The following is a 144,179-nucleotide window of genomic DNA, read 5'->3' on the forward strand; positions in this document are numbered from 1 at the left end:
CCTCTGATTTGTAGCCAAGTCACACAGAAGTATGGGTAACCTTGGGACCCACTGCTTTCAACTGGCATCTCAAGTCATGGGCAGGGCAGTGTTGTGTGGCTGAGCCCTTAACCTGTGGGATCTGTGCTAACTTCCGTTAGTGTCAGAATTGAACTGAATTGCAGGGTACCCAGATGGTGTCAGAGAATTGGTTGGTGTGGGAGAAGCAATTAGGAATGCAATCACCAACTAAATGGAGGGAATATCATATTCTGTTTCATTTGGAACTTTATCAAGAGATGTTCGCCGTTTCAGAAAATCACAGTACCTACTGCAGTGCTTGCTGCTCATGGTATTTGAGTCACCGGAATGACACAACTGTATCAGTCTGCCTTTGTAACTGTCATGTGCAAATATATAACAGGAGATTTGACATCGTTTTCAGTAGACGTAAGATCCAGCATTTCTAATCCAGCAGAGATATATAAAATGCGTTCTCTTGTTTCTTAACTCATTCGCTGTAAGTAAAAGCAACTGACTAATGCATCTTCTAACGTAACATGGTCTAAGCAAAGTCTTCTAATGCATGTTAATTTATTTTCAATTCCTCACCTTTTATTTTTCCTATATATGATAACCAAAGCTTAGTGCTAAAAATCTAGTGTCCCAGAAAACCACAGTCCCAGATAAACCAGGCCCTTGGTCACCCTAGATAGTGTTATTTTTTTTTTCCTGAAATTATGTGTGGGCGGGTTTTAGTATGTAAGAATTTAATTGCATGTTCACAAAGGACATGTTACAAAATATTTGTTGTAGAAAAGGAGTATTGGGTCTGATGGGGTGGAGAACCATCGCCCTAGAGAAGGCCTGACTCATGGGGTAGTTTAAGAATAGGATCTGTTTCCACAGGCTGTCCAAAATGGGGAACGCCCAGGGCCAAGTCCCGCCCTTCCTGTGTAGATAAGAGTTGCACCTGTGAACCTGGTCTAGTGTGTCAGGTGGGGAGGGAAGTCACAGGGCTTTTGAAATCTATATTCCTAGCCTTGGCGGCCTCCAATACAAAGTCCAAATTGATGCACACAATTATAATTTTTATTTCTGGAAAATTGTAGGGCAGGAGAACTTTGTTTTTGCTGTCCTCCCACCACCTCTTCTTGACACTCTTATTCTCATGTTCCCTATGTTCTCATGTTGAAAACTGTCCCCAAACAGTCTAAATGTAGAAGTGTTGGTTTTGACCTCAGTCAGACTTTGATTCAGATCCCTGTTCTGACCTAACCATTCTATGTCTAAACTTCCTTCACTGTAAAGTGATGATGATAATAATCTATCTGCTTCATAGAGTTAAGGTCAGGAAGAAATAGAAGAAATGGACTAATGTCACTAATTCTTAGCATGACACATGGTAGATGTCTAATAAGTTTTATTTATCACTATTCCTAGGGCTACCCAGCTCTGCCTTTTCCACCCAGGTCTGCCCTTCCCAGTAGAGACTTGTGAGCCAAAATTACTTATTTCTCATTTCTGGCACCTCCTCTCTCACCTGTGTCACTGATTTCATATGGTTAGTAGGAAACCATTCCACTTAATGAAGCAATTCATATTAAGGTGTGAATGATCAACAGGCCATCCTTTTAGCAGGCTGCCTGCATTTTAAAGCTTATCAATCTCTACCAGAGGATTGTATACAAGGTATTTTTTGAATTGAGAGAAGAGTGATAGCAGGTTTTCCAATGTCCCCTGTTATGGGTTAGTTGTGTCCTCCCAAAATACATGTGTTGAAGCCCAAACCCCTAGTACCTCAGAATGTGAATGTATTTGTAGATAGGGTCTTCAAAGTGGTAATTAGGGTTAAATGAGGTCATTGGGGTGGGCCCTAATCCAATACAATTGGTGTCCTTAAAAGAAGAGGAGGTTAGGTCACAGACATGCACAGAGAGAAGACCATGTGAAGACACAGAGAGAAGAGAGCCATCGACAAGCCAAGGAGAGAAGCCTCAGAAGAAACCAATGCTGCTGACACCTTGATCTTGGAATTCTAACCTCTAGAACCGTGAGGAAATTAATTTCTGCCTTTAAGCCATCCAGTCTGTGGTAGGCAGCCCTAGCAAACTAATACACCTCCTTATTTCTGTCACTGACCTTTTGCAGATTAAAGTTCCTGTGTCCAAATCCCAGATAAGTTCCTTGAATTCCCTGTTCTCCTTTTCATCCTTACGGCAAATCCCAGAGATTCAGTCTATGGGTTCAAAATGGGGAGGAAAGGAATGATTACTTTTGAGTTCTACATATGCTAGGCATTTAATCATCATGGTAATTTATGGGGGTTATCATTACAGATTAGGAAACTGAGGGTCAGAAAGGTCACATATCTTAACTAAGGTAATCATTCGTTCAACAAGTGTTTACTGAACATCCAAACCCATACCTATGTATCAGGCAGAATAAAAGGTACTGGAGATATGTCAGTGAACCAAACTGACTCATGCCCTGCTCTCATAGGGCTAATAGTTTCGTGGGGAAAACAAATTTTAAACAGATAACCACACAAATAACTATATAAATTATAAATATGATAACTTATGAAGGAGCATAACATATTTATAGGAGAGCCAGATCAGTTTAATTCCATTCACTAAAATTTTACTGAGCACTTGTTATATGCCAGACATTGTGCTAAGTGCTTGGGAAATATCAGTAAATATGACGGATATGGACTTTATCCTCTTAGCACTTCCATGTCTAGTGGGAAAAGAAGGCATCAAAAAAGCCTTACAAATGAGAGAGAAAGATATTATGAGAGAAAACTTCAAGGTTACCTGGGAGCATTTAGCAAAAGCATAAGATTTAATATAAGAAATTAGGGTAAGCCTCTGGAGGAATTGCTATACTCACTGAGGCTTGAAGAATCAGGTAGCTGTCACCTGAGCAGAGGTATGCAAAGCTCTCTTCAGTCAGGCCATCTCCAGTTCAGATAATGCCTTCCTCCCTGTAAATTCTTTCTCTGAAGGCATATTTTCTCTGGTCATAAACAAATTGTTCAACTAGAACACTGGGCACTAACTGAAGAGCCATTTCCACACTGTCTTGTCTAGAATGGGACATTTACATCTGAGGGGACAAGCCTGGAAGCTTCCCATCTCAGTGGGTGACTTTAGGGCACTTCCTCTCCCCTGCTACTCTGTCTGTGGCAGACACTGGGAGTTGGCTTACCAAATGCCTTTTTCCTTACTGCCCTCTACTATACAAGCCAGAAAACCATGAAATGTATTTACCCAGACTCCCTTGCAGGAATGGTTTGTTGTGTGGCCGAGTTCTCGCCAATAAGCAGACAATACTGGGTGGGCTTCTGGAAGAACGTTTTTAAAGGGATAGATTATTTTATCCCCTTTCCCCACGCCTGACCTCTTCCTCCTTCTTGCCTTGAATCAAAACTAATGAACTGTAAGCACAGCAGCAATCTTGTGAGCACGGGGAGGAAAGCCACTTGTTAGGGATGCAGAATTGTAAAGAAAGGGCCTGTTCCTCTCACAGCTCATGTCAATCTGCCGTGTTGGCCCTGCTTGTGCCCTGACTTAACTGTTCTGAGAGGCTAGGGAATCTCTCACGCGAAGGTGTTTTAAGTGTTCCCTCCACCCCGTTATATTTATTTGCTGCTAACCACATGCCTGTGATGTGTTTAAGTTGTGAATCAAGCTGAATCATACTTGTTTAGACTATGGTACTCGGGGTTGTAGAGCCAGCTGCCTTTTTAAGTGCCTTGATTTAAACAGCTGGGGCTCTCGTGTTCTAGTGCTTCAGGTTAAAACAGGTAAAAAATATTCAGGGAGTGGCTCCGCCCCAAAGTCTGAACACAAGTAAATGATACAGATTAACTTTAAAAAAATTATAGCTGAAGGAAAAACAAACAAAAACCTAAAGAGGAAAAAAAGGCAAGAGTACAAAAATAAGTTTTAGGTAGTGTGTCAGATTATACTCCCTTTTGTAAAATCTTGATGAGTGGGAAACATATCCTCCTGAGGAAAGTCTTTCCTTAAGATAGAAAGTCCCTCCAGATATCTCCCTTTGTCCAAACATTATGTATTTTAGTTACAGGGAGGTATCTACAAAACAGATTCTCTAAGGTGATCACATTTCTCTGCAGTATAATTTCAAAAGTATTTTCTTACTGAAAAAATCTGCCCTTCTATTTGCCCCCTGGAACGCAATCCCAGAGTCTGTGAATCAAAGCTACATATTGACCTTATAGATTACTTTCTCTGATTTAGAAATGTTGATCTTTGTAAAGTTGATCTTCAAAGAACCATACTAGTCTGCATTCAGTGGTGTGTTGTGCATGTTGTCTGCTTCACCAGCTGAACTGGAGAGACTGCAATGAACTGAGTTTATTGGCTTGGCCAGATCCTGGACTTGTGAGCAGAGGGGAAAGGAGATCAGCAGAAAACCCGGAAATAAGAACAGCCATCTTCTATAGTAGGATTTGAGAGACCTGCTTGCCCCGCCTCTCCTCCTTTTGGAAACATGACAGGGGCCACTGCTTTGGGATAAGTCAGCAAAGATCAGTGCAGGGTGCAAACTGGAAAGTCTCTCTTGGTTTCAAGGAGCAGAGAAACACAGATGCCAACTTGGAAAGAGAGGATTTATCACGTATGTGAAACTGGGACCAGAAAGCTGATCAGGGGTCGAGGCAGCTGCAGGAACTGGCTGCTCTTTTTGTCTCTCTCATGGTCTGTACTATCCCTCTCTCATGATTTCTCTGCCTTTCTTCCAAAATATGTCTGCTCTATTTTCCTCTCTTTATTAACAGGCCAGTTCCTCAATCCGAATGCCAGAAAGAGCTAGTCCCAATGACTTTGCTCATTGACATGGCCCCTTTGGGTAGAGTTCTTTGCCAAAGGCATCGTCACGAGCCATTAGGCAGCTCATGGACAGGCTGCCTCAGGCCAGGTGCCTGCCTCGATCCACTCAGTGGTCACTGATGCACAGTCGCCAGCCTTATACAGCTTTCCTGATCCAGGGGGCTATGGACAGGGTAGTTTATACTAAAAGCGGTGTTAGGTTACACAGTCTCTGGGATTTGCATTTAGACTGAGTCCAATGCCATCACATTGTACTTTGCTTGACCAGCAGCACTCAGATTTCCTTATCTATCCATAGAAGGATAATAATGAAACTTATCTCACAGGGTTGTGGTGAGGCTTAACTAGGATAATGTATAGGTGAAAGGGCTTTGTAAACTGTTAAATATTATACTAATGATATTATTATGAGAAAGGGATAACCTCAAGCCATTTTGACCCATTTGCCTTCTCAGAAAGGCTAGCCGTTCATCTAAAAAGAGAACAGTGACAGGGAACAAGTAACAGGCGGGGAGTGCTGGGGGACAGGAATCTCCGGCTCCCCTGAGTGAAGGGGTGTCCAGTGTGGTTAGCCAGGAGTCCTACCCTCAGGATCTCCCAAGGCTCTGGGTGCTTGGTGTGTGTGTGTGTGTGTGTGTGTGTGTGTGTGTGTGTGTGTGTAAAGTGAGTAACAGAGAGCAGAGGAGCCCTCCTCTTCTATCTGTTCAGAGCCTCTCCTCCTCTCTACCGGTGGCCCCCTATTCACCACTAACCTCTTCACATTTCTTTAAAGACAAAGAGAAAAGTAGACAGGAAATTTTTTTAAAAGTCAGAGTTGAAAGACAGGTGGCAGTGAGTAGGCAGAAGTAATGAGTTATTGGGTATGAGTTCCGTAGAAGGGCTGGGCGGTTCAGCCCACAGAACTAAACTGCTGGGGAATTTCAGCTCGTAACTGAACATCCTGTAGCTGCGGGTAAATATCAGGCCCGTTGTGTGAAATGTGGCCCCGACCTTGGGCAGAGCTGCATGTGGGCACCCCTGGAACTCCCTGACATGCTGCGGAGGTGGCTGAATGAGGGCGGGGCACTGGGCCAAGGACTGTCGTTTGCTGTTGAGCTCACCAGGTGCCCAGGAGGAGAGAGGAAGAGTGGCTGCAGGGACACCTCTTTCCCAGGCTTTCTGTCCCAGATCAGACACGGGGGGCCCTATTTGAGTAGGCTCGGGTTGCTCACATGTAGGTTGTCAAGAAAAAATGTCCTGAAGCATACTGAAAAAATTTATAAGATATTCATAAAGTCAAAGTTTTCCAAAACACACTGCAAAGTGGAATGTCTTGATCCAGCAGAATTCTGTAGTATGTGCAAAGCCACATGGGGTAGGAAGATTATGCAGGGGAGCAGGAAAAGTAGAAGCAAAGTTTTGGTATGTTCTTTCGAGAAGAATACAAGAAGGGCAATCAAGGGGAGGTAGGGAAGAGAAGAAAGAGAGGAATCATTCTGCTCTCTGTTTGGCTACTTCTCTCATTGTCACGGGGGATGCGACCGGTGAATCGAAGTCCTGGGGTCCTGGCTTTCTTCTTCCAGGGCTTTTTGTTCTCTGTTAGTTAGGACATGGGAGAAACTGTCATGATAATTATGGTGTCTAGACTTGGGGAGCTATGGGGAGCAGTAAGAGTATCTTTAATTGCAGAGCTGAGAAGACACATAAAGACTGCAGGGTTTTGAAAGTCTCTTCTGAGAACAATGCTACACTGAGCTGTGTTTTTCGGGATTGCCCTGAAATTGTTTGTTATGTAAGCGGAATCTTGGGTGTTTTGTCTGAGCGTTTGGGGTTGTCAAAATGTTCATTTCCTCAAGAAGAGCCCAAGGATCTGAAGAGAAAGCTGTGCCGCAGTGCTCTGATCTTTATCAGTTTTACTCTCAGAGCAAGTCATCATGAAGCGTGGCAGAGGTAGTTGCTCTCAGAGTTTGGTGCCCAGACTAAAAGATACAGACTGATTCTCTTGGAGAGATAGGGCAAGTGATTAGGATGGAAACCTCCTACTTTGCCAAGTTTGGTCATCATATTTTCCCTCCCACAAATTCAGTGACATGTTTTCTTTAGCTTATTGGTGGAAGAACAGAGCAGAATGTTTTCCTTCCTAACATATAATAAACCCATGCTTATTGGTATCCAGTTAACTAGAAATCCCCATTAGGCAGCATCTCCTTACTTGGAGAGGACAAAATGATTGGTGTTCCTAAAGATGCCTGGAAGGTTCCAGACCATCTCCAAATGCCTTTTGCTTTTCCCAGTGGAAGTATCACTATTGTTTCTGCTGATTATACATGTAAAACGAGCCTACTATAAAGATTCAACATTGAAAAATGGGGAAATGGAAAATCTCTTTGTAAATGTCTCACCCCACAGTTACACCCCTACTTAAACACTCAGTAGGCTAGTGTAGATCCCTAGGAAACTTTCATGCATATAAATATACACATGTATATTGAATATATTTATGTAAATTAGATCATACTGTGCATACCGTTAAGTAACCTACCTTTGCACTTTATATGTCATAAACATCCATATCAAAATATAGCATTGGGCTTCCCAAGTGGCATAGTGTTTAAGAATCTGCCTGCCAATGCAGGGGACACGGGTTCGAGCCCTGGTCCAGGAAGATCCCACATGCTGTGGAGCAGCTAAGCCCATGTGCCACAACTACTGAGCCAGCGTGCTGCAACTACTGAAACCCACGTGCCTAGAGCCCGTGCTCCACAACAAGAGAAACCACCGCAATGAGAAGCCCGCACAACACAATGAAGAGTAGCCCCTGCTCACTGCAACTAGAGAAAGCCTGTGAGCAGCAACAAAGACCCAACACAGCCAAAAATAAATAAAATAAAATAATAAAATTTATAAAAAAAAATATAGCACTACCTCAACTTTTTTTTTTTTTTTTTTTCGGTACGTGGGCCTCTCACTGTTGTGGCCTCTCCCATTGTGGAGCACAGGCTCCGCAGCCATGGCCCACGGGCCCAGCCGCTCCGCGGCATGCGGGATCTTCCCAGGCCGGGGCATGAACCTGTGTCCCCTGCATCAGCAGGTGGACTCCCAACCACTGCGCCACCAGGGAAGCCCTACCTCAACTTTTTAAATGGTTGCACAGTGCTTTATAGTATATTTTCATTATAACTGATTTTACTAAATGTCTGTTGATTAATGTTTAGTTTCTTCCTGTTCTTTGCGATTATAATTAATTCTGCAATGACATCTTAGCAGTTCTCTGAATATTTTTTAAAGATAAACTGTATTATTGCTTCTTTTTAAAATTAACTTTGAAATATAATTTGTATACAATAAACTGAACTCATTAAAAGTGTACAATTCAATGAATTTTGACAAAAGCATCCACCCATGTAACCAATACCACAATCAAGCTATAGAACATTTTCATCACCTCAAAAAACTTTCTCACGTTCCACCCCAACCCTGGCTACAGGCAATTGTTGTTATGCTTTCTCTTGCTATAGATTAGGTTACATTTTATAGAACTTTATGTAAGTGGAATTATATACGATGTATTTTTTTGAGTCTGGCTTCTTTAATTTAGCATAATGTTTTTGAGAGTCATCCATGTAGTTGCCTGCATCGCGAGTTCTTTCTTTATATTGCTGAGTAGTATTTCATTGTATGGATATACCACCTTCTGCTTATCCATTCATTTGTTGATGAATAAGTGCTTCCAGTTTTTGGATGTTATGAATAAAGTTACTATGAACATTCATGTAGAAGTCCTAGTGTAGATATATGTTTTCATTTTTCTGGGGCGTGAACTTTATAAGAAACTGCAAAGTGTTTTCCAAAGTCGTTATACCATTTTACATTCCTACCAGCAGTATGGTAGAGTTCCAGCTACCTATATTTTTGCCAATACTTTCTAATTTTAGCCATTCTACTGGAGGTGTAATAGTATAACATTGTGGCCTTGATTTGCATTTCCCTGGTAACTAATTGTGTTGAGTGTCTTTTCGTGGGCTTTTAGTCATTTGTAGATCTTATTTTATGATGCAACTTTTGAAATATGCTACCCATTTAAAATAATTAGGTTGTGTTCTTACTATTGCATTGTAAGAGTTATTTATATATTCTAGATACAAGTCCTTTGTCAGATGTGTACTTTGCAAATTTTTTCTCCCAGTCTGTGGTTTGCCTTTTTATTTCCTTAATGGTGTTTTCCAAAGAGCAGAAGTTTTTAACTATAAATAAAGTTCATGAATTATTTTTTTTTTTTTGTGGTACGCGGGCCTCTCACCGCTGTGGCCTGTCCTGTTGCGGAGCACAGGCTCCGGACGCACAGGCTCAGTGGCCATGGCTCACGGGCCCAGCCGCTCCGCGGCATGTGGGATCTTCCTGGACCGGGGCACGAACCCGTGTCCCCTGCATCGGCAGGCGGACTCTCAACCACTGCGCAACCAGGGAAGCCCATGAATTATTTTTTTTAAACATCCAAAGGAGAGAAAGAGAGAGAGAGAGAGAAATTAAATGGTTAGTGTAGGTTTTATACTGAGTGCATACAATATTTCAATTCCTTAGAAATTGTTAACTGTGTGTTGATTAGAGTATTGTATTAATCGAAACACCCCGTTTTCTTATTGCCTTGGATAACAGAATTTGCTATATTTATGTGCCCTTATGCAGTGACTCTGAAATTTAAATGCCATCTTAAACTCTTTTTTTTTTTTTAAATGTGAGTTGGTAAATGCAGGGGAAAAGGAATACATCAGATCTCTGATGAACATTTATATCAGAATGATTTTTTTCCCTAAACGAGTAATCTACAAAAGTCTGTCAAGCGTAATAATAAAAACACCTGCTGAGCGCTATGTCAGTCACTGTGCTAAATGGCTTATTTCATTTAATCCTCACAACCGTTACCCTGTAATTGGTCACCACTGTTATCCCCACTTTATAAAGAAACGGTACAAATTCATTCAACTTACTGCAGAGCGCAGATCCAAACCCCAGATGATATTGCCTGTATGCTTTGACTACCACCCACACTTCACTCATTCTGTGAGTTTCCTTTGGCGCATTAAAAGAGATGTATTGTATGTCATCAATAACATTAACTTAACAGTGCATCTAAATTGTTGCACCCTAAGATTATTTACTACCCAATCTATGTTCTGATTTCCCAACATGTCCCCCAATACTTTTTATCCCCCAATACTTTTAACACCAATATTTAACACATGGAACATTAATGTTCCATGCTATTTTAATAGGTCTATAATAACCAGCTATTGCTTCTCAACCATACAGTCTTTATTTTTAAATAGCTTTTATAAAACTGACTCACTATCCTTATTTAGGTATTCATTGGTTTTGAGGGTAAACTGCTTTGAGATTTTCAAATATTTCGTTTCAGCCTCAAAAATATTTTTTTCAATGTAGAAATGTATTTTTTGAACTTACATTTGCCAATATTCTTAAGTAAAAAATTAGAAGATTCTAGTATTGAACCTTCTATCTCTCTGTCAAGGTATAGCTCAAAAGACAAGAATCTGGAAGGAAAGAGAAAAATTGACATGGGAGATGAGGGCTGTCCCTCATAAATAAGAAATTTTGCTGAGTCACAGCTGTCCTTCATTTTCAGATAAATTAATGAGAATCAGTGGAGGCATGCAGAGTGAGGTCTCAGCGCATCACAGAGCTGGCTCCTACTGAGGGGCAGTGCATTTTCAATGAGGGATTCAGAGGGATGGTGGTAGCATATTAGTCCAAGTTTTTTTTTTCTATAACTCCCTCAAATAGTGAATGATCTCTGTGGCATGCTTAGAACAGGGCCTGGCACTAAGTACTGCTCATTGTTACTGTTTGTGCTGTTATTATTGTCGCTAAAGCTGACATAGTACCACTAGACCGAGAACTGCAAACTCAAATACCTACAGGGGCCAGGTGGATCACACAGCTGAAACACTCAAATGCGGCAGTAAACTGGAGTCATTTAAAGGCAGCAACAGGTGGAGTGTGCCTGTAGGCTAAGGTTGACGAATCTGCCTGGTTTGCAAGAGGATTAAAGCATAAGAATTTGTATGTAGATTTTGATTGTTTAAGGTTGACGATGACCTTGAGTAAGTTTAAAACAGCCCAAAGTTTATTGGAGATCCAAAGAAACCAATCTCTACAGGTAAATTAGCTTTTGAGTAGCTTGTTTGTGATTCCACTCTAGACCCTCAAACACGATCTGTCACTTAATTTTGAAATGACACTTTTATTATACAAAGAAGATCTTAGTTTTACTTTCTGCTCTCAATAACAGTGGGAGAATAGGCCCTTCATCTCTCTTGAGAAACCTCCTTTGCTTTGCTAATCTCAGCAATCCCCTCTAGCTAAATCACTCTAAAACTTTTGTCAAGATTCAGTTCTGCATTTCACTGGCCTATTCCCCATAATGTCATGGATCCAAAATAAAGTTCATTTTTCCTCAGATCTGCATCTTTTTTAAAAATTTAATTTAATTTATTTTTAATACATGAGGTTCTTATTAGTTATCTATTTTATACATATTAGTGTATACATGTCAATCCCAATCTCCCAATTCATCACACCACACCCCCACCCTGCTTTCCCCCCTTGGTGTCCATAACATTTGTTCTCTACATCTGTGTCTCAATTTCTGCCCTGCAAACCGGTTCATCTGTACCATTTTTCTAGGTTCCACATATATGCGTTAATATATGATATTTGTTTTTCTCTTTCTGACTGACTTCACTCTGTATGGCAGTCTCTAGGTCCATCCACGTCTCTACAAATGACCCAATTTCGTTCCTTTTTATGGCTGAGTAATATTCCATGGTATATATGTACCACATCTTCTTTATCCATTCATCTGTCAATGGGCATTTAGGTTGCTTCCATGACCTGGCTACTGTAAATAGTGCTGCAATGAACATTGGGGTGCATGTGTCTTTTTTGATTATGATTTTCTCTGGGTATATGCCCAGGAGTGAGATTGCTGGGTCATATGGTAATTCTATTTTCAGTTTTTTAAGGAACCTCCATACTGTTCTCCATAGTGGCTGTATGAATTTACATTCCCACCAACAGTGCAAGAGGGTTCCCTTTTCTCCACACCCTCTCCAGCATTTGTTGTTTGTAGATTTTCTGATGATGCCCATTCAAACTGGTGTGAGGTGATACTTCATTGTAGTTTTGATTTGCATTTCTCTAATAATTAGTGATGTTGAGCAGCTGTTCATGTGCTTCTTGGCCATCTGTGTATCTCCTTTGGAGAAATGTCTATTTAGGTCTTCTGCCCATTTTTTGATTGGGTTGTTTGTTTTTTTAATATTGAGCTGCATGAGCTGTTTATATATTTGGGAGATTAATCCTTTGTCCGTTGATTCATTTGCAAATATTTTCTCCCATTCTGACAGAAATGGGAGAAAGTCTTTTCATCTTGTTTATAGTTTCCTTAGGTGTGCAAAGCTTTTAAGTTTCATTAGGTCCCATTTGTTTATTTTTGTTTTTATTTCCATTGCTCTAGGAGGTGAGTCATAAAAGATCTTGGTGTGATTTATGTCAAAGAGTGTTCTTCCTGTGTTTTCCTCTAAGAGTTTTATAGTGTCTGGTCTTACATTTAGGTCTTTAATCCATTTTGAGTTTATTTTTGTGTATGGTGTTAGGGAGTGTTCTAAGTTCATTCTTTTACATGTAGCTGTCCAGTTTTCCCAACAACACTTATTGAAGAGACTGTCTTTGCTTCATTGTATATTAGGCCTCCTTTGTCATAGATTAGTTGACCATAGGTGCCTGGGTTTATCTCTGGGCTTTCTATCCTGTTTCATTGATCTATATTTCTGTTTTTGTGCCAGTACCATGCTGTCTTGATTACTGTAGCTATGTAGTATAGTCTGAAGTCAGGGAGTCTGATTCCTCCAGCTCTGTTTTTTTCCCTCAAGATTGCTTTGGCTATTTGGGGTCTTTTGTGTCTCCATACAAAACTGGAGATTTTTTGTTCTTGTTCTGTAAAAAACGCCATTGGTAATTTGATAGGGATTGCACTGAATCTGTAGATTGCTTTGGCTTATATAGTCATTTCCACAATATTGATTCTTCCCATCCAAGTACATGGTATATCTCTCCATCTGTTTGTGTCATCTTTGATTTCTTTCATCAGTGTCTGATAGTTTTCTGAGTACAGGTCTTTTACCTCCTTAGGTAGGTTTATTCCTAGGTATTTTATTCTTTTTGTTGCAGTGGTGAATGGGAGTGTTTCCTTAATTTCTCTTTCAGATTTTTCGTTGTTAGTGTCTAGTAGTGCAAGAGATTTCTGTGTATTAATTTTGTATCCTGCAACTTTACCAAATTCATTGATTAGCTCTAGTAGTTTTCTGGTGGCATATTTAGGATTATCTCTGTATAGTATCATGTCATGTCATCTGCAAACAGTGACAATTTTACTTCTTCTTTCCCAGCTTGTATTCCTTTTATTTCTTTTTCTTCTCTGATTGCTGTGGCTAGGACTTACAAAACTATGTTGGTGAGAGTGGACGTCCTTGTCTTGTTCCTGATCTTAAAGGGAATGCTTTCAGTTTTGCACCATTGAGAATGATGTTTGCTGTGTGTTTGTTGTATATGACCTTTATTATGTTGAGGTAGGTTCCCTCTATGCCCACTTTCTGGAGAGTTTTTATCATAAATGGGTGTTGAATTTTGTCAAAAGCTTTTTCTGCATCTATTGAGATGATCATATGGTTTTTATTCTTTGATTTGTTAATATGGTGTATCACATTGATTGATTTGCATATATTGAAGAATCCTTGCATCCCTGGGATAAATCCCACTTGATCATGGTGTGTTGTTGGATTCTGTTGGCTAGTATTTTGTTGAGGATTTTTGCATCTATATTCATGAGTGATATTGGTCTGTAATTTTCTTTTTTTGTGACATCTTTGTCTGGTTTTGCTATCAGGGTGATGGTGGCCTTGTAGAATGAGTTTGGGAGTGTTCCTTCCTCTGCAATTTTTTGGAAGAGTTTGAGAAGGATAGGTGTTAGCTCTTTTCTAAATGTTTGATAGAATTCCCCTATGAAACCATCTGGTCCTGGACTTTTGTTTGTTGGAAGATTTTTTTTTTTGCTGTACGTGGGCCCCTCACTGTTGTGGCCTCTCCTGTTGTGGAGCACAGGCTCCGGACGTGCAGGCTCAGTGGCCATGACTCACGGGCCCGGCCGCTCCGCAGAATGTGGGATCTTCCCGGACCGGGGCACAAACCCCTGTCCCCTGCATCGGCAGGCGGACTCTCAACCAGTGTGCCACCAGGGAAGCCCCTGTTGGAAGATTTTTAATCACAGTTTCAATTTCATTACTTGTGATTGGTCTGTTCATATTTTCTATTTCTTCCTGGTTCAGTCTTGGAAGGTTATACCTTTCTAAGAATTTGTCCATTTCTTCCAGGTTGTGCATTTTATTGGCATAGAGTTGCTTGTAGTTGTCTCTTATGATGCTTTGTATTTCTGTGGTGTCCTGTTGTAACTTCTCGTTTTTCCTTTCTAATTTTATTGATTCGAGTCCTTTCCCTCTTTTTCTTGATGAGTCTGGCTAATGGTTTATCAATTTTGTTTATCTTCTCAAAGAACCATCTTTTAGTTTTATTGATCTTTACTATTGTTTTCTTTGTTTCTATTTCATTTATTTCTGCTCTGATCTTTATGGTTTCTTTCCTCTGCTAACTTTGCGTTTTGTTTGTTTTTCTTTCTCTAGTTCCTTTAGGTGTAAGGTTAGATTGTTTATTTGAGATTTTTCTTGTTTCTTGAGGTAGGATTGTATTGCTATAAACTTCCCTCTTAGAACTGCTTTTGTTGAATCCCATATGTTTTGGATCGTCATGTTTTCATTGTCATTTGTCTCTAGGTTTTTTTTTTTTTTTATTTCCTCTTTGATTTATTTAGTGATCTCCTGGTTATTGAGTTATGTATTGTTTAGCCTCCATGTGTTTGTGATTTTTACATTTTCTCCCCCTGTAATGTATTTCTAATCTCATAGCATTGTGATCAGAAAAGATGCTTGATATGATTTCAATTTTCTTAAATTTACTAAGGCTTGTTTTGTGACCCAAGATGTGATCTATCCTGGAGAATGTTCCGTGTGCACTTTGAGAAGAAAGTGTAATCTGCTGTTTTTGGATGGAATGTCCTATAAATATCAATTAAATATATCTGGTCTATTGTATCATTTAAAGCTTGTGTTTCCTTATTAATTTTCTTTTCGGATGATCTGTCCATTGGTGTAAGTGAGGTCTTAAAATCTCCCACTATTACTGTGTTACTGTCAATTTCTTCTTTTATAGCTGTTAGCATTTGCCTTATGTATTGAGGTGCTCCTATGTTGGGTGCATATATATTTATAATTGTTATTATCTTCTTCTTGGATTGATCCCTTAATCACTATGTAGTGTCCTTGTAACATTCTTTATTTTAAAGTCTATTTTATCTGATATGAGTATTGCTACTCCAACTTTCTTTTGATTTCCATTTGAATGGAATATCTTTTTTCTCCCCTCACTTTCGGTCTGTATGTGTCCCTAGGTCTGAAGTGAATCTCTTGTAGACAGCATATATATGGGTCGTGTTTTTATACCCCTTCAGTGAGCCTGTGTCTTTTTGTTGGAGCATTTAATCCATTTACATGCAAGGTGATTATCTTATTACCATTTTTTAACTTGTATTGGGTTTGTTTTTGTAGGTCCTTTTCTTCTCTTGTGTTTCCCACTTAGAGAAGTTCCTTTAGCATTTGTTGGAGAGCTGGTTGGGTGGTTCTGAATTCTCTTAGCTTTTGCTTGTCTGTAAAGCTTTTGATTTTTCCTCGAATCTGAATGAGATCCTTGCCAGGTAGAGTTATCTTGGTTGTAGGTTCTTCCCTTTCATCACTTTAAATATATCATGCCACTCCCTTCTGGCTTGTAGAGTTTCTGCTGAGAAATCAGCTGTTAACCTTATGGGAGTTCCCCTGTATGTTATTTTCCCTTGTTGCTTTTAATTATTTTTCTTTATCTTTAATTTTTGCCAGTTTGATTACTGTGTGTCTCAGCGTGTTTCTCCTTGGGTTTATCCTGTATGGGACTCTCTGCACTTCCTGGACTTGGGTGGCTATTTCCTTTCCCATGTTAGGGAAGTTTTCGACGATAATCTCTTCAAATGTTTTCCTGGGTCCTTTCTCTCTCTCTCTTCTCCTTCTGGGACCCCTATAATGTGAATGTTGGTGCATTTAATATTGTCTCAGAAGTCTCTTAGGCTGTCTTCATTTCTTTTCATTCTTTTTTTTTTATTCTGTTCCACTGCAATGAATTCCACCATTCTGTCTTCCAGGTCACTTATCCATTCTTCTGCCTCAGTTATTCTGCTATTGATTCCTTCTAGTGTATTTTTCATTTCAGTTATTGCATTGTTCATCTCTGTTTGTTTGTTCTTTAATTCTTCTAGGTCTTTGTTAAACTTTTCTTGCATCTTCTCGATCTTTGCCTCCATTCTTTTTCCGAGGTCCTGGATCATCTTCACTATCATTATTCTGAATTCTTTTTCCAGAAGGTTGCTTTTCTTCACGTCATTTAGTTGTTTTTCTGGGGTTTTATGTTGTTCCTTCATCTGGTGCATAGTCCTCTGCCTTTTCATTTTGTCTGTCTTTCTGTGAATGCAGTTTTCATTCCACAGACTGCAGGATTATAGTTCTTCTTGCTTCTTCTGTCTGCCCTCTGATGGATGAGGCTATCTAAGAAGCTTGCGCAAGCTTCCTGATGAGAGGGACTGGTCAGTGCCATGGCTTTTGATGGTCAAATATGACTTTGTTAATAGGTGCTCCAGTTCCATCCTCCAGATGTTTTCTAACAGTTGTCCTGAGGGAAAATGTCTGAGTAGAGTTATACAAGACAACCGTAGGACATGGAGTAAGACCGCTTTCTCATCACTTTGTGCTTTAAAAATTAAATAAACAGTCAAATGTACTATGAACATTTTTTTCTCCTCTTTAATTTCCTGAATCAAAAACAACAAAGAAATTAAAGGGTGTGAAAAAAATTCCTTTTGCCTCATATCAATTGCCAAACTAAATATCATAAAATTATGACCTTTCTTCCCTTAGTAATTCATATTGGCAAGAACATAGATGAAAAGAAAACTTTGGGGAGACTGGTGTACTATGTAAATAGGAACATCTGCTACCTCTTGTGAAAGTGATGATTAATTCCTAGGGCTAAGGCACATATTTTGTTAAAACAACTAGGGCCAGATCGTGCCATCTGTATTCTCCTTCTCCCAGGCAGTTTTGGGGTAAGGAAGGGAGTAGAGGGGGAAGGATATATCTCCAGAGTTAGTAAGTTTTGTTCACTGATCCCAGCCAGGGCAGGTAGATTTCTGGAAAAAAAGCAGGGACAGACCCCTTCCCAGCTGTAATCCTCTTCTCCTCCCACTACATCCCGCCCTTCTCTCTGTGCCCCTGTTTAGAATTCCGAAAAAGATGTGGTTGGAGGGGAGGAGATTGTAGAGAAGCACTTGGAAAACAGCTATTTAAGACTCAGGGTGAGGAGTGTGTCAGAAAGCTCCTTGGATTAGACTTACTCATTTTTTAGTCTTATTGCTTCTATTTATTAGCTGCGTGACCTTGGATAAGTACCTAAACTTCATTAGGCCTTCTTGTCCTCATCTGAAAAGTCAGGGGGTTGGGTTAGAGCTAGATGATCTCCAGTGCCTTTCAAGACTTGACAACTATGCGTCTCTTCTGTAATTCTTTGCCTCATCTAAGACAATGCATGGCAGTATGTGCTTTCTGTAGGGGTCTGCTAGAAAAGATACAGGCACCTTTCTTTTAAACAACTCATTTCCTACAATCATGTGTTTCTTTAAAAACAAATACAAGAGGATTGGATTGGTCATAGTAACGTGCTTCTAGAAATATCTTGTGGCAGGAAGACTACTTATTTCTCCTTAAGGACTGCATATTGGCCATACTCCACATGCTTTTCACTTCTTTGAGCCAGAACTCAGCTAGTATGCTCTTAGTAAGGACTGATGAAACTGTATGAAAGGTAAAGTAAGTTTCCCTTTTAAGACAGGAAAGTAAGCCTATAGGAACCTATTTCCCCCCATGACTCCACTGAAATAAAAGTAAACAAGTATCCCCCAAAAAGTATGTGATTGGAATGGGTAGAAGACCATGGACTGGAGATTTCAACTAATTTCTAAAAGATAAAAAGTGAAAGGGGAGGATTAATGGTTGAATTGGCAGAAAATGCCACAGGCTAGAATACACAAGATAAAGTGACAGAATCTTGAGAAAAAACAAATTCAGAACAACAAAAGTTACAGACCACATATGAAGTAAACTGCAACTAGACATGAATATAAGCAGTTAATAGACTGTAAGAAAAAGTGATCCATTTGCCCTTGATGCTAGCAATAGCCACATTTGAGAGACGCGGGGGTTATAACATTGGGTCCATGGAAAATGTCATCCTAGCATATAACACTGAACAATGCTTATATTGATCATAATAAAATACATGCAGTATATTGGCTTGCTTCCATTGTTTATTATGTTGTAATAAACTTTATTTTTTAGAACAGTTTTAGATTTATAGAAAAATTATAAAGACGCTACAGAGTTCCCCTATTATTAACACCTTATAAGTATCATCCATTTGTTAACAATTAATGAACGAGTACTGATCCATTATCACTAACTAAAATCCATACTTTATGCAGATTTCTTTAGCTTTTATCTAATGTCTTCTTCTGTTCCAAGATCCCATCCAGGATACCACATTACATTTAGTCATCATGTCTCCTTAGGCTCCTCTTGGCTGTAATAGTTTGTTAGACTTTCCTTATTCTTGATGACCTTAATGAGTTTGAGGAGTACTAGTCAGGTATTTTATACAATGTCCCTTATTTGGGATTTGTGTGGTGTTTTTCTTATGATTAGACTGGTGTTACGGGTTTTGTAGAGAAGACCACAAAGGTCAAGTGCCGTTTTTGTCACATCAGATCAAGGGTACATACTATCAACGTGACTTATCACTCTTTCTGACCTTGATAACCCGGTTGAGGTAATGTTTGCCAGGTTTCTCCAGTGTAAATTTTCCCCTTGCTCCCACCTTTTCATACTGTCCCCTTGGGAAGGAATTATATAGGTTATTAACTTCTAAAGTCAACCTATAGATAAAGTAGGAAAGAATTTTTCATGATAGCAGTACTGAATGTAAATATTAACAATTTTGTTAGTGGTTAAATGTTGCTGACAAAAAAAAAGGGAAAGGAAAAGTGGAGGAACGGGAAGGGGGATCAATACCTTCATTTTATAGAGGAAATCCATAGATACACTAATAAAAAATAGAAATTTGAGTCCTTGTTCAAAAATGTAAACGTTTAGGACTTCCCCGGTGGTGCAACGGTTAAGAATCCACCTGCCAATGCAGAGGACACGGGTTCGATCTCTGGTCCGGGAAGATCCCACATGCAGCAGAGCAACTAAGCCAATGTGCCATAACTACTGAGCCTGTGCTCTAGAGCCTGCAAGCCACAACTACTGAGCCCACGTGCCACAACTACTGAAGCCCACGCGCCTAGAGCCCATGCTCCGCAACAAGAGAAGCCACTGCAATGAGAAGCCCGCATGCTGCAATGAAGAGTAGCCCCTGCTCGCCGCAACTAGAGAAAGCCCACGTGCAGCAATGAAGACCCAACGCAGCCTAAAATAAATAAATTTATTTTAAAAAAATGTAAACGTTTAGTTCCAGTGGAGGAAATAAAACACTATTACTGCTGTTAAACATTGGGAAGAGAAGAGTAGTATGAGATACTTTCTGATTTTCATACTGTGAATTGACTGACACTGACTAAAGTTGGTAATCCAAGAAGAGAGATATAGAATGCACTGGAAGTAAAGACTGAATGATCTCACTCCAGATAAAACCAGTTTTCCTCTGTAGAAGGGATTGGAGCTAACTAAGCAAGGAAAAGAGGAAAGGCTCTAGCTTTTCCCTGGAAGTTCTTTTATACTACTTGATTTATTACCATGTGCACAAATCATTTGCTTTAAAGCCAAAGATGATGTGTAGGGTGGTGTCAGGACTACTACTGGACCACCCAGTATGACCCCTTTTGACTTCAGTGATCCAAGCAAACCCATCTGCCTAAACATCACTCACACCAAACCATACTACTATGTGGTGTTTTGTTGAGGCAGGAACCTCACTTCTGAGAGAATAAAGGGGTAATCTTTTTAGGTCTTTGATTTGTAGGAAAGGCATTTAAAAAAGAGAACTCTGTTTGTAGAAATAAAGATTAGAAGATTTCAGTTGCAAAAGAGAACCTGGCTGAAAGATGCATCAACTGTCTCTGGTTGAGAAGTATTGGCAGTCAGTGAAATCCATTGTGTGTTTCCTGTGTTTAGCATTATACATGTTTCAGTTTAAAAGCCTTTACTGTCATTAGCTAATTACCTCCCAAGGATGCAGGGTAGTTAGAGGGAATATTGGAACCAAGCCAGATTTTAGAGCTGAAAGATGTATATGTGTCTGTACCAACCCTGATTCAGGGTGTAGCTGTTATACCATTTCACACACAGGGATCGATCTGCTAATGTGTGGTTACTCAATCTATTAAGTTTTTTTTTTCTAGATTCAACATCTCCTTGAGAAATACAAGTTACTGAAACAGAAGGGAACTTATTCCAATAGCATCTCTTATGAGTGTCTTGAAAATCAACATTGGTGACAGTTTTAGATTCATCATTAAATCAGAATCTCCAAAGTGAGGCCTGGATACTGGAAGTTACTAAAAGTGCCCAGATGATTCTAGAGTAGAGACAGGCTTGAGGACCACTTACTTAAGTGGAAAATAGCTGCTCCTTTCCCTACCCCTAACAGTAACTGTATCTACTATGAAAATGAAATATAACATTTGGCTAAGGAGAAATTTTTATAAACACTAATTATTAATAAATATTACAACTTGTTTTATATAAACTATATATTTTACATTATAGAAGTGCTCAAGAAATTTGGAGACTATAGGAGAACAAATAGGTATGTCTCTGTGCATATAAAAAGTCATCACACAAAGAGTCACTGTTCATGTTTTGGGATTTTTCTTTCCATTTTATTTTCATACTTTGTCTTTTAAAAAAATTATTGACATTGCTCTTGTCAGATTCCATACACAATTTCATATCCTGCTTTTCAAATATACCATTATAATAAGCTTTTTCATCCTTTGATTCATCCTTTAAAAGTTATCTCTAAAAATGAAACCTAGTGAAATGAGGCAAACAGGGAAATTTATATCCACAATTAAACCAGAATAGAAATTCAGGTACATGTAGAGCACCAGCCCACAAGAATATTCTCTACCCTGTTTCTATTTGGAACACTCAGACCAGCAGTATCTAGAACATGTGCTCAATTTCTGCAGCCGAATTTTGACTATATTTGGTATGTGGTGCCCTCTACTGGCTTTCCCAGGATTGTGCCTTTTTTCTGTTTGTAAACTATGTGTTTTAGTAAGGACTCTAAAGAAGGGAGTTACATTGTATGTGTGCAAGTTTGAATTTTGCATGTCTGTATTTTTATTAATATGTGTAGCCTTAATGTAGAATTGAATCTATCTTAATACTGGATCTGACTGTGGGTCTGTTTCCTTCTTATTTATTCCACAAACATTTTAGAGTCTACCATGTGCCAGGGGTATTGTGCTAGGGGGCTGGAGACATAAAGATGAAATCTCCACCTTCAAGTGGCTCATTATCTATCCCAGGCAGGATAACCTACTTAACATGCCTTGGATGTTCCAACAGAAGAACCTGACTCCGTATAGATCCTTGTCCTCCTCTATCTAGGAAAATCATCGTCTTCAGTGAAGCATGCCGCTTTGGGACAGACACATGTGGCAGAGCCAGGAAGAAAGAGGACACCTTTCCAGCAGGGCAAATCCACCAAATCAATTCTGGCCATCAGTGGGGTTGACAGATGTCACGGACAGCTTGCTCTCAATTTACTTAGGAAATTAAAATTTATGATGGACTATAACACATTAATAGATAAAATGAGTGGCAATAATTCAGAGGTTTAATTGAGCCCCTATAAGGGAATAAACCTCATTTTCTAGAAATGTAAACTTCATATAATATGTACCTAAGGAAGGGAGGTAATTATTACTTTTTTTTATATGTATAACTGATTCATTTTGTTATAAAGCAGAAACTAACACACCATTGTAAAGCAACTATACTCCAATAAAGATGTAAAAAAAAAAAAAAGAGCCACATGTGCGCCAGAGCAGAAAGCAGAGGCACAGCAGTTGGGTCTGGGGGGAAACAACAGTCCGAGTGGGAGGTCAGCGATGGCTGAAGAATCCTTGAGGATGGTTATATTTAAACGGCTTCATCCTGCTGGAGCCCCTGAAAAGCCGCAGACACATTTTCTCCTGGGGAAATTCCTTGGGCCCCTCCACGCTGTCATCGTGGCCCTCCGTCTCCAGGTAGACGTCCAGCAGCACACACAGACGCTGCAGCTGGTTCGTCAAGAGCTGGTGGTGGGGCCGGGGGCCGCACAGCTCCTTGTAGCACACATTGACCTCACTCTCCATGGCCCGAATATTGTCGTCGTTGTTGTTGGTTTTCTCCCCTTTCCAGTTCAGACAGAGCTGGAAAATGGGTGGGATGGAGGAGTAGCCGGGGTTCAGCACCACGGCAGCCTGGAGCTTAGCTGTGCCCCTTTCCACAAGTGCCATATAGTAGAGATTGGTGTCCCCAGCCAGTCCCGCCTCCACGATGTCTTTGGTAAAATGCAGCTCCGTATAATCCTCATGGGCAATCGTCACCCACTTCACCAGGCGAGAGACAACCTTTGCAGGGAAGAGGTACTGGCAGTCATTGGTAACTGGCACAATGCCGTGTTCCAGGGAGGCAAACCACTTGTGGAGGGCCAGGCGGGACTGCACCCTGGTCTTCAGCGGTTTCATGGTGGTCTCCGTGTGGCTGGTGCTCAGAGAGTGGTCAGCGATCACAGTGTGCTGGGGCTGCTCTTTGGGGAAGTGGAGGCCACCCAGCTTCTGCACCCACAAATAGGGATGCCCTAAGTCAAGTATGTAGTCCCTCAAAGTCAGGATGCCAACTTTATCAAACTGATACTGATTGGCTGGATTTGGAGTTTTCTTTCCATGATCCCCAGGATACAAACAGCTCAGGACTGAGTCAGGAGACAGCAAGTCACCTGTACCGATGGGGGTGATCAGTTCTGTGGCGGTTGTCACTTTGGCTTTTACCGTCATGAGGTTGAGGTTCATGAGGTAGTAGAAAGTCAGGTGCAGTACACTGTCATCTTTGCACCTCAGGTCCAGCATGACGGACAGCGGGTGCCTCTTCAGCATCTCCTTGCGCTTGTCTTGCCCATACGCAGTGGCCTGGACATAGAGGGGAGGAGGTAGGTGCCAGGCTGTCTCATACTGCTTGTGAGCTTGGTCGAAGGGCATAAACAGATACTCCTGCACTGGTAGGGAAGCCCGCATGATGCTGTTGAGACCCGGCTGGAGGCTACTCAGGTACTCCTTCTTTACTTCAGTCTCCTTAAGGATCTTCTCCTTGTTGGACAGGCACTCTTGGTACTTCTCCACCAGCCTTTTCCGCCGCTCCAGCTCCCAGTCCAGATGTGCAAGGGTTTGCTGGTGAGGGTCTCCCATGGTGACTTCCGCCTTGCTGATATCTGGAGGAGCCTCCTTATAAAACTCCTCTAAGCTGACCAGATCGATTTCTTCGTGATTTGACTTAAACTCCAGACATTTGGTGACCTCCTTCTGCAGGTGCATCACCTCATACAACAGGTTCTGGAGCTGCAGGTGATAGGCGTCCACTTGCTGCTCGGCCTCATGAGTCTGATCTCTTCCTTTCTTCAACCTGATGTGGGCTAATCGGTTAAGCTTTTTTTTTGGCGGTACGCGGGCCTCTCACTGTTGTGGCCTCTCCCGTTGCGGAGCACAGGCTCCGGATGCGCAGGCTCAGAGGCCATGGCTCACGGGCCCAGCCACTCCGCGGCACGCGGGATCCTCCCGGACCGGGGCACGAACCCGTGTCCCCTGCATCGGCAGGCAGACTCTCAAACACTGCGCCACCAGGGAAGCCCTCTAAAGCCTTCTTGATCACTTCTTTTGGTATGCAGTTTCTTTTACCACATTATGTGCAATTATGCAAATGATAGCTTAGCAAACCCCTTTCCACGCCCCCTTTTTAACCTGAGGACCCTGATGATGATGCTGGGTCTACAAGGTTGAATCCATACACCAACAGACCCAAGCATGACTATATAATATTTATCCTGAATATGAAACCAGTTTATATAATATTGTACATCAACTATACCTCAAAAAAAATTTTTTTTAAATATGGAACCAGCAATTACTCGTTATGTGTTCTTGGATGAGTAACTTTCTTTTTAATTTGTCTTACACACCCTGTTCTCTTTTATTTTCCAAGGGACTCTGCCAGTCTGGCGTTTACCAACCTTCTACCTCTTGCGAAATATGTGGAGGATGAAATGATATAAGACTTTGTACAAAACATTGGCCCCTCAGGGTAAAAATCTGAGCCTAGCAAAGTACAGACCCTGGGAGGAAGGAAAGAGACAACAGTGAAGAAAAGGATGTTTGGCACATAGTTGGTGCTTATCCAATATTTGTTCCATAAGTGAATTAGGGGATGATGTGATAGTCTCTCAAGTATTATGGGGTGTCTCAGGCACTGCCACCTGCCTCTTCAAGAACACTTCCTATTTGGGAAGGAGGAAGGAAGGAGGGAAGAGACACATGTATTCTGGCTCTCCAGGCGTTTGTGCTGAGGTCAGGTTTCTTCTGGAGTTAGGAGTTCTTTGTCTGGCAGTTTTCTCTTTCAGGGGAGTAAGGTAGGGGTGTGTGTGTGTATGTGTGTGTGTGTGTGTGTGTGTGTGAGCATGTACATATGCGTGTGTGCACATGATACACAAATATAAATAGTGACCCAATGTTTATTTCCTTTCACTTACGCCAAGACCTGAAGACCTCAGATTATAAAATCATTCCTTTGCCTTGATAACAAGAAAAAAAGTTAAAAACCTCAGGGAGAGCTCAGTTTTAATTGTTAAACTTACGTGCTTGGCACTTAGGATACAAGAAGACTTAGGTCTAATCTCAAAAGACTTTTAACGTGGAGAGACATAAAGCCAAACAGTATCTGATGCAAGGAAGATAGTGCTGGAGCAGAGGTTGGTCCAGGGAACTCAGAGGAGGGGCTTTTAATAGAGCCCAGGGCCCAGGGCCTTGCTATTCCAAGTCTAGTTTGACTGCCAGCAGCAACATCTCTTGGAAACTTGTGAGAAATGCAGACTCTCCGACTCCAACCCAGACTGACTGAATGTGAATCATATGCTCATTAATATTTGAGAAGTACTGGTCTAGGGGGTGGGGCTGGGATGTGGGAGCGTTTTTTTAAAGGAAATAAATTCTGAACTGTGTTTTGAGGATGAGAGGGTTAACCAGGGAGTGTTCCAAACAGAGAGCAAAACCTAAGCAAAAGTTCAGTGACATGAAAAAGCATTGGGGGTTTCCCTGGTGGCGCAGTGGTTGAGAGTCCGCCTGCCGATGCAGGAGACACCGGTTCGTGCCCCGGTCCGGGAAGATCCCACATGCCGCGGAGTGGCTGGGCCCGTGAGCCATGGCCGCTGACCCTGCGCGTCCGGAGCCTGTGCTCCACAACGGAAGAGGTCACAACAGTGAGAGGCCCGCGTACCGCAAAAAAAAAAAAAAAAAAAGCATTGGGGTGTTTTGGGAACTGCAAGTAGCTTAAAATTGCCAATCAAAACGGAAAGAGTAGGGGAGAGAGGAGGAGGGAGAAATGTAGGAAGATGGCAGGTCAGGCAGTGGCTAGATCCTGCTGGATGTGCTCTATGTTAAGGAGCTTTGCCTTCACCTAATCCATGATAGAGACGCATGATATGTTCAGATTTGCCTTTAGATCACCGTGGCCCTGAGGAGCCTGAGAAGGTCAAGGTGGAAAGGCAGAGAAATTACTTAGGAAGCTATGGCAATAGTTTGGGAGAGAGATAATGAGAGTCTAACTCAGGTAGTGCAGTGAGTTGGAGAGCAGGGGCCAAATTTAAGACATTTTAGGAGGTAGTAAGCAGATGAGAGACTTCAGTACCGATTGAGGATGGGAGAAGGGGAGTAGCCTGGATGAGTCGCAGGCTTCTGGCTGGGATTAGTAGTGGGTGGTTGCTCATGACGCCACTAACACAGATGAAAGAATAAAGGAGGATGAACAGGTTTGAGGAAGGAAATCATGAGTTCAGTTTTCAACATGTTCTACTCCGGTGAATAGAAAACATGTATAGGAGGAAAAAAAAAAAGAAGAAAACAATAAAAGGGTGGAGAACTGGGTGAATCAATCAGGGTGGAGAAGGAAAGTGATGAGGAAGAAACAGTGCCCTGCCCAGATTTGGGGCTACAGTAATGCAACATAATATACCTGTGAGTTTTTCCTTCAGTTCTGTTTCTAGGGGCTGCTTTCTCAGAACTTGGTTCCCGCAATTGCTTGGACCCCAAAGAAGGGCAAAGGGCTTGATTCATGATTTCCTATCCTGCGATCAACTCATTGTTAACACCATTTGCGCTATGAAAAAAATGTTTTCTAACCTGGAGTTCAAGCTGCTCCAGGGTTAGAATGATCTAACAGTTGTCTTTTTCCACATTGCCTTGTGGGTGAGTGAATGACTTTGCCCACTGTCCCCAACACTATTTCCAAAGTGACAATAATACAATGTTAATAAGTATGTGTGTTTGCCCGTTGTTGTTCTTCCAGTTCTGGATGACTCCTGCCACAAATCTTCCCTGTTAACTTTTACTTTTATTTTGCACCTTGAAACTCAGAACTTGATCATGGCCTGTCTTGGATCATACTCATAATTGTTTCCTATTTAGCAATCTGTTCTCCTCTGCTCACAGAGTTCTAAAAACGTCCTGGACTTCTGCGTCTCCACGACAGAAACTCCATAAGGATTTTAACATTTTCCGATCAGTCACCACCAGCCAATAAAAAGCAAAATGTCGGCACGTGGTATAATATATTAGTTCGGGCTGGAGGAAGGTATTCCAACCAGATCCTTTCGCTCTTGCCAGAATCAAACATGGCGGGCCGCAGCCAGACCTTCCAGAACACCCAGCTCTCTTTCCCACGACCCCGGCCAGTCTGTGGGGCTCCTTTTTTTTCCACCTTCCTTACCCCTCGTCCGCTCCTAGAGGGTCAGCACCTGGGAGCGTGACAGCAGACCTGCTTCCCGCCCCCACTCCAGGGCCCGCCCACCAGCCCGCGCCAGCCAATCGCAGGCCGCGCTGCGACGGCCGGCAGCGACGGCCGGCCCCGCCTCCCAGCCTCGCTGTGGCCTGCGGCTCCCGGGCCGGGAGCGCCGCTCTTGGTCGCGTTTACTGGCTGTGTGAAACCGCGGGTCACGGGTGCTCGCCTTCCGCCACAGCTCAGCCCAGCGCCGCCGAGGCCGTCGGCCCCGAGCCTCCGCCATGGACTTCGAGGACGGTAAGCGCGGCCTCTGGCTCGTCGCCGAGGCGGCGGGAGGCGGGGTGGCCTGCCCCGGGGGTCTGTTTACCGTCTCAAGATGGCCGTGTGGGCTTTGTTCTGTGGGCCCGGAGGCCGCCCGCTCGCCGCGGGCCCGGTGCCCGGAGTCGGCCTCTGTGGGGACCCGCGCGCCCGATCTTCCGGCCCGGCGCCCGCTGTGGCCCGCGACCCTGGAGTTCCGCGCCGGCCTCGGTGTGGGTAAGGACGCGCCTAAAGCGCCGCGGCCTCCGGACTCGGCCCCAGACTGGTCCCCGCCCCGCTGCGTGGAAATTGCCCGGACGCTTCCAACTTCCCGGTCTCGGGCTAAGCGGCAAGCGGGCCTCCCTTGCCGCGGCTCGCACTCGCGACGTGGGCAGCGACCCAGATCGTCCTTTTAGTCAATCCCCAAACCCAGGTTACTTCTCGCCAGATAGGATTTTCAGAGGCTTGTTCACGGTCGTGTGCCTGGTTGTCTTAGTTTAAGATGAGTTTAAAGGGCATCTGTAAGTGATAAGTATAAGTAGATCTCTGTCCAGAATGGAAAGTAAGGTATTTCTGGTTAGCAAACTGGGATATTTATCCACCAACAAACATTGCCCGGGCCTTAATCCATAATTTGAAATATGTCTGTGAACCAAAGCATTTTTCTCTGGACGGTGTATGGATGGGACTTAAGTTAGTCAGAATTCTGGCACAGTATCACATGCCCTTCAAATTCAGACCTGTGCACAACCGCCTGTGTTGGACTTGCTGTTTAAATAAACCGTATTTTAGCAGTACCTTTCAGTCGTCTCTCAGGCCAGTTCTTTAAAGCATTTTCATAGGCTCACGAAGTAAAATTAATTTGGTTTTCAACTTGTCTTCAAATCTTGGCCAGCTTTATAGGAACGGGTGTCAAGGTAAAATGAGCACGTAATGACAGCTTTAGGGAGACATGAGAAGGGGTGTGAATAAACTGAATTTAGTCCTGAGTAGCCAGGCATTTCTAAATAAAATCAGTTCACTACCTAGTTCTAAGCTTCTAACCCAACCCCCAGAATTATCTTTGAATGTGCTGTGAGTCCAACTAAATGATCTTTTGATCTTTGATTTGATTTCATGCCACAAAGAGTTAAAGATATCAAATCTAAGTATATGAAAGGGGATTGGAATAACCTTTTTGTGGATAGTTTTAAGTTACTGTGAAACAGGAAGTTTAGGTATTAACAGTAGCACACTCTGGTGTTTTTTTTTGTTTTAGTTGGACTTTGACTAATCCTGTGTAGTGTAGTTGGATTCTGTTGTATCCAAATGACCACTCTGTTAAATTCTTTTCTTTCAGTATTTATTAGTAAAATTAACTAAAGGATTTAACAATTGCCGAATTCGTTTTGACAGAGAAATTATCGATATGATTTTTTGGTGATGATACCACATCCTGGGTAGATATAGCACCACATATATATACATATATGTATATACATTTCTCAGATAAGATCTTGAAATCTTTAGAGAGCAAATTAAGTGCTAAAAGAAATATTAACTTGGAAAAAATTATATATTACATAGAATCAATTCTCAGATGTCCCTGCTTTTTGCATTATTTGATACATATTTGCCTTCCTTTTTGTTACTCCATATAAATCAGTACTGGATCCCCTTTTTTGGATATTATTATATATTAGGTTTTATAAACTAATTTTTACATTACCATGATTTGGATGATAAACTTACCATTTGGGGAGATAGTGAAAAGAAGGGGATATGTATTTTCCCATATGAAATATTTATAATTATTTACACCCTATTTTGCAGATAATTGCATTAATGGCATTTTAAAAATTGTGTTTGTTTTTAGTAGATGGGTATATAATTTCAGATTTTTGCTAATATTGAACTAATTCCTTTCTGTTAAATGTGTCTTCATAGATTACACTCACTCTGCTTGCAGAAATACTTATCAGAGCTTTAATGGTGAGTATCCTCTTTCATTTGCTCTGAAATAAGTTAAGGGAATGCATTTCAGTTTTTCTTTTCATCCATATAAAGTACCAGTGTAAAAAGGGAATTGTGCCTTGTTTCAGGCATTGTTTGGTCTCTTCATGTATCAGCGTTAATGTTGTTATACTATATATATTATTTGAGTTAGATAATTTGGGATCAGAAAAACTTAGGGCTATTGAGATTAATTTGACTCTGTTTTATTTGAATTATGAATCCTTTAATTTATTCCAAAATCCTGACTGCACTGAGTGAGGACTTAACAAGCAGCTAGCTGAGTTATTTTTGTTGAATTAGAGGTTTTGGTATTGAGTAAAGTAGATTAAGTGGATTATTGGCTTTGTTTTATACTGCTTCTTTTGTAACATTTTGACCTTGTTTTTGAGGTCATTTGCTTTAATGTGTCCAAATGTATTAGTATATAAAGAACTGTCTAGGGGAGCACATAAAGAAGCCTGATTGTTTATTGACATAAGAGTTGTGACTGCAGAGCTAGGTAAAATCATAAGAGGTATGCAGCATACAATTGGGGTGGGGTTTTGATAGTTATTAGAGTTAAGGCTTTACCAGTCAGGATAATAACACAAAAAGAACATGGAACAATTCAAAGAGGTTATTAAAAAGCATTATATGAATGACACCAGGGAGTGGAATTAAATATCCTAATTGCCAGAGAAATGCAAAATTCAACTGTTGTACAGGATGTAATATATTCACTAAATAAAACTGAAGTAAATGTACTACTACGTAAAGAAGACCATGTCATTTTATGGGAATAATTAACATTGAGTTAATTTCTATTTATCGTCTCTAAGAATTTAGAGAAACTTTGAATTTGATGTTGACTAAAAAGGTTAAACATACAGGAAGTAGTCAATGTATATTGAGTGCTGAAAAATATATTTTCGAGCAGCAGAGTGATATAATAAAATTACCAGAAGAAGTTTAATTTGCATCCACATGTAGGTTAGATTGAAAACTAGAAAATTATCAAGAAGGCTGTTTCGTAAATTCAGGTGTAAGGATTTTAGACCTTGAACTTGGGAGGTGATGATAGTAATTTAAAAAATATTAAGCTATTTCTTGAGAAAATTAGCAGAACTTTCAGGCTGCCTAGTAGTGAGTAGAAAATTGAGAAGGATGAATAAAAATGAATCCAGGATTTTAAACTGGAGTCAGTAGGACTAGTACTTTCACCAAAGAGGCTTGGAATAATAGAAGGCCATGATCTCCAGTAGGATGTAAGAGAGAGTTGAATTTAATGCCTAAATATAGGGCTTTGAGATGCAGAATCATAGAGGGCCAGAAGTTTATTTTCTTAATGTACAGTGTTGCAAAAAGAGTTTCAGAAATTTGTTACTACTGTTATGACCTTCTTTTTAAAACATGCACTTTATTTTTAATTGAAGTGTAATTGACATATAACATTATATTTCAGGTGTACAACATCATGATCCCATATTTGTATACATTGTGAAATGATCACAATAAGTCTCGTTACCATCTATCACCACACATAGTTTTCCTGTAATGAGAACTTTTAAGATTTACTTTCTTAGCAACTGTCAAATATGCAATACACTATTACTAACTATAGTCCCTGTGCTATACATTACATCCCCATGACTTGTTTATTTTATAACTGGAAGTTTGTACCTTCTGACTCCCTTCACCCATTTCACCCACTCCTATACCTACCCCCCTTCTCTGGCAACCACCAATCTGTTATATCCACGAGCTTGGCTTTTTTGTTTGTTTTTGTTTTTTTTTTTTTTTTTTAAATTTTATTTATTTATTGGCTGTGTTGGGTCTTCATTTCTGTGCGTGGGCTTTCTCTAGTAGCGGCGAGCGGGGGCCACTCTTCATCGCGGTGCACGGGCCTCTCACTGTCGCGGCCTCTCTTGTTGCAGAGTACAAGCTCCAGACGTGCAGGCTCAGTAGTTGTGGCTCACAGACCTAGTTGCTCCGTGGCATGTGGGATCTTCCCAGACCAGGGCTTGAACCCATGTCCGCTGCACTGGCAGGCAGACTCTCAACCACTGCGCCACCAGGGAAGCCCGTTTGTTTTGTTTTGATTTGATTTGGTTTTTTTAGATTCTACATATAAGTGAAATCATACAATATTTATCTTTCTTTGTCTGATTTATTTCACTTAGCATATGCCCTCAAGGTCTATCCATGTTGCAAATGGCAAGATTCCATTCTTTTTCATGGCTAAGTAATATTTCATGCATATACATACATATATATCACATCACATTATCTTATCCATTAATCTATAGATGGGCACTTGGGTTATTCCATATCTTAGCTATTGTAAATAATGCTGCAGTGAAAATGGGGGTGCATATATCTTTTCAAATTAGTTTTTTACTAATGTTATGACTTATTTTTCTCTTAATTTAGTTCCAACAGTGGTTCTCATTTAAGGGTGATTGTTAGACTTTGGAGCTGTTTCAAAGTGTATCTGTTTAGGTCATACTCTAGTCCCCTTGAATCTTAATTTTTAGGGTAAATGGTCCCAACTATGTAAGTTTTAAAGAACTACTTTGAATGATTTTGGAATGCACCTTTAGGTAAACACCACTGCTTGACACCACTTTGAGGTCTGAGTTATCTACATTTTATAAATGAGGAACTTAATTTCAGGGATGTAATTTGACTTCAACAGATATTTATTGAGTGCTATGTATCAGATAATGTTCTTGGAGCTATCAGTATAGCAGTGAACAAAATGGACAAATATTCCTGCCTTTGTGAAGTGTACAGTCTAGTGGGGTGAAATAGACAGTAAACAAGAAGTAATATATATTGTACTATTGCAATTGCTAGGAGAATAATAACACAGGGCAGGGTGTGTGTGTGTGTGTGTGTGTGTGTGTGTGCGTGCGCGCGCGCGCACGCACGCCCATGTGTTACAATTTTAAAGAGATTAGCTAGGGAAAGCCTCACTAAAAGGGTAACTTTTGAGCATAGATTTGAGGGAGATGAGGATGCAAGCCATGAAGCTATCTAGGGGAAGAATGCTGTAGACTTCAGGAAATAAAAGGTGTGTAGTAGTTACCAGTTGAAGCCAACAATGCATTGATTGTTAGTGTTGTATTTTCCAGCGACTGAAATGAAGTAGAAGACACTGGAAAACATGTCAAGCTACAAATTTCTTGGAAGGAAGTTGTATTTCCAGTGTCTTCATATTTCCTTCTTGCTTTAAAATAATTCTTCTTATATAAATAGCAGACAAAAAAAGGGAAAGCATTTTGGGTAGAGGGAAAGCAGGAACAAAGGTAGGGCTGAGTACACTGTGCTTCAGAGAGACTTAAGAAGATGAGCTTGACTACAGCAGATGATTTTTGCTGAGTAATCTTAAAACAAGGTAAGAATAGTGAGGTGTAGCCAGAAGGCATTGAAAGTCAAAGACAATTTGCTTATATCTAGGAAGCAATAGAAAGTGAAGACCTGAAAGAGTTGAGGGTGTGAGCAACACAGATACAGAAGAAGAGCATTCCAGGCAGAGGGAATAGCAGGTGCAAAAATGGATATATGCCTGTTGTAGTCTAGGAACAGCAAGGGACCTAGTATAGCTAGAGTGGAGTAAGGGGAGACCATAGATGATGAAATTAAGAGGCAATGGGGTAGATAAAGTTAAGAGGTAATGGGCAGGATTTCTCAACTTTGGCACTGTTGACATTTTGGACTAGATAATTTTTCGTTGTTGGGGGAATGTGCTGTGCATTGTGGAATGTTTTAGCAGCATCCTTGGCCTGTGTCATTTGATGCAGGTAGCACCCACTACCCATTTAGGTAACAGCCAAAAATGTTTTCAGACATTACCAAATGTCCTCTGGGGGGCAAAATTGCCCGTGAGTAAGGGCCACTGGTGTAGGGCCTTATAGATTATCTTAAGGCTTTAGCTTTTACTTGGAGTAAGATGGGAAGCCATTGGAAAGTACTGAGCATTGAACAATTTAACTTACATTTTAACAGAATTCTTCTAGCTATTTTCTTCACAATAAACAGAAAGGGAGCAAAAGTGGAAGCAGGAAAACCAGTTGGGAGGCTGTTGCAATAATGTAGGTGAGAGATGCTGGTGGCCTGCATCATGATGCTAGTGTGGAGGTGGTAAAAAGTGGTCTCATTCATGACTTAGTGTCATACAACTTGTTAGTTATTTTGATCATAAGTCAGTTGTTTTTTTTTTTATACTACTCCACAGCTTTTATCTTTTGATTTAATTATACATGAGTTTTAACATTTGTTGAGCTTATCATTTATATGATAGCATAATCAAAGCAATAGAACAGATTTGATTTAAAATGTGTCCGTTTAATTTTTGAGTGAGTTACTTTCATTTAATATATTTTTTTTATTCAGAAATAGTTGATGGAATACTATATGTTTCAGGTGTATAACATAGTGATTCACAATTTTTAAAGGTTACATTCCATTTATAGTTATTGTAAAATACTGGCTGTATTCCCTGTGTTGTACAGTATATCCTTGTTCTCATTTAATATTAATAGTAAAGGTGGGCTTCCCTGGTGGCGCAGTGGTTGAGAGTCCGCCTGCCGATGCAGGGGACACGGGTTCGTGCCCCGGGTCCGGGAAGATCCCACATGCCGGGGAGCGGCTGGGCCCGTGAGCCATGGCCGCTGAGCCTGCGCGTCCGGAGCCTGTTGCTCCGCAAGGGGAGAGGCCACAACAGTGAGAAGCCCGCATACTGCAAAAAAAAAAAAAAAAAAAAAAATAGTAAAGGTATGTTATAGTCTTACAACTTTATTTTTAAAGTGATTTTTAAATTCCTTTGGTAACCTGGAAGAGTATCGTTTATATATAAATGGTCATCGTATAGAATCTATATCCCTATAATCACACTGATTATATGCAATACGTATAAAGACTTTTCCTCTTTTCCTTTTTAATTAACTGAATAGTAACAGTAGTATGAACAGTAAGCCCAAGTCATTGCTATATAAGGATAGCTCTATTAATTTTTGTGTACTCCACAGTGCCTGGCACAAGGTGAGTGTTCAATAAATGTTAGTAATTTATGACTCTGTAGTGAAATAAAAACACACAGAATCAAAAAACTGAAAGATTTAGTATCCAAAGGCAGCCTCTGCTGACTCAAAATAGAAATGAGCAGAAATAACAAAATACAAGTTTTTTTGTTTTGTGTACCTAACTGAACCTAACTCTAAAATTACATTTTAATATGAGGCCTTCAGAGGAAAGCTTTTTATTTTGAAAACTTTATTTTAATGTTGAAATTGTCCCCTATGTGAGATGTGAGCAAATTATATTGTATAATTACCAACTCTAAAGACAGATAACTATTTTATCAGTCTAGAACTGTGTTATCTGATATGGTAGACACTAACCACGTATGACTATTGAGCACTTGCAGTGTGGAGAGTCTGAATTGAGGTATGCTGTCTTAGTCTTAGTATGAACTTGACTTGAAGTCTTAGTATGAACAAAAAACAATGTAAAATAGCTCAGTACTTTCTGTATATTGATAAACTTTTTGTTATATTAAAATGCATTTGTATGCCTTGCACTCTGAATGGATCTTTTTACGATTTATGATCCTGTAATATCAGGCATTAGTTATTTGAAAAGTACTGGTTTATTGAGTTATTCAGATTTTCCAAATACTGACAGATTTTATTGTACAATGTAAAAAGTCATATTCAGTAATACTAGTATCAACTTTATCAGAAAAACCTTTAAGTATTGGGAAGTTGTCAAGCTCAAGTTTTATAAAATTCTAATTTTCACGTGAGAGCTTGAATTTCATCTTTGGCAACAAATATTGTTACCTGTTTTCTTTGAAGTGAGTTTCACTTCATTTTTGAGAAAGCGTCTGCCAGATGCTCAAGTGTGAAAGCCATAGTTTTTGAATGTCAGTCTTTCCTTTTAGTAAAAATAGTATTCCTTGTAAAAAGTGGCTAATTCAGTGGCTTTTCCTGGAGAGAGCTATGGCACTTAATGGAACTTTATGCACTGATATGCAGCAAAATTGCTTTACATATACTTTCCATTTTACTGCGCAGAATATCATAGAGTGTACTCAAAGGTCATGATTTAATAAAATTAATAACTCTTACTGCTTCATCAAGGACATTCTTTAAGCAATGATGGCATTTTTATTACTTTTACTGCAAGTGTGCAGTACAACTACTAGTGTGGTCTGGTGTCACTGCCTTGATTTGTGCTATAGCACCATCAGTTTTATACACCAGTGCTTTTGCATCTTCAGTGCAAAAAAGTTTTCAACACTGTGAAAAAAGGCAGATAATATCTTAGTACTATTTATAAAAATAGTTTGACCTTGTGTACCCTCTGAAGGGGTCCTGGCAACTCTTAGTAGTCAACAGGCTATTGAAAACTGCTGTCCTAGGGTGCATAAAAAATTTGTGAAAAATCAGACCCTAACCACACGTCTAGTGTACATTTAAAATGCGGCCACAGGACTTCCCTGGCAGTCCAGTGGTTAAGACTTCACGCTTCCAGGGGACACAGGTTCCATCCCTGGTTGGGGAACTAAGATCTCCATATGCTGTGTGGCACAGCCAAAAAAAAAAAAAAATGAGGCCACAAATAGTAGCATACTGTATAAGGCAGAGTATCATAAATACCATGTAAGAGCTACAGAGTTTTGTAGACATTCAAAAGAAAGATGATAATCAACTGAGACAACATCAGTAAAAATGTTCTTGAAAGGATTAGTATTTGAAATGGACTTTAAAAGATTAGAAAATTTCAACAAGCTGATATTTGGGGTGGTAGAAGAGAGTGTTTCATGTAGAAGCGACAGCACGAAACTAGAGGGGTGGTTATTTATGAGACTTTGGGAAAATCATTTCATCTCTTTGGACTTTTTAGTTCCATAATCTATAAAATGAAATGATTAAATTTGATCATTTAGGTTGCTTTCAGGTTTAAAGTTGCAAGATTTTGTTATTAGGACCTGAAATCATATTTATGTGATTATAATTAAAATTTAGCATTTAAAAAAAAATTAATGTATTTGCTCCGTGTATATTCTTACATTTATTAGTGCATAAAACTTGGAGAGGATGATAAATGGAGGATCTTAAAGGACTTTATAGGAAACACATTCTGAATGGTTTTTAAAGTTTTTCAATTTTATAATCATAGTAAATTCATTTTATTACCTCTTTTGTTGTATTTGTTTTTCATGTCAGAGGTTGGGATGTAAGTGGAATTACAGTGTAATAAAATATACTTAAGTGCCTCGATTGTATCATAATTTTTTTAGTGTCTGCATTGCTAGAATTCACATTCATTCCCTTTATTCAAAGTATTTGAGGATTTAAATATTTATAGGCACAGTACCACAGATTGGCCCTACTCTGATTTTACTTTTTAAAGATACCTATTTCAGTTACTGTATGAACTAATTTCAATTGGGCTAATTTAAAATGTGGCTGCTTCTGAGTTTTCAGACATTTTGAGAGGAGTTAGATGTAGAAGACTATACTTGTAACAAAAATTTTTCCTTTTGTTGTTATTAAATACTGACTTTTCTTAAGAATAGGAATTATTAATTATGTACCATGTAGCACCTAACACAGGGCCTTATGGTAGTACCCTAGTCAAATAAACATTGGCTATATTGAAGATAATTTTAATATAGAACTTTTTAGTTGATAATGTTTTTCTTTGAAAAATTAGGTTTCATTAGCAAATCTGATTTTTCAGTAGATTATAATCTGTTTGTTTTTTCCTTCAGTGTCTATTGTGACTTTAGCTTAAACGTTAATGATGAATTATCATCTCAGATGATTGATATGAATATCTTGTGTTTTATGCAAAAATTCCTGAAGAGAATGGTATCTTACTGACCTTTTGCTATTGACTCTTTTAGGAATGGATCGTGATTATGGCCCCGGATCTTATGGAGGTCTGACATTCAAGGATATTTATCTAAAAATTCTTCTTTTGAGTGCCAGTAAAGGTGAGCGTCATTTAATTTTTTTCTTTTTAAACTCTTTGTAGGGATGGATCGTGACTATGGCCATGGATCCTGTGGGGGTCAAAGATCCATGGACTCCTACCTAAACCAGTCATATGGCATGGACAGTCACAGTGGTGGTGGTGGGGGTAGCAGGTAAATTGCTTCATCACTTGGCCAAATAATTAGATGACTGTAAGATTCTGGATATTCTAATTTCCTATTCCTTAGGCATGTGACGCTACTTGAACTTTGCTATTTAGAATCACCTTAAATGTTGAAAGGTGTTAATGGTTCTAAAAATTATCTTAGCATCACTGGCAGACATTAGGAAAATCTCAGGAAAACCTTTATCATTTCATTATAATAGAGTAAGATTTTCTGTCTTTAGCAGTGAGCATTTTTTTTTTCTTCTTTTACTTTTAACTGCTTATCAATCAGAATGTCCTGAACAAATGATATAAAAATGTTATTGGAAATATTATTTGTGAAGCTTTTTCTTATGAATTTCCAAAAATCTTTACTACTGTGGGGTACTCTATAAAGCAGCAAAGCAGTCTTTGACTAGAATGGGTTTAACTGAACCAGTCTAGCAACATTCAGTTTCTAAGAAACATTTAAAATAGTTATTCTTTTAATTTTAATTTTAAAGTAAGGTACAAGAGCATATTGTAATAATAAAAGTGTTCTTTAAATCATGTCTAGATTATTTATTGGCAGGTACTGCTTATACCAGAAACACTTGTGCTCTAGACTAGGAACATTATATTAAAGCCATGAGTATGATACCTTTTCTTATTTTAATGCAGTAGAATTTAGGTTGTACTTATGTTTCACTGTCAGTGCTGTGTAAAGCTTAAACCTAGTTGAACTCCTACAGGCTTTAGGGTTGACCACATTTCAGGTCAAGGGGGGTCTACTTTTTGAGGCACAAAGATTCCTACTAGATATAAGTAAAACTAGTTAGGAAACATTTGAAAGTATTGTCCTTCTTCATAAATTGAAGGATCTGGATTCCTTAAGGATGGACTGAATGATGCTTACTTTTCTTTTTTCTGCTTCAAGTGTGCCATTATGGTTTATAGTAGAGAAAAATCAATAAAATAGTTACAACAATTTTGCTTACATGATAGATGTTTTGAAAAATGTAGTTGAAAAGAGGAATAATTTTTATATGGTTACTAGGATTCAGAAGTAAATATTACCTTCTATTTAGTGATCTGTAAATAATTGAAGTAATGTAACACATTTAAATGTTTTACCATATCTCTTCCTGCCCTATTACATTGTAAATGTAATGTGCGTAAACTATGTAGATGTTATCATTTATCTCGTGTAACTGTGGGCCTTTATAAAACTATGTTGTAAGATAAGCGACTACTGTAATCCATGCTTTGGTGAGAAGTAAGATGATTTGTTTCTTCTGTTGACTCTATTAAAACCTTGAGGAGACTGTACACTCCCTTTTTTAGAGTAGCTTTATGTGATAATTTTATGTGATACTAGGGAATAATTTTTTGATAATAGGGAATAATTTTTCAAACAATTGAAGACCTTATAAAATGTATTCTTTCTAATCTGCCTTGAAAATTCATATGCAGAGGGTATATGTTGGTGGTCTTTTACTTTTATGTTCTATTTTATGTGCTTATCCTTCTAGATTTGTTAGATTTATTAGTCTACAAGTAAAAAGTGACTGAGGATTGATTATTGACCTTAACCAAAGTTTGGCAGGTTGCCAAACTTTATAACCAGATAACTCTCCCAATTTTGACTGCTGTAGACACAATGAAGCAGTTTTGTCATATAGATTATTGGGGGTGCAAATGGATCTCTTCTGTGTCACAAGTAGCCTACATCTGTGTAGTCTTCAATTTGTGTCCCCATTGAAAGCCAAAATGTTGTAAATATTTTGTATTTTCCAGTATTAGGGATGGATTCAAAGAAAGTTTGAGTAGTTTGTGAACTTTAACAAATGACTTTTCCCAAGACTAGGGCTGGGCTTAAATAATGACAGACAAATCTTTTCTTTCTAATAAAATAGAAAGCTGCCAAAAAGCAGATTTTTAAGCTAAGGTTTACTTAACTCAATTCATATTTAAACACTGACTCAGATAGCTTTCTATCTGGTCTCATGTTGAACTGCCCAGCCCTAATCAGGTGTGAACAAAAGTAGAACTGTGCAAACCAGTATGGTATAAATGAATTTTAGTTGATAAATGTCATCTGATAATTTGTCTTTTGAATTGTCTAACATTAGTAAGCTTACTTTTGTTTTTTCCCTCACTGTGCAACTCTTCCAGGTTTGGACCTTATGAGTCTTACGACTCCAGGTCTTCTCTGGGTGGGCGAGATCTGTACAGATCTGGCTATGGTTTTAATGAACCCGAACAAAGCCGCTTCGGAGGTAGTTATGGTGGTCGATTTGAGAGCTCCTACCGGAATAGCCTTGACTCTTTCGGAGGTAGAAACCAGGGCGGGTCTAGCTGGGAAGCACCTTACTCCCGTTCAAAATTGAGGCCTGGGTTTATGGAGGACAGAGGAAGAGAGAATTACTCTTCCTACAGCAGTTTTTCTTCACCCCATATGAAGCCTGCACCTGTAGGCTCTCGGGGGAGAGGAACGCCTGCTTATCCTGAAAGTACGTTTGGAAGCAGAAACTATGATGCTTTTGGAGGACCATCAACAGGCAGAGGCCGAGGCCGAGGAGTAAGTACAACAGAATCTTTTCAGATTCTTTTCACTAGTCACTCTTTTAAACCCTTTCAAGACCATGGTTTTCAACTAGAATAAACACTGTTCATCCCAGTGTATTTTGAAGAAAAGCTGAGTCCTAAGCATAATTTTTAGGTTGCCTATAAAAGTTTTTCCACCTCAGAAAATACGTGGCAGTGTGAGATGACTGTTCATAAAGTTTTGCCAAATCTCCCTTTATTAAAAAGGTGAGGATATTAGGTTTGGTCTAAAAGGGGTTAAAAGGAGTTGCATTTTTCCTTGTAAACACTAGCAGTTTTGCTAGTGGGACAGTTCTTGGATTATGTAAAGGTAATGAACCCTTCTGGAGTTTTTGAGTAGGTTAAAGGTGCAATGTATGATAAAATGTGTATACTTTGCTGCTAAACTCTAGCACGTAGAATTTCTTCAAAGCTTCATATTTCACATTAAACACAAGAGACTAAAAGTCGGTGATAGTTGAGGGTAGCTTAGCCATGTTTACATGGTGAAGAAGTTGATATGTATAATAGGTTGTAGATGATTTGTGGTCAGTATAATTTTGCTAACTTACTCTCTTACAGTATGTCCTATTGCTGGGTGTTCTGTTTTACCTGTGTCACTAGCTTTACTATTGAGAAATAATTTCCTCCCTGTATAAACATGTCTACGGCTTCTTCCTAGGAAGTAATATTTTGTAAATTACTGCTTAAATGAGTAAATATACTAGTCTTCAAGTATTTAATTTCAGGATATATAGTATAAAGATTATGCCTTACATTCTCAGGTAACTTGACTGACATGAAATTTTACCTAGTAAGGGTATGTAGATTGTGGAGTTACTATGCACTTTGATCCTATAAAGAATATTGTATTTTTGCTATAACATGAGGAGTGTTTTATTTTTTTTAAGTCAGTTGCTCTTAATATTCTGTTTGCAGAGGAAAGTACTTCTGATAAAAAATGCTGTAGGGCACATATTTTTAACTGCTCACTAGCCTTTGGTACATCAGTGTAGTTTGTCATACTTGTGTAGAAATTTTGCATTTATAACAGTTACTCTTTACTTATGTAAAATGCATTGCACCTTTAATGGATAATTGATGAAGATTTTTCTGATGTGACTATGTAAATTACCTGGAAACACTAATTTATTCAAGTCTACTAGGTTAGATAGGTATTCCTAAGCATAATATACAAATGTAAGCAACTGATATGTTGCTATTCTACCATGCTTCATGATTGTAGATTAACTGAAAATAGTTGGGATAATAGGCTTTGGGTTTTGAAATTGAAAATCTATTCCAGTTGGAAAATTTGGAAAACTCTTAACGTTTTCCATTAGGCAAATGATTTTTTTCTCAATGAGACTTCAAATATCAATTTTGTTTTCATGATAGAAAAACAGGTATTCCTGTTCTTTGTTTCCACCATTCTAGTCGGAATGGACTTTTCTTTCTTTCTTCCTGTTAATGACATAGATGAACCAATAGGGCTTTCTTTTTTAATCTTCACTTGTACAATTCCCATTGGATCCTTCTCTTCAGATTACTCCTCAATCTTTATCTTCTAAAAGTAGGGTTAGTAGAGTAAATTTCTATGAACATGTGGCCTTTTGGTGTAGTGGATTTTGTTAACGACAGGAGAAGAGGAAGGGACACAAAGAGTCGTTTGGTTGCATGACTCTTCGTCTGTAAACTTTTGCTTCTTGGGCTTCTGGGTCAGAATATGTTTCTCTAGGTAAGAATGTGAATGGAACGTCAGATGCAATTCTTTATCTGAAGTGTGTCTTGGAAGTTGATGCATGGTTATGCTTTAACTCTCCTATTTCATACTAATGTTCCATCTCGCCTTCTCATCCCTTTTTCAACAGGGAGAAATCCTAAATCATTTCTGGATCTTTTTTTACTTCAAACTTCAAATATGGTCTTCTTTGTGTATCTTAGTTTTAAGCCAGGTTTTAGTAAAATAAAGATTTCTTTTAAGGTCTTTTCATGGGAAAACATCGATTAGGAACTCTGAAGAGGAGTTGTCAGAGAGTTGTACAAGTGGTAATATTCTGACAGGCACATATATTGTTTATGATCTCAAGTAATTTTGAATTGTAAGAATCAAAAAACAGGAAATATTCATATTTGTTCTTCTGGAAATAAAAATACTAATTCAATGGATTTGAGCTCATGTAATAATTTACAAAGTTTTTCAGTGTATTCAGAGTGGACTTGTAAAATTTAGTTACATTCTGAGGAATTTTCAGGTGAAAAATTTTAGATAGGTAACATAAAGTATATATGAATTCATACGTTATCATTGGATATTGTGCTAATATTTCTTGATTTCACAAATTTGCAGCATATGAGTGATTTTGGAAGCATTCATAGACCTGGAATTGTTGTTGACTATCAAAACAAACCCACCAATGTGACAGTTACTGCTGCAAGAGGAATAAAGAGAAAAATGATGCAACCATTTAATAAGCCTGGTGGAACCTTTATCAAGAAACCCAAGCTAGCAAAACCTGTGGAGAAGATGAGCCTCAGCAAATCACCCAGTAAGTAAGAAAACATAACCTTGCTATGGTTCAAGGTACTTTTTATTTTTTTTAACTCAGTGCATTTAGATAATTTTTCACGTTTATATAGAGGAACAGTATAATAATTACAGTTGTAGAAATCAGATCTGCAGATGCCCTAATCAGTCATGGATATCAGAATTACCGAAAGATACTTTTTAAATTCACATGCCCTGGTTCACCCCTCTTCGCTAAATCTTGATTTAGGGTGGAGCCAGAATGTCTATATTTTTAAAAAGACCTCACACATGATTTTGATTCAGACTCCTTTCTTGGGTGTTATATTTATTGTTGGATATATTATTGAAGAAGTGGTATGTTACATTACATAGAATCCCCTTCATAAGGTCAAAGGCAAGAAATTTTTCATGGTCCTTGGTACCAGGAAAAGCTGTGCATTCTTCTAGAAAATTAAGTTGTTTTTTATCTTCTGGACATGCATTATTCTTAGAGGTAATCATATTTCCATTTTTACAGTGTTAAAAATTGAGAGCCAGTCTGAAAATGAAATTAAGAAAACAATTTAATTCAGTTAGCATCAAGAAGAATTGAATACTCAGAAATAAATTTAACAAAAGAAGTGCAGGGCTTCCCTGGTGGTGCAGTGGTTAAGAATCCGCCTGCCAATGCAGGGGACACGGGTTCGAGCCCTGGTCTAGGAAGATCACACATGCCGTGGAGTAACTAAGCCCGTACGCCACAACTACTGAGCCTGCGCTCCAGAGCCCACGAGCCACGACTACTGAGCCCGCATGCCACAACTACTGAAGCCTGCGCACCTAGAGCCTGTGCTCCACAGCAAGAGAAGCCACCACAGTGAGAAGCCCGCACACTGCAATGAAGAGTAGCCCCCTCTCGCTGCAACTAGAGAAAGCCCATGTGCAGCAATGAAGACCCGACACAACCAAAAATAAATAAATAAATTTAAAAAACTTATACTTTGAAAACTATAAAACATTGTTGAAAGAAATTAAGGATCTAAATAAATGGAATACTAAATAAATGTTCATAGATCAGAAGGCTTAACATTATTAAGATCGTAATACTCTCCAAACTGATCTACTGATTTAGCCCAATCCCTATCAGAATGCCACCTAACTTCTTTGCAAAAATTGACAAGTTGATTCTAAAATTCATAGGGAATAGCAAGGGACCTAAAATAGCCAAAACAATCCTAAAAAAAGAAGAACAAAATAGAAAGACTCATTACTTCATGATTTCAAAACTTACTACAAAGCCACAGTAATCAAGACAGAGTGGTACTGGCACAAGGCCAGACATATAGATCAGTGGAAGAGAATTGAGAGTCCAGAAATAAACTCATAAATCTGTGGTCAAATTTATTTTAGCAAAAATGCTAAAATTATTCAATGAGGAGAGAATAGTCTTTTCAACAAATGGTGCTGGAACCAACTGGATTGCCACATGCACAAGCTAAAATGCAACACCTAAATGCAAGGACTGAAACTATAAAACTCTCAGAAGAAAACGGGTAAGTCTTCATGGCTTTGGATTTGGCAAGGAATTCTTAGATATGACACTAAAAGAATGAACAACCAAATAAAAAATAGGTAAATTGGACTTTATCAAAATTAAAAACTTCTGTGCTTCAAAGGACACCATCAAGAGAGTGAAAAGACAGCTCACAGAGTAGGAGAAAATATTTGCAAATTACATATCTGATAAGGGACTTGGCATCTAGAATATATAGAATTTTTTAACTCAATAAAAAGACAAATAGCCCAATTGAAAAAAGTGAGCAGAGCATCTGAACAGACATTTTCCCCCAAAAGATACACAGATAGCCAATAAGCACATGAAAAAGTGCCCAACAATTAGTTAGCAGGGAAATTTAAATCAGGACCATGATGAGATACCACTTCATACTCACCTGGATGGCTAGAATCAAAAAGATAGTAACAAGTCTTAGCGAGGATGAGGAGAAATCAGAACCTTCTTATACCACTGGTGGGAATGTAAAATGGTCCAGGCACTTTGGAAAACAGTTCCTCAAATGGTTAAACTACCATATGATCCAGCAGTTCCACTCCCAGGTATATACCAAGAAAAATGAAAACATACGTCTGCACAGAAATTTGTGTATGGATACATATAACATCATTGTTCATAGTAGCCAAAAGGTAGAAACAACCCAAATGCTCATCAATGGATAAATGGATAAACAAAATGTGGTACGTCCATACAGAATAGAATGGTAGAATATTTTCCAGCCATAAAAATGGAGTGAAGTACTGATACATGCTACAACTTGGATGAACTTTGAAAAGATTAATGAAGTGAAAGAAGCCAGTCACAAAAGTCCACATAATATGATTCTTTTCATTTGAAAGTGTAGAATACAGAAGTCTATAGGGATAGAAAGTAGATTAGTGGTTGCTTTGGACTGGGGGGTGTGTAGGGAGTAATACCAGGGTACCAGATTTCTTTGTAAGGTGATGAAAATGTTCTAGAATTGATTATAGTAATGTTTGCACATACCTGTGAATGTTCTAAAAAACATTGGATTACATACTTTAAATGGGTGGATCGTATGGTTTATACTGAATTATATCTCAATAAATCTTTAAAAAAAAGTTCAGAGCCAGATTACTCTGTTTCTTTTCTCCGTCATTGTATTTTACTTAACTTTGTAATGTATCTCTAAATGAAATCAAGTACATTTGACCAAATTAGATTGTCAAGAGGATACATAAATAAAAGGTAAGGAGATGTCTTTCTCAGCATTCTTTGTGAAAACATAACAAAATAATATACAACAGATAATTTGCCTGTTTTTGACTGTACACTGAATTATTTTTTGGTTTTTTTATATTTATTTTACTTTTGCCTTGATGACTGAAAAGCATTTTCTTTCCAAGTTAGGTGATATTGCAAGGGGGCAAAAATTACTCTCTTCCTTAGAATTAATATTTGATTGCCTAATCTTGTTGGGACTGGAGGAGGTTAAGATCATTGTAAAGAATGAATATTCCAAATTTTTCTGGTCTAGTTTTTCAAATTTTTTACATCCAGTTTTAAAAATAAGTATATATGTATATATATATATATTTTTAACGTCTTTATTGGTGTATAATTGCTTTACAATGAGTGTTAGTTTCTTCTTTATAACAAAGTGAATCAGTTATACATATGTTCCCATATCTCTTCCCTCTTGTGTCTCCCTCCCTCCCACCCTCCCTGTCCCACCCCTCTAGGTGGTCACAAAGCACCGAGCTGATCTCCCTGTGCTATGCGGCTGCTTCACACTAGCTAGCTATTTTACGTTTGGTAGTGTATATATGTCCATGCCACTCTCTCACTTTGTCACAGCTTACCCTTCCCCCTCCCCATATCCTCAAGTCCATTCTCTAGTAGGTCTGTGTCTTTTTTCCCGTCTTGCCCCTAGGTTCTTCATGAACTTTTTTCTTTTTTCTTAGGTTCCATATATATGTGTTAGCATACGGTATTTGTTTTTCTCTTTCTGACTTACTTCACTCTGTATGACAGACGCTAGGTCCATCCACCTCACTACAAATAACTCAATTTCATTTCCTTTTATGGCTGAGTAATATTCCATTGTATGTATGTGCCACATCTTCTTTATCCATTCATCTGCTGATGGACACTTAGGTTGCTTCCGTGTCCTGGCTATTGTAAATAGAGCTGCATTGAACATTTTGGTACATGACTCTTTTTTTTTTTTTTTTTTTTTTTTTTTTCATGACTCTTTTTGAATGACAGTTTTCTCAGGGTATATGTCCAGCAGTGGGATTGCTGGGTTGTGTGGTAGTTCTATTTTTAGTTTTTTAAGGAACCTCCATACTGTTCTCCATAGTGGCTGTACCAATTTACATTCCTACCAACAGTGCAAGAGGGTTCCCTTTTCTCCACACCCTCTCCAGCATTTATTGTTTGTAGATTTTTTTGATGATGGCCATTCTGACTGGTGTGAGGTGATGCCTCATTGTAGTTTTGATTTGCATTTCTCTAATGATTAATGGTGTTGAGCATCCTTTCATGTGTTTGTTGGCAATCTGTATATCTTCTTTGGAGAAATGTCTATTTAGGTCTTCTGCCCATTTTTGGATTGGGTTGTTTGTTTTTTTGATATTGAGCTGCATGAGCTGCTTGTAAATTTTGGAGATTAATCTTTTGTCAGTTGCTTCATTTGCAGATATTTTCTCCCATTCTGAGGGTTGTCTTTTCGTCTTGTTTATAGTTTCCTTTGCTATGCAAAAGCTTTGAAGTTTCATTAGGTCCCATTTGTTTATTTTTGTTTTTATTTCCATTTCTGTAGGAGGTGGGTCAGAAAGGATCTTGCTGTGATTTATGTCATAGAGTGTTCTGCCTATGTTTTCCTCTGAGAGTTTGATAGTGTCCTTTTTCATCTAATTACAACATTACAGACATTTTAATGTATCATATTTGAAAAAATAATTGATATTGCAAATGTTGGATTTTTTTCCTTAAAATTATAAGTTATAATACAAGACTCAGGAACGGTTTAAATACTATTCTTAAATCTACTTTCCTGCCATGCTTTGCGTGGGACATCTGTATTATTTAGTAAAAAATAGCAATATTCTGGAATTCAGGAAACCTGCTAATAGGTAGAGTATGTGTTAGTAAGGATAACTTTTATACTGTGTTAGTTGATAGATTGCTGTTTACTGAATTGTGTACTCTAAATATTTCTAGACTAGGCAATTCAGTTGATCCTCTTGGGATAGATTTCAAAGATATATTTTGCAAGTATAGTTAAATAAATATTGCAAAGTTTGAATCAGAAACTGATTTGCCACTAAAGCAGCTATATGTGACCCAACTTTTTTTTTTCTTTTTAGCAAAACTTGAGAGAGCAGTGTAGTATAACTAACAATGAAGCCAAAATCCTGTAGTCAAATCAGGCTTTCACTGTTAGGCATGAGGTGGGCATTCTGAAAGATGTCTGCTGAATATTTAGGAATAAGAAGTCTTGCTACACTGTAGTATATAGACTATATGATTTTTTGAAAAGCAGTAGGAAAGGAACCGTACTCAGTCATTTGGATAGAGGTACAACATATATCGTAGTTTTAGCACATGAAGGGAAATGGAACTGCTTCTAGTTTAACGTCATGTACAAGTGGATTTTATACAGAGTGAGGATTTGAGGGGAACTGAAGGAGGATATTGAAAATGGTTAATAAAATAATAATGTACATTTAAGCTCTTATAAAATGATGAAAAATAGGGCTTCCCTGGTGGCGCAGTGGTTGAGAGTCCACCTGCCGATGCAGGGGACGTGGGTTCGTGCCCCGGTCCGGGAAGGTCCCACATGCCGCGGAGCGGCTGGGCCCGTGAGCCATGGCCACTGAGCCTGCGCGTCCGGAACCTGTGCTCCACAACGGGAGAGGCCACAACAGTGAGAGGCCCGCGTACCACAAAAAAAAAACCCAAAAAAACAAAAAAAGATGAAAAATAATCTAGATATTGAATTTTAAGGTATTTTATATAGTTTTTTTTTGTTTTTTTGTTTTTTTTTTTTTTTTCGCGGTACGCGGGCCTCTCACTGTTGCAGAGCACAGGCTCCGGACGCGCAGGCTCAGCCGCTCTGCGGTATGTGGGATCTTCCCAGACCGGGGCACGAACCCGTGTCCCCAGCATCGGCAGGCAGACTCTCAACCACTGTGCCACCAGGGAAGCCCTTTATATAGTTTTGAAACATCCCACTGTATGCATAGCAAGTACTTAATATTTGTTTACTGTTAAGTTTATGAAATCCCCAGGTGTTCATTATTTCGTATTAGATATTTTTCCAAAGGTAATCCAAAAGGATAAACAATGTATAAAACAAAAAGTTTGAGGGCAGATGAGGTTTTTGTTTTAAGTCTAAAGTTAATTGTATCATAAAGTTAATTGTATCATTTTAATACAATGAGATATCACTTCACACCATGTGAAGTCGATGGTCTTAAAAATAAAAAAAGGAGGGCTTCCCTGGTGGCGCAGTGATTGAGAGTCCGCCTGCCGATGCAGGGGACACAGGTTTGTGCCCTGGTCCGGGAAGATCCCACATGCTACGGAGCGGCTAGGCCTGTGAGCCATGGCCTCTGAGCCTGAGCGTCCGGAGCCTGTGCTCCGCAACGGGAGAGGGCACAGCAGTGAGAGTCCCGTGTACCGCAAAAAGAATATTAAAAAAAGGAAAATAACAAGTATTGACGAGGATGTGGAGAAATTAGAACCCTCACACAGTACTGGTGGGAATGTAAAGTGGTGCAGCTGCCGTGGGGAACAATTTGGTGGTTCCTCAAATGATTAAACGTAGACTGACCATATGAACCAACAATTCCACTCCTAGATACATACTTCAAAGAATTGAAAAGAAGTATTCAATCAAAAACTTGTATATAAATGTTCATAGCAGCATCATTCACAAGTGTTAAAAGGTGGAAACAATCCAAATGTTCATCAGCAGATGAATGGATGAAAAAAAATATGGTGTATTCGCACAATGGAAAATTATTCAGCCATAAAAAGGAAGGAGGTACTGATACATGGTACAACACATGGGTGAACCTTGAAAACATTATGCTAAATAAAAGAAGCCAGACAAAAAAATGCCACGTATTGTATCCTTTGTTCATATAAAATATCCAGAATAGGAAAATCTGTAGAGACAGAAAGCAGATTGGTAGTTTTACCAGGTGCTTTAGTGACTGCTTAATGGGTATGGGGTTTCTCTTTGGAGTGATTAAAAAGTTCTGAAAGTAAATAGTGGTGATGGTTGCACAACATTGTGATGCACTTAAAGCCAATAAATGGTACACTTTGAAATGGTTAAAATAGTGCATTTTGTACTGTGTATTCGCATTAAGGCATGTTTGGAGAAAAAGAGGAAGAATCTGCTTTTGTTTTAGAGTTTATACATTTTAAGAAATTTTGGGAGAGCTGCTATAAAAATGAGTTTTTGTATCCAAGGCTCTCTTTCTAGTGCTCATTGTTTTTCCACATTCATGCAAGGTCAGGTTATTTCTGTGTTTCCCAGAGTGTGGTATTCAAAATTATTTTAGGTGATGTGGATATTATTGCTTAAAATGAGGATAAGAAAAAATGAGCAGATCTACAGAAAAATATGTAGCAGATAATAACATAGGTGAGAAGTAAATAGGCAAAGTTCATGATGATGTTATTCACATGAATGAAGTTTCAGAAATGCTGGGTAATCTCAAATTCTGATTTTTGTGGTGAGTTCAATTTAGATAATGACTGTCAAGTAAATCTTGTATGTCTATAATTTATGAACTGGGGACTGGAAAAGGAGAATGGAAAAATGATTTTTATTTTTAACTCTTTTGTCTGATCCCTTAGCAAAAACAGATCCTAAAAATGAAGAAGAAGAAAAGCGACGAATTGAGGCTCGGCGAGAGAAACAAAGGCGCAGAAGAGAAAAAAACAGTGAGAAATATGGAGATGGATACAGGTTTGTGCTTAGTAGAGTCTGAAAATTGGACTCATAAAAACACTGTTTCCGTGGTTTGGGGGTTGAAAAATTGAGTAGATGGCCAAAAGGTTCAAACTTCCAATTATAAGATAAATAAGTTCTGGGGATATATTGTACAGCATGGTGACTATTGTTAACAATACTGTATATATATTTGAAGTTGCTAAGAGAGTAGATCTTCAAAGTTCTCAGCACAAGAAAAAAATATAACTAGTGAAGTGTTGGCCATTAACTAAACTCATTGTGCTCATCATTTCACAATAGATAGATGTATCAAATAATTATGTTGTGCATCTTAAACTTACACAATGTTACATGTCAATCTCAATAAAACTGGAAAAAAGTAAAAAAAGAAAAGATATTTTTAAAAAAGCTGCTATTATTGGTGTCTTAAGCTGGTGCTGTAGTTGTGTAGAGTTAGCCTATGTTTGATTCCTGTCTCAAGGATATTGACATATTCAGTTTGCTACTCTCCACCTCTCCCATAGCTATTTGGTTGTCAGGGTCTAAAAGAATGCTGTATAATTGTCCTTGGGACTTTCAAGCCACTGGCAATCACTCTACAGATTTTAAAACTGGAATTCCTGATTTTTTACGTGCACAAGCAATAATCTATCTGGCCAAAAGAGATTGTGATATGTCATTAATTTTATGATACAGACTGATTTCCGAGATGCAATAAGGAAAAATATGTCTTAGAATCGATAAAGTATTGTGTTTAAGCAAACAAAGACAAAAACCTGTTTCCTTGAAAAAGCAGATACATCAGTTCGGATGTGAAAAAATTCCTGAGAGTCAAATGAAAAGGTTTGATCAAAGATATATAGGAATGGGACTTCCCTGGTGGTGCAGTGGTTAAGAATCCACCTGCCAGTGTGGGGGACACAGGTTCAAACCCTGGTCCGGGAAGATCTCTCATGGCGTGGAGCAACTAGGCCTGTGCGCCACAACTACTGAGCCTGTGCTCTAGAGCCCGCGAGCCACAACTACTGAGCCCGTGTGCCACAACTACTGAAGCCCACACGCCTAGAGCCCTGTGCTCTGCAACAAGAGAAGCCACCACAATGAGAAGCCCACGCATTGCAATGAAGAGTAGTAGCCCCTGCTCACCGCAACTAGAGAAAGCATGCACGCAGCAACAAAGACACAACAGAGCCAAAAAAAACAAAAGATATATAGGAATGATTTTGATTTTTTAATATTTACAGTCATCACACAGTGGATTGATTCTAGGACCACCACCCCTCCTACCCGACCCTCACCCGACCCTCAAATACCAAAATCTGAGGATGCTCAAACACCTCTATGAGGGTTTTCATCTTACTAAGATAAGAAAACCAAGGCCCAGATAAGTTAAGTTGCCTGAGGTCACATAAGGGTGCTAGGAAATAAACCCAGCAGTAGATATCAGATCCTATACTCTTACCCAGGAAAATAAATATAATAGTACTGTAAGGAATTAGTTGGAAAATGGAGACTAGAGGCAAAGAAACCAATTAGGAAACTAGTGTCGTAATTCGAGGAAAAGGAAGTAACAAGAATATATGAGGTAGGAATAATTAAATGGCAGAAAAAGGGAAAATTCATTCTGGAGTGGCTCCTGAGCTTCTAAATGAGTGCATTTGTTCAGTCCAGGCTGATTAGTCATCCTGAAGTGATTTTTACAGGGCAGGACTTTTGATCATCCAAGAGCTCTAACAGAGAGAATTATGGTTGTCTGATGTTCCACCTGGCTTTGTTGTCACTACTTTAGTGGTTTGGAAGCTTGAGGATGGAACAGAGTGTAAAATAAGTAGTAGAACTTCGGAACTTGATACTGCTTGAAGTTTGCTCTGGCTTTCTAACTGATCTAGACTTGAAGTGGATAGTTTAGGATTAGATTAAGTAGATTCATTGATCCATCTTTCATACCCAGAAGCTCCAGTGTGGGCCAGCGATGCCAATTGGTATAATCACGGTGTCCAGACAGGTACTTAGATACTATCTTTTTCTGACTTAAGCTAAATTTAAATCAACCATTAAATGGAAGAGAGGAAATCATTTATGCTGGGAAAATTAATTTCATTGGTATAGTCTTATGAACTCTTTCTAAGTAAATAAGGTAATATTTAAAGAAAAACTTTTTTTTTCCCTTACAGAATGGCATTCACATGTTCATTTTGTAAATTTCGAACGTTTGAAGAAAAAGATATTGAACTACATCTGGAAAGTTCTTCACACCAGGAAACATTAGATCATATTCAAAAACAAACCAAATTCGATAAAGTAGTTATGGAATTTTTGCATGTAAGTAGCTGTTTTTGAAGTGAGAAGCACTTTATCTGACATTTGAATTTCTTATATTTTCATAGTTTCCCATCTTTCTCCCATTTTATGTTTCTAAGAATTTAATTTACTATTCACTTAAAGAAAGAGTTGTTTTAAAATTAGCTCAGAAGTATATGTGAATTCCTCTTTCATAGATTTTAGATTTGTTATTTGAGAGTACATTTTTCACAGTAGTTTCTGGCAGAGGTGTCAGGAAAAAATTCCTTTAACAGCTGTTTATTGATACAGAATCAGCTATCATCTATTAACAGTCTTCCGTGTACCTGGTGTTGTGCTGGGTACTTTTCTTCATATTTTATTTCAGCCTTATGCTAACTCCTCTTTATTCTAAAAGATCATGCTCAGAGCAGTTCAGTGACTTTCAATAAATGGAAGTCTGAATTCAGAGCCAGAGAGCCTGGTGTTTGATTAGTGTCCTTTATATTATCAGAATGTGGTCATCAGTTCAACAGTTTTTCTTGAATACTTACGGAAGGTGCTGTTCAGGCACTGAAGACAAAGACACTCCCCTCAGTGAACTAACAATAATTGGTAATTGAACACACTCACACTTAAACAGATGACACTATTGAGTGGAAGCCCCCAGCATGATGGTGTAGGCAGAAGTGGCTTGGAGAAGGGGTGGATAGTTGGGTCCAGGGCTGGATCTGGACTGCTAACTGTACATACAATTAGTTTGGGCAAAAGAGATGGAGTTGTTAGAAGGTTAGAAGTACAGGGATCATTTACTCCTCTATATCCTTGCAGAATTGTGTACCTTAATTAAAATTTCTTTCTGTAATTTTGTTTAACTGGTTCCTAACTGTTATTTAGGACTTTCATATTCACCTGTCCTGAGACGATCTCTTGCCTATCAGCTGTCTTCGATCTCTCTCTCTCTATGTACCTAAAATACATCTTGAAAAGTAAATACTTTTTGTAGTTTCCTGGTACTTTATATTAGTCTTTCCAACTAAATTGTAAGCTCCTTGAGAACATTTACTAGTTCTTATATAACAGATATTGTTATCTTCCATAGGCCAAGCATGGTGCTAGGCCTATACTATGTGCTCAGTGAAAACTTTTTGGATTCTTTCTATTTTGTTTTCTAGGAATGTATGGTAAATAAATTCAAGAAAACATCTATTCGTAAGCAACAGACAAATAATCAAACAGAAGTAGTCAAAATAATTGAAAAGGATGTTATGGAAGGTAAGTATTTAAACAAATTAATTTAGAAATTTACTTATATATTTTACATACCATAACCTATTTCAGTGTAAATGATGCCCATTAGAGCAGGGGTCCCCAGCCCCTGGGCCATGGACCAGTACTGGTCTGTGTCCTGTTAGGAACCAGGTTGCATAGCAGGAGGTGAGCAGCGGGCAAGTGAGCAAAGTTTCATCTGTATTTACAGCCATTCCCCATCGCTTGCGTTATCGCTTGAGCTCCTCCTCCTGTTAGATCAGCAGCGGCATTAGATTCTCATAGGAGCTCGAACCCTACAGTGAGCTACGCATGCGAGGGATCTAGGTTGCACGCTCCTTGTGAGACTCTAATGCCTGATGATCTGAGGGGGAGCTGAGGTGGTGATGCTAGTGCTGGGGAGCAACTGCAAGTACCGATTATCATTAGCAGAGAGGTTTGCACAGAGACCATAATAAATCAATTGCTTGCAGACATATCAAAACCCTATCAGTGAGTGACAAGCAAAAACAAGCTCAGGGCTCCCACTGTTTCTGCATTATGGTGAGTTATATAATTTCATTATATATTACAATGTAATAGTAATAGAAATAAAGTGCACAATAAATGTATTACATGAAACATCCCAAAACTATCCCCCCCTCCACCCCGTCCATGGAAAAATTACCTTCCATAAAACCGGTCCCTGGTGCCAAAAAGGTTGGGGACCGCTGCAATAGAGTGATATAGTACATAGTCATATGTGGTAGGCCTGATTGGGTTATCAGAAATGGAATCCTTTGATTCCTGTTCTCATGCTTACAAATTTATCACTACCTGCCCTTACGTCTTTCACTTCATTTCCTTCATAGAGGAAAACAGCTTTGCCTCCACATGGAAGATACAGTTGTCCCTAGGTTCCAAGAGAGATTGGTTTCAGGACCTGCTTCGGGTACCAAAATCTGCAGATGCTCAAGTCCCATAGTTGGCTCTCCAGTGTCCATGGATGCAAAAGCCATGGATACAGAGGGCCACCTGTACTTCTGTATGTCCTCTGTCTCTCTTATCCCTTCTCATAAGCCCCAAAGGAGAAGAAAAAAACATAGACACTAGTTCCTCTAAAACCTGCCTTACTGTTTAAACAACCACACTTCTTTAAGCATAGTCCACACTGGTCTCTCTTTTTTCATTCTCATTTATTACTTTACTCACAGCAGACAAGTTTCTGCTACCATTAGTCTACTGAAACTGCTGTGACAGAGGTTACCAACACCAACTTCAGTATGTTCTTTTGAATCATTATCTTTCTTCTGCAACATTTTCCACTGATAACTGTATTCTTTGTGAATCTGTTTCCTCCCTTGGTTTCTGTGGTATCTCAGTGCCCTGATGTTTTCTTTATTCCCTTGTCATTTTTTTTTTGTTTTTGTTTTTGTTTTGTGGTACGGGCCTCTCACTGTTGTGGCCTCTCCCGTTGTGGAGCACAGGCTCTGGACGCGCAGGCTCAGCGGCCATGGCTCACGGGCCCAGCTGCTCTGCGGCATGTGGGATCTTCCCGGACCGGGGCACGAACCCATGTCCCCTGCATCGGCAGGCGGACTCTCAACCACTGCGCCACCAGGGAAGCCCCCCTTGTCATTTTTATTCTTTGTGCTTTTCTTTCTCTACTGAGCTTTTGGAAGTTGGTATTTTTCAGTATTGTCAGTCCCATTATCATCTCTCTTTATATATCTTCCTGATGAATTAATTTACATACAGAGTTTAAATCAACATCTATATGTTGATTATTTATAGACCTATATCTTAAGCACAGTTCTCTTCTAACTCTAATCTCCTACATGTAACTGCCTACTGATATCTCTCTTTAGCAGTCTCACAAAGTGAACATATCCAAACAATTTATCCTCCCCTTGAGCGTCCTCCACCCCCAAAAGAAAGCAAAACAAAAACTTAACAAATATCTCTTCATTTATCTTGGAAAGTGGCCCCATCATCAAAACCAGAACTTTGAAGTTAATCTTAGTACTCACCTTTACTATGTCTGTAGCATTGTGTTCTGTCGGTTCTATCTTTTAAATATGTACCAAGTCTGTTTCTTTATTTCCTCTTTAAATATTGAATTTGTTCAAAGCTTTATCTGTTCCTTTGGCAGTTACAGTATCCTTCTAACCAGTTTCCTTACTTTTAGTCTTTCTTATCTTTAATTTTACTGCATGATTTTATTACTTCAGGAATTTTCAGTGACTTCCCCATCCTCCACAGAATAAAGTTCAGATTCCTAGACATGGCATACAAAGCTGTTCATGATCTAGGCCCTGCTGTTTTTCCCTGTCATCCCTTCTTTATAGTCTGTGCCCCAGCCATATTGAATTACTTGTAATTCCTGGAAAGTGCCATTTTCTCTTATATCCTTCCCTTGCATAGACAGTTGTCTTTATGTATCTGACAGAGATTGGTTCTAGGACTTCACTGCAGATAACAAAGTCCATCATGCTCAAGTCCCTTATATAAAATGGGTGTAGTATTTGCATATAAACTATACATGTCCTCTTATATACTTTAAATCATCTCTGGATTACTTATGATACTTAATACAATATAAATGCTGTGTAAATAATTGTCAGCATGGAATTCTGCTTTATGCAACTTTCTGGAATTTTTTTTTTAATATTTTCTACCTTTTTATTTTTAAATATATATATATATTTTAACATCTTTATTGGCGTATTAAATATTTTCTATTTTAAAAATTCAGCCATGGGGCTTCCCTGGTGGCGCAGTGGTTGAGATTCCGCCTGCCAGTGCAGGGGACACGGGTTCGTGCCCTGGTCCTGGAAGATCCCACATGCCGCGGAGCGGCTGGGCCCGTGAGCCATAGCCGCTGAGCCTGCGCGTCCGGAGCCTGTGCTCCGCAATGGGAGAGGCCACAACAGTGAGAGGCCCGCATATCGCAAAAAAAAAAAAAAAATTCAGCCATGGTTGGTTGAATCTGCAGATGTGCAACCAGCAGATACAGATGGTCACAGTAACTAGTACCTTAAAATGTTACTTCAAGAATGAAATATAAGATCATGGGGATCTTTTTATTGAATTGAAGCTACATGTTGTCTACTGTTTTCTTAATCGAATGACATGATAAGTTCAGTTGCCCAAAGGAAGAGCCAAGTCAATTTTTTCAACATAAAAAAATACATGGTTCTTTAAAAGTGATATAATTCCAAGGAGACTGGTGTGTTCCCAACAGTTTTTCATGTGCAGCGTTTAAAGAAAATTCCTGTGAATATACATATAACTTATTAATTTAACATATTCACTGAGGTCCTATTATGTGTCAGGCACTGTTGCTAAGAGCCAAACATGCAGTGATAAGCCAGGTAGCCAAAGCTGCTACTCTCTATTGGGATGTGCAGAAATCAACAAAATAGGTGTTAAAAGCATATAAAGTAGCCTTCACCTGTAATACACCTCAGTCACCATTTTTAAGATCTAACATATGTTTTTGTTCCTTATGAATACAATTTTGACATATTTTTACGATCCCTACCCACCCACATTCATAAGCATGGAAATTCTTATTTTACTAGAAAATCAGCTTTTTTTTTATATATATTATATTTTTGGGGGTTGGACTTATAGACCTCAGAGCATCAGTGTATATAACATGATTAGGAAATATAATGTAATTATACTTTATAATTTTAATCTTTTATCCATATAGTTTTCAATCTATATATGCAGATGAATGAGATATGGCAAAAGAACTCTACCTATATACTCTGATCCTTTTTTTGGAATAAGGGGCATAAATAATCATGGAAATGAAATAGTGAAAACTTGATTTGTCAGAAGTATGTGAATCATTACTTTTCTTATTAATAGTTGTATTTCTTTTGTAGGTGTTACTGCAGATGATCACATGATGAAAGTAGAGACTGTTCACTGCAGTGCTTGCAGTGTGTATATCCCTGCTTTACATAGCTCAGTTCAGCAGCACTTAAAATCTCCTGATCATATCAAAGGGAAGCAGGCAAGTTTTAATTTGTCTTATTGAAGTCATTGAATTGTTCATTAATCCCTTATTGCTGTTTAAAGGCTGTTGTTTCACACCTACCTACTTGTGTACAATCCAGTTAATCTCATGAGTGAATTACTGTAAAGGTACTTAGTGTGATATAGTGGTTAAGTGTAGTATTGTGGGCTCTGGAGCAAGACTTCTCTGAATCCTGATTCAGTACATACATGTGTTAAGCAAGTAATAAACTTTTCTTTGTCTAAGTTTCCTTATCTATAAAATGAGGATGGATAATCTCTCTTCTCTTATGTGACTGATTAAGGATTAGGTTAATTAAAATATAAAAGGCACTTAAAGTAGTGCCTGGCACATAGTAAGTATTCAGGAAATCATAGCTGTTGAACGTTTTTTTTTTTTGTTAACATTTTTTTAACGTGGTACAAAATGATTTTATGAGTGTGTGTTTGTGTATTTTAGAACAAAAAAGAAAGACTTGATTATAGCATACATTTTGATGACTGGGAAAAATAAATTTAAAAAGTAGGATTACCAGTTACTATGTATTGTTATGTTTTTAGTAGAATTTCCTCAAAAATTCTAGGAAAAATTTACTATTTTCTTCTTGATTAGTATATTTCTGCTTCTGTGTTGGCTTTATTTAGTCAAATTTATTTCAAATAAAAATATTTACTTTGTGAGAAATTAGTTTATTTGAAAAGCAAATTTAAAAATTCAAATATTAAAGACTTAAGTTTTAAATAGAGCATTCCTGAGTCTTAAATTCATATTTTGTATTGACGTGAACCTCATTTAACTCAGATTTTTTTAGCCACTTTGAGCACGTACAATCTTTTTTTAAATCTTTGTCCTTTCTCTTTTTTGATATTCCCTTGACACCTTTTTGGCAATTAGACATTCCATTTTATTACCTTTCCTCCTTTGTATGATACATTCTTGTACTATTTACAGCCCAGAGAAAGACTAATTACTCTAGCAGTATGAAAAATTAGTCTTTCTTTTTTTTGATAGCATGAAAATGAATAGTTGGAGTAGCTGGGGCTGGGGGAGTTGGATGTAGAGTGAAAAGGAGAGAAAGCAACTGTTTAGTAGACCCAGACTTAGAGTGTTTAGTGACTAAGTGTTTTTTGCTGAAGTTGATTGGCTTTTTGAATCTTCATTGTTTTAATTCATAGATGATTTAGATTGTGGTCACAGTAGCTGTTGTTGCTTTATAGCTTAATTTGCCAGAAAATAAGTCATTTAATACTAAGGATTCGAGCATGCAGTCATTTTAATTAAGGAAATATTTTTCATGGCATGGCTTTCAAGTATCTCTGTGTTCTGTTTTTCATAGGCTTATAAGGAACAAATAAAAAGAGAGAGTGTCTTGACTGCTACAAGCATTTTAAATAATCCAATAGTGAAGGCGCGATATGAACGTTTTATTAAGGTAAGATTTTAGTGCAAAAACTTTAGGTTATATTGTAGTATTGTAATAGTTAAATGATGATATGGTAACTCTTTGTGATGTTTAATATAGTACAAAATGAGGAGAATTTTACTTAATATTGTACATATAGGTAAAAAAATACCTTTTTTCCTAATTATTGGGATTTATTGGGGGAGGGAGCAATAAGCCATTCCTTTCTCATCGCCTTTCTAGCTCTGGGTCATTTGAGAGATACACAGGAGTTGATAGAAGACCCAAATGTCAGACCCAATATTATCCTTGATTTTTTAAAAAAAAGAGTGATTTGGTGGATATGTCTTAGATAGTCTAGTATTTCACTCCTAGACAGACTCACCTTCCCCCAACTTCTGTTACTGGTTCAGCTGGACAGCAACAGGGTTCTCCTAGTCTATCACATGGCATAGAACAGAGTAGAATGTACCCTTTCTGTTGCTAAGAAGACGCAAAAGAGGGTCTTGATGCCCAACTCAATCCCTTCTTTCCCCTCTTTTGGGTCTTCCGAGCAAAGAGAAATTCCAAAGAGGAATGATGTATCCAATTTGTATTTCTTTTTCTAAGCATACCAATTAGATAAGTCATTCCTCTTCCTTGTGTTCTGTTTTTCATAGGAAGATCAGATATGTTGCTTCAGAAAAAAGCTCCCTCATAGAATCAGGAGGCCAGGAAGAAAGAGGTTTGCTTCTCATGTTAGGAAACTCAGAGGTGAACAGTTAGGTATACCTGGCCTACTGCATCTCAGGATTTTTGACATATATTATTCCAGTAATCCTTCTTTATATATTATGAGTACTTATTGTATAAATAAGAAACTTATTATTCAGGAAATTAATAGAAATTTTTAAAGGTTAGTGTTTGAGTCTTTATAAAATAATACCTCATTTAAAATCATCCTGCACTGAAGTGAGCCTGTTATGTTGAAGATTTACAAAAGTGTTATTTACATTAGTAACTAAATATTTTATAAATTAGAGAAGTTTTATTTTGGCTCTTGTGATTAATAGGTACTATTTGATGATCATTAAATTGTTATATATGTGTATCTAATATAAATATATATATTTAGTGATCATTAAATTATTCCTCAACCAGATGACTTCCAAGCTGAATAAATCTCAATTCTTTCAGCTTGTTCGTGAGGGCCCTGTTTTCTGATTTGTCCTATTTGGCACTGTTTACTGCACTCTTGACACCACTTTTAAAAGGTGAATGCAGCCCTAATTGAAATCCAATTTTGTGGGAGATATGGCATCAGAAAGATTAAAGCACCATAGCTAAATTAGGAAATATTAAATTTTTTATCCTTGCTGTATCATAAACTTTTGAGAAGTTAATGGTTTCTATTGATGTATGAAAGTAATTTTTAATGAGAGAAGAATACAAATTAGAATTTCTATGTAGGGTTTTCAGGCTACACTTTAGAGTCACTTCATGGAATGGGAGACATCATTAAGTGGGAGTGTCTTGCTCATGTGCATCTTGTGCAGAAAGTACCTGAACTGAGGAGAACTCTTCTAGAACCTTGTTACTCCATATGATCCAAGGATCCAGCAGTATTGACATCACCTGGGAGCTCATTAGAAGTACAGTTCCAGTTCATATCCGGGCCTGTTGAATAAGAATCTTCATTTTAACAAGATCCCAGTTGATTTATATACATGTTAAAATTCAAGACGCACTGGTGTCACATGACTCAGTGATGTCCTTTGTCCAGCATTTTTTGTCCAGCATTCCTGTCTGCTCTGTTCCCTGCTGTCTGCTCTGTTTCTAGCTGTTCCAGATGTCTGCAGAAATCCTCTGCTCATAATCATCTCTGGTCATGGCTTTAAAACACTTTCATCTGTAAGTGCTCTCAGAATGACAAAATACCTTTTTTAATCTGCCCCGTGAAATAATCAGTTCATCAATTTCTCCCACTTCTCCAGCTATATCATCTTATTCTGCCTTCACTCCCTGGCCTGGACACTCATGGTGAGCCCTTACGACAATGCAGTGCTGCCATTCTAAAATTCTTTACTTAATTGTTCTACCACTTACCAGTTCTAACTCTGCCATTTATGGTTAGCTTTACTGTCTTTCTTGCTAAAAATATCATGGAATTATGCCAGTACTATGTTTGCCAGATTTTCACTGCAATTCACAATAATTTTACTTATTATCAGTCAATGTAACATGCTTCCCGTAGTGACTATTTCAAACTTTCCACTCTTCACATATCCGGATTTCATTCTTACTCCCTTCACTTACCATATTCTTATCTCTTCTCTTGCTTTAGGGAGATTGGACCGTTAGATGTGAACTCTATAACTTTTCTCCTTTTTACTTTAGAATTATGTATCTTTTTTCTCACCCTTACTGTTGTCTGTGAAGGAAAACACTCTTTTTTTGCCCTTCATCTGTGTTGTTGTTTCATCAGTTATCTCTCTCCTTACTTTCATCTGATTTTTTTTCCTGTTTATTATCTTACTATTCTTCCCCAAAGAGACATGCTTATGAGTTCCCTAAACTAAAAGTGACTTGACTTTTCCTAGACTCTAGCCCTTCTTATCTTATCTCTTTTCTTACTATCATATTTGAAAAGGTAATTAACCTGCATTATGCTCTTTGCTTCCTATATATTATTCACTCTTTAATCTAGTATTTCCCAACTGGAGATGTGTGATTAGAATTCCCTGTGAAGCTAAAATCAAATAAAAAAGCTACCCAGGCCCCTTATAAAAGACCTTCTGAATTAGGGTTTCTCAAACTTCTCCGATAAAGATCTCCCTAAATCTTTCTTAAATATGCAGATTACCAGACTTCTTTCCTGGACACTTTGATTCAGAAAGTTTAGGTCTGAAACTAATTCAGGAATTTGTGCTTTTAGCAAGAGCTCCAGTACTTGATTAAATTAAAATATTGGAGTATGGGGTCTGGGCCTGTATGTTTTGAGAGCTTAGGAGGAAATTGTGCAGATTCATTCTTGGGCAGTCATTGCTGTCCAACTTCCATTTACATCATACTTTTGAAACTCTTCTTTCTAAGATTACTAGTGACTTAATTTTCAAATAAAAAATTTTAACATTTTATTGTTTATTATTTTAAACATACAAAAGTAAAGGGAATAGTATAATAAATCCTTTAAGTACCCTTACTCAGTTTAATATTTATCAGCTTTAGTGAACTTTTTCAGTTCTTTTCTGTTACCTGTTTGAATCATTTGACACTGTTGATCTGTTGACTTACTCTTGAAACTTTGTTTTGCCAGATATTTTACTATCCTGGGTTTCTTCCTGCATTGAGTATTCCTTTTCTAACTTCTGTCCCCATGTACAAGCCTTTTCCATAGGTTTTATTCTCAGCCCTTTTTTTCTACTTACTTCCTCAGCCCTACCCTGGGCTTTCCTATTTAAGACCTGGCTTCACTATTCACTCTGTTCAGGCAATTCACAAATCTAAATATCTTATTTTGAAGTCTCTTCTCTTTTTTAGTTGCAGATTTATCGTTGCTTATTGGACATTTAGACATCTTAAATTCCAATTATATATAGCATATACCTGCTTCTCTTTCCCCATCTTAATTTATCCATTCTGGTAATAGTGTCACTACATCTTTTACCCTTTCCTTTCCTGGGCTATTAGAGTAGCCCCCTCACTAGTATTTCTTCTCTTGCTACTTCCATTCATCCTGCATCTTCCTACCTGGGATATCTTAAAGTGTAGTACCATCTTATACTTTCCTGCTTTAAAAACCTTCATTGCCTCTTCATTTCTTACATCATTAATATAGCCTTCTAATATGCTCCAATTTATGAGACATCATCCAGACACATAATTTAAGTATTTAAATAAATTAAAATATTAAAATTGTATCTGTGAACATTTAGTGAATTAAAGATGTCTGTTTTTTTTAAAAAAGTAAGGCATGATACCTAATACGTTTCTGATTTTCATTTGAGTTTTTAAAAGTGCTTGATTTTCATTTGAATTTTGTAAAGAGAACTTGTAACAGTAGTGCATTGAATATTGATGTAATTAAGTAGAACATAAATCTTCATCTGCTTTGTTTCATGGAGTATAAAGTAATGACTTCAGGAATTTATATACCCACATTGGTATGAAATAAGTACTCAACAAATATTAAATGAATTTGTTATAAGTTGAAATTAAAAGTTTAAAATATTGTTTATTTTTAATGGTATAGCAAATAAAAATCTCACTGATAAAAAATGAATGTGCTGACTTTAAAAGCTGTTGTTTTTCATGTTTTTAGGGTGAGAATCCCTTTGAAATTCAAGATCATTCTCAAGATCAGCAAATAGAAGGAGATGAGGAGGAGGAGGAAAAGATTGATGAACCTATTGAAGAAGAGGAAGAGGAAGAGGAGGAAGAAGAAGAGGAAGTGGGGGAAGTAGAGGAAGTAGAAGAAGTGGAGGAAGTAGAGGAAGTGGGAGACGGTGGAGGAGTAGAAGGAGTGGGGGACACAGAGGAAGGAGGGGACGTAGAGGGAGAGGGGGAAGTAGGGGCAGTGGAGGAAGGAGAGGGAGAAGTAGAGGGAGTAGGGGAAGTAGAGGAAGAAGAAGCAAAGGAAGAGCCTGTCAGCTTCCCCGTTGACCAACCAGAAGAAAATTAAATATAAGGTATTAGTCAGTTTTAAAAGAAGCTTTAAATTTCTGTCCCAATGAGGAAAAGGGTAAGAATATCAGTAGTTTAAAATGAGAGTTAATACCCATGTTGCATGCATTCCACAGATTACAATTCGTTTTATATAATTTCTAAATGTTTGGCATTTGTTTAATAAAATGAAGGTAAGACTATTTTAGTTTAGTTTTTATAGCTACCTAACATAGATTCAATAAATTGTTTGTATAATTTTTAAGCTTAATTTTTATTACTTTATTGGTGTTGAGGATAACAGATGTGTATTGTTAGTGTATCTGTTCTAATCATTTGAACTTAAATGCTGCTCTTGGGAGTGTATATTCAAGTATGCATTAATGTTTTGAATACTTACCCTAGAAGAGATAAATTGGGCAAGTATTTTGTGCTCTGTGTATTTTTTTACTGCATTGGACATTGAATATAGTAATTTGCGTTAAGATACGCTTGAAGCCTTTTTGTGACCATGTTTCCCTTTGTAGCAATAAAATGTTTTTTACAAAAACTCTCTCCCTGGATTAGCAATTTAAAATGAAACAGAATTCATCAATTAAATGAATATATAAAATCAGGATTTGCCTTAATGTATGAGTTCAGCTTATAAGTGTTTTAAGATAATTGGAAGACTTGAATTAAAAAAATGTACTTCACTTTTTTTTAAGTATGATTAAAATATTTTAAAACATGTTTCAAATAGAAGTCAGTCTGTAACTGACCTTTCTATATTTGTTTTAATTCATTCCTTTTTTCTGTGCCTGTGTCAGATCTTGAAATCTTCTTGGAAATACATTTGAATACAAATAATTTTTCATAGCTTTATTAGTTCTTTTGTCATGCCTGTTTTTGGCTGAAGAAGCAAGAAGCAAACTATCACTTTTTTAAAAAGAATTACTTCTCTCTTGAATCTATCTCTCCTTTTTATAGCTTGTATGCTTCATACTTAAAAGAGAAAATAAGATTGATAGATTATCTATTTTCAAGTGACCATCTATGTCACTAAAAAAAGTAGTGCTCTTATTTGAATCTTTACTCTGGTCTCTTTTGAGAGGGGGACTCTTCCAGTGAAATTATCTTCTCAAAATTTTGAGGCATTGAATGGATGAACGTATGGTTATATATCAAGTAATTTTAAGGCATTAAGGGGATGAATATATGGGCATTTGTAGAATTTCACAGATAATTTCTCTTTTGCCTACAACAAAGCTTTTAAAAATAGATTTTTGAGGTCAATTTGGGTTTATTGTTGTGGGCTAGATTTGCTTATCTTTAAGCTGGGAAAATCCAGTAGACATTTATATCCACTTGTAGGGATTTGGAGCCAAGTAAGAGAAGTTTAGTTGAAAACGGGAGAAATTTGGATCCTATCTAGGAGTCTGTATTTACTTAAATAGGCTGCAGAGAACCTTTGTGCTCAGGAGTTCAGATTTTAAAGCTAATAGGATTTGGTGGACCTTCCTGTTTCTCTTTTATTTTAAAATTTGGGGGAAGGGCTAAGGTAAAAGGAGAATAGATCCCTTTGAGATTAGAATTGCAGGCAGCCCTCTGTATTCCCAGGTTTCACATCCCCAGATTCAACCAACTGCAGATCGAAAATATTCGGGAAAAAAGAATTTCAGAAACTTCCTAAAAGCAAAACTTGAATTTGCCAAGCACTGGCAAAAATTTACATAGCACTTATATTTTATATAGCACTCACATTGTAATTAGGCATTAAAGTAATCTAGAGATGATTTAAAGTGTAGGGAAGGATATGCGTAGGTTATATGCAAATACTATGTCCATTTTATATAACGGACTTGAGCATCTGTGGATTTTGGTATCTGTGTGGGTCATAGAACCAGTTTTGGAACTAGTAGAGTGCTTTAAAAAAAAAAAAAGTGTCCCAAGTAATTTGATTGATACGTGAAACTTTTGGAATTCTGCATAACAAGAATCTGTGTAACAGCTTCTAAGTAAATGTTTTAGAATGAGAGATGAAGAATATCTAAGTATTAATTTTTGTCGGAAATGTAAAAACCTTTATTCAGACTAGCTTATTTGCAGGGTATTAATAAAGTATTTTGTTATTGTACTTTATTCAGAGATTTAAATTTTATATATCATCAGATAATTCGTAGATGGGCAGTTTAGTTTGCTGGCAGACTAATTTTTGTGATCCTTAGTGTTTATATTTTCAATATTTTTGTGATAAGGATTTATGTAATATCTGTAAAACCCTTTCAACTTCCCTTACCCAAGTATTATTTGTTTTCTTTATGAAAAGGCTAAGCATGTAGTTCTAATAACCAAAGAAATTTATATACAACACACACAGTTATTTAAGCCAGAAGCCTAGGGACTATCCTGTAGTCTTCTCTTTTTATCACTACCTCCAATCTATAAGAAAGTCTATGTTTTCTACTTCCAAAATTTATCTGCCCACTCTTCTACCTCTGCTGCTACCAACCCCAGTTCAATTCACCATCATCTCTTTCCTGAACTATTGAAATAGCTTATTAACTAATCTTGCTTCCACTCTTACCCTGCTAGGATTCAGTTTTCCACACAGAAGTATAGTCTTTTAAAAATGTTAATTCAGATAATGTTAGTCTCCTGAGGTTTTTTTTTTTTTTTTTTTCCTGAGGTTTTTTTTTTTTGGTTCCCGTACAGTCAGTCCAAACTCCTTATCATGGCATTCAGGCCTGGTTTAGCTTTCCGACTTAATATCATGTCATTTTCCCCACTAGGTACAATGACTTTTTGTTGGTTTTTAATGAAACTCTTGCCTATCTCCAGACCTTTGCATTTTCTGTAACCTATACCTGTCAGCTTTCTTTAGCAGACACTTCATCCTTTCTAACATTTATGGGTACCGTAAATGTTAGAAAAGGCTTTTCTGAGGAAAGAAGGATATTAGTTCTTAGATTTTTGTAAAAGAGTTTGGGACCATCTGTGTTCCAGATGTACTAGATCATATTCTTTGGTGATGATATGTTTTTAACAAATATCCCAGGTGATTCTGATGATAGTGGTCAGTGATTGCATTTGAGAATATTTATAGTGCCTTCAAACAAATTTAAGTGCCTGCAACTCTCATATCAAAGCAGAAGCTTTTGTCCTTTAATAAGCTGATATAAGTTTGGGAGAGACTCCATTATATTTTGCAAAAGCATTGGAATGACCTGTTATAGACTTCTGAGGCGTCAGAAAAGGGCCTTGTTTTTGTTCTTTCCCCTCTTACTGGATTATTTAATTCTTACAAGCATTTTGTAGTCATAGGAATAGTAGTTCTTCCATATAACAAGCTTTCTCTTGTTTCATTCTCCTACTTGAAATCCTTCATTGGCTTTCATTACCAGCTAGTATAATATTCACATCCTTTTAGTGTGGCATCCGTGTTTTGTTTTGTTCCTTGTCTGCTTCTCTGGCCTTATATATCAGCCTTAACATATTTATATTAACTGCCTGTTCCCATAAACATTTTAATTTATGATCCTACTTCAGGAGACAGGAGTGGTTCTTAGAGTTGCCAAGACTATATTATAACATCTAGATATTATATTTGTATTTTATAATATCACACTATTATAAAATATACTCATTTATATCTTATATTTTATAGTAGTATAATATATAATTGTATAATATCCTTTCTAAGAATGAGATTGAGATAAAAATAACTGAAAATATCTACAGAAATTTGTATCCTAAAAGTCACAGACATACATATAGATAAAAGAACTACAAAGGCAGTATTGGTAGTATTACATGTTAAAACATACTTGAGAATTCTATTTTTATTGACAAGATTGTTTTTACTATAGAGATAGATAGTATCAAGTTATCATGTTATTAGACTTAAATTCTTTAACATTTGCTTCACCTACCAAATTGTCCTTGTTTTGAATACAGACTTTTTTCTCTATATATGTAAAATATACATACCATAAAATTTACCACTTTAACCATGTTTGAGTGTACAATTCAGGGGCATTAACGACAAGCAAACTTTTTATTACAGTTTGCTATCCATTGTCGTTATGCTGATGGACAGAAAATGGAGTAGTCATGCTGGCAGAAGTGTTTGGACTTACAGTTCATGTTATAAATTAATAATTTGACTTTATTTGATAGTTATAGTTCCTACCCTGATAGCTGGATCTCTACTTGGCGTGCAAACAAAATCAGGGAGCCTGCAAGGCTGGGGGCAGATTTTTGGCTGTGGTGAATTCAGTCTGCGCTGCCACCATTTGAGGGCTCCTTGGAAGCAGTCATGCTAGTCTCTTCCCACTTTTCTCTCTTGATTTTCCTAGTTATTGTTCATCTGTTTCCGTTAAAAAAATTTTCTTTAAGTTAGTATATTGGGGTAGAGGTGAGGCGGTGTTAATGGAGATGGGAGATGGTCTCCCTGGTGACTGGGAATATGGAAGGGAACTACATGTAGCTTCGTTATTAGATGAATATAAAGTATGAATTTGGGTAGAGTTCCAGATCAAAATGCATACTGGATTTAAGTTACTGTCTTCTAAAGTTCTATTAAAATTACTGAAGATATACAATGATAAAAAATTATAATAAGAAATCCATAACCACACTGGAAACACAACTAGGGTGCTGTGAGGCATTTCTAGAAGATATAAGGAACCAGATTTTGGTGAAAAGAAGAGAGCTACAGCCACATACAGATGACAGTTAAGGAATTACCTTTATTTTTAGAGGCAGCTGTGAGAGTGGGTGGCTATAGTATGACATTTTTTTTTAAAAAAACATCTTTATTGGAGTATAATTGCTCTACAATGGTGTGTTAGTTTCTGCTTTATAACAAACTGAATCAGTTATACATATGTTCCCATATCTCTTCCCTCTTGCATCTCCCTCCCTCCCACCCTCCCTATCCCACCCTTCCAGGTGGTCACAAAGCACCGAGCTGATCTCCTTGTGCTATGCGGCTGCTTCCCACTAGCTAGCTATTTTATGTTTGGTAGTGTATATATGTTCATGCCACACTCTCACTTTGTCACAGCTTACCCTTCCCCCTCCCCATATCCTCAAGTCCATTCTCTACTAGGTCTGTGTCTTTATTCCCGTCTTGCCCCTAGGTTCTTCATGACTTTTTTTTTTTTCCTTAGATTCCATATATATGTGTTAGCGTACGGTATTTGTTTTTCTCTTTCTGACTTACTTCACTCTGTATGACAGACTCTAGGTCCATCCACCTCACTACAAATAACTAAATTTTGTTTCTTTTTATGGCTGAGTAATATTCCATTGTATATATGTGCCCCATCTTCTTTATCCATTCATACGATGATGGACACTTAGGTTGTTTCCATCTCCGGGCTATTGTAAATAGAGCTGCATTGAACATTTTGGTACATGACTCTTTTTGAATGATGGTTTTCTCAGGGTATATGCCCAGTAATGGGATTGCTGGGTTGTATGGTAGTTCTATTTTTAGTTTTTTAAGGAACCTCCATACTGTTCTCCATAGTGGCTGTATCAATTTACATTCCCACCAACAGTGCAAGAGGGTTTCCCTTTTCTCCACACCCTCTCCAGCATTTATTGTTTGTAGATTTTTTGATGATGGACATTCTGACTGGTGTGAGATGATATCTCATTGTAGTTTTTATTTGTATTTCTCTAATGATTAATGATGTTGAGCATCCTTTCTTGTGTTTGTTGGCAATCTGTATATCTTCTTTGAAGAAATGTCTATTTAGGTCATCTGCCCATTTTTGGATTGGGTTGTTTGTTTTTCTGATATTGAGCTGCATGAGCTGCTTGCAAATTTTGGAGATTAATGCTTTGTCAGATGCTTCATTTGCAAGTATTTATTCCCATTCTGAGGATTGTCTTTTTGTTTTGTTTATGGTTTCCTTTGCTGTACAAAAAGCTTTTAAATTTCATTAGGTCCCATTTTTTAATTTTCGTTTTTATTTCCATTTCTCTAGGAGGTAGGTCAAAAAAGATCTTGCTGTGATTTATGTCATAGAGTGTTCTGCCTCTGTTTTCCTCTAAGAGTTTGATAGTGTCTGACCTTATATTTAGGTCTTTAATCAATTTTGAGTTTATTTTTGTGTATGGTGTTAGGGAGTGTTCTAATTTCATTCTTTTACATGTAGCTGTCCAGTTTTCCCAGCACCATGTATTGAAGACACTGTCTTTTCTCCATTATATATTTTTGCCTTCTTTATCAAAAATAAGGTGACCATATGTGTATGGGTTTATCTCTGGGCTTTCTATCCTGTTCCATTGATCCATATTTCTGTTTTGTACTAGTACCATACTATCTTGATTACTGTAGCTTTGTAGTATAGTCTGAAGTCTGGGAGCCTGATTCCTCCAGCTCCGTTTTTCTTTCTCAAGATTGCTTTGGCTATTTGGGGTCTTTTGTGTTTCCATACAAATTGTGAAATTTTTGTTCTAGTTCTGTGAAAAATGCCAGTGGTAGTTTCATAGGGATTGCACTGAATCTGTATATTGCTTTTGGATAGTAGAGTTATTTTCACAATGTTGATTCTTCCAATCCAAGAACATGGTATATCTCTCCATCTATTTGTATCTTTAATTTCTTTCATCAGTGTCTTATAATTTTCTGCATACAGGTCTTTTGTCTCCTTAGGTAGGTTTATTCCTAGATATTTTATTCTTTTTGTTGCAGTGGTAAATGGGAGTGTTTTCTTAATTTCAATTTCAGATTTTTCATCATTAGTGTATAGCAATGCCAAAGATTTATGTGCATTAATTTTGTATCCTGCTACTTCACCGAATTCATTGATTAGCTCTAGTAGTTTTCTGGTAGCATCTTTAGGATTCTCTATGTATAGTATCATGTCATCTGCAAACAGTGACAGCTTTACTTCTTCTTTTCTGAGTTGGATTCCTTTTATTTCTTTTTCTTCTCTGATTGCTGTGGCTAGGACTTCCAAAACTATGTTGAATAATTGTGGTGAGAGTGGGCAACCTTGTCTTGTTCCTGATCTTAGTGGAAATGGTTTCAGTTTTCCACCATTGAGGACGATGTTGGCTGTGGGTTTGTCATATATGGACTTTATTATGTTGAGGAAAGTTCCCTCTATGCCTGTTTTCTGTAGGGTTTTTATCATAAATCGGTGTTGAATTTTGTCGAAAGCTTTCCCTGCATCTATTAAGATGATCATATGGTTTTTCTCCTTGAGTTTGTTAATATGGTGTATCACATTGATTGATTTGCGTATATTGAAGAATCCTTGCATTCCTGGGATAAACGCCCCCCCACCCCCAATCATGGCTTATGATTGTTTTAATGTGCTGTTGGATTCTGTCTGTTAGTGTTTTGTTGAGGATTTTTGCATCTACGTCCATCAGTGATATTGGCCTGTAGTTTTCTTTCTTTGTGATATCTTTGTCTGGTTTTGGTATCAGGGTGATGGTGCCTTCGTAGAATGAGTTTGGGAGTGTTCCTCCCTCTGCTATATTTTGGAAGAGTTTGAGAAGGATAGGTGTTAGCTCTTCTCTAAATGTTTGATAGAATTTGTCTGTGAAGCCATCTGGTCCTGGGCTTTTGTTTGTTGGAAGATTTTTAATCACAGTTTCAATTTCAGTGCTTGTGATTGGTCTGTTCATATTTTTTGTTTCTTCCTGGTTCAGTCTTGGCAGATTGTGCATTTCTAAGAATTTGTCCATTCCTTCCAGGTTGTCCATTTTATTGGCATAGACTCGCTTGTCGTAATCTCTCATGATCCTTTGTATTTCTGCAGTGTCAGTTGTTACTTCTCCTTTTTCATTCTATTGATTTCAGTCCTCTTCCTTTTTTTCTTGATGAGTCCTGCTAATGGTTTATCAATTTTATTTATCTTCTCAAAAAAACAGCTTTTAGTTTTATTGATCTTTCCTATCATTTCCTTCATTTCTTTTACATTTATTTCTGATCTGATCTTTATGATTTCTTTCCTTCTGCTAACTTTGGGCGTTTTTTTGTTCTTTCTCTAATTGCTTTAGATGTAAGGTTAGGTTGTTTATTTGAGATGTTTCTTGTTTCTTAAGGTAGGATTGTATTGCTATAAACTTCCCTCTTAGAACTGCTGTTGCTGCATCCCATAGGTTTTGGGTCATCGTGTTTTCATTGTCATTTGTTTCTAGGTATTTTTAAATTTCCTCTTTGATTTCTTCAGTGAGCTCTTGGTTATTAAGTAGTGTATTGTTTAGCCTCCACTTGTTTGTATATTTTACAGATTTTTTTCCTGTAATTGATATCTAGTCTCATAGCGTTGTGGTCGGAAAAGATACTTGATACAATTTCAATTTTCTTAAATTTACCGAGGCTTGATTTGGGACCCAAGATATGATCTATCCTGGAGAATGTTCCATGAGCACTTGAAAAGAATATGTATTCTGTTGTTTTGGATAGAATGTCCTATAAATATCAATTAAGTCCATCTTGTTTAGTGTATCATTTAAAGCTTGTGTTTCCTTATTTATTTTCATTTTGGATGATATGTCCATTAATGAAAGTGGGGTGTTAAAGTCCCCTACTATGAATGTGTTACTGTCAATTTCCCCTTTTATGGCTGTTAATATTTGCCTTATGTATTGAGGTGCTCCTATGTTGGGTGCATAAATATTTACAATTATTATATCTTCTTGGATCGATCCCTTGATCATTATGTAGTGTCTTTCTTTGTCTCTTGTAATAGTCTTTATTTTAAAGTCTATTTTGTCTGACATGAGAATTGCTACTCCAGCTTTCTTTTGATTTCCATTTGCATGGAATATCTTTTTCCATCCCCTCACTTTCAGTCTGTATGTGTCCCTAGGTCTGAAGTGGGTCTCTTGTAGACAGCATATATATGGGTCTTGCTATTGTATCCATTCAGCCAGTCTGTGTCTTTTGGTGGGAGCATTTAATCCATTTACATTTAAGGTAATTATCAATATGTATGTTCCTATTCCCATTTTCTTAATTGTTTTGGGTTTGTTATTGTAGGTCTTTTTCTTCTCTTGTGTTTCTGCCTAGAGAAGTTTCTTTAGCATTTGTTGTAAAGCTGGTTTGGTGGTGCTGAACTCTCTCAGCTTTTGCTTGTCTGTAAAGGTTTTAATTTCTCCATCAGATCTGAATGAAATCCTTCCTGGGTAGAGTAATCTTGGTTGTAGGTTTCTCCCCTTCATCACTTTAAATATGTCCTGCCAGTCCCTTCTGGCTTGCAAGTTTCTGCTGAAAGATCAGCTGTTAACCTTATGGGGATTCCCTTGTGTGTTATTTGTTGTTTTTCCCTTGCTGCTTTTAATATTTGTTCTTTGTAATTTTTGATAGTTTGATTAATATGTGTCTTGGCGTGTTTCTCCTTGGATTTATCCTGTTTGGGACTCTCTGTGCTTCCTGGACTTGATTAACTATTTCCTTTCCCGTATTAGGGAAGTTTTCAACTATAATCTCTTCAAATATTTTCTCAGTCCCTTTCTTTTTCTCTTCGTATTCTGGGACCCCTATAATTCGAATGTTGGTGCATTTAATGTTGTTCCAGAGGTCTCTGAGATTGTCCTCAGGTCTTTTCATTCTTTTTTCTTTATTCTGCTCTGCCAGTAGTTATTTCCACTATTTTATCTTCCATGTCACTTATCCGTTCTTCTGCCTCAGTTATTCTGCTATTGATCCCTTCTAGAGTAGTTTTAATTTCATTTATTGTGTTGTTCATCTTTGCTTGTTTCCTCTTTAGTTCCTCTAGGTCCTTGTTAAATGTTTCTTGCATTTTCTCTATTCTATTTCCTAGATTTTGGATCTTTACTATCATTATTCTGAATTGTTTTTTAGGTAGAGTGCCTATTTCCTCTTCATTTGTTAGGCCTGGTGGGTTTTTACCTTGCTCCTTCACCTGCTGTGTGTTTTTCTGTCTTTTCATTTTGCTTATATTACTGTTTGGGGTCTCCTTTTCGCAGACTGCAGGTTCATAGTTCCCGTTGTTTTTTGTGTCTGTCCCCAGTGGCTAAGGTTGGTTCAGTGGGTTTTGTCAGTTTCCTGGTGGAGGGGACTAGTGCCTGTGTTCTGGTGGATGAGGGTGGATCTTGTCTTTCTGGTGGGCAGGTCCACGTCTGGTGGTGTGTTTTGGGGTGTCTGTGGCCTTATTATGATTTTAGGCAGCCTCTCTGCTAATGGATGGGGTTGTGTTCCTGTCTTGCTAGTTGTTTGGCATAGGGTGTCCAGCACTGTAGCTTGCTGGTCGTTGAGTGAAGCTGGGTCTTGGTGTTGAGATGGAGATCTCTGGGAGATTTTCATGTTTGATAGTACGTGGAGCTGGAGGTCTATTGTGGACCAGTGTCCTGAAGTTGGCTCTCCCACGTCAGAGGCACAGCCCTGACTCCTGGCTGAAGCACCAAGAGCCTTTCATCCACATGGCTCAGAATGAAAGGGAGAAAAAATAGAAAGAGAAAGAAGATAAAATAAATTTATTAAAATAAAAAATAATTATTTAGAAAAAACAATTTTTAAGTAAAAAAAGAAAATACGGACAGACAGAACCCTAGGACAAATGGTAAATGTAAAGCTATACAGACAAAATCACACAGAGATGCATACACATACACACTAACAAAAAGAGAAAAAGGGGGAAAAAATATATCTTTGCTCCCAAAGTCCACCTCCTCAATTTGGGATGATTTGTTGTCTGTTCAGGTATTCCACCGATGCAGGGTACATCAAGTTGAGTGTGGAGATTTAATCCGCTGCTCCTGAGGCTGCTGGGAGAGATTTCCCTTTCTCTTCTTTGTTCTCACAGCTCCCCGGGCTCAGCTTTGGATTTGGCCCCGCCTCCGCGTTTGGTCGCCGGAGGGCGTCTGTTCTTCGCTCAGACAGGACGGGGTTAAAGGAGCCGCTGCTTCGGGGACTCTGGCTCACTCAGGCCGGGGGGCGAGAGGGGTACGGATGCGGGGCAAGCCTGCGGCGGCAGAGGCCAGTGTGACGCTGCACCAGCATGAGGCACGCCGTGTGTTCTTCCGGGGAAGTTGTCCCTGGGTCACGGGACTCTGGCAGTGACGGGCTGCACAGACTCCTGGGAGGGGAGGTGTGGAGAGTGACCTGTGCTCGCACACAGGTTTTTTGGTCGCAGCAGCAGCAGCCTTAGCGTCCCATGCCCATCTCTGGGAGCTGCACTGATAGCCGCGGCTCGCACCCGACAAGACAGATTTTTAAAGGACAATAGTTACACTAGTCTCTGGCTCAGAGCTGTTGGTTCATAGAATCCCTCCAAGTGAAAGCCAAACTCAGCTTGCTGTTTGCCAAATGGAGTGAGGCTTCTGATACAGGAGACTCCCAGAGGATATATCTAGGGGCCATCAAAGTGTGGCAGTGCCCTATGTGTTTTGTGGGTACCACAAGGAGCTTTGATTCCTCATTCTTAGAAAACACGCAAACAAAAACCTGGTGGCTGTCCATTTCCCATTTTCCCTACTGACTTCCTCCCCTCTTCCTTGACAATTAGAATGCTAGGTTCCCTGTAATAAAAAACTGCCAGGGAATTGCACTCAGACTGAGAAAATAAACTTCAGGTAACAATAGTGAAAAATCTAGTAGTTGGCAAGACTCCCACTGCCTGTTTTCATATGAATTTTACATTTTTAAAGGGTTGTAGAAAATGAAAACAAAGCATAAATGACAGATACCTAATGTGTCCCTCAAAGCCTAAAATACTTTGCTAACTGGCCCTTTACAGAAAAGGTTTGCTGGTCCCTAGGCTCTCTATATTAGACAACAACCTAGAAGCAAAAAACATTGAAGGAAAAGAGCAACATGAAAGATAGGCAGGAACCTTAACAAGCAGAAATAATTCCTAGGGAAATAATGCAGGGGAGACAGAACTTTGAGTAAGCATAATTAGTATTATATGTAATAATAATTAGTAATTATAATAATTAGTTTTATATGTTATTCTTGGAAAGTGTTATATATGATAATCTTCAAAGAGATTTGAGAGATTGCACTAATTTAAAAAATGCAAACTTGTGAAGAAGTATCTTGAAAATAAAAAATAGTTGCTAAAGTAAAAATCTCTGTTTTAGGCCAAGTAATTGAATAAACATGACTGAAAATCAAATTACTGACCTAGAATTTTGAGCTAAGGAGTACTTCCAGAATCTTATGAGAAGAGATCAAATAGGTGGAAATAATGAGAAAAGTTAAGAGACATAGAAGCTCCAGGTAAATACCATCCATTTAAAATAAAACTTGGTGAGTTTAGGAGCCATAGAGAGAGAGAATTCACCATTGACTATCCAGCATACATCACAGTGCCAGGCGCGTGGTAAGTGATCAGTATTTTCAAGTGAATGAATGAATGCATGTATGTGTGTATGAGTTCCAGAAGGTGAGAACAGAAAAAGCTGAAGAAAAGAAATAATAGGAAAAAAATTCTGATGAAAGACTGATCTCATATTAAAAAGCCTAAGTACTGAGAAAAAATAATGGAAAAGGAGACATTTGAAAAATAACTCCTGACAAAATTTATGTAATGCCAGGATAAAAGATAATCTCAAAATATCTACAGAGAAACAATTTACCTACAAGGGGAAAATCACATTGGTCTCAGACTTGTCTGGACATTGGGATACTAAAAGATACTGTTATTTTTAAAGTTATGAAGAGAAATTGTTTTTAATTCAGAATTCTATGTTGAGTTAAACTATCATTTGAGAGTGAGTACACAATAAAGGCATTTTAGAAATTCTAGAACATGGAAGGATTTGGGAATTAACTGTCAGATACTATGCACTCAACAACATGAAATCAAATTATGTGATGAAAAACTGTTGACAGGGAGAAACAGATTTGCTGTCATAGCTAAGTATGTGAACACAGCTCTTTCAAAAATTATTAGATGAAGGGTTCAAAGTTGAGGACAGTTTTTGAATCATACAATTCAAAAACTTTAATCGTTATAGAGAATTTATTTTCAAATACCATGAAAAAATGACTATAAAGCAGGTCACAAAAAAGTCATATAGGTTCCATTCTATTATCACAGCACAATAAGCTAGAAATTAACAGGTGTTTAGCAACCAATAAAAATCAGATACAAAAGAAAACTTGTGATGCTTTCATTAAAAGAAAAATGAAATTTCAAGAAAGAATTTGTTTTATTTAAGCTGTTCCAGATTATACAGAAATCTGAAACACTTCTCAACTTGGTCTCCGAGACTAGCATTACCCTTATTCCAGAATGTTGTCTATCAAATATAACGATAGATCAGTCTCCCTTAGGAACAAATGTAATCGTTGAAAAGAACATTCGCAAATTAAATCCAAAAGAATGTGGTCATGCCAAAGTAGGGTTTATCCAAAGAATACAAAATAATCTATTAATGTAACTCAATACATTAGGAATCTATTAATGTGACTTTGATAAAAGGCAGATTAAATGAGAAAAAATATCACGTGATAATCTTGACAGATGCTGGAAACATATTTCCTAAAATGTAATGCTCATTCCAGATTTAAATCTTGTCAGGCTGGGAATAGAAAGGCCGTTTTCAACTTGACTAAGGACATCTACCAGAAACTTTTCAGCAGATGTTCACATTCACAATCATTTAACCACAAGAACTAGAAATATTAGGGATAGACAACGCAGTCGTTATTTCAGGTAATGTGATTGTGGAGATTGTACCTCCAAGAGATTCAAGTCAAAAGCTATTAGAAATAATAAGAGGTAGTTTTGCTTAATAGTTCAACATACAAAAAACTGCTTTGTTTTTTTTTTTGCTGTATGCGGGCCTCTCACTGTTGTGGTCTCTTCCGTTGCAGAGCACAGGCTCTGGACGCGCAGGCTCAGTGGCCATGGCTCACGGGCCTAGCCGCTCCACGGCATGTGGGATCTTCCCGAACCGGGGGACGAACCCGTGTCCCCTGTATCGGAAGGCGGACTCTCAACCACTGCGCCACCAGGGAAGCCTCAAAAACCTGTAGCTTTCTATCGATTGGTATGGGCCAATTGGAAATGTAATTTAAAAAATCCTATTTGCAATAAAAATTTGAACTATATACTATTTAGGAATAAACAGTGGGAAAGTGCAAGATCCATATGAGGAAAACTATGCATTTTAATGAAGGATGTAAAACATTTGAATAAATAGTTTATGTTGTTGTTTGTAAAAATTCAGTATTGTCCGGATGTCAGTTATCTTCAAATGAATTCATAAATTAATTAAAACCCCAGTGGGGTTTCATTACTTAGTGTTGACTGTGAGAGAAATTACATGTAAAAGCAGCTTAAGATTGAAGCGTCTTTCTCGTAAAAGTTCAGGTGGGCAATACAAGGCTGGTGGTGCCCTTCCAGGTGTCAGAGTCTGAGGCTCCCTCTATATTGTGCCATCTTCCAAAATCTAATCTCCAATCATCCTGTCTATATTCCAGTCAGTGGAGAGGAAGAAAGTCACACATCTTCAGTTTGAGAACAGGTCCCAGAAATTGTACCTACATTTCTACATTATTCTTTTCAATGGAAGTAGTAAACAATCTATAATAGGAATAGAAAAGAGTTTATTTGAGCCAAACGGAACTGGAAAGACAGATTCTGAGCCTGAGAGACACAGATTCAAGAAGCATTTTTTTTTTATTGGAGTATAATTGCTTTATAATGTATTAGTTTCTGCTGTACAGTGTATCATCTATATGTATACATATATCCCCTCCCTCTAGGACCTCCCCCCTCATCTCACCCAGCTAGGTCATCACAGAGCACCGAGCTGAGCTCCCTGTGCTATATAGCAGGTTCCCACTAGCTATTTTACACATGGTAATGTATTTATGTCAAACCTAATCTCCCAATTCATCTCACCCTCCCCTTCCCCCACCCTGTGTCCACATGTCCATTCTCTACGTCTGCGTTTCTATTCCTGCCCTGCAAATAGGTTCATCTGTGCCATTTTTCTAGATTCCAAATATATCTGTTAATATACGATATTTGTTTTTCTCTTTCTGACTTACTTCACTCTGTATGACAGACTCTAGGTCCACCTACATCTCTTCAAATAACCCAATTTCATTTCTTTTTATGGCTGAGTAATAGTCCATTTTCATTATATATATATATATATATATATATATATATATATATATATATACCACATCTTCTTTATCCATTCATCTGTTGATGGACACTTAGGTTGCTTCCATGTCCTGGGTATTGTAAATAGAGCTGCAATGAACATTGGGGTGCATGTGTCTTTTTGAATTATGGTTTTCTCAGGGTATATGTCCAATCGTGGGATTGCTGGGTCATATGGTAGTTCTGTTTTTAGTTTTTTAAGGAACCTCCATACTGTTCTCCATAGTGGCTATATCAGTTTACATTCCCACCAACAGTGCAAGAGGGTTCCCTTTTCTCCACGCCCTCTCCAGCATTTATTGCTTGTAGATTTTTTGATGATGGCCATTCTGACCAGTGTGAGGTGATACCTCATTGTAGTTTTGATTTGCATTTCTCTAGTAATTAGTGATGTTGAGCATCTTTTCATGTGCCTCTTGGCCATCTGTATGTCTTCTTTGGTGACATGTCTCTTTAGGTCTTCTGCCCATTTTTTGATTGGGTTCTTTGTTTTTTCGCTACAGAGCTGCATGAGCTGCTTGTATATTTTGGAGATTGATCCTTTGTCCATTGCTTCATTTGCAAATATTTTCTCCCATACTGTAGGTTGTCTTTTCATCTTGTTTATGGTTTCCTTTGCTGTGTGAAAACTTTCTTTCTTTTCTTTTTTAAATATATTTTATTTGTATATATCAGAGAAAAAGAGTAAGTGAAACTGAAGGAATTGTCAAACGTCAAGTAAATATCTTTTCACAGTAAGATACACTATTTCTTGGAATATTCCTCCAGAGTTAAGAAAAAAGACTGCAAAACATGAAGGTACAGTGTCATTCTTTTTGAGAAATAACGTATGTACAATAAAGTGCACAAATCTTTGTATAGGTCTCATTGGTATTTTTAGGTTGTGTTTTAGTTGTAGACAGTCAGGTATCTTATACTTCTTCCCAGAACCCCTCCCGTACTTGACTTCTCAACTTTCATATACTGTGAGTTTTATTACATTTAGTTCTTTAGTCATAATTCCCATGATTCTTTTTTTTTTTAACATCTTTATGGAGTATAATTGCTCTACAATGTTGTGTTAGTTTCTGCTGTATAACACACTGAATCAGCTATATGCATATGCATATCCCCATATCCCCTCCTTCTTGCATCTCCCTCCCACCCTCCTATCCCACTCCTCTAGGTGGTCGCAAAGCACCAAGCTGATCTCTCTGTGCTAATGCAGCTGCTTCTCACTAGCTAGCTATTTTACATTTGGTAGTGTATATATGTCAGTGTTACTCTCTCACTTCGTCTCAGCTTACCCTTCCCCCTTGCCATGTCCTCAAGTCCATTCTTTACATGTGTGCCTTTATTCATGACCTGTGTCAAGATTCGTCAGAACCATTTTTTTTTGTTTTTGGATTCTGTATATATGTGTTAGCATACGGTATTTGTTTTTCTCTTTCTGACTTACTTCACTCTGTATGACAGACTAAATAACTAAAAATAGAACTACCATATGACCCAGCAATCCCACTACTGGGCATATACCCTGAGAAAACCATAAATCGCAAAACGTCATGTACCACAATGTTCATCACAGCACTATTTACAATAGCTAGGACATGGAAGAAACCTAAGTGGCCATCAACAGATGTGTGAAGGCTTTTAAGTTTAATTAGGTCCCATTTGCTTATTTTTGTTTTTATTACTCTAGGAGGTAGGTCATAACAGATCTTGCTGTGATTTATGTCATAGACTGTTTTTCCTAATTTTCCTCTAAGAGTTTTATAGTGTCTGGTATTACATTTAGGTCTTTAATCCATTTGGAGTTTAGTTTTGTGTATGCTGTTAGGGAGTGTTCTAATTTCATTCTTTTACATGTGGCTGTCCAGTTTTCCCAGCACCACTTATTAAAGAGGCTGTCTTTTCTCCATTGTATATTCTTGCCTCCTTTGTCATAGATAAGTTGACCATAGGTGAGTGGGTTTATCTTTGGGCTTTCTACCCTGTACCATTGATTTATATTTCTGTTTTTGTGCCAGTACCATACTGTCTTGATTACTGTAGCTTTGTAGTATAGTCTGAAGTCAGGGAGTCTGAGTCCTCCAGCTCCATTTTTTTCCCCTTAAGATTGCTTTGGCTATTCGGGGTCTTTTGTGCTTCCATACAAATTGTAAAATATTTTCATTCTAATTCTGTGAAAAATGCCATTGGTAATTTGAAAGTGATTGCATTGAACCTGTAGATTGCTTTGGGTAGTATAGTCATTTTCACAATATTGATTCTTCCAGTCCAGAAGCATGGTATATCTCTCCATCTTTTTGTGTCATCTTTGATTTTTTTCATCAGTGTTTTGTAGTTTTTGGAGTACAGGTCTTTTGCCTCCTTAGGTTGGTTTATTACTAGGTATTTTATTATTTTTGTTGCTATGGTAAATGGGATTGTTTCCTTAATTTCTCTTTCTGATCTTTCGTTGTTAGTGTATACGAATGCAAGAGATTTCTGTGCATTAATTTTGTATCCTGCAACCTTAACAGATTTATTGATTAGTTTTAGTACTTTTCTGGTGGCATCTTTAGGATTTTCTATGTATAGTATCATGTCATCTGCAAACAGTGACGGTTTTACTTCTTCTTTTCCAATTTGTATTCCTTTTATTTCTTTTTCTTGTCTGATTGCTGTGGCTAGGACTTCCAATACCATGTTGAATAATAGTGGCAAGAGTGGACATCCTTGTTTCATTTCTGATCTTAGAGGAAATGCTTTCAGTTTTGCACCATTGAGAATGATGTTTGCTGTGGATTTGTTGTATATGGCCTTTATTATGCTGAGGTAGTTTCCCTCTATGTCCTCTTTATTGAGAGTTTTTATCATAAATGGGTGTTGAATTTTTTCAAAAGTTTTTCTGCATCTATTGAGATGATCATATGTTTTTTCTCCTTCAATTTGTTAATACGGTATATCACATTGATTGATTTGTGTATATTGAAGAATCTTGCATCCCTGGAATAAATCCCACTTGATCATAGTGTATGATATTTTTAATATGTTGTTGGATTCTGTTTGCTAGTATTTTGTTGAGGATTTTTGCATCTATATTCATGAGTGATATTGGTCTGTAATTTTCTTTTTTTTTTGTGATGTCTTTGTTTGGTTTTGGTATCAGGGTGATGATGGCCTTGTAGAACGAGTTTGGGAGTGTCCCTCTCTCTGCAAGTTTTTGGAAGAGTTTGAGAGGATAGTTGTTAACTCTTCTCTAAATGTTTGATAGAATTCACCTATGAAGCCATCTGGTCCTGGACTTTTGTTTGTTGGAAGATTTTTAATTACAGTTTTAATTTCACTACTTGTGATTGGTCTGTTTATATTTGCTAATTCTTCCTGGTTCAGTCTTGGAAAGTTGTACATTTCCAAGAATTTGTCCATTTCTTCCAGGTTGTCCATTTTATTGGCATAGAGTTGCTTGTAGTAGTCTCTCATGAGCCTTTGTATTTCTGTGGTAATTTCTCCTTTTTCAGTTGTAATTTCTCCTTTTTCATTTCTAATTCTATTGATTTGAGTCTCCTCCCTTTTGTCTTGATGAGTCTAGCTAAAGGTTTATCTATTTTGTTTATATTCTCAAAGAATCAACTTTTAGTTTTATTGATCTTTGCTATTGTTTTCTTCATTTCTATTTCATTTATTTCTGCTTGATCTTTGTGATTTCTTTACTTCTACTAACTCTGGGTTTTCTTTGTTCTTCTTTTTCTAGTTGCTTTAAGTGTAAGGGTAGATTATTTATTTGAGATTTTTGTTGTTTCTTGAGGTGAGCTTGAATTGCTATAAACTTCCCTCTTAGAACCGCTTTTGCTGCATCCCATAGGTTTTGGATCATTGTGTTTTCACTGTCATTTGTTTCTAGGTTTTATAAAATTTCTTTGATTTCTTCAGTGGTCGCTTGGTTATTTAGCAGTGCACTGTTTAGCCTCCATGTGTTTGTGTTTCTTACAGTTCTTTTTTTCCTGTAATTGATTTCTAATCTCATAGCATTGTTGTCGGAAAAGATGCTTGGTACAATTTCAGTTTTCTTACATTTTCCAAGGCTTGATTTGATCCAAGATGTGATATATTCTGGAGAATGTTCCGTGTGCACTTGAGAAGAAAGTGTATTCTTCTGCTTTCGGGTGGAATGTCCTATAAATATCAATTAAGTCTATCTGGTCTATTGTGTCATTTAAAGCTTGTGTCTCCTTATTAATTTTCTGTCTGGATGATCTGTCTATTGGTGTAAGTGAGGTGTTAAAGTCCCCCACTATCATTGTGTTACTGTCAATTTCCCCTTTTATGGCTGTTAGCATTTTTCTTATGTACTGAGGTGCTCCTATGTTGGGTGCATATATATTTATAATTGTTCTATGTTCTTCTTGGATTGATCACTTGATCGTTATCATTATGTAGTGTCCTTCCTTATCTCTTGTAACAGTTTTTTTTTTAAGTCTATTTTATCTGATATGAGTATTGCTACTCCAGCTTTCTTGTGATTTCCAGTTGCATGGAATATCTTTTTCCATTTCCTCACTTTCAGTCTGTATGTGTCCCTAGGTCTGAAGTAGGTCTCTTGTAGACAGCATATATACGGGTCTTGTTTTTGTATCCATTCAGCGAGCCTGTGTCTTTTGGTTGGAGCATTTAATCCATTTACATGCAAGGTGATTATCGATATGTATGTTCTTATTACCATTTTCTTAATTGATTTGGGTTCGTTTTTGTGGGTCTTTTTCTTCTCCGGTGTTTCCTGCCTAGAGAAGTTCCTTTAGCATTTGTTGTAGAGCTGGTTTGGTGGTGCTGAATTCTCTTAGCTTTTGCTTGTCTGTAAAGCTTTGGATTTCTCCATCAAATGTGAATGAGATCCTTGCTGGGTAGAGTAATCTTGGTTGTAGTTTTTTCCCTTTTATCATTTAAAATATATCCTGCCACTCCTCAAGAAGCATTTGAATTGTGTTCCACTGAACTGCAAAATAGAGGGAGGTTTATAAAAGCAAAAAACACAAAATTGCATAAATTGTCAAAAATTACAATTGGAGCTGGCAAGAAGTAACTGTTTTTTAAGCAAGGATTGATTAGGGGCCGAAAGGGTTGCATAGTTACAACAGGAGAGCTTGAGACCACAAGGTTGCAGTTGGCAGCTGCTAGCAGATATTGTTTTGAGAATGGCTGGTGGTGTCCTGGAGTATGATACAGTTCCTTTAGTATGATACAGTTCCGAAAATTCAAGTTCTCAGTGATGAAGAAACATGTCTGATACCACATCTACAATGCCACCACCTCCATTTTGAATGCTTGAACCACAGTTACTCCATTTTGATTTTTAAGTGCATTTTTTTGTGTAATGTTTAAAGCGGATGTACAATGCATGTTTAATAGGCTGCAAACTGGCAGTTTTGATTAGCCTAAAGTTCAAGTTAAATCATGTATAAGCCAGAATAACTTCCCCATACCTCAGTATGTGAAAATTACTTCCATTGATCCCACTGCTTAAAACACCCACGTGAACACACCTGCCAAAAAGGCAGGGAATTGTATATATTCTATATGGTCATGTTTCCAGTAAAAAGCAGGGGTCTATTAATAGGAAAGGTGAAAATGGATATTGGGGTACTATGAGCAGCATGTGCCATTTAAGCTGATTCAGAAATTCATACACAAAGTAAATAACCAAGAAAAACAAACTTGAAAAAAGAGCGATGAGGAAAATTTGGCTTATATTTCTCACCAGAGATGAACAAAAAACTACAATAATATATTAAAGATCAATAGATCAATGGAACAGATTAATGAAACAGACTATACTATGCAGATGCATAGTATACGATAAAGATATCATTATGAGCCATGGGTAAAAAATAAAATACACTGAATGATTTGGAGACAGTAGAATAGTTACATTGGAGGAAAGTAAATGCCTATGTCACTCTATACACAAAATAAATTTCAAATGGATTAAAGAGACAAAGGTTAAAAAAAAAACTACACAAGTACTAAAATAAAATGTATGAAAATCATTTATAATTTTGGGGTGGAGGTGTTTCTAAGCAAGGTATAAAGCCCAGAAGACATAAGGAAAAATATTTACAAATTTGGGACATGAAGGAAAGTATTGCAGGGTGAAAGACACGCTAAATGAAGTTGAAAGAAGAGTGACAGAAGGGGAGAAAATATTTGCAATATGTATAAGAGATCAAAGATTAAGTGAAAGAGCTCTAATTTGTCAACCATTGTGTTGATAAATATTCAAATATTTATAATAGCCACTATGGGTGAGGAAAGTAGGCCCTCTCTCAGATGGCTGATGGCTGAATAAATTGATTCGCCTTATTTAGGAGGGAAATTTGGAAGTAACTTGCAAAATTTTAAATGCACATATAATTTGATCCAGCCATCTTACCTATAAATAGCTATACATTCGCCTGAAATCTGAAATGCATGTGAATGCAAAGATAACTTATTTCATCTAATCTAAAATGTATTGAGGTTGATGCTTTTTTACTATTACCAGAAGGTATCAAAAAAATACCACCTGGCTGACAGCAGTCTATAAGATGTCATAAACTGTAAGATGCATTCCAGTCCCAGAGACGATAAAATGTGGAGGGAAAGAGTGTGTCTCAAAATTGCTGAAGCAGAATATATCTGAAGGAATGATCTTTGCAATATTATTTGTAACAGTAAGAAATTGGAAACAACCTAAATACTTAGCAATAGGGGAATAATTAAATTACTGTACAAGCACAACAGTTGAATACTATATAGCCATTACAAAGAATGAGAGAGACCTGTATGCTTTGACATGGAAGAATCTCCAAGACATACTGTTAAGAAGATAAAAGCAAGTTACAATATAATGTATATATTAGAATTTTACTTGGAAAAACTACATGTGTGTATATATAAATATATAAATTCCAAACTATATATTTGTATAGAAGTGCATAAAAGTAAAAGTAATGTATTTACATAGAAAAAGTCTGAAAGAATACACAAACAGTGTTTACATGTAAAGTGGGAAGTTGCATTGGGAAAGTGGTAACTTTCTGTTTTTCATTTAACATATTTGTTTTTTCTTTTTTGTTTTTTAAACAAGGATATAATCATATGTCATGTGTATAATGTAAATGTTTTAAACGAATCTGGAAAATCAGAGCAGTATAAAGAATAAAATAGGGCTGCCCTGGTGGCGCAGTGGTTGAGAGTCTGCCTGCCGATGCAGGGAACACGGGTTCGTGCCCCGGTCCGGGAAGATCCCACATGCCGTGGAGCTGCTAGGCCCGTGAGCCATGACCGCTGAGCCTGCACGTCCAGAGCCTGTGCTCTGCAACGGGAGAGGCCACAACAGTGAGAGGCCCGCATACCGCAAAAAAAATAAATAAATAAATAAAAAACACCTAGAATCCAACCACCCAAATAACAGCACAATTAGCAGTTTTTGTGTATTTCCTTCTAATGTATTTTTCTTTGCAACTAGGTAGATGTTAATACTGTTCCTTGAGGTAGGAGAAGCAAGAAGAGCAAGTTTAGGTGAGGTAGGTGATAAACGGACTGGGGGCATGTTAAGTTGCTATTCCCTGTGGAACATTGGAATGGTGATATCAAATAAGCAACTGGAAATATAGGCATGGAGCTATGGGGAACTCATGATCAACTTTTATAGTATTAATGCTTTCTCTTTCAAGTGATGAGTTTTAATATTCATGTGTCTGACAAAAATAAAAATATAATTTCTTGTAGCAACATAGTGTAACACAGCTTCTTAGCCTTGGGATTCAACAGATCTTTCTTCCCCGCTGTTCCCCACTCTCTATCCCAGCTGTACCATGTTCTAGTTTTGTCCATCTTGGGAAAAACATTTAAATTAAGAAAAGCCCCAATTTTCTCATATATAAAATGAAGATACTATTATCTTCCCTGTATGATTGAAGCAAAGATTAAATGAGTGTAAGTAAACACCTAGTACTGTCTGGGGTGCTTAGTTGGCTTTCAACATTTACATTTTAGTTTTCTTACTGTTACCTAAATGTCAGAGTTCATTTATCTATTTATTTTTAATTAGAGATAAAAGAGAAAAGGACGTATTGGCTTGGTAAGCCTTTATGTAAAATTAATACAGAAATTTCGTTTTTTTCACATTTATTTTGACTGTCTTGATCTTTCATAATGTGTTTTGAAGATTACATTATATCTACTCTTTTCTCCATAACGTTTGCACAGGCCTTTGGTCAAAATTAATCATGACCTGATAATCTGATATAATTAAAGGGAAATAATTAATAAATGGCTCATATAACAGAACCAATCATAATTATTCCCAATAATTTTCTCCTTCGGCATCAGAGTTCCTCAACTGTCAAGGATATTCATAACCTGCTAATGTTGGAGCTCCAAACTCAGCCACCACAAAGAGTTAAATAACTCTTCTCAACTGGGGTTTGAATTGCTTGTCAGAGCTGAGGTCACTCTCACTGTTAAATGACAGATGTTTGCCTGCAAATGCCTTGTATCTCTTCTTGCGATATAAAGTTCAGTGCCTGCAACAACAGGGTTGTGTTCTTTAATAACTGTTAAATTTATTCTTTAGAGATTTTACAAAGATGTCCTATGGCTCCTGGAGGACTCCCTTGACACCCAACTCTGCATTTTCTTTTTGCATAATGCCTACAATTTAGAGCCACTAAACTCCCTGTTGTATAGCTCCCGTATCCTTGGTTCAGCATAATCAAAATACTCATAAATCTCCTTTTCTTTCAGTAGCTTTCTGCAGCAGCTGGGGTATGACAGTGATGTCCCTGATCTATAATTTCAGACAGCCCTAGAGTGAAGAGACAGACCAATCCAGAGCTACTACGTCAGATAAAGTGATGCTGTTTGTACAACTCAGTGTTCTCAAGAGGTAGTCATGTAATACTCCCAATTTGTATTCTGCATAAAACTCCTTTTACAAGTTATAAACTTTCTACAGGGAAAAAACGTATCCAGCTAAAGGATGCTGAACATATGACTATGTAATGTAATTTTAAACCCAAAAGGAATGGGCTAAGTCTTTTCCATCCTAGAAGCTGAAAGCTATAAAAGAACCTACAGTTTCTATTTAAGAGTGACATTCTTCAATTTGGAATTCTAATCAAGCAATGTGTTCCTAAGACCCTGTGTTTGGTATGCGGTGCTAGGAATATGACTGATTAATATAAATATTTGAATTGTGCATATCATGAGACTTTATTCATAGTTATCACAAAAATCTATTGTTTTATTTATTTATTTATTTTTTCGTACGCGGGCCTCTCACTGTTGTGGCCTCTCCAGTTGCGGAGAACAGGCTCCGGACGCGCAGGCTCAGCGGCCATGGCTCACGGGCCCAGCCGCTCTGCGGCATGTGGGATCTTCCCGGACCGGGGCACGAACCCGCCTCCCCTGCATCGGCAGGCGGACTTTCAACCACTGCGCCACCAGGGAAGCCCTAATTATTGTTATATTATTTGTGTTTTATTGACTTACATTTGAGGCAGCTATTAAATGATCCTATTATCACATTAATTACATTAGAGAAATCTTGACTAAATTATATACTTGTGTTTTTATTTGCATGGTACTTCCTAATTCTTCTGTCATTCGAGATCAGGGATTCTTAATCTTGGCAGTGTTGACATTCTGGAGAGTCTAATTCTTTGTTGTGGAAGGCTGTCCTGTGCATTATAGGATGGTTAGCAACATCCATGGCCTCTGCTTCATAGATTCCAGTAGCATACTGCCTGTCGTGACAGTCAAAAATGTTTCCAGTCATTGACAAATGTCTCTTTGGAGGCAAAATCTCTCCCAGTTGAGAACCACTGGTCTAGATATATTAAAAACAGTTGGGTGTGGAATTTGAACTCTAAATGTTTTGCTTGAATGTATTAGGATTGAAAAAAAAGCCTCCTTAAAAAAAAAATCCTCCTTAGATTCAGTGGCTCTAGGAAGCATTCGCAGGCTTTTTGACCTTTTCTCCCTCTACTCACCAATAGATGTGCTGTAGATATTTCTTTCTCCACCCTATCCTGGAGTCCTCCACTTCCCAGAAAGGTCAGTGTCATACTCTTTCTTCCACCTCCAGATTCTAACACAATGCCTTGCACATGGTAGGCGCTCAAAAAATAAATGAACTGATTGTATGAATGAATGTTCTAGTTATTTTTCTCTTGGAAGTGTATGTCTATAAATATATAGACCTTTTTGAGAATAGATGTGTCGAACTCTTTTATTTTGTTTTGTGTTACCTACTTTTCATAAGTCTGAATGTTCATGAAACATTATCTATTCACCTCACATCCACTGAGTGCTTACTAGGTGCCAGACATTAATACTAGGAGCTGAGGATACATTTATAAACAAACAGACATAATCCTGTCCTCAGGAGTCTTACAGAGGGCTAAGCGGTGATTACAATTCAGGAGTGACCTACTCACTTAGCTCTGTCTGACGGCACTGTTTTCCAAACAAATCACAACTGTACATGCCTAGAAACCACCTCTGGATACATGGCATGTTAGAAACGTGGTCTGTAGACTTCCAGGGTTTCCCTTCTGCTTCAGAGATCCTGAATTATTTCTTCTAGCTTTTCCCACACTCCAAAACACCAGAGGAGGAAATCTGGAGTCAACAGCGGTGGGGTTATCTTTGGGAAGTAATGAAGAGTCAGAGCTTTGTTCTTCAGAGCACGGGGGGCCTGCCAGGAACCTAGAGAGGCAGCATTCCAAGGAAGCACAAGATTTTGAGTGAGAAAAGAAAGTGCTGAATAGCTTGCTTTCTCCTCTAGTTACAGATGCATCCCTAAGTTTCCTCAGGCCCAGTCAGCCGTCTGTGGGTACTGATGGGATACAGTAACAAACATAATTCAAATTCTCCTGCTCTCACCCCTACCTTCTTGCTAACTTATTCTCTCTAGTTCCCTTGTAAAGTCCTCACCCCGACTCCAGCTTTCCACATACACCAGGGAGTAACCCACATGTTCGTGAATATTTGTTCACACTGCTTTCAGTCACTGCCAGACACTGAGCTCTCCCTCTGCAGGACATCTCTGAAAGCTTCATTTGAATCTACCTTTGGTACCATGCCAGCAGTTCCATATGTGATCCTGCAGATGTCTTTCCGACCACATCTCTTACCTTACTCATTATGCCACAGGTATACTGGCCTTCTTTCTGCTCCTCTGATACATCACTCTTTGCTCCTGTCTCCTGGCCGTTGTGTTTAGTGTTTTCTCTGCCCAGAATGCTCTTTGCCCAAACCATGGCATGACTGGGTCTCTTTCCTCATCCAGCGAGGTTAAACCACAACTTTCTCAGAGAGGACTTCCCATGTAGTCATTGTCTATCCCTTTACCCTTTTACTACTCACTAGATCTAGAATCATTTTATTTATTTGTTCATCCCCTGTCTCCTTCACTAGAGTGTAAGCCCCATGAGCACAGGAATTTTTTCTTTTAATTCAGCACTAGATCCTTGGCACCTGGAATGCTGGCAGGCACTCAGTAAGTACTTATTGACATAACTAGTTAAGCAGTCAGTGCTGCCACACACACACAGGAGTTCTTATGGCTGAGCCGAGGTGTGTGGCACAAAGGGAAAGAATATGTCATCCTTATTAGCATCTTATTTTATTAGGACAAGGTTTCTCAACTTCAGCACTACTGACACTTTGGACAGGATAATTCTTTGTTGTGGGGCTGTCCTGCATTGTAGGATGTTCAGCAGCATCCCTGGACTCTACCCACTGGATGCCACCCCTCCCCAATTTAAGACAAGCAAAAATGTCCCCAGACATTGCCAAATATCTGCCTGGGGGAAAAATCGCCTCCGGTTGAAAACCACTTTATTAAAGAGATCCAAAGCTGGGAAACTTGAACATCTATGTCTTACAGAGTTTTTGGAGATATAGTTTGTTATGGTCATTTTTATAATAACGCTAAGTAATGTACCCAAAACTCAGTGGTGTGCAGCGATATACATATTCTGTTTTGTTTTGTATTTGTCATGTGCCTGCAGTTTGCCTGGGATTGGTATAATATTGGTTGGGCTGGGCTAGGTTTGGCTTCAAGCTGCAGATTTGATCCAGTCTGTTCCAGATATCTCTCACTTTCCTTGGGTCAATGGCCACCTGAGTCCACTCATGATGAAAAGGAGATGTGCAAAAGGGGAAACCCAATCGTGTTAGTGTATTTCAAGCTTCTGCTTCTGTCATATTCTCAAACGTATCATTGAAAAAGCAAGACACATGGCCAAGAACAAAGTCAAAGGGCAGGGAAATATACCACCTGCAGTGGGAGGTGGGGGGATTGAGTATTTGCTGAATGGTAACCCAAACGATCACACACATCTTTCACTTTTCTCTCACAGTTCTCTTTAGACATAGAACCAATAGACTAGAGCAGGAGACATATCTAAGTGATAATCACACTGAAATCTTCCCTGACAATTATTTTCTTAATGGGCCCTTCTTGCTTTTCCCCTCCGGATTAGTTTTTTTCAGGATGATTCTTAGTTTAATTTGAATCCCTCTTAGGCTCTAAGGTAAAACACTCCTAAACAAAGTTTTGATAAAATATTTGACGTTTATGCTTTGAAGAGTCTTTGAAGAACAGAGCTATTGTTAATTTACTTTTTTATAATGTTCTCTTACACGTACCATAAAGTACTTTCGGCGGTTGAATCAGTTTTGATCATGTCTTTACTGCAAGCAACAAAAACTGACTTACGTTGGCTTAAACAAATAGGGTTTACTTTTCTCACATAAGAAATCTGGAGTCAGACAACTACTGACATTGGTTCAGCTGCTCCATGTTGTCTGCGTTATCCTCTCGATCCTTCTGGCCTTTCCCTCATCATCTCAAGACACAATGGCAGCTCCAGGTAATGTATCTACATTGAAAGCAGGAAGAAGGGATGGCAGGGAAGGCAGTCTTCAGACATATCCGTCTCCATTATTGGGAAAGCAAATATTTTCCTGGAAATTCTCCAGCAGACTTCTGCTTATGTCTCTTTGGCCAGAACTTATCACTTGGTCATCTCCAGCTGCTTATAGTAGAAGATGGCAAGGAAGAAGACAGCTGGCAAAGACTGTTGAGTCAGTTTTCCAGCAAGCACTGGGGAAAGGTTTTGATGTGCTACGATTCAGAGGAAAACAGTAGTTATAAATAAGTAAAAATAGTAATAGCCTCAATTGGTCGAACATTGACACACCAGGGATTGTGTTAGTTGCCTTGCATTTACTGTTATTTAACCCTCATCCAAACTCAGATCAGGAAAACAGAGGGGCTCAGAGTGGTTAATTAATTCCCCCAAACCCCTCAAACCCCAGTACACACAGCTGGTAAATAAAAGAGCTGTAATTCATGCCTAGTTCTATCTGATTCCAAAGTTTGTGTCCTTAACTTTGTTTAACTTTGAGTATGGTTTAATTGCCGAATAATTTTTTTTGTTTTGTTTGGTTTAGTTTTTGATGGAAATGTTTGTCATCTTTATTGTAGTGATGGTTTTATTTGTACATACATTTGTCAAAACTGAACAAATTGCATGCTTCATATATGTGTGGCTTCATGTCCTTCAGTTATATCTCAATAAGGTTGGAGAAAAGTGAATGCATAAAAAACTCATGTATTAGCACCTCTAATTCCAATCCAATACTACAGGATTCTTCCTGTCCTTTTCCCATTCTTTATTTGTATCTCATTCCTCCACAATGATTCTCTCAAATACGTTCTTAACCTCCCTGGATCTCAACAACATCAATAAATTTACTCATTGGCTCATTGCCATAACATATGCAAATAATTTTGAAATTGCTGTACCCATACCACTACCAAAACAATACTATTAGAAAAGGTCAAAATTCCTTTACTGTTCTTATTTTTAGAATATGTCTCACTGAGGATGTACAGTCCAAATACTAACCAAAAGTTAGCTGGATTAAATTTTTTCCTTTCTATATAGTTATCTTACCAATTTAATATGTAGATAGGTTCATTTGATTCTTTTCTTCTTTTTGAATTTTATTTATTTTTTTGCACAGAAGGTTCTTATTAGTCATCAATTTTATACACATCAGTGTATACATATTAATCCCAATCGCCAAATTCATCACACCCCCCCATCCCCCTGCCGCTTTCCCCCCTTGGTGTCCATATGTTTGTTCTCTACATCTGTGTCTCTATTTCTGCCCTGAAAACTGGTTCATCTGTACCGTTTTTCTAGGTTCCACATATATGCCTTAATATACGATATTTGTTTTTCTCTTTCTGACTGACTTCACTCTGTATGACAGTCTCTAGATCCACCCACGTCTCTACAAATGACCCAGTTTCATTCTTTTTTATGGCTGAGTAATATTCCATTGTATACATGTACCACATCTTCTTTATCCATTCGTCTGTCAATGGGCATTTAGGTTGCTTCCATGACCTGGCTATTGTAAATAGTGCTGCAATGAACATTGGGGTGCATGTGTCTTTTTGAATTATGGTTTTCTCTGGGTATATGCCCAGTAGTGGGATTGCTGGACCATGTGGTAATTGTATTTCTAGTTTTTTAAGGAACCTCCATACTGTTCTCCATAGTGGCTGTAAGAATTTACATTCCCACCAACAGTGCAAGAGGGTTCCCTTTTCTCCACACCTTCTCCAGCATTTGTTGTTTGTAGATTTTCTGATGATGCCCATTCTAACTGGTGTGAGGTGATACCTCATTGTAGTTTTGATTTGCATTTTTCTAATAATTGGTGATGTTGAGCAGCTTTTCATGTGCTTCTTGGCCATCTGTATGTCTTCTTTGGAGGAATGTCTATTTAGGTCTTCTGCCCATTTTTGGATTGGGTTGTTTGTTTTTTTAATATTGAGCTGCAGAAGCTGTTTATATATTTTGGAGATTAATCCTTTGTCTGTTGATTCATTGGCAAATATTTTCTCCCATTCTGAGGGTTGTCTTTTTGTCTTGTTTATGGTTTCCTTTGCTGTGCAAAAGCTTTGAAGTTTCATTAGGTCCCATTTGTTTATTTTTGTTTTAATTTCCATTACTCTAGGAGGTGGATCAAAAAAGATCTTGCTGTGATTTATGTCAAAGAGTATTCTTCCTATGTTTTCCTCTAAGAGTTTTATAGTGTCCGGTCTTACATTTAGGTCTCTAATGCATTTTGAGTTTATTTTTGTGTATGGTGTTAGGGAGTGTTCTAATTTCATTCTTTTACATGTAGCTGTCCAGTTTTCCCAGCACCACGTATTGAAGACACTGTCTTTTCTCCATTGTATATCCTTGCCTCCTTTGTCATAGATTAGTTGACCATAGGTGCGTGGGTTTATCTCTGGGATTTCTATCTTGTTCCATTGATCTATGTTTCTGTTTTTGTGCCATTACCATATTGTCTTGATTACTGTAGCTTCATAGTATACTCTGAAGTCAGGGAGTCTGATTCCTCCAGCTCCGTTTTTTTCCCTCAAGCCTGCTTTGGCTATTCGGGGTCTTTTGTGTCTCCATACAAAGTTTAAGATTTTTTGTTCTAGTTCCATAAAAAATGCCATTGGTAATTTGATAGAGATTGCATTGAATCTGTAGATTGCTTTGGGTAGTATAGTCATTTTAACAATATTGATTCTTCCAATCCAAGAACATGGTATATCTCTCCATCTGTTGGTATCATCTTTAATTTCTTTCAGCAGTGTCTTATAGTTTTCTGCATACAGGTCTTTTGTCTCCCTAGGTAGGTTTATTCCTAGGCATTTTATTCTTCTTGTTACAATGGTAAATGGGAGTGTTTCCTTAATTTCTCTTTCAGATTTTGCATCATTAATGTATAGGAATGCAAGAGATTTCTGTGCATTAATTTTGTATCCTGCAACTTTACCAAATTCATTGATTAGCTCTAGTAGTTTTCTGGTGGCATCTTTAGGATTCTCTATGTATAGTATCATATCATTTGCAAACAGTGACAGTTTTACTTCTTTTCTGATTTGTATTCCTTTTATTTCTTCTCTGTTTGCCGTGGCTAGGACTTCCAAAACTATGTTGAATAATAGTGGTGCTACTGGACGTCCTTGTCTTGTTCCTGATCTTAGAGGAAATGATTTCGGTTTTGCACCATTGAGAATGATGTTAGCTGTGGGTTCGTCGTATATGGCCTTTATTATGTTGAGGTAGGTTCCCTCTATGCCCACTTTCTGGAGAGTGTTGAATTTTGTCAAAAGCTTTTTCTGCATCTATTGAGATGCTCATATGGTTTTTATTCTTCAGTTTGCTAATATGGTGTATCACGTTGATTGATTTGCGTATATTGAAGAATCCTTGCCTCCCTGGGATAAATCCCACTTGATCATGGTGTATGATCCTTTTTTTTTTTTTTTTTTTAATAAATTTACTTATTTATTTATTTTTGGCTGCATTGGATCTTTGTTGCTGCATGCGGGATTGCTTTAGTTGTGGCAAGCGGGGGCTACTCTTTGTTACAGTGCACAGGCTTCTCATTACTGTGGCTTCTCTTGTTGCGGACCACAGGCTCTAGGCGCATGGGCTTCAGTAGTTGTGGTGCACGGGCTCAACTGCTCCATGGCATGTGGGATCTTCCAGGACTAGGGTTCGAACCCATGTCCCCTGCATTGGCAGGCGGATTCTGAACCACTGTGCCACCAAGGAAGTCCATTTTATTTTTTTTTGTTTTGTTGCGGTACGCGGGCCTCTCACTGTTGTGGCCTCTCCTGTTGTGGAGCACAGGCTCCAGACGCACAGGCTCAGCAGCCATGGCTCATGGGCCTAGCCACTCTGTGGCATGTGGGATTTTCCCGGACCGGAGCATGAACCCATGTCCCCTGCATCGGCAGGCGGACTCTCAACCACTGCACCACCAGGGAAGCCCTATGATCCTTTTAATGTGTTGTTGGATTCTGTTTGCTAGTATTTTGTTGATTTTTGCATCTATATTCGTGAATGATATTGGTCTGTAATTTTCTTTTTTTGTGGTATGTTTGTCTGGTTTTGGTATCAGGGTGATGGTGGCCTCATAGAATGAGTTTGGGAGTATTCCTTCCACCGCAATTTTTTGGAAGAGTTTGAGAAGGATGGGTGTTAGCTCTTCTCTAAATGTTTGATAGAATTCACCTATGAAGCCATCTGGTCCTGGACTTTTGTTTGTTGGAAGATTTTTTATCACAGTTTCAATTTTATTACTTGTGATTGGTCTGTTCATATTTTCTATTTATTTCTTCCTGGTTCAGTCTTGGAAGGTTATACCTTTCTAAGAATTTTTTCATTTCTTCCAGGTTGTCCATTTTATTTGCATAAAGTTGCTTGTAGTAGTCTCTTAGGATGCTTTGTATTTCTGCGGTGTCTGTTGTAACTTCTCCTTTTTCATTTCTACTTTTATTGATTTGAGTCCTCTCCCTCTTTTTTTTTTTTTTTTTTTTTGCGGTACGCGGGCCTCTCACTGTTGTGGCCTCTCCTGTTGTGGAGCACAGGCTCTGGATGCACAGGCTCAGCGGCCATGGCTCACAGGCCTAGCCGCTCCGCAACATGTGGGATCTTCCCGGACCAGGGCATGTACCCATGTCCCCTGCATCGGCAGGCGGACTCTCAACCACTGTGCCACCAGGGAAGCCCATTCCTCTCTTTCTTGATGAGTCTGCCTAATGGTTTATCAATTTTGTTTATCTTCTCAAAGAACCGGCTTTTAGTTTTATTGATCTTTGCTATTGTTTTCTTTGTTTCTTTTTCACTTATTTCTGCTGTGATCTTTATGATTTCTTTCCTTCTGCTAACTTTGGGTTTTGCTTGTTCTTATTTCTCTAGTTCCTTTAGGTGTAAGGTTAGATTGTTTATTTGAGATTTTTGTTGTTTCTTGAGGTAGGCTTGTATAGCTATAAACTTCCCTCTTAGAACTGCTTTTGCTGCATCCCACAGGTTTTTTTTGTTTGTTTGTTTTTATTGCGGTATGTGGGCCTCTCACTGTTGTGGCCTCTCCCATTGCAGAGCACAGGCTCCAGATGCGCAGGTTCAGTGGCCATGGCTCATGGGCCCAGCCGCTCCACGGCATGTGAGATCTTACCAGACCCGTGTCCCCTGCATCGGCAGGCAGACTCTCAACAACTGTGCCACCAGGGAAGCCCCCATAGGTTTTGGATTGTCGTGTTTTCATTGTCATTTGTCTCTAGGCATTTTTTGATTTCCTGTTTGATTTCTTCAGTGATCTCTTGGTTATTTAGTAACATACTGTTTAGCCTCCACGTGTTTGTGTTTTTATGTTTTTTTCCCTGTAATTCATTTCTAATCTATAGCGTTGTGGTCAGAAAAGCTGCTTGATATGATTTCAATTTTCTTAAATTGACTGAGGCTTGATTTGTGACCCAAGATGTGATCTATCCTGGAGAGTGTTCCATGCGCACTTGAGAAGAAAGTGTAACCTGCTGTTTTTGGTTGGAATGTCCTATAAATATTAATGAAATCTATCTGGTCTATTGTGTCATTTAAAGCTTCTGTTTCTTTATTTATTTTCATTTTGGATGATCTGTCCAGTGGTGTAAGTGAGGTGTTAAAGTCCCCCACTCTTATTGTGTTACTGTTGATTTCCTCTTTTATAGCGATTAGCAGTTGCCTTATGTATTGAGGTGCTCCTATGTTGGGTGCATATATATTTATAATTGTTATATCTTCTTCTTGGATTGATCCCTTGATCATTATGTAGTGTCCTTCCTTGTCTCTTGTAATATTCTTTAAAGTCTATTTTATCTGATATGAGTATTGCTACTCCAGCTTTCTTTTGATTTCCATTTGCATGGACTATCTTTTTCCCTCCCATAACTTTCAGTCTGTATGTGTCCCTAGGTCTGAAGTGTGTCTCTTGTAGACAGCATATATATGGGTCTTGTTTTTGTATCCATTCAGCAAGCCTGTGTCTTTTGGTTGGAGCATTTAATCTATTCACCTTTAAGGTAATTATCAATATGTATGTTCCTATGACCATTTTCTTAATTGTTTTGGGTTTGTTTTTGTAGGTCCTTTTCTTCTCTTGTGTTTCTCACTTAGAGAAGTTCCTTTAGCATTTGTTGGAGAGCTTGTTTGGTGGTGCTGGATTCTCTTAGCTTTTGCTTGTCTGTAAAGCTTTTAATTTCTCCTCGAATCTGAATGAGATCCTTGCCAGGTAGAGTTATCTTGGTTGTAGGTTCTTCCCTTTCATCACTTTAAGTATATCATGCCACTCCCTTCTGGCTTGTAGAGTTTCTGCTGAGAAATCAGCTGTTAACCTTATGGGAGTTCCCCTGTATGTTATTTGTCATTTTTCCCCTTGCTGCTTTCAATAATTTTTCTTTCACTTTAATTTTTGCCAGCTGATTACTATGTGTCTCAGCGTGTTTCTCCTTGGGTTTATCCTGTATGGGACTCTCTGGCTTCCTGGACTTGGGTGGCTATTTCCTTTCCCATGTTAGGGAAGTTTTCGACTATAATCTCTTCAAATATTTTCTTGGGTCCTTTCTCCCTCTCTTCTCCTTCTGGGACCCCTATAATGCGAATGTTATTGCATTTAATGTTGTCTCAGAGGTTTCTTAGGCTGTCTTCATTTCTTTTCATTCTTTTTTCTTTATTCTGTTCCACAGCTGTGAATTACACCTTTCTGTCTTCCAGGTCACTTATCTGTTCTTTTGCCTCAGTTATTCTGCTATTGATTCCTTCTAGTATAGTTTCATTTCAGTTATTGTATTGTTCATCTCTGTTCTTTAATTCTTCTAGGTGTTTGTTAAACATTTCTTGCATCTTCTCGATCTTTGCCTCCATTCTTTTTCTGAGGTCCTGAATCATCTTCACTATCATTATTCTGAATTCTTTTTCTGGACAGTTGCCTATCTTCACTTCATTTAGTTGTTTTTCTGGGGTTTTATCTTGTTCTTTCATCTGGTACATAGCCCTCTGCCTTCTCATCTTGTCTGTCTTTCTGTGAATGTGGTTTTTGTTCCACAGACTGCAGGATTGTAGTTCTTCTTGCTTCTGCTGTCTGCCCTCTCGTGATGAGGCTGTCTAATAGGCTTATGTAAGTTTCCTGATGGGAGGGACTGGTGGTGGGTAGAGCTGACTGTTGCTCTGGTGGGCAGAGCTCACTAAAAGTTTAGTCCACTTGATTGCTGATGGGTAGGGCTGCGTTCCCTCCCTGTTGGTTGTTTGGCCTGAGGCAACCCAAAAGTGGAGCCTACCTGGGCTCTGGGAGGGCTCACACCAAGGATTACTTCCCGGAACTTCTGCTGCCAGTGTCCTTGTTCTCACGGTGAGCCACAGCCAGCCCCTGCCTCTGCAGGAGACCCTCCAACACTAGCAGGTAGGTGTGGTTCAGTCTGTGTGGGGGGTCACTGCTCCTTCCTTCCCCTGGGTCCCGATGCACACACTACTTTGTGTGTGCCCTCCAAGAGTGGAGTCTGTGTTTCCCCTAGTCCTGTCAAAGTCCTGTAGTCAAATCCCACTAGCCTTCAGAATCTGATTCTCTAGGAAATCCTCCTCCCGTTGCCGGACCCCCAGGTTCAGAAGCCTGACATGGGCTCAGAATCTTCACTCCAGTGGGTGGACTTCTGTGGTATAAGTGTTCTCCAGTTTGTGAGTCACCCACCCAGCAGTTATGGGATTTGATTTTATAGTGATCGCGCCCCTCCTACCATCTCACTGTGGCTTCTCCTTTGTCTTTGGATGTGGGGTATCTTTTTTGCTGAGTTCCTGTGTGTTCCTCTCGATGATTGTTCAGCAGTTTGTTGTGATTCTGGTGTTCTCGCAAGAGGGAGTGAGAGCACGTCCTTCCACTGCCATCTTGGTTCAGGGCCCTATGCTGTTGAATAATTTTTGAAGTCAGGAATTCATAGAATTTGTTAGGCTTTCAAACTTAGAGTTAATCAGTTCCTTGAGCTTGGGAAGTGAGTAATGACCCTAAAATTCAGCTATGTAGGTACCCTTAATACTTTTATTGGTTTATTCAAATACGTACTGAATAATAAACACATGTAATACACTCTGCTTGGTGCTATGTGTGATAGAGGCATAAAAAGTGACCAGGAGATTGAAACACTGTTACTCATTTATGAATTTTTCAGCCAAGTAGGGAAATATATACACAGGACGAGAATACAAGTTGGAAAGTATAAATATTAGACTGTAAGATACACAAGGATAGTGAGCATGTCTGTTTGTGTTTCCCTCAATGTGCCCAGACCTGGTATATTCCCTTACACAGTAGGAACTCAATAGACATTTGCTCACTTGAACTTGAAAGAAAGGAACAGATAGGATGTGATTGGACTTCAGACAAAGATTTGTTCTAGTTGAAGGAATTAAGGAAGGCTTTGTGGAAGAAGTGGCATTTGACTTGGGACTTGAAAGATGCAAATGATTTGGACATAAAGGACTGGAGATAGTGGAGGTGGTGGAGCAAAAGCATTAAAGGAAGACGTATCATCAGGAACAAGGCACGGAGGAAATCATGGACTGTCCCTGGAGAACAGCATGAGCCTCCACATGGCTGCAGTCTTGGGCTTGCATATGGTAGCAGAATTGGGTGGTGGCAGATCATGGACGGCCCTGAATGCCAGAGTGAAGCATTTGCAGTTTATTCTGAGGCAAGAGGGAAACAGTAGAGTGACATGAGCTGAGCCGAACTTCAGAAAGAAAAATCCGTCAGCAGTTTTAAGATGTACTGGAGTAAAGAAAAGCTGGTAGGAGCTGGAGACTGCAGATGGAAAGTTAGTGGAATATTTCAGATGGAAATAGCAAAGGGCCCAAAGAAGGCCTAACCCAGGCTAATAGTGGAGAGGAAGCCATAGGTGTGAACAGTGCTGCAGTTCATGTGATGCCGAGGCCTAGGGAGAGGAAAAATAGTCAAAGGATGTGTGCAAGTTTTTGACTTCAGTGCTATTAAAAGAAATCAAGCCCACTGAAAAAAATCCTCCTATTGGCTGGCTTCTGAGGGGAAATGCTGCTGGTTTTGGTCATTTGGGGTTTGAAAGCCTTGTTGGATATCCAGGTATGAGTAAAGCATGGCTGGTGAGGGTAGGAGATTCTCGGTCAGCATGGACGCGACAGCTGAAATCAGAGGACTGTGGCACAAAGAGCAGAGACGGGGCAGATGCTGCAAGCCGGATCCACTCAGCGAGAGGCCACCGTGCGGGCCCTCATGGTGCTTATCACTGCGAGCAGGTAATCAGTGTTTAGATAACAGTGGTGCAGAGTTGATGGAGGATGTTTTCGGAACCCCTAAGTTTTGGGGTGTGTGCACGTGTGTGAGAGAAAGTGTCCTTCAGCGAGTTAGTGATTTCCAACTCTCTCCTCAGCACTTTTTGTAGTGGAAGGCAGGGGGCAGCAGAGTCTCACTTTTCAAAGGCGATTCAGGCTGTAATTTGAAAGGGTTTTTATTTTTTTGTTTGTTTTTTCCTTTATCTTTTTTGTTAATGAAACCACCCCCTTTTTCAGGTTGGAGAACATAATTTGTTTCCTAAATTGCTGTCTTTGGGTACACCATATGAGTCCGAAGCTTTACTTTGGGGGAGCATGTCTCCAAGGTGATTGTCAACTTTTTTAAAGAAATGAGTCAAGAACTTATTTACTGGTGAAGGTCTGATGCTATTTCAGAGGAAGGCTTGGGGTTAGATATGTAAGGGAGAGTTTTAGCCTGAGAGCTAACTCTATTCTGAAGACAATGGTTTGTATTTAAAGAAAAAAAAAATTAGGTCTACCACAGCAGCACTTTCAAGATACATTTGCTGTTATAGTTTCACTCTATAAAAGCACAGTCCACAGTCCTTGTTGCTGCTGTTGGCTGGTTTTCTTGAGTCAGGTTGATCTGGGATAAGGGTGGGAAATAAAGCCATATTCACAAATAGAACTTATATTTCTTTGGTTTTTAACCTGACTCACTATTGCAGTCCCTCTAGTACTTTCCTTTCTTCTTCTTCTTTTTTTAATCATTTTACCTTTCAGTCTCCATCTACTGTCTAGCCTGCCTGTGAAGCAGGTGGTACAGAGGCTTCTCATTTTTGTTTCTAGTGCTGTGTTGTCTGTCACCAGGTGATGTCACCACTGGGCCCTGAGCGGTGGGTCCTACCATTGCCCTTCTGTGTGCCCGTCATGCTGGATCCCATGCAGAGCTGTGGGGCTTGCTTCTCCCGTTGCATTTTGCTTTGTTACACAGACAAGGACCATCTCTGCCTTGCACATTACCTTATCTGTAACGCCAGCACTATGCCTGCTGTGGAATAAGTACTTGATCTTTGTTTTTTTTTTTTTTGATTGTTACTGAAGAGGCACAAAAGCCTTTTCAGTTCAATGTCTTATAGAATTTTAAATAAATTAAAACAATTTTTTTCATTTCTTCTACTTGTACTTCCTCTCTTTCTAGGTATGTGTCCATGAACATGTGTCCATGGGGATAAGTGCAAAAGAAAAACTTCCCTGGGTTCCAGGAGGAAGGAGGGGGCAGTGTGCAGATAGATGGTGCTTAGTGCCAATAGTCAAGTTGAGATGAGCCGGGGGCCGGGTCTGCCCTGGGTATCTTTGATACTGTTCTATACTCCACACTATCTTCAATTCTTTGATTATGCCATTCCTCTTACACTTCCAGGCCTTTTCTTCATACTGTTTTCTCCCTTAGAATGTCCTTCTTCTTTCCTGCTTCATGAACTTATCTTTCTTGTCCTACTTTTTCTTTTTCCCTCACAACATTTGTCATTTTTTATCAAGTTATGTAGTTTATCTGTTATGTTTGTTGTCTGTTCTCCCATCCTTCTACTAGAATGTCATCTGCATGAGTGCAGGGTTCTTTGTTCTGTTTACTGATAGATCCCAAGCACCTAGAATATTGCTTGGAACATATAGATGCTCAATAAATATTTGTTAAATGAACAAACAGATCCTTAAAGACTCAACTCAAAAGGCATTTCCTCAGTGAAGACTTCCATGTCTGATATCAGCTCCCAACGCTGGATAAAATTTGTTTATTTGCCCTCTATATTACTGTAGAGTTTATATTTGCATTATAGCACTTATCCCATTGTATGATAGTTGCTTTATACGTCAATAAAAATGATAATTTAAAATGCAACAGAGTATGAAATTGAAAGTTTTGATTAAGGCACCAGGATGCAATAAGTATGAAATTTCAAAGTGAGATAACATCCAAAGATGCAAACTTCCATGAGTTTCTTGACTCTTAAAAAAAACCCCACCCACACTGGAATATTGAAGGATCAAGAGAGTGGTGATGAGGAGAGGGGTTTTTTTTGTTTTTTGTTTTGGTTTTTTTGCGGTACGCGGGCCTCTCACTGCTGTGGCCTCTCCCGTTGCGGAGCACAGGCTCTGGACGCGCAGGCTCAGCGGCCATGGCTCACAGGCCCAGCCGCTCCGCGGCATGTGGAATCCTCCCAGACCGAGCCACGAACCTGCGTCCCCTGCATCGGCAGGCAGACTCTCTACCACTGTGCCACCAGGGAAGCCCGAGGAGAGGTTTTTGAGGAGGATTTCTATTGCAAGAGCTGTGCTCTGAGTCTTCCACCCCTACCAGGAGGAGCATGGAGAGTACTCTACCGTCAGGAGAGGGGTTTCAAAATGATTAATGGAGATACGTGTCCCTGGCTGTTAGGGAGACAGAGTTGCTTGTTGAGTCTTGCCTACAAATTGTAAAAGGCAAGACTGGCTGGCCAGCAGCTCTGAGGTCAGGAGCAAGGAGACACTCCCAGAGATTGTTGGGGGCAGTCGAGAGTTTCCTTTGGAGCAAATGAGAGCCATGCGGGAGATTGAACCAGTCTGGAGTCATCATTTTAAACCCTTCCCGAGATTGCTGCCTGGAGAAAGGAGGTGGCCAGCAAGAGGCCAAAAATACATTACCTTTGTCAGAGGAAGGACAGTCAGACACTCCTAAGAATATTGAAGAATCTGTGAAATTGTTAGAAAGGGTCATCTTTAAACACCCAAAGCAAGTTTGTCCCCAAATGCAAGAAATTGTCCCTAAAGAGAATTGGTCAAAAAAAAAACTTTCCGCCCTTTACCTCTCCTCCTTCCCTTTTTAAAAAAATTTTGCCTCTGACAGGGTGGGAAAAGTAGTGGCCAGCTGGGGAAAAGTAGAAACGCTGGGGGCTGGGAGAAGGCACCGTGTGGAAGAGGGCAAGGACGAGGCCTGTCTTTCTCACTAAACACAGTCAGCATTCAGCAAAACCCTCCTCAGAAACGATGTCACCAGGTTAGAGATTGTACTTCTTACATGAGACTGGACGTTCTGATTTCTGAATTAAGATAATTTATGACAAAATTATCTGAATACTCTTTTTATTACCTGGGAATCTTCAGAAATGTGATGATGTCTGACACTTTGCCCAGGGCCAGTGGCAGTCCTTTCCCCTCAGCAGAAATGATAAAGGAACAGTGGAATCAGGCTCTGTGATTACCTTCCATGAACCCTGCTTGCTCATAGTGTCAGTGACAATAATCAGATTAGCTAATTTTATTGTGTGTCCACTGTTTTCTGGGCACTATGCTAACTATTAATATATCTGTCTCATGATTCCACCCGATAACCCTATGTGGTGGGAACTCTTCATCATATTTAACATGCAGGAAAACTGAGGTTGAAAGAGATTAACTAATCTCCCCGAGGTTTGCACACCACTTAGAAGTAGAGTTAGTATTGGAACCCAGTTCATCTGATTATGCTTTTTTTTTTTTGCGGTACTCGGGCCTCTCACTGCTGTGGCCTCTCCCGTTGCAGAGCACAGGCTCCGGACGTGCAGGCTCAGCGGCCATGGCTCACGGGCCCAGCCACTCTGCGGCATGTGGGATCCTCCTGGACAGGGGCACGAACCCGTGTTCCCTGCATCGGCAGGTGGACTCTCAACCACTGTGCCACCAGGGAAGCCCTAATTATGCTTTATTCTTTACTAGCTTCACATTTCCTCAGGAACAAGGTTGCATTCATGTCCACATTCCCCACGCACAGCACGAGGCCTGACTTTCCGCGCTCCACAAAAGTTTTGACTATGAACAATACGTGCATATATGTTGTTGGTAATATTTCATAGTAACATTTATACAAAATTAAGCAAAATATAGTATGGAGGAGCTTAGGCGTTAGAATCAGGGGACATGAGTTTAATCCTGGTTCTGCCTCTGCACAGCTATGCTGTCTTTGAGAAAATTACTTAACCCCTTCATGCCCCAGTTTCCTCACGTGTAGAATGTAATAATAATGCCCACTTCATTGTGTTGTGCTGAGGACCAAAGAAGGTAATAACTATAAAGCACCTAACAGTACCTAGCATTTAGCACACAGTAACCATACTTGTCATAGCCTGTGGCCCAACAATATGATGGCATTGACTTACTTGGGTTTTGCATTATATTAGATTTCTGAATTAGCAGAGGGAGAATTTGGTAATCGTAGACAGACCCAACTCTAAGCAAAACTGTGAAGCACACTTGAAGCTATCAGCCAATCCACACGCTGGCTGATGCCCCATGGCTGGCTGGACACTGTCTAATTGGCATTTGCCTTCTTTCACAGAGAGTCATACAGTATACATTGTAATTAAATTTATAAACAGAACCTATGGTATAGCTTCTCCAGGCTGCAGACTATGCTCCCAACTTTTACTCTTTTGTGACAAACCCCAGGTCCAGACCTACTCACAACACTTAGTCTGTTTACTGTGTTGTGAATTCCCTCAGGGTGAAACATACCCTTTATTTATCTTTGAGCACTGCCTTGGTAAATGCTTACGGAAAAAAATACTTGATTCCCACTTAACATATGTTGGTTTTAACTTTCCTTCCATGCAGAATTAAGAACATGATACAAGTGGAATCATACAATTAGAAAGGACTTAGGGAAACTGTAGTCCAACCATCTCATTTTTTTTTTTTTTTGCGGTACGTGGGCCTCTCACTGTTGTGGCCTCTCCCGTTGCGGAACACAGGCTCCGGACGCGCAGGCTCAGCGGCCATGGCTCACGGGCCCAGCTGCTCCGTGGCATGTGGGATCCTCCCGGACCGGGGCACGAACCCGTGTCCCCTGCATCGGCAGGCGGACTCTCAACCACCGTGCCACCAGGGAAGCCCTCACTTGTTCTTTAAAGCAACTGTTTGCATTAATGACAAGTTTAGCACCACCCAAGCTGCTGCGTAACCAGGCCCCTGACTACAGGTTTACTTCTCTCCAGGACAAAGTATGAACAGCCACATCTGGGAAGCAAGAGGGAGCCCTGCAATGACCTCTGTGGGCTTGAGGAAACTGCCTTCTCCTGGGGTGTGGAGGGGTGTCCTCTAAGTGTGGCACTCACAGGGGAACTGAACCACTAAGAGTTCCCTGATTTTCATGAGGAATAAAGGGCACAATCAGAGACAGTGGTAGGTGGAAGCAAAACGTTTTGCCAAATGCCTTTCTGGAAAATTATTTTCCAGCTGCAGTCATATTCGCTTTTACAAGGGCATGTGCAACTGTGACCCTGCTCAGCATCCGGCTTCTCCAGCGTGGCCACAGGGCATATCTATGACTGGGCTACAAGTTCTCTTGTGAGAAATCTGTGAGCTACATTCCCTGCCTCTCAGCCACCCCAAACCACGAGGACACTGTGGCTACCCTTGTGTGTTACCAGATAAGGGTACAGAAGGAATTAGAGAGGTGCCTGTCATTGAGTTTAAGGCTAACATAATTGCTACAAGCTCACCATTGAGGGTTTTACAGAGGAGATAAGCACCATCAAGTTGCAAGGCTAATTTTCCTGTCCAGTCCTGAAAAGGAGCTGCCCTCAATAAATCATCTTCCTAATGGAAATGACAGAATTATTCTCCCAGGAGGGGTAAACCTGGAGGAATGCACAAACTACACATCCTTCTCAAGGGCAGTAGGAAGGAAACACAGAGCCATAGCTGCCTGGGAGGATCTAAGGCTTCCTAGGGATTTGTTCCACCTCTCTCCTTCTGAGGTCATTCTTTTTTTTTTTTTTTTTTAAGATTAAAAAAATTTAACTTATTTATTAAAAAAAAAAAACAAAAGCAGTTCACCCATTTCTTGCCCCCTTCCCTGAAACCACCAATCTGTTCTGTTTTTTTTTAACATATATATACACACATTTCTTAGGTTCCACAAGTAAGAGAGATTATACAGTAGTTATCTTTCTCTCTCTGACTTATTTCACTCAGCATAATGCCCCTGAGAATGATCCATGTTATCACAAATGGCAAGATTTCATTATTTTTTATGGCTGAATAATATTCCATTGTGTATATATATATATATATATATATATATATATATATATATATACCACATTTTCTTTTTCCATTCCTCCATTGATGGACACTCAAGTTGTTTCCATGTCTTAGCTATTGTAAATAATGCTGCAATGAACATAGAGTGTATCTTTTCGAGTTAGTGTTTTTGTTTCCTTTGGATAAATACCCACCAGTGGAACTGCTGGATCCTGGATCGTATTGCATTTCTATTTTTACATTTTTGAGGAGTCTCCACACTGTTTTCCATAGTGGCTGCACCAATTTTCATTCCTACCAAAAGTGCATGAGGGTTCCCTTTCTTCCACAACCTCACCAACACTTGTTATTTCTTGTCTTTTTGATGATAGGCATTTTAATCAGTGTGAAGTGAGATTTCATTGTGGTTTTGAGTTGCATTTCCATGGTGATTAATGTTGAACACTTTTTCATGTACCTGTTGTTCATCTGTATGTATTCTTTAGAAAAATGTCTATTCAAGTCCTCCATCCATTTTTAATCAGACTTCTCTTTCTTGTTGTCCAGTTGTATGAGTTCTTTATATATTTTCAATATTAACCCCTTATCAGATATTTCATTTAAAAATATTTTCTCCCATTCAGTAGGTTGCCTTTTCATTTTGTTCATGGTTTCCTCTGTTGTACAGAAGCTTTTTAGTTTGATTGTAATCCCACTTGTTTAATTTTGCTTTTGGTGTCAAATCCAAAAAAATAATCACTCAGACTCATGTCAAGGAGCTTGCTAATTATGTTTTCTTCTAGAAGTTTTATGGTTCCAGATCTTACGTTCAAGTTTTTAATTGATTTTGAGTTAATATTTGTGTGTGGTGTAAGATAGTACTTTTATGTGTGGAGTAAGCTATTTTATAGTAAACCATGTGGTAGAGACATAAGAACAGACAAATAGAAAAAAGGAACAACAAAAAACCCAGTGTACGTAGATCCATGGATATATGGTAGCATCATAAATTGGATGGGAGATGATAGTTTGCTACAGTGTGTTTGCAACATTGCAACACTGGCTCACCTTCTCACCAACTGTATCTGTAATACAGTTGGAGCTCCATTTCACATCACGTACAAAATTGAACTCAAGATGGATTAAAGACCTAAATGTGAAATGTAGAACTATAAATGAAATAGAGTTTATTACGGATATTGATAACAAACACAGTAGTCCTTATAGTGCCTGTGAATTTCATTAATAGAAATTATAGATATTTTTCTGCCACGTTAAGTTGTTGCATATATCTCATCATTACTTTGAAATTATGGTAGTTATTAGATCCATAGACATCCTCTCATTTAATGCTTTAATAAAGCAGTACACATATTACTATGTCACAAAGGGAAAAATATATTTATAACTGTATTTCAATAAATTGGTTTCCTTTGTAATTCTAACCATTTTATTTTATGTTTTTAAGGACAATATTCTGAGCAGTCCATAGGCTTCATTAGACGGTCAAAGGGGTCTGTGGCACAAAAATGAGGTTCAGAAATTCTGAGAAAGGAGGGATGATCTATAGGTGGAGGCAGAAGCCAGACTGCAATGAACTGAGAAGTTACTCCACCTGAAAACATGAAAATGGCTGAGAAAACTGTTTTTTTGGCAGTCAAGGGAAAGAAGTGATAGGTAAAGGGAGTAACAGGATCGAGAATAAAACCAGGAAGAAAAGCATGAGTGCATACATAAGTTGAGGTGAAGGATCTGTTGGAAAGGGCGAGACTGAGAGGAGAGGGGGAGAGAGAGTGTGACTGAGGTCATGAGGTCTCAGACAAAAATAGGACGAGTGAAAGCAGAAGCATGGAGGCATTAGCCTCAGAGTGGATGAGAAGGACAGGTTCAAGTTTATATACATTGAGGGAGAGAGGAAACAAGGACTTTCAATATCTGATATCTCATCTACCCTTCCAAATATTTTAGGGGAAGGGATCATTTACAAGCTTTGTGCTTGAGAGTATAAAGTTGTGGAGAATGGGAAGGTTGTTGACTAGAAGTTAGAAAAAGATTGCAGAGCAGATCTTGGGGCTCTAGTGGTCAGAACCCATTCAGCTGTAGTGAAGTCAGCGCACCAAAGTGAGAACAGAGACATACAGCTCAAAGCTGTTGTGAGTGGAACTCAGGAGTGACGTTAAAAACATAGTGACCACAAACCTTCTTTTTTTTCCCTGTGAAGGTGGAAATACTTTGCTTTAATCAATGATAACATTCTTTTTCTACGTCATTTTAAAAGCTTTTATTTTTAAAAACCTTTAGGATTTTATGTCTGATGCCCTCCTTACTGAAATAAGGAGCAGAAAACATGGATGTTTGGACTAGCAAACCATGGTCATGAACAAGGAAACATGACTGAAACCTGACAAACATTTTTTTTTTTTAAAGGGAATAGCATTAACGTATAGCAAAACATCCTATATTTTATATCTTATTTTACAGTTAAAAATACTTTTCTTATTTGGAAATGCTCTTGTCTTTGGACCAAAAGTAATAAAACATAAAGAACTTAGTAATAATTATTTTAGAGTTTTGATTTTGGAAAATAAATTTAACAATGATATCAAAGAGTTAAAACCAATTTCTTTGTTAATATTCTGATGAAAAAAATTCTGTAAGAATCATAATAAAGTTTTTTTGTTCCAGTCTATATATTTGCTTACAGAGAAGACTGAACACATTAAAATCTTTTGCTTAATATACTGATTTTGTTATTTTTGTTTTAACTATTTGAAAAGCATCTTAAAACTTTATTCAAACAGGAAAAAGAAGAATACATCGAGCCAGCCATCTCTATTAATTAGTGTAAGCTTTTGTAGAAAAGAAAATGAAGCCTTTAAAAACCCAATTGGAGACTCTAAATAAAAGAAACCAATTTTTAACCAGCCATAAGAGAACCTTCACTACATATGAGTCCCTTCCAAATGGTCACCTTGGAAATGCAGACATCTATTCTAATGATGTTATCCTTACATTATTTATAGAACACGTCTTGTAGAACTTCCTCTGCATCCTGTTGCACTTTTTATTGTTGTTGACAATTATATTAGTCAAATTGACACATAAACTTCATCATAACAATGATGTTTTCAGTAACGGAAAATTCTTCCTTTTGGGGGAGGTAAGTTTGATTTAGAAATAGCTAAGGCCCTATAGAAACAAGTCTGGGGAAACAGCAAACAAACTATCATGGTCAAAGATAAAAAGCATGAGCACAGTGTAATGAGATGAATTTTCTCATGATGGAAACAAACAAACAAACAAAAACTCCAGAACTGCCTCTGAGGGTGACATTGGTCATGTATGTGAGATAAATTAGAAAGGCAGGTAGGATTCAAATTACAGAGGCTGGGATTGCAAAGCTGTTTGAATGTGATTTTAAATTCAGTGGAGGACCGATTAAAGGTTTTTGAGCAGTAGGATGAGATCTAGGATGCTGTGATTTTCTATAGTTGTACGATATAATACCCCTTTTCAGGAAAAGGAAATGATTTGACGTAATTTACCAATGAACTGATATTCTATTCTTCTATCCTTTAAAAAATAATTCCCGTTTATGGAGAGGATGGAAGTGGGGGTGGGCAAATGGGGAAAGATTAATTGTTGGTAATCACTGTGATGTTGGATCATTAATTCATTAAATGTATTGAATCACTGAGTAAGTCATTATCATTTTTTTTTTAAAAATTCTTTTAAAATGATATAATAAACACCTTTAATGGGGTCACATACTATATCTTATTTGTATCCTCTGCCTCTTCTATAATGCCAAAAATTGAGAAATAATATTTCATCAGGGCGTAGCTGATAAGTGTTCATTTACTCTTAAATATCTCTTTCTTTTTGAGGATATCAACATTCACTTGCTATACTTAGAAACTTCTGAGTTCTTCTAGACACTTTCCTTTTCTATGACATCTGCATTAAATACACAACCAAGTGCTATATTGCCAACAACATCACTGCCTTATTTTAGGTTACCATGAACTGTCTAGAAACTGCAACGATCTTATTTACCTTTTAAAATACAGTCTCAACTCCCTTCAATAAATTTATTTGTTCATTCATTTAATCCTGCAAATAATAACCAGGCACTGTATTAGGCTCTGGGTCTACAATAGCAAACAAAGTAGACATGATACCTGATTTCATGGATTTATATTTAGTGGGAAGATGGGTGTAAACCTATTTATGGTTATGAATTGTAATCAGTGCTATAAAGAAAAAGAACAGAGAGGTCTGAGAGAGAATGACAGAGAGAATGGCACTGTAGCCAAATTAATCTTTCTAAAGATCAAATCTGATCACATCCAAAGTCTTTCCTTTAGTTGCCTGCAGGATTAAATCCAGACTCCTGAGAGAGGTTCACAAGGGACCATGTATTTGTACCTTAATGTCTGGCATAATGCCAAACTCACAGAGGTTAACAATATTAGTGGAATGTTAATCTTGAAAATGGTTTTAAGACAACCTTGCATTTACTTGCATTAATAAAGTTTGTTCATTTTGAAAGAGATTGCCTAATACTTCATTAAAAGGAAAAAAATGCTTCCATCAATTTTTGAGCCCACATTACATGTAGAACTTTTTTTTTTTGTCCTTGAAAACACTACTAGAATTTTAACTGAAATATCAGAAATGTGCTATTACTATACTGTGTAAAACATTGCTTTTTTTGTGTGGCAGGAGAAGCCTGTAGTAAGGGTAGTGAAAAACAGATTGACATTTGGTCATTATTTCTTATCAAGGGTGTTTTACTTGTAATGCTATTTGACAGCTATATTCTAAGTCTGACAGCATTGAACCAGTGTAATTCCCACTGAACTGCTCTAAATAGGCAGTATTGCAATCAGTTTAACAACCCCTGGAGGCAATAAAATCTCCCCTTTGAACAAATACTCAAGGGGAAGAAATCTAAGATTTATAAAGGGCAGCAAGTATTCAAGAAAGGGGCAAAGTTTATGTGTGAGCCCATAATTGATGTTTCCTTTGTTGGAAAAGAAAGCTTGAGGATGCTTTAAGAATTAATCTTTAACAAGTTCTAATCTGCACTAACAAGTGAGTTCAGATGAGTGAAAGAGATATGTAATTCTGAGAGTTGAGTTGCTTCCAGCCAACTAAGAAAATTTGAAGGGGTCTTAAAAGTATGAGGACACTTTAAAATTAAACCAGAAGACTTAAGCCATCCATGTCTCTTTGATGTCTATGCCAGAGGGTCACCATCACTACAGTGTTAATTAAGCTTTATGTTTGGCTCATCGTTTGTACTTACTTAATATGTATGTACCTGTATGAAGAAAAATTCAGTCAAATATAGTATCATACTCATTACAAATGAACTTACCAGTTCTACTTCTGTTAATAGTAATTTAGTTAAACACAAGTGTAATCCAGGTTTAAATTAAGACTGTCCTAGCTTTAATCGTCTGCTTCTATCACTATTAGCTGTGCATCCTTGGGGATATTATGCCATCATTCACAGTTTTCTCATCTGTAAAATGGGGTTGATATTTCTTATTACCTCGGGGTGGGGGATGGGTTGAAAGTATTTAGGTAAAGAAGAGTGCCTAATTCAATGTGGGTCGCAGAGTAATAGCTGAAGCTGACTTAATTGAGGTCTTACTATGTGATAAGCAACTATGAGTTTCAAGCTGCTTGATACTCTCAGTAACCATATGAGGTTGGTACAATAGTGTGGTAGAGACAGTGCTCTGAGCGCAGGGGCTCTTAGGAGAAATAGGTTGGGATACGCAGTCAACTTAGTTCTCTATCTTGGACCCAGTTGCTAGGGAATTAGCTTTGTCCCTGTCAGTGGACTCCAAGGAGGTTGGTCCTGAAACTTTGGAATTCCTCAGCATGTCAGGGTGTTCTTGTCTCTAGAGGGTGTTGGGGGCAGGAACTACCATCAAAACTCAAGTGACACCTATCTTTACCTCTCTTTTTTTTTTTTTTTTTTTTGCAGTACGCGGGCCTCTCAGTACGCGGGCCACCAGGGAAGCCCCTCCATTTTTTATGTATGAGTGTGTGTGTGTGTGAGTGTGTTGGCTCATTGTCGATTCCTCTAGCCCTAGCTCTTCTTATCTCACCATTTACACCTATGTTGTAAATGCAACTTCTGTAGCACTAGCAGGAGTAGGCAAGGGGTGTTTCTTTATGTAAATGGTTCCTGCCTAGGACTCTCACCTTTCACCATTTATTTGACTTATTAAATTCTGCTTATCTTCTGGGTCTCAGCTTAAATGTTATGTCCCCCAGCAAGCCTTTCTTGATCCCTCAAGACTTGAGAGGCCCCCCTCTATGTGCTCTTATAAAACCCTGATACTGGGCTTCCCTGGTGGCGCAGTGGTTGAGAGTCTGCCTGCTGATGCAGAGGACACGGGTTCGTGCCCCGGTCCGGGAAGATCCCACATGTCGCAGAGTGGCTGGGCCCGTGAGCCATGGCCGTTGAGCCTGCGCGTCCGGAGCCTGTGCTCCGCAATGGGAGAGGCCACAACAGTGAGAGGCCCGCGTACTGCAAAAAAAAAAAAAAAAAAAAAAAACCCTGATACCCTACCACACCCTATCTCCTGCATTGTCATTGTGGGAGGCATTTCCACTCTTTAATAGTACCTGTTGGGCTTCCCTGGTGGCGCAGTGGTTGAGAGTCCACCTGCCGATGCAGGGGACGCGGGTTCGTGCCCCGGTCCAGGAAGATCCCACATGCCGCGGAGCGGCTGGGCCCGTGAGCCATGGCCCCTGAGCCTGCGCGTCCGGAGCCTGTGCTCCGCCACGGGAGAGGCCATAACAGTGAGAGGCCTGTGTACCGTAGAAAAACAAACAACAACAAAGAAGTACCTGTTTCTTTACTTCTGAGCATATAAGATGTTAGCACCTTCTCAACTTCTTGAAGTTCAGTGAAGCCATGTGGTTTGACGTGGCTGAAGATTTGTGAGCAGAACGGACATAGGTTACTCTGTGCTCACATCCCTCTCTCTTCTCAGCCATGTCAATTCCGCAGGCCTGCGTTGATAATGGAGATGCAATAGTGAATCGTCATATGGAGGGCAGCTGCCATGGAGAGTTGTCAGAGCACGCAATAGACACTGCTGTGTCAGATATATACCTTTGTTGCCTTTTAGCCACCGAGATTTTGGGGGTGGTTTGTTACTGTGACATATCTTGGCTAATACAGTCATTGCTGGGCCATCATCCTGCTTCCTCACCTGTCTATAGGTCTTTAAGGGAAGTAATTGTCTTGTTCATCATTCTGTCCCCAGAGCCCTGTTACAGGACTGCCTGGCATATGGTAGGCAACTAATAAATCATTCATGGAATGAAATAATGATTCTATATCAAGGAAGGTGCTATCTGGAGATTTGATTTCCACAGTAGCCAAACCCTTGGCATGTTTCTGATGTGAGAAAAAATGATGGAGGAATATTACTTGAGGAGAAAAATACTGATCATGATTCAGTATCTAAAGCTTTTGACAATAATTTTTTTAAGAAAAAGATGTTTTATCATTGAAAGAGAGCTATGTAGAGACAAGAAATAAAACACACACTTCTCTTTATTTATGGATAAATAACAACAGTGAAATATGCCGGGAATTGGAGAAAGAGGCCTATGATCTGAGGTCACATTGAAACAATTTTTACTAGGAATTCATTCATTCATTCCTTCATTCAACATCGTATGCTGACTGACCCTGTGTGTACTGTGATGGGTGGAAAGAATATGAGCTGACATCTCTACTTGAAGAGCTCACAGTCAAGTAGAAGATAAGCAGAGACCCAGCTAAGTAGAACACAGTGGAATAAGGGCAATAATAGAAGTGCTCTTGGGAAAAGCATAGAAGATGATGAATTTACAGAAATGATATTTTATTTGGGTCTCTCCACCGGTGTAAACTCACCTTTTCCCTCCAATGACTACCCCGTGTTCATCTTCAGCCACCACCATGGCCTTATTCTGGGCTTTGTCATCATCTGGAAGGGTACCAACTCTGGAACAATAAAATCCATGATCCCCTCTCTGACCAAACCCACCAGTCTTCTCAGCTTGCTTATTCAGTTATGGCCATTTAGAGCTAGCTGTTCCTTCAAATTCATCAAGACTTTCACTCTCAGATCCCTCCTATTTTAAATTTTCTCTTTTCCCAGCTTAGAGCTCCATGGACCAACACTTTGGCCACTCTCTCACTGTTATCCTTAATTCCTTTACTCCTTTATTGTCCTGTTTTCGGTTCTATAGAACCCACCTGGAAAATTCCACCTTGGTTTAAACCACTTGTGGCCTTCTCCATGCTTATGTTTAGACTGCTGGAGGAAATCATAAGCAGATTGGGAATATTTTAAAACCATTATTTCCAACTTTAACTAGAATCTCAACATTTCTGAGTTATCTATGTTTCCCTACTCAACCTTCTTTCCAATCCTTCATGATGATTATTTCAAGATTTCTCCTCTTTCTTAATATTCTCAGATACTATCACCTTCTACTACATGCTCTGCAGACGACCTTGCCTGTTAATTTTCAGAGAAAATATAAACCATCACATAGGTGCTCCTCTAAATTCCTGCAACTGATGTAAAAAATTATTGACGGTTCCAGTCACACTTTTCTCCTTCTATTCTGATAAAATGAAAGAGTTGGGCTTCTGTCTCTCTTAGGCTAATAACTTGGGTAAGGATTAAAATCTCAGGTTGGGGGAAGGAGAGGGAATATGTTTGTGCAGTAAGGAAAGGGCCTAGGAAAGAATCCTGAGGAATAGCATTATTTAAGAGAGAGATGAAGGAAGAAGACACCACCACAGGGCATGAGAAGGAACAGTCAGAGAGGGGCGAGGAAAAGCAACTAAGTGTGCAGTTAACAGAGCCAAGGGAAGAGTGCATTTCAAACAAGTGGGAGAATCGACATTCCTCATCTGTAAAACCTTGGAGAAGTCAAGTAAGATTAAAAAAAAAATAGGCGTATCTTTGGGATTTAACAACAACGAGGCTATTTGGGACCTTGCTAAGAGCTTCAGTGGAGACAGGCAGCAGCCAGATGGGGTGAGGGTGGGTTGAGAAGTGAAAGGCAAGTGAGGAACTGAGGAGTCCATTTGTAACTTCTATTCAAAGAGGTTTGACTCTGAAGGAGAGGAGGTGAGACAGGACGGGAACTGGAGAGAGTTATGGGGTAGACAAAGCTATTTGTCTTTTTGATAATAGGGACTTTGTGTATTTAAATGCCCATGGAAAGAATAAGTAGAAAGGGGGAGGTTAAAGAAACAAGCAGGAGAGGATAGGATACTCGATGGAATAACGTCCATGTGAAAGCAGGAAAGAATAGAACCCAAAGCCTTTTGTAGCCTCCTCTTTTTCTATCCATCTTTTTCCAGGCGATCTGGTTTCTTTTAACTCGATATCACTCTTTCATGCTTTCAAGTACTATCTACATGATAATGACTTCCAAATCTAAGCTTCGTGCAAAATCAGTCTCTTGAGCTCCAAATCCTCTTATCCAGCTGCCTAGTGGACTGTTCTCTCTGGTTAGCCATAGGCACTTTAGGTTCTATGCACCCAAAACAGAATTTATTTTCATCTCTTCCAAATATGCTTTCTTTTCAATGCTTCTTATACCAGGAAAAGGTGCCACTATCCAACCAAAATCCTAGTAGGCATCTTCGACTCGCCTTTGCCTTCCCATCTTCTCTTCCCACTTTCCTCCCCTAGTGAATTGTTTCCCTAGTGAATCTTGACTTAGATTCCCCCTTCTCCAAGAAGCCCTCCTAGCCCGTACAAGTCAAGAGTAGATTTTCTTCCTATATGACCTCATTGCATCACTTACAACCTCTATTTTAGCACTTATTACTTTATTTTGTAATTGCCTTTTTGATGGTCTCTAAGCTCTATGTTGATAGGCAGGGACTGTGTCTACTTCACAGTTACATTTCCAGGGCTTGGAACATGGTGAGTGTTGAATAAATATTAGTAGAATGAGTGAATACTTATAACTGCTAATATTTATATACCACTTTAAGACATTTCCACATTTATTATCTAATTTAATCTTCATATACAACCATGAGAGGTATTATTTTCCCTGTTTTATTGATGAAGGAAAATGGGGCTCTGAGAGTTGAAGTGCCTTCGCCCAAGAGCATCTGCCTATAGGGTGCAGAGTAAGACTGTCAGTCTTCTGGTAGTTATCTCACAGCACGTTGTCTCTCATGGGTAAGGAGATTTGACTTGGGCTAATAATGGCTCGAGACAGCAAGGTTTCCATGTGGAATGCCAGATACTTTCTGATTTTAATCATGCTGGTTCTGTATTATTCCAAGCTCTCTGGGAGATTCCTAGCATAGTGGTAAAGAACAAAAATGGTGGAATTGATAGGGACAGAGTAAAGGGACAAAGTAGGTGATTACGTAGTTAATCCCACTAGGAGACTGTAAGTAGAAAAATATGGGAGACCCCTGTAAATTAATGATTACTCAAAAAAGCAGGTTTACTTAACCACAAAACCAAGCAGGCTTGCCTAGCAACAAAACCATGTGACAGCAGCAAGAGACATGCCCCAAAACAACAAAACAATGGTGGCATGAGACCGACATCCTGCCCAGTGAGCTCAGTAAGTTAATGATCCCTAGGTCATGCTCTCTGCACACATAAAGAATAATAATTTATGGAAAGGTGCTCATTGTACAGAGACATCAAAAAACTTTTATAGTCTTGGCTTGACCGTGTAGGGACGAAAAAACTCCCCTGGCCAGCCTGGAGGAGGAGCTGATGATGGAAGCATGACGTCTACTCAAGAATGAAGAAGAAAGTGGTCTTTCACCTCTCCCTCCCACTATTCCTTTGATTATAAAACTGTAGCCCACTAAGTTCTCAGGGCGTGGCATCCTCTCTCCCACCCGCCTGTAAGCCTCAAAAGCGTCCTATTCTAATAAATCACTTCTTATCTATCACTTTGCCTGTCGCTGAATTCTTTGTGCACTGAGACATAAAGGACGGGGCTTTTCAGAGCCCCGCAGAAATGACACCTATCAGCTTCAGAATCAGGCTACATACATTAGAATCCTTTCTGCTACCTCTGTGAGCCTGGGCAAGTTTCATAACCTCTATAAGCCTCAGTTTTCTCAAAGGTAAATTGGGAACAGTAGTACTTATCTCCTAGGTGCTTTTTTTTTTTTTTTGCGGTACACGGGCCTCTCACTGTTGTGGCCTCTCCCGTGCGGAGCACAGGCTCCGGATGCGCAGGCTCAGCGGCCACGGCTCACGGGCCCAGCCGCTCCGCAGCATGTGGGATCTTCCCTGACTGGGGCACGAACCCGTGTCCCCTGCATCGGCAGGCAGTCTCTCAACCACTGCGCCACCAGGGAAGCCCTCCTAGGTGCTTTTGAAGCCCTTAACATGAACCCTGGACCAGATGTGGTAATTAATCAGCGGTAGTTATTATTTTTACCATGACCATCACCCTCGTGTTATCAGTCAGTACTCTGCTGTGCAGGCAGTACAGCAGACTCAGAGGTTCTTGTTGTCTAGGGCAAGTAAAAAATGTCATCTTGGCAGCTCCTATTGTCAGTTAACATACAGACCGGTCTTGAGTTCCAGACCGCTCAGGCTCCCTTGGGGCATGACGATACTCAGAGGGAGAATCCTGCCTTACGGGGCATCGGATAGTATTGTTGTGGCTCTAAGGGGGCCAGACTTGGGAGGATTGGAGCCTATGGCTAAGTCCTAGTTCAGAATCTGAAGATTTGAGAATTTGGGAGAGGGGTGGATGAAGGTGTATTTGGTTTAGAGGAGAAACCAAAGATAAGGTTGTCCAGTAAGAAAGGAGAGGTGAGACCTGAATAAAGCCAGAAAAAAATGAAAATAGCTAACAAATATTGATTGCTTGGAAGGTATCAGGTACTTATGTGTATTATTTAATTCTTATAACAACCCAGCAGATTGTGATAGCATCCCTGTTTTGTAGTTGAGGAAGCAGAGGCCCAGAAAGGCTAAGTAACTGGCGCACCGTCTCACATATGGCGCCAGCAGGAGAGCACACCTGGGGTGCAGGGCAAGTGGAACCGGAGTAGGAAAAGGCGCTAGAACATGCTGTTCTGGGGAACACCCCCCTCAGCTGGATGCTTCGGCTTCCGTGGGTTAGCCTGTCCAGCTTTACGTACCCGGCCCCACCCAGGTAGCCCCTTAAAGGAGCTGACCAAGCTGGCTGCACATCGCATTTCTTTGGGGTCTTGTTAATTGCACAGATTCCCAGGTCCTGCTCCCTGGGAAAGGTCTCAGGTACGTCCAACAAACCCAGGTTTTAACGATCACCTCAGAAAATTCTGAAGCACCCGGTCCTCTGGCAGATATTTAGAAAGCACTACCTTGAGGCTACCCACACCCTGGAGGCCGCATGGGGGTTTTATGCAGGCGTTTCCTCCCACAAGTTACCCAGCAGCTGTAGGTAAAGAATCTATTGATTACCCAGTTCCGGCTGGGGAAGGGTTGGAACCGCGCCAAGCAATTCCCTTGGTTTCTCAAATCCCAGGCTTCAGAATGAAACCTGGATTAATATCCTGCACGTGTAGAGTGCAACGTGGGCTGGGAAAGGTGTTCCTGTTAAATCGACTTTATTCTCCTCAGAATGCTGCTGGATTGTTAGGTGAGCTTAAAATCCCGAATATTGGGTTTGAGTTTCTCAGCAATCATTTGTGTTCTACACGAGTAAAGGAGCAATAAGCATTTTGTCTGCAGCAAGCTAAATCATCCTGAGGGAGCAGTTTACATCATTAGCATGTAATGAAATAAGTTGTCACCAGCAGCTGCCAGCAATATTTCTGGCGACTTAGAAAAAGGTTACGTTTAGCAGACATTTTCTGCGTTGTATTTACTTTTGTACACGGAGGGAGGCCGGGTACGCTGGCAGGCTGATTTTCTTTCTGATTTCATGTACTCTAATAATGGTTTGTCTCGGTAAGTATGGAAAAATCGAGTAAAGTACTTGATGAAATGCTCCATGTCAAAGCAATAATTTGATGCTTCACTAGGAGACTTGAAGAGTCTGTTCTCCAAGATGAAGTGTGCAGCATGCGAAATGCTATTCATCACCGAATTTTCTTATCCTGTTATTAGGCCCAGCAGTATAAACTCTTGGCTAGGGGAGCCAATGCATCTTGAAGCTTTAAGTTTTCTCCACCTACACCATCACCACCCTGGCCCAAGCCTAGTCCTTGTGTAAAAACTCCTAACAAACTCCTGACTGGTCTCCCTTTCTCTCTTCTTGCCCTTCTGTACACAGTTCTCCATTTGGTAACCAGCATAGTTGTTCCCTACACAAATCTGATTGTGTTTAGCTGCCACTTCCCCAGCATTAAAACAGTTTTTGACATATTGTAGGTGACCAGTAATAATCTGTTAAATGGACAAATAACTGTTACTCTCCTGCTCAAATGTTTCAGTCCCTCCCCACTGCCTTCAGGATACAGACCAATTTTCCTAACACGGTTTAGGAGGCCCCTGCCTGCTCATCCCCTCCCTTATACACTCTGCTCCATCCTGAACTACCTGCATCTCCTCCAGTTTGCCATCTCTCTCTTCTCTGAGCCTTTACACCTGCTATTCTGTCTGCCCAGATATCTTCCCTTCCTCCATTCTGCCCACTTTTCTTAACAGCTAATTCATTTTCATTCTTTAGATCTCCCTCTAGATGTCAACTCTGAGCAAGTCTTCTCCGATTCTCCTGAGATTGAGTTGCTTGGACCTCATTTGTGATCCCAGCTCCTGAACTTGCCCACCACAGCTTTGTTCCACTGCATGGTAATTGCTGCTTCTCTTGTCCTGTATGCAACTATGCTGTAAGCTCCTTGGGTGCAGAGATGATCTCTATCTTACCGCTATACAGGTCCTAACGGCTAGCACAGGTCTTGGCCCCTAGTGTAATAACTACTATCGCCTGCTGCTGAGTGAATGAATTAGGTTGATATAAACAGCCTAGAGAGCCTAAGGCATTGCCTTGATTTTTCCCCTTGCCTTTAGTCGGAAGAAGGTCCTACGGATACTTTCACAGGCTCTCAGAGTGAGTGACTGATTCAACTCCCTCAAGCGACACCTACATGGTCACCATTCTGGCCCAAGCTACCATCAGTCCTCACCTGGATTAGAGCAATAGACCCCTAATTAGTCTCCGGCCACCTTCTTGTCCTTCTATGCATAGTTTTCTATTCAGTGGCCAGAGAAGTTGAAGTCTAGATTGTCTGAATGACTTATTCAAAGCTTTCAATGGTTTAGTAGCAAAACCATAATGAGAAACCATTTTTTTTTTTTTTTGCGGGCCTCTCACTGTTGTGGCTTCTCCCGTTGCGGCGCACAGGCTCCGGACGCGCAGGCTCAGCAGCCATGGTTCACGGGCCCAGCCGGTCCATGGCATGTGGGATCTTCCCGGACCGGGGCACGAACCCGTGTCCCCTGGATCGGCAGACAGACTCAACCACTGTGCCACCAGGGGAGCCCATGAGAAACCATTTTTTAGGAACTATTTTTTTCTAGCTGCTCTATAGTCCCAAAAGTCCCCTGATTAAATCCAATTTGATTCTGATTCATACTTAAGTCTCTTAACATAGCTATGTTATTCTAATTCCAGCTGCGCTTTTCCTTGAGGTCTTTGCACAAGTCCTAGAGATCATACCCTTACTTCCTCCTTGCAATTCTGGGGACATCTGCTTCCCTTCATAAGCAACATCCCTTATTTAGAGAGATTCCATTGACATAATGAAACCTTAAATAATAAACCTTAAATCTGCAGAGTATTTATAATGGCTTAATGCCTCAAAAAAATCTGTGTTCATATTTTTCATTCTCGATGAGTATATATATATATATATATATATATATATGTATGTATATTTTAAACATCTTTATTGGAGTATAATTGCTTTACAATGGTGTGTCAGTTTCTGCTTTATAACAAAGTGAATCAGTTATACATATACATATGCCCCCATATCTCTTTGATAAGTATATATTTTTTATGTACTCAGTCTATGAAGACACAAGAGGGATGGGGCAGGAGCTAAAGATTGTTATAGCCCAGAAGTCTGTGCTTGCTTCATAATGTCTTAGCAGGTGTCTTTGTCATTAATTCCCTGATACTGTTAGCTTGTTTCGCTGAACCCTCAGGGATTCCCAATGGCAAAAGTTTTCCATTTCTTTTTCTTTTCTTGCTGTCCATTTTTTAGCTACTCTATGCAACTACCATCTTGTTTCCTTCATAGCATGGCTATTTTTTGCTTTTGTTTTTGGGTTTTTTGTTTTGATTTATTTTGTTTTTCGTCGCTAACTTGCTGTTGCTGTGATAGAGCACATTATAAAACATAGTGGGGTTTTGAAAGGGAGATAGTAATTTTTGGTTTGGGGGTGATTACAAAGACTTTCCCCCTTCCTCTCATCTAGCCATTACCCTAAGACTTTTGCTCTATACCACCCCATTTTCCTTTTCTCACAGGTAGCAACTGGGGCTTGCCATGTGCCCTGGGTGCACATACCTGTAAATAAAAATTATTTGAAGAAGGTGCAGAGTCAATTTTAGGGTTGAGGTCTTGCGGGCAGTCATCAGGAACTGGGCTTTGGGAGGGGTAAGGGTGGAAGACAGAGAGAAAGGTGTCTTTAGAGGTCGAGCAGCTGGGACTACCTTCAAGAAGTAAGTGATACATCCCTGGAGAATCTAACTGAAAATCATCTCATATAGCTGGCGAAGCGTACGAATCTCAGGGTTCCTTCCCTAGCACACTCCCTCCTCAGGACCATAGCTCTTCTTTTTAAATTTTTAATTTCATTTTAATATAATCTTAAATTTATGGAAAAATTGCAAAAATAGTACATTTTTATATATTCCAATTCCCCAAATGTCAACATTTTTAACATATATGCTTTACCATTCTCTCTCTCCAGGCATACAGACTAAACACACACACACACACACACACACACACACACACGTGTGCGCACTCAATTTTTTCCTGAATAATTTGAGAGTCTGTTGCAGATACACAACTTTACTCCTATGTGTTTCAGTGTGTATTTTCTAAAAACAATGAAACTATCTTACTACAGTGTAATTATCAAAATCAGGAAATTAACATGGATATAGTATTAGTTATTGTCTAACCTATGAACCCAACTCAAATATCGTCCGTTGTCCTTTTAATGTCCTTTATGACAAAAGTAAAAAGTTCTGGCTGAAGAACCAATCCGGGATTACTCTTTGCCTTTGGTTGTCATGTTTTTTAAGTTTTCTTTAATCTGGAATAGTTTTTCTGTGTCATGACCTTGACATTTTTGAAGAGTACAAGATATTTATTTTTCAGAAAGTCTCTCAGTTTGAGTTTACTTGGTATTTCCTCATGATTAGATTCTGATTATACATTTTTGGCAGGAAAACCACAGAAGTGATATGACCCTTTCAGCATCACACTGGGATGCACATGATGTCAGATACATTACTGGTAATGTCTCATTAAGGGTAATGTCAACTTTGATCACTTGGTCAGCATGGTATCACTTGGTCTGACTTCTCCACCATAAAGTTACAATTTCTCCTTTGGTAATTAATAGGTATCTTGTCGAGAGATATTTTGAGACTATGCAAATATCTTATTCCTCATCAAGGTATAACCCACTCATTTTAGCATTTCATTAATGATTCTTGCCTGAGAATATTATTACCATGGTAGTTGTCAATGGTGATTTTGAATTACATTATTTCTTCTATATTTATTAGTTGTAATTTTACTTTAAGGAAAAGCTTTCCCTTCTGATTGATTGATTGACTGATTTATATTTATGGTCTCACAGACTCTTATATTCTATGGGTTGTCATTCATTACTATAAGTATCTATTTTCATGCTCAAATTGACCCAGGTTTAGCTAGCAGGGAGCCCTTTGAAGCTAGCTCTGTGTCCTTCTGACTTATCTCCATCAGTCTCTGAATACTTCCTTACTCTCTGGTATAGCAAAATGTTCTAGGCTTATCTTGTATTATCCTATCCCAGTCCTGGAACTAGTTGTTTCTTCATGGAGCCCTAATTCCTTTTGGTGAAGAATGGCATTTAGAAACAAAGGTCTGAGTGCTAGATGTGCTCATTAATACTGAGATATCATTTCTTCTAGTCTCTTTCAGTAAATACAGCTAAAGAACACACACACACACACACAACACATGCTCATACACATATATCTCATTTCTATTTCTAGAGGGCCTTAGCTTTTGCTTATTTAGCTCACAGGGCAGGGAGAAAGGAATTATTGTTTTGTGTTTGTTTAGCACTTTAAAAAATTTCTAGGATTTATATTTTCATCAAGCTTAAAAATGACTCACTTTTTCCTCCCCAATTCCTGAATATATTTCACATATCTATTTTAAATTTGAAACTCTAGAACATGTGTGAGATAGAGTAACAAACACAGATCAATGTAAGTAGCCAGGAACAATGGGAGATTGCAAGACTTACTGCTCTCCAGTGCTTGATTGCAGAAGGTTATGGGCGTCAGACTATGTCATGGCATGTGATTCTTTTCCCTCAGTGAGGCAGGTGAGATGGGAAAAGTTCATTGTTTTGGACATATGTGATCAATATTGCTCTGGAAAAAATGAGTGACAGTATTTTATTTAGATACATATTATTACACTATTGTGCTCTGAGAATGTTGACTAATATTAATTGTATTCAATGAAAAAAATGTTCTGTGGTGAAATATGCAGAGTATTTAACATGCTAATGGGTATTGTGACTTTTCAAGAAAAGGATATAGTACAAGATTTCCTAAACTCACTTGTCTGTGGAATCCCCTTTCTATGGAGCATCTAGATGAATTTGTGTTCCATGAAAACCACTTTGGGAAATGCTGCTACATACTCATTCGCTCACATAGAGTCATAATACTAAAAATGTTCCAGAAAACATGACTTGCTCTGAGTCCCTGACCTCTCCTGAATGAAGTCCTGATGAAGTGGTTTGTGTTTTCTGTAGATAAAAGAAGCCCAGAATGTGTGCATTCCATTTTCTCTCTGACTCAGATTTCTATGTGTCCCTGATCAAATGGAAGGCTTGGCATTCCTATCTCTGTATCAATGAGGTCATGGGGATGTTTGAAATTTAACAAACGTGCTACTCACTCTGAATATTTATTTCTGATAGATACATCCATAATATCTGCTGATTCCCTAAGGGTTCCTGCCCCAACTTCTACTAAAGCCTGTTGTGATCCCAACTCCTAAAGAGAATTTAGAACCCTTTGGAAAATGCATGTGTGTGAGAGAGGCAACTCCAATAGCAGTATCAGTGGTACACATGAACTAATGCTACTGCATAGTACATTTTCTTTATGTACTTTAAGTTTTTTCTTTAAAAAACTTATTTATCAGAGAAATTAAGACTTGATAACCTTAAGAAATCACACTGTTTAGGCTGATTTCTTTTTTCCAGCGAGCCACAGAAAGTGCAAGTTAAATTAAAAAATTTTGCAAGCAGACTACATTATACAAATATTTTAGGGCTTCCCTGGTGGCGCAGTGGTTGAGAGTCCGCCTGCCGATGCAGGGGACACGGGTTTGTGCCCCAGTCAGGGAAGATCCCACATGCCGCCGAGCGGCTGGGCCCGTGAGCCATGGCCGCTGAGCCTGCTTGTCCGGAGGCTGTGCTCCACAACGGGAGAGGCCACAACAGTGAGAGGCCCGCGTACCGCAAAAAAATAAAAACGAAAACAAAAACAAATATTTTAGTATTTTATTCATCTAGCAGAATGAAGTTGACTATCAAATCTTTTTATACTGGTGTTTTTTGACTGAATGATAGGTGTTTACTGATGTTACTAAATACATTCCTCCAACATTTTTAAGATTAATGAACAAAACATTTTGGGTCCCTGAATGGGTTTTAGATCTGTAAATCAATCTCACGGATCATTTTAAATTACTAACCATAAGCAAACACATAAGCAAGAATGACTATAAATTGGGTTAATTACTGTAGCTCAAGTTTTAGCTCATAATTTTGACTTTCAAAGGCTACACAAACCAATTTTGTACTCTTACATTATAATGAGCAGTCTTTATTCTTTAATCAGTTCGCCCCGTATCTAGCTGTCTAATGTAACATTCCTTTGAAGTCGAGAAAGATCTAACATAATTGAAGAAATGTCGAACTACTTGACTCTTTATTTTAATATAAAGGAATTAAACATTAATCAGACTTGCGCATCTCAATTAAGCCAATTAAAATTATCACAGGATGCAGTGCATACCGCAATAGGTAGCTTTAATGCTTGAATACGTTATCAACTTTTACCTAATGTTCCCATCTTCATTATTTTCTTACTCAAAAAGTAAATACAGACATGAAATCCATATTAGAAAGTATACCAGTTAATACAATCTGGCAAAGCCCTGGGAAAGAAACACTTAAAATGGTGTTTATTCAACTATGGCTGATAGTGCCGGAACTTGCCTTAAATCTTTCTTCCCAAAAAGGAGTTCTGTAATTATGGTGATGACTGGTGCCTTCATCCAAATAGCCCATTAACTCTTCAATTTGTTTCCCGAACAACTGGGAAACATTTTTGGTCTTGCAGGCTATGGTATATACACAAAGTCCATATAATTACTAATAATTTGTAACAAGTGTTAATTGATAAACAGCTCCCTCTGGTAGCTTAATTAAAGCTGTAGGATAGCGAGGCGATTTACAACTGGGATTGATCTCAATTAGTCAACAAAATTTGTGTAGTCTGTTCAAAGGAGAGTAAGGAAATTTAGCCTAGTGAGGCTTTGGGGATTTTGTCTCGTCTTCCCTGTTTCTTTTTCCTTCAAGAAGAGAAATACAACCAGAAGAGCTGCATTGCTTTGCTGGGAGCCATCTACCCAGCTTATGTGGCGCGTTACTGTAAGTTCTTTAGCATTTGTTCCTCCCTTTGTTTATTCTCTGTCAGGTTACTGAAAAATATTCAAGCATTTGCTTTTATTACACCCAGTGGTACACACTGCTGAACACCAACCCTAAGGGACCCAAAAGTAAGGAAAAAACAATTTTTAAAAATCTGTTTGCAAACTGGCATTTGGGGGCCATAATTAAAAGGAAGCCCAGGAAAAGTGGCATGGGGGAATCACCAGAGACTGGGCAGCCTGGGGATCTTATAAAGCCAGCTTGGCTGCTTCAGGACTCAACTTATTTTATCATGTGGGCTGTTACAGTAAAAACCTAATCTAAGCGTTGCTGAAATTGCCTCTATGGAATAGAAGAGGAAAAAAGTGTCATCTGTGCTCAGTGAGATCACAGACTGGCTGCAAACGGCTGCTGAAACATTAATTAAACTGTTTGCAAATAAATTGTGGATCTGTACTAGCTGAAATTGCTGTTATAAACAAGCTGGGATGCTGTACGTTCCAGATTTGTCTGTATTTTAAGGTTTTTTTTTCATATACTGTAAAATCACCAGGGCCCAGATACTGTGTGTTTACTTCTGGAAGCTCTGAGCGAGTGTACTGACATTACCTCATAGACACTCAGCTTGGAGGCAATTCATACCGGTTGTGGTACTTTTGAAGATGGTACAATACTCTGTGAAAGGTCTGCACCTCATTTAATTCAGATTTGTTAATCAAAGAGAATGAAATATTCTACAGAGCAAATGAATGTGGATTTAGTAATTTTGTGATTTTAAAGCATTTCGTTAAGTATCACAGTTGCTTAATTTGTTTTAACTAGACTGCGGCAAATTCTAGTTGCCTTGACACTTAGAAGATTAATGTTGGTTCCCAGCATTTACTCATTTTTTAAAAGTGATAGGAAATGTGCTGGAACAAAATATCTGTAAGAGTTTGTTTTGCCAAAAATTAAAGTTCTGGTGCTCCCTGTTCCCTGGTTTTGTGTCCTTATTCTTTCTTTTTTTTTTTTTTTAACATCTTTATTGGAGTATAATTGCTTTACATTGTTGTGTTAGTTGCTGCTATAAAACAAAGTGAATCAGCTATACGTATACATATATCACCATATCCTCTCCCTCTTGCGTCTCCCTCCCACCCTCCCTATCCCACCCCTCTAGGTGGTCACAAAGCACCGAGCTGCTCTCCTGGTGCTGTGCGGCTGCTTCCCACTAGCTAGCTATTTTACATTTGATAGTGTATATATGTCCGTGCCACTCTCTCACTTCGTCCCAGCTTACCCTCCCCGCTCCCCGTGTCCTCAAGTCCATTCTCTACGTCTGCGTCTTTATTCTTGTCCTGCACTTAGGTTCTTCAGAACCTTTTTTTCTTTAGATTCCATATATACGTGTTAGCATACGGTATTTGTTTGTCTCTTTCTGACTTACTTCACTCTGTATGACAGACTCTACGTTCACCCACCTCACTACAAATAACTCAATTTCGTTTCTTTTTATGGCTGAGTAATATTCCATTGTATATAGGTGCCACATCTTCTTTATCCATTCATCTGTTGATGGACACTCAGGTTGCTTCCATGTCCTGGTTATTGTAATTAGAGCTGCAGTGAACATTGTGGTACATGACTCTTTTTGAATGATGGTTTTCTCACGGTATATGCCCAGTAGTGGGATTGCTGGGTCATAAGGTAGTTATATTTTTAGTTTTTTAAGGAACCTCCATACTGTTCTCCATAGTGGCTGTATCAATATACATTCCCACGAACAGTGCAAGAAGGTTCCCTTTTCTCCAAACCCTCTCCAACATTTATTGTTTGTAGATTTTTTTTTTTTTTTCCAGTATGCGGGCCTCTCACTGTTGTGGCCTCTCCCACTGTGGAGCACAGGCTTCGGACACGCAGGCTCAACGGCCATGGCTCACGGGCCCAGCCGCTCCGCAGCATGTGAGATCTTCCCGGACTGGGGCACGAACCCGTGTCCCCTGCATCAGCAGGCGGACTCTCAACCACTGTGCCACCAGGGAAGCCCTTGTTTGTAAATTTTTTGATGATGGCCATTCTGACCGGTGTGAGATGATATCTCATTGTACTTTTGATTTGCATTTCTCTAATGGTTAATGATGTTGAGCATTCTTTCTTGTGTTTGTTGGCAATCTGTATATCTTTTTTGGAAAAATGTCTATTTAGGTCTTCTGCCCATTTTTGGATTGGGTTGTTTGTTTTTTTTGATATTGAGCTGCATGAGCTGCCTGTAAATTTTGGAGATTAATCCTTCATCAGTTGCTTCATTTGCAAATATTTTCTCCCATTCTGAGGGTTGTCTTTTCGTCTTGCTTATGGTTTCCTTTGCTGTGCAAAAGCTTTGAAGTTTCCTTAGGTCCCATATTTTTATTTTTGTTTTTATTTCCATTTCTCTAAGAGGTGGGTCAAAAAGGATCTTGCTGTGATTTATGTCATAGAGTGTTCTGCCTCTGTTTTCCTCTAAGAGTTTGATAGTGTCTGGCCTTATATTTAGGTCTTTCATCAATTTTGAGTTTATTTTTTTGTATGGTGTTAGGGAGTGTTCTAATTTCATTCTTTTACATGTAGCTGTCCAGTTTTCCCAGCACCATGTATTGAAGACACTGTCTTTTCTCCATTGTATATTTTTGCCCTCTTTATCAAAAATAAGGTGACCATATGTGTATGGGTTTATCTCTGGGCTTTCTATCCTGTTCCATTGATCTATATTTCTGTTTTTGTGCCAGTACCATACATCTTGATTACTGTAGCTTTGTAGTATAGTCTGAAGTCTGGGAGCCTGATTCCTCCAGCTCCGTTTTTCTTTCTCAAGATTGCTCTGGCTATTCGGGGTCTTTTGTGTTTCCATATAAATTGTGAAATTTTTTGGTTCTTGCTCTGTGAAAAATGCCATTGGTAATTTGATAGGGATTGCACTGAATCTGTAGATTGCTTTCGGTAGTATAGTCATTTTCACAATGTTGATCCTTCCAATCCAAGAACATGGTATATCTCTCCATCTGTTTGTATCATCTTTGGTTTATTTCATCAGTGTCTTATAGTTTTCTGCATACAGGTCTTTTGTCTCCTTAGGTAGGTTTATTCCTAGGTATTTTATTCTTTTTGTTGCAATGGTAAATGGGAGTGTTTCCTTAATTTCTCTTTCAGATTGTTCATCATTTATGTATAGGAATGCAAGAGATTTCTGTGCATTAATTTTGTATCCTGCTACTTTACCCAATTCATTGATTAGCTCTAGTAGTTTTCTGGTAGAATGTTTAAACAAGGTGGGCAGAATGTGCCAGTTACAGGATAGAACATGGGTCAAAGTCAAGGGTGAGATTCAGTGTGGTGTGTGTGGTGGTGTCATTAAGACCATTTATACATGTTCTGATTTTCCTCCTCCTTCCAAACACACAAAAGGATCACACTTCTCCATTCTGCCCTAAATGTAAGCATGGCCATGTGACTTGCTTTGGCCACTGAAACGTGAGAAGAAATGGCATGCGTTACCCCTGGGTGGAGGACTTAAGAGCCAGTGTTCAATTGCCTTACTACATTCATGTCCCCTGCAGGCATCACAGAAGCTCTGTTGAGATAGATCCTCCGTGTACCTTGGTTCCTTACAGATTATCATGACAGCTCCCTTTACAATTTGCACTGAGATTTTAGTGTGAGATTCTGGTAAACCCGGGTTGAGTAAAACATTGAAATGTTGCTGTATTTTTAAATTCTGGCATAGCCTAGTCTATCCTGACTATTGCAGTGTGTTCCTGGAACTGAAACTGTTTGTGGAAGACTTTGTCCTGTGTACTGGTGTAGATCCAAGGAGTCTGAAATCTACTGGCACTCAATTATGACAAAAAGCAAGATGTGGTAAGTGATTTGAGAGAAGTAAAAAGTGCTAGAGGGGGCTTCCCTGGTGGCACAGTGGTTGAGAGTCCGCCTGCTGATGCAGGGGACACGGGTTCATGCCCCGGTCCGGGAAGATCCCACATGCCACAGAGCGGCTAGGCCCGTGAGCCATGGCCGCTGCGCCTGTGCGTCCGGAGCCTGTGCTCCGCAATGGGAGAGGCCACAACAGTGAGAGGCCCGCGTACCACACACAAAAAAAACAAAAACAAAAACAAACAACAACAGCAAAAAAGTGTTAGGGGACCACAGAAGGGCGAGAGCCTATCCTCGGGACTCTCAGGAAAGGTTTCATTAAAGAGCTGTCATTTGAGTTGAGCTATAAAGAACAATTAGGGTTTTGTCAGGCAGTTATATGCAACAAGATGGAAGAGGAGTAAGAAGAGAAGAAGACACAGTATGGAGACTAAAACACACAAGTTAAAATTATGCGGATTGGCAGTAAGACAAGAAAATCACGGTCAATCAACGGGGACCCTTACATGCCATACTAAGGGGTTTGAACTCTGAGGTAGAGTGAGCAGAGCAATTGATGTAGGGTCAGAAGACATGGTTTCTGGTACTCTTTCTACCAATTACTAGCTGGGGGGTGGGTGGGGGGAGGAAGGAAGTCTCTCTCCACAGGGGCTACTGATTGGGCCTGTATCGAAAAGGTGTTCTCAGGCTGGCACAATCCTGGTCAGATGCCTCATTCTGTTGCTGAAGACAGCAAGTAAAGACCCTAAGAATTTTTTTTTTTTTTTTTTTTCCATACGCGGGCCTCTCACTGTTGTGGCCTCTCCCGTTGCAGAGCACAGGCTCAGCGGCCATGGCTCACGGGCCCAGCCGCTCCGAGGCATGTGGGATCTTCCCGGACCGGGGCACGAACCTGCGTCCCCTGCATCGGCAGGCAGACTCCCAACCACTGCGCCACCAGGGAAGCCCAACCCTAAGAATGTTAATGGGATAAGGCAGTGGCTGGATTTCAGGGAAACTTATGATAAAGCTCATTCTAGGTTTATTAGTTCAGTTTTAAAGGTGATGAAACTAAGGCCCAGAGAATTTACATGAATCATTTTGCTAGTTCAAGGCCTGTGCTAGAACGGAAGTTCCCAGCCACACTACACTACCTCTGGAATGAGAGAATCCTAAGCTGGGATCCTGTTCTTCAAGTGTTCCCTAAGGGATAGAGGAAGTCAGAGGGCAGAAGTGAGATCTGGGGTGGTTGGAGGAACAGCTCCAAAAGAGCAAAGGAATGTCCATCGTACACCTGACCTTGGTTCATGGAGGTGGGGATCAGGTTATAGGTAAAGACCTGAAGTGGTTGCCAGAGTTTGGGGCGTGGGGGCAATAGGAGAGGTTGGTAAAAGAGTACAAACTTTCAGCCATAGGATGAATAAGGTCTGAGAATCTAATGTATAGCATGGTGATTATAGTTGATAACACTGTATCATATAATTGAAATTTGCTAAGAAAGTAGAACCTAAATGTTCTCACCAAAAAAAAAGGAAAGAAAGAAAAAGATAAATACGTGAAATGATAGATGTATGTGTTAATTAACTAGACGGGGGAATCCTTTCACAATGTATATGTATGTCAAATCAGCATGATGTATACTTTAAGTATCTTACAAATTTATTTGTCAATTATACATCAATAAAGCTGAAAAAAAAAAGGCCCGAAATTCCCATAGATGTGGTTGTCCTTGATGCCACGCTTATGCTTCCAGTAGTACACATTTAAGGGCTTCTAATGCTTGAATCTTACAAAAATCTATTTATAGTTATCCCAATCCCTGATTATAGTTACTGTCAATACAGTATTATTCTAGGAGTAATAAGTTTTAAAAATTTTGTTAATGACTCTCTACTTCAGAGGCAGTGAGGTATAGAGCATGGAATCAGAAGTCAGCTTGCTTGGCTAGTCTGGTTCCCAAATCTGCCAACTTTGTGCAAAACTCAACCCCTTTTGCAATTTTCTCACCCAACCCCTTGAAAAGGATGGAGAAATATTGTCAAATCTTTGTAAATACAACATATCACTTTTGCTGCTATCAATTTTAAGAAGTAGCTTTCCAAGTTCAACTAAGAAGGAAGAGACTGCTGTGTGGGGCATCGGCACTGCCTGTTCAGGATGATGGGCTGTGCTAGACTACTTTCCTTTTCTTGGGGAGTCTGTCTTTCTTAGGGTGAAGACCAGGATGTATCCTTTGTATCTGGACCTTAAGCTTACTTTTACTAGTGGACCTATTACACATTTGTTTACATAGTTTTCTCTCTCACTTATCTGGGAGCTCATTGAGAAGTAAGGCTTACTAATCTTTGAGTCTTCAGACGGTGAGGTAAAGTGGAATTGCATCGTATGTGTCATACCTATGCAGATGCATCTCACTATACGTACTTGGGGTGGTGAGAGATAGAAAGGAGACAGGGAGAGAAGGAGGGAGAGAGTAAAAAGAGACCAGGGGAGAGAGAGACAGAGACAGGAGAAAGAGAGAGAGAGAGAAGGAGAGAGGGAGAGAGGGAAAGAGAGAGACTGAGAAAGAGAAGGAGGCAGATTTCACCAGGGAAAGTAGGTGATACCATTCACCATTGCATTTAATTAATCTATGGTCCTGAATATGCAGTATTTGGGAGCCTCACATCTTCTAGCTTTCATTCTCTCGCGCAGTCCCAGTGTCCCTGTGCCTCTTGTAGAGTGAGCATATTGCTGTGCTGAGTGTGATTCTCGTGTTTAAAGGTATATATTTTTCCTGCAATATGGCTGCTAAACTCAGCCAACTACTTTGTCTCTGCTCAGCTGAAATAGTTGCAATCTGTTCCAGTGCTGGAAGAAAAACTTGTTCTGTTGGAATTACTGAAAGGTGGGGTGTCAGTCTCCAAAGTAAACCCTTCCTGAGAGATTTTCAAGGGTAATTTTGATTATGCCATGTGTCTCACCTCTGCCTTCAAATATGGACTGTCAAGTCTCCCTCACACCTTGGCAATATCTTGGGCATATCCCATAGCTTTTCCACTCACCTTTGGATTTAGAGTTCTCTCATTTTTAAGACATGAAAATGGCCAGTCCAGTTCAAATCACAGCTTCATTCTCCCATCCATTTTCAAAGTTCTCTGTTTATGTACTTCCAACAAGCTTCAGCCCCACTCAGTAATCTGTAGATCCAGCAGGGGAAGATGTGTGGTATTTTGTTCTTTCACTATTGCTCTGCCTTATTCAACTACTTTTCTCACCACTTTTTTTTAAATTAAAAAAAAATTTTTTTTACATCTTTATTGGAGTATAATTGCTTTACAATGGTGTGTTAGTTTCTGCTTTATAACAAACTGAATCAGCTATACATATACATATGTTCCCATATCTCTTCCCTCTTGCATCTCCCTCCCTCCCACCCTCCCTATCCCACCCTTCTAGGTGGTCACAAAGCACCGAGCTGATCTCCCTGTGCTATGCGGCTGCTTCCCACTAGCTAACTATTTTACGTTTGGTAGTGTATATATGTCCATGCCACTCTCTCACTTCGTCCCAGCTTACCCTTCCCCCACCCCGTGTCCTCATGTCCATTCTCTAGTAGGTCTGTGTCTTTATTCCCGTCTTACCCCTAGGCTCTTCATGACATTTTTTTCCCCTTAGATTCCATATATATGTGTTAGCATACGGTATTTGTCTTTCTCTTTTTGACTTACTTCACTCTGTATGACAGACTCTAGGTCCATCCACCTCACTACAAATAACTCAATTTCATTTCTTTTTATGGCTGAGTAATATTCCATTGTATATATATGCCACATCTTCTTTATCCATTCATCCGATGATGGACACTTAGGTTGTTTCCATCTCCTGGCTATTGTAAATAGAGCTGCAATGAACATTTTGGTACATGACTTTTTTTTTTTTTTTTTAACGTCTTTATTGGGGTATAATTGCTTTACAATGGTGTGTTAGTTTCTGCTTTATAAAAAAGTGAATCATTTATACATATACATATGTTCCCATATCTCTTCCCTCTTGCACCTCTCTCCCTCCCACCCTCCCTATCCCACCCCTCCAGGCTGTCCCAAAGCACCGAGCCGATATCCCTGTGCCATGCGGCTGCTTCCCACTAGCTATCTACCTTACGTTTGTTAGTGTATATATGTCCATGCCTCTCTCTCGCCCCCTGTCACAGCTCACCCTTCCCCCTCCCCATATCCTCAAGTCCGTTCTCCAGTAGGTCTGTGTCTTTATTCCTGTCTTACCCCTAGGTTCTTCATGACATTTTTAAAAAAAATTCCATATATATGTGTTAGCATACGGTATTTGTCTTTCTCTTTCTGACTTACTTCACTCTGTATGACAGACTCTAGGTCTATCCACCTCATTACAAATAGCTCAATTTCGTTTCTTTTTATGGCTGAGTAATATTCCATTGTATATATGTGCCACATCTTCTTTATCCATTCATCCAATGATGGGCACTTAGGTTGTTTCCACCTCCGGGCTATTGTAAATAGAGCTACAATGAACATTTTGGTACATGACTCTTTTTGAATTATGGTTTTCTCAGGGTATATGCCCAGTAGTGGGATTGCTGGGTCATACGGTAGTTCTATTTGTAGTTTTTTAAGGAACCTCCATACTGTTCTCCATAGTGGCTGTACCAATTAATATTCCTACCAGCAGTGCAAGAGTGTTCCCTTTTCTCCACACCCTCTCCAGCATTTATTGTTTCTAGATTTTTTGATGATGGTCATTCTGACTGGTGTGAGATGATATCTCATTGTAGTTTTGATTTGCATTTCTCTAATGGTTAATGATGTTGAGCATTCTTTCATGTGTTTGTTGGCAGTCTGTATATCTTCTTTGGAGAAATGTCTATTTAGGTCTTCTGCCCATTTTTGGATTGGGTTGTTTGTTTTTTTGTTATTGAGCTGCTTGTAAATTTTGGAGATGAATCCTTTGTCAGTTGCTTCATTTGCAAATATTTTCTCCCATTCTGAGGGTTGTCTTTTGGTCTTGTTTATGGTTTCCTTTGCTGTGCAAAAGCTTTGAAGTTTCATTAGGTCTCATTTGTTTATTTTTGTTTTTATTTCCATTTCTCTAGGAGGTGGGTCAAAAAGGATCTTGCTGTGATTTATGTCATAGAGTGTTCTGCCTATGTTTTCCTCTAAGAGTTTTATAGTTTCCAGCCTTACATTTAGGTTTTTAATACATTTTGAGCTTATTTTTGTGTATGGTGTTAAGGAGTGTTCTAATCTCATACTTTTACATGTACCTGTCCAGTTTTCCCAGCACCACTTATTGAAGAGGCTGTCCTTTCTTCACTGTACATTCTTGCCTCCTTTATCAAAGATAAGGTGACCATATTTGCGTGGGTTTATCTCCAGGCTTTCTATCCTGTTCCATTGATCTATATTTCTGTTTTTTGCCAGTACCATGCTGTCTTGATTACTGTAGCTTTGTAGTATAATCGGAAGCCAGTGAGCCTGATTCCTCAAGTTCCATTTTTCGTTCTCAAGACTGCTTTGGCTATTCGGGGTCTTCTGTGTTACCATACAAATTGTGAAATTTTTTGTTCTAGTTCTGTGAAAAATGCCAGTGGTAGTTTGATAGGGATTGCACTGACTCTGTAGGTTGCTTTGGGTAGTAGAATCATTTTCACAATGTTGATTCTTCCAATCCAAGAACATGGTATATCTCTCCATCTATTTGTATCATCTTTAATTTCTTTCACAAGTGTCTTATAATTTTCTGCATACAGGTCTTTTGTCTCCTTAGGTAAGTTTATTCCTAGATATTTTATTCTTTTTGTTGCAATGGTAAATGGGAGTGTTTTCGTCTTCTTTTTTTTTTTTTCCAGTATGTAGGCCTCTCACTGTTGTGGCCTCTCCCATTGCAGAGCACAGGCTCCGGACGCGCAGGCTCAGCGGCCATGGCTCACGGGCCCAGCCACTCTGTGGCATGTGGGATCTTCCCGGACTGGGACATGAACCCGTGTCCCCTGCATCGGCAGGCAGACTCTCAAACACTCTGCCCCCAGGGAAGCCCGGAAGTGTTTTCTTGATTTTACTTTCAGATTTTTCATCATTAGTGTATAGGAATGCAAGAGATTTCTGTGCATTAATTTTGTATCCTGCTACTTTACCAGATTCATTGATTAGCTCTAGTAGTTTTCTGGTAGCATCTTTAGGATTCTCCATGTATAGTATCATGTCATCTGCAAACAGTGACAGCTTTACTTCTTCTTTTCCGATTTGGATTCCTTTTATTTCTTTTTCTTCTCTGATTGCTGTGGCTAAAACTTCCAAAACTATGTTGAATAAGAGTGATGAGAGTGGGCAACCTTGTCTTGTTCCTGATCTTAGTGGAAATGCTTTCAGTTTTTCACCATTGAGGACGATGTTGGCTGTGGGTTTGTCATATATGGCCTTTATTATGTTGAGGAAAGTTCCCTCCATGCCTACTTTCTGCAGGGTTTTTATCATAAATGGGTGTTGAATTTTGTCGAAAACTTTCCCTGCATCTATTGAGATGACCATATGGTTTTTCTCCTTCAATTTGTTAATATGGTGTATCACATTGATTGATTTGCGTATATTGAATCTTTGCATTCCTGGAATAAACCCCACTTGATCATGGTGTATGATCCTCTTAATGTGCTGTTGGATTCTGTTTGCTAGTATTTTGTTGAGGATTTTTGCATCTATGTTCATCAGTGATATTGGCCTGTAGTTTTCTTTTTTTGTAGTATCTTTGTCTGGTTTTGGTATCAGGGTGATGGTGGCCTCGTAGAATGAGTTTGGGGGTGTTCCTCCCTCTGCTATATTTTGAAAGAGTTTGAGAAGGATAGGTGTTAGCTCTTCTCTAAATGCTTGATAGAATTCGCCTGTGAAGCCATCTGGTCCTGGGCTTTTGTTTGTTGGAAGATTTTAAATCACAGTTTCAATTTCAGTGCTTGTGATTGGTCTGTTCATATTTTCTATTTCTTCCTGATTCAGTCTTGGCAGGTTGTGCATTTCTAAGAATTTGTCCATTTCTTCCAGGTTGTCCATTTTATTGGCATAGAGTTGCTTGTAGTAATCTCTCATGATCTTTTGTATTTCTGCAGTGTCAGTTGTTCCTTCTCCTTTTTCATTTCTAATTTTATTGATTTGAGTCCTCTCTCTTTTTTTCTTGATGAGTCTGGCTAAGGGTTTATCAATTTTGTTTATCTTCTCAAAGAACCAGCTTTTAGTTTTATTGTGTTTTAGTTCTATTGTTTTTATTGTCTTTGATATTGTTTCCTTCATTTCTTTTTCATTTATTTCTGATCTGATATTTATGATTTCTTTCCTTCTGCTAACTTTGGGTTTTTTTTTGTTCTTCTTTCTGTAATTGCTTTAGGTGCAAGGTTAAGTTGTTTATTCGAGATGTTTCCTATTTCTTAAGGTAGGATTGTATTGTTATAAACTTCCCTCTTAGAACTGCTTTTGCTGCATCCCATAGGATTTGGGTCGTCATGTATCATTGTCATTTGTTTCTAGGTATTTTTTGATTTCCTCTTTGATTTCTTCAGTGATCACTTCGTTATTAAGTATTTTATTGTTTAGCCTCCGTGTGTTTGTATTTTTTACAGATCTTTTCCTGTAATTGATATCTAGTCTCATAGCATTGTGGCCGGAAAAGATACTTGATACAATTTCAATTTTCTTAAATTTACCAGAGCTTGATTTTTGACCCAAGGTATGATCTATCCTGGAGAATGTTCCATTAGCACTTGAGAAAAATGTGTATTTTGTTGTTTTTGGATGGAATGTCCTATAAATATCAATTAAGTGCATCTTGTTTAATGTATCATTTAAAACTTGTGTTTCCTTATTTATTTTCATTTTGGATGATCTGTCCATTGGTGAAAGTGGGGTGTTAAAGTCCCCTACTCTGAATGTGTTACTGTCGATTTCCCCTTTTATGGCTGTTAGTATTTGCCTTATGCATTGAGGTGGTCTTATGTTGGGTGCATAAATATTTACAATTGTTATATCTTCTTCTTGGATCGATCCCTTGATCATTATGTAGTCTCACCCCTTTATGCTCCTAGCTTCTCCTGTGCTAGGGCAAGAAGAGTGAGATGAGAGTTAAAAGGACAATGCTGTACTTGATGAGTTGGGATGAAATCTGGCTGTGGTACCTTCCATGTGGCAGAAAACTTAAAGTTGGCTCTCTCATTCCAGGAAATTTTGTGGGTTCTTTAGAAATCCCTTTGGGGATCTTTGGCACTGCACTGACCCTCAGTGTTGGAGATCTGTCCTCTAGCTGAGCTCTCACAACTGTTCTCTCAGCTCCTGCTTAGGATGGTAGACTGCCAACCTCACTCTGCTGGTGTTGTCTTGCCCTGACAGGTAGCTTCCTTCAGTGGAGACCTTTCAAGATTGTAGCTAGTGAGATGAACTCTTAGTTTAACGAAGACTTGACATCCTTGCTGCACCAAATTCTGGAAGGATAAACCACTCATACCATAGACACTGTGGTCTACACAAGTTTTTATCTTCATCCCAGGGACATTGTCAGCATCTCCCAAGAACTGTCCAGGCTCAGCTCTGGTCCAGGGTCACTGGAAAGATGCAGCTCAGCATCTCTTTTGGAGGCTATCGTGTCAGTTGTCTCTTCAGGAAGACTACCCATCTCTAATGAGAGACTTCCTTGAAGCTCCTTTCTCACTTGGCTTAGGAGGGGTCACCTACGAGGAGAGTTGCGGAAATGCCACAGTACTGCTGACTCGACTGACAGCTTTTTACTTCAATGACTCTCTCAATCTTCATCTCTAATGTCTTGAGTTCTCTTATAAACCCGAATTTGGGTCACAGCACTAGTTTTTCTATCTTGTAGCAAGTCTTTCAAGGATTTATAAGTTTTTTAATCAAATGTATGGATATTTATTATTTTCTGCTTTGGACTTCAGTTTAAATTTCAAGATAATTGGAAAGTCCCTTTCAGTAGTTTGATAGAGTAATGTGAGATTTTTTGGCCTTGCATACTAATTTTAAGAGCCAAATTCCCACTTACATAGTTTCAACATATATATAAGTGCTCAATACATATTTTTGATTGAACTATACCCATTTCCACGTCTGTGGTCAAGCCAAGAGAAATCATGTGTCCTCTAGAGAATCCTCCTTCACTGGTCTAAGATTAGCTCTTAAAGGGGGAACAACTCCTTCTGCTAGTTTTCAGAAAGAGACCTGCAAGCATAACACTGATCCTAAGGTCTGTCAAAGATAGCACAAAAAGGGGAAAATATCCATAATCTCTACCAGTAAATTAAAAACACTCTCCTAAATAAAATATGGCAAATGGAATCCAGCACAATAGCAAAAGGGTATGATTAAATTGATTCAATTCAGGAACGCAAGGATAATTATTAGGAAATACGTTAATACAATCTGTCATATAAATAGATCAAAAGAGGAAAACACTTCAATAGATAGTGAAAAGGCATTTGAAAAATTAAATATCTTTGCTCAAATTGAACTTTTTATGGTAGAAATAGATGAATTCTCCCTTAACATGATAAAAATACATTTTAGTTCAAAATCCAGCATCATTCTTCATAATACAATGCTAGAAGCATTCTTATTGAAGTCAAGAACAGGACAACTTGCCAGCAATCATCATTATTGCTTAATACTATTTTAAAAGTACTAACCAATGCAATTAGAAAAGAAAAATAAGTACTGTATAAGTATTAGAATGGATTTTAAAGATCATTATTTTCACTTGTTACAAATTATAAATCTGGGAAATTCAAGATAATAAACTGGAGGAAAATCTTTAGAGACAGTAAGAGAATCCAGTAGGTAGCTGGATATGTAATTAAAACACAAAAATCAATAGCTAACACAGAAACAATTAGAATTAGTAAATATCATGGGATGAAACATCCCATTTACCAAAGCTATGGATATGACTAATTACTTAGAAATAAATTCAACAAAAAAGGTGCAGGAAATATATAAAAAAACTGTTTCCTCAAGTGAAAACATAAGTTTTTATAAATGATAATCATTATTATCTTTTAACTTTCTGCCTCTGAGGTACAAAATCACAATTCAACGTAACAAACTTTGCCAGGGGACATAAAAGAAGACTAATGATTGGAAAAATGCATTTTGTTATTGCATAGGGAGACTGGATGTTGTAAACATGACAATTATCCCTAAATTAATCTAGGTATTCAAATAATTCAATAAAAACACCAATGTTTTTGTGATCTGGACAAAATGATACTACAATTCATTTGAAAAAATAAACCTGGCAAAATTCTAGGGATTAAAAAGGAAGGACAAGCCTTATGAGATAATAAACTTTATTACAAATCTATAACATTTAAAGCAAAATAGATACTCCAGAAATAGAGTTAAACCAATACGGAAGTTGATTATTGATAAAAGAGTTATTTCAGATCAGTGCTGAAAAAATATTTAGCAAAATGTTTGGTTGGAGACAAATAAGTGGTCATTGGGAAAAAATAATTTTAACCAAATTTCTACTTCATATTTTATATCAAAAAAGGATTAAATAAAGACTTAAATATTAAAATCACACTGTAGGGCTTCCCTGGTGGCTCAGTGGTTGAGAGTCCACCTGCCGTTGCAGGGGACACAGGTTCGTGCCCCGATCTGGGAAGATCCCACATGCCGCGGAGCGGCTGGGCCCGTGAGCCATGCCCGCTGAGCCTGCGCGTCCGGAGCCTGTGCTCCGCAACGGGAGAGGCCACAACAGTGAGAGGCCTGCGCACCACAAAGAAAAAAAAAATCACACTGTAAATGCTCTAGAGAACTCATAGTTGAATTTGTTTTTAATCATTTTGAATGAGGAAGAGCATACTATGAAATTAAACCTCAGAAAACATAAAAAAATTGATAAATTTGAAAACACAGATATTTAATATTTTTATACAGAAAAACAGACATAAACAACAATAAACAACAAAACACAAACTGGAAAAGTATTTGTTTATAAAGAGTGCTTTTGAAATATTAAGAAAAAGGCTAAGAGAACGTTAGTAAGATGTATGTGAAGATGAAAAGAAACATAATTGAGGAACCTCACTCATAATAAAAGGAGCAAAAAGTAAGACAGTGATATACTATTTTAACCTATTAGTTTGCCAAAGATTAAAAAGTGTGATCATTTCCATTGTTGGCATATATATAGGAATAAAGAGAGTACTCATGCACTGTTGGTAGAAGTGTAAATTGGTGAAATGTTTAGAGATTGCTTTGGCATGATTTGTCAAATTTTAAAATGTGTATATTCTTTAAATGAGAAATTCCACTTCTAGGAAGTGTGTGTGTGTGTGTGTGTGTATATATATATATATATATATATATATGAGTTGAAACAAATACCTAAATGCTTAATGATTTATGATATGTTCATATTAGTATCCATTAAAAAGTTTGAGACAAATACAGAGATATTGATATGCAAGGATATTTAAGATATTTTATTTTGTAAAAAAAGCAAACTGAAGGAAATTATGTCAAGTATGACCTTACTTGTGAGCACAAAAATGGATATCCAGCTAATGCGGGTGGGTATGTGTTTATATTATGTAGGTTTTACCTATAGAGAAAAAAGAAGCTGTAAAAAAATAGTCATCCCTGAGAATAAGAGTGAATGGCTGGAAGGAAGAAGGCCTTAAAAAAAATACTTGTGCTTTTCTATACTGTTTAGATATGTTGTTGTTGTTTTATTGATACATGAGCCATATTAACTTTCATAACTTAAAAACAAGTTAGAAAAGTTTCAGAAGTTAGTAAAAGGCCAGAGTCCATAACAGAGAGTATTAGTGCCCTGGCCACATCCCTCTCCCTTTCCATTTCAGTGCACACTGCCTGACCTCAAGATTCCAGCATCTGCACTTTTTCCTGAGGATTCTCTCTGGCCCCTGAAATCCTCTACTTACCCATACAGTAGGTGGCAATATCAAGGAATGAATGTCCCTCAGGAGCAGCCTCAACCAATGACTGACAGGGGAGTTGGTGTATAAATACTCTAGTTCCAACAGTGTCTCAGAGTCTCCCCAGTGGGACTAGGTTCCTGTTATCTAAATGGTTACTGACTTGATAATGCACCTTTTATTCACTGCCTTTGCTTCCCTGACTTATTCCCTTACCAATGTTTTCTTTACCTTCCAAACAAACTACTAGCACTCATATCCTTGTCTTTTGATCAGCCGCTGGAAGAACCAGGACTAGGACAGAGCGTCTCTGCGGTTTCAGGGCAAAGAGAGATGCGCTCAACCGATGAGCTCAATGGTTGAGCGCAAATGTCTAGGACAATTTCATGCAGATATTTCCCAAGTGTGAGCATCTATAAACTACTGAGGGTGTTTGGCTTTGTGGAAATCAAGGCATCCTTTATACCTTAGATGAGGAGCTCCTCGAAGTGCTAGGCTGGTGGACTGCAAGAGTGGGCTTCTCCTGAGTCTTCTGGGAAGCTGAGGGAAGCCGAGGGGCTGAAGATCAGCCGTGAAGTATTCAGAGAGCTCACCTGGATGGTTTTTTGGCCTCTCTCATTTCCCTGAGCAAACATGTTTACTTCTTCTCTATGGTTGGAAGTGTGAGTGTGTGTGGTGGGGCAGTTGCAGAATCTAGGACCCTTTCCACAGGTTGTGGTGGAGATGTTTGTCCCAGGCCCTCAGTGTCCCAATCACAATTCCATTTACCCACACTTGTGTTCCACCAGGATTTACAGAACTGTCAGCTTATAATTGGACTGAAGGGCTGAGTTCAGTTAGGGAAACAGAATTTTATTTGCTTCTTGTGTTTCAACAGTTGAGCATTTTACAGCTGGGTTGGTGAAAAGGTTTTTATGCTATTGGTGTAATGAAACATTTTATAGGGAGAGATAATTGAGTTTTTATTTTTACTAGAAAATAATGCTATCAGCTTAGCTTTGGGGACCAAAACAAGGAAGAGCTCAATTAATGACCAGAATTCAGGGAGGCCCAGTAATTATGAAAACTGCCTAAAGACCAAGGCAGGAAAACAGCAAGACGAGAGAAAGCAGAAACTAATTTTGATTCTTCTGTAAAATTCTGACGGGAACAATGAAACAGTCAAGGACATTATAAATCCATTCATTTATTTCAAAATTTGCAAAACAAATCCCTTCTTACACATAGTATTTGTACAACATGAAATTATTATTCAATAAGTTGACATTTTAAACCTATTACTGCCTAAACCCATCTATTACTGAGCTATTCAGAGCACTAAGTTAACATTTACCAGAACATTCATCCTCACATCATGGGGAGATCAAGCTGAAATCCTTTATTTCATATTCAGATCTTGCCA

The 144,179-nt window shown here is 38.8% G+C and overlaps 2 protein-coding genes across 6 annotated transcripts; one reads left to right on the top strand and one right to left on the bottom strand.

Moving 5' to 3' along the window:
- Positions 1-22,194: 22,194 nt before the first annotated feature.
- On the bottom strand, positions 22,195-23,778 carry LOC116759959 (THO complex subunit 5 homolog; the record flags this gene model as incomplete). The annotated part of the gene is made up of 1 exon (XM_032644130.1): positions 22,195-23,778. A coding segment is annotated over one exon (1,584 nt), but the record flags the coding sequence as incomplete, so codon positions are not given.
- Positions 23,779-26,998: 3,220 nt separating this feature from the next.
- On the top strand, positions 26,999-64,579 carry ZNF326 (zinc finger protein 326). 5 transcript variants are annotated; one of them, XM_032648143.1, is made up of 12 exons: positions 26,999-27,412; positions 29,339-29,383; positions 37,302-37,337; positions 37,433-37,544; positions 39,692-40,097; positions 42,453-42,651; positions 50,023-50,134; positions 52,294-52,441; positions 53,575-53,674; positions 57,544-57,674; positions 59,014-59,109; positions 63,380-64,579. In XM_032648143.1, exons 1-12 carry the CDS (start codon positions 27,397-27,399, stop codon positions 63,737-63,739), a joined length of 1,761 nt encoding a protein of 586 aa, XP_032504034.1. In that variant the 5' UTR covers positions 26,999-27,396; the 3' UTR covers positions 63,740-64,579. The 5 variants fall into 5 exon arrangements, with proteins under 5 accessions (XP_032504034.1, XP_032504060.1, XP_032504069.1 ...); XM_032648159.1 differs by having other exon boundaries at positions 27,306-27,412; positions 39,981-40,097; positions 63,380-64,451; XM_032648150.1 differs by lacking the exon at positions 26,999-27,412 and having other exon boundaries at positions 39,692-39,852; positions 39,981-40,097; positions 63,380-64,451.
- Positions 64,580-144,179: the final 79,600 nt, after the last annotated feature.

Source organism: Phocoena sinus, chromosome 1 (genome assembly GCF_008692025.1).
Source record: "Phocoena sinus isolate mPhoSin1 chromosome 1, mPhoSin1.pri, whole genome shotgun sequence".
NCBI lineage: Eukaryota > Metazoa > Chordata > Mammalia > Artiodactyla > Phocoenidae > Phocoena > Phocoena sinus.

Coding starts and splice junctions, on each gene's coding strand:
- ZNF326 (XM_032648143.1), top strand. Junction 29,384..37,301: donor TACTTATCAGAGCTTTAATG/GTGAGTATCCTC, acceptor TGACTCTTTTAG/GAATGGATCGTGATTATGGC. Junction 37,545..39,691: donor GGTGGTGGTGGGGGTAGCAG/GTAAATTGCTTC, acceptor CAACTCTTCCAG/GTTTGGACCTTATGAGTCTT.